Source organism: Rhinatrema bivittatum, chromosome 2, assembly GCF_901001135.1.
Source record: "Rhinatrema bivittatum chromosome 2, aRhiBiv1.1, whole genome shotgun sequence".
Lineage (NCBI taxonomy): Eukaryota > Metazoa > Chordata > Amphibia > Gymnophiona > Rhinatrematidae > Rhinatrema > Rhinatrema bivittatum.
Genome location: NC_042616.1, coordinates 122,938,528 through 123,082,706, shown reverse-complemented (window position 1 = coordinate 123,082,706; position 144,179 = coordinate 122,938,528). Strand labels below are relative to the sequence as shown.

The 144,179-nt window shown below is 44.6% G+C and overlaps 1 long non-coding RNA gene across 2 annotated transcripts; it reads right to left on the bottom strand.

Moving 5' to 3' along the window:
- Positions 1-62,558: 62,558 nt before the first annotated feature.
- LOC115086045 lies at positions 62,559-128,742 on the bottom strand. 2 transcript variants are annotated; one of them, XR_003855032.1, is made up of 5 exons: positions 128,531-128,742; positions 126,116-126,220; positions 64,957-65,083; positions 63,423-64,135; positions 62,559-62,682 (listed from the first exon to the last, which is right to left on the bottom strand). It is a non-coding gene; the product is annotated as an uncharacterized LOC115086045 (long non-coding RNA). The 2 variants fall into 2 exon arrangements; XR_003855031.1 differs by having other exon boundaries at positions 63,423-65,083.
- Positions 128,743-144,179: the final 15,437 nt, after the last annotated feature.

The following is a 144,179-nucleotide window of genomic DNA, read 5'->3' as shown; positions in this document are numbered from 1 at the left end:
CTTGGAAACGGCTGTAACAGTCTGCAAGGGCAGCCTGATACAGTTTTCTGCTGTGCGCAAGTGGGGCAAGAATCCATATAGGCTTTGACATCTTGCTTCATTTGAGGCCACCAGTTGAATTATTGATGCACTGTTAGGAGTCCAGGCCCATCCAGAGTAGGGTTGCCAACTGACTCCAGATTTTCAGGACAGGTTGATTCAGTTCTGGTTTTACCCCATTGCATGCTGGGACTTATTCTGATTTCCCTATTGCATTCCCTAACAAAAGCAAGACTATAAATACTTGCATGCAGTGGAGAAAAACCAGGACTGGATTTACATGTCCTGAAAATCTGGAGCCGTTGACAACCCTAGTCCAGGGTGATCTGCAACACAGGAGTCATGGGACCATTTTAAAACCTTTTCATGGAGTCAGGCAGGGACGACAATCTTCCCTGGAGGGAAAGTCATGGAGGCAGCTAGTAGGATTCTGGCTGGGACAATGATGTGTCTAGGAGGCTCTGGGATGTCCTCTGTCTGGAAGGAGCATGAGAAGGCATTTTCTCAGAGATTTTTGAGAGCTGAACGGTACCTCAGTTCAAAATCAAAATGAGCAAGCTTGTCTTGCTTTTAGTTGTTGGGCATGGTGAGGGTGTTCAAGATTTTTGTGATCTGTATATATAGTATTACAGTGTTGAGCGCCTTCAAGCAAATGGGGCCACTCATCTAGAACTAGTTTGACAGCTAGAAGTTCTTTTTCACCAATGCCATAGTTACTAGGGATGTGAATCGTTTTTTGACGATTTAAAATATCGTCCGATATATTTTAAATCGTCAAAAATCGTTAGGGCCACGATACAATACCAATTCCCCCGATTTATCGTCAAAAAATCGTAAATCGGGGGAAGGGGGAGGGCAGGAAAACCGGCACACTAAAACCCCCTAAAACCCACCCCGACCCTTTAAATTAAATCCCCCACCCTCCCGAACCCCTCCCAAATGCCTTAAATTACCTGGGGGTCCATAGCGGTCGTTCCGTACGGTTGTTCAGCGGGGTTCCGGAACCCCTGCTGAACGACCTCCTGCAGTCGATCTCCTGCCGGCGCCGTTTTCCATACGGAAAACGATTCGCGGCAGGAGATCGCTCCCGGACCCCCGCTGGACCCCCAGGAACTTTTGGCCAGCTTGGGGGGGCCTCCTGACCCCCACAAGACTTGCCAAAAGTCCAGCGGGGGTCCGGAACGACCTCCTGCGTCGAATCGTTTTGGTCTATGGTCGCCGCCATTTTGCGGCGGCCATTTTGCAAAATGGCGCCGGCTGAAGACTACACGATTTAGTGTGCCGGTTTCCTGCTCTCCCCCTTCCCCCGATTTAGCTACGGACCGCCGCTATGGAGGTAATTTAAGGCTACGGTGGTAATTTAAGCTACGGACCGCCGCTACGGACCCCCAGGTAATTTAAGGCATTTGGGGGGGGGGGGTTCGGGAGGGTGGGGGATTTAATTTAATGGGTCGGGGTGGGTTTTAGGGGGTTTTAGTGTGCCGTGTTTTAGTGTGCCGCTGGACCCCCAGGTAATTTAAGGCATTTCGGGGGGGGTTCGGGAGGGTGGGGGATTTAATTTAAAGGGTCGGGGTGGGTTTTAGGGGGTTTTAGTGTGCCGGCTCACGATTTTCACGATTTTCACGATATTTTAACCACCCAAACGATAACAATACGATTCCCTCCCCCTCCCAGCCGAAATCGATCGTTAAGACGATCGAGGACACGATTCACATCTCTAATAGTTACACTACGGCCCATACCCCCAAAGTGGAGGCATCAACCTCCAAGATGAATGGGCATGTAGGATCTGGATAGTGAAGGTAAGGTTTCCTCAAGAAGGCACCTTTTATTTCTTGGAAGGCTGCTGTAGCTTCGGTTTGCCAGTCCTTTGTGTTAGCTTCCTTTTAAGTGAGGGTGGTGAGTGGCACCACAATAACATAGTAATTGTGAATGAATTGGCAACAACAGGTGGCAAACCCCTAAAAACTCTGTAGGGCTCAAAGTCCTACTGGATGAAATCAGTCTTGGATGCTTTTTATTTTCTCGGGGTCCATGTGGAAGCCTTTTATGGATACAATATAGCCTAGAAAGGGCAAACTCTCTCTCTATCTCACAGGCATTTCTCAAGCCCTAGGATCCCCATCATATCTGGGCGGTGGAAGAAAGTGTGGCATGGATTCCAAATGCTGAACAAGAGCGGTTGGAAGGGAAATTGGTGTGGGTGCTGGCAGACGCACCTGTAAGGATTCCAGTGAAACATTCAGGCCTTGAAGAATGCCAGTCATATTGTTGAGCTGGTCTTGCTGCTGCTGGACCTGGAGTGTCAACCCTGAGATAGTCTGAGCCAGGGATCAATCCACCAAGCTCATGATCTCAACAATCTGTCATGGATGTGAGCCCTTGGGCTATGGCATGGTTTATGTAGTCTAGTAGGTGAACCCACTGGGCTCACGCCAATAGCTAGTGGACACACCCTTACTGGGACTGGAACTGGGACTTCACCTTTACCAGCCCTGTTCCCTGCAGGTTGAGCCCTTGGGTTTCAGGGTCCAGCAGGGCTTAAACAAGTGTCCCATAAGGAGCACTCACATGAAGTCAGAATATGGGCAGAGATCAGGGCTGGTAGCAAGTAAGCAGGGTCCAAGTCCAGGCTGAATTTGGGGCAAGTAGCAAGTATCAGTATCCGAGTCCAGACCAAGGCTGAGACAGGCAGAAGTCCAAAGGAGTAGCCGGTGTCTGTAGCAGAGGTTAGTACCAGGCAGCGGGCAAGGGAGTAGTCAGGTCTGAGGCAAGGGCCAGAGCCAGGAGTCAGGAAGAAAACAAACAGACAGGGCACGACAAGGTACTGGGACAAGGCACAAACTGGACAACCAAGGCAGAGCAAAGCACAGCAGGGCAACAATGAGGCAGGCAAAGAAACAGTAAGGCACAGCAAGGAGCCAAGAAGGCAAAGCACAGAATAATGAGAAGCAACATGCACTGCTAGGCAGGAAGATCTGTTGCTGAGGCAATCTGCTGGTAGCACATATGGGTTTAAATACCCAGCAACGTGACATCATCTCTGACCAACAACAGTCTTTTTCCTGCCACAGGGCCCATTAAGTGTCGAAACGCTGCACATACGCACACGTAGGAAGGCCCGGAGCAGAGTGATATGGCAGCATCAGAGGCTTTTGGGGGTAAGTGCAGCCAGTTGTGGGGTCATCACATGGCTGGCCAAATGTTACACCACCTAGAAGTATTGCTCCCCTGTCAAAGATTGCCAAGAAGTGGAAGTTGGAAGAGTTGTGGAGAGACCCTCCAAGTCTCCACTAGATGGCCCTAGTCCAAGCACTGGGGTTAGAGAGTCAGAAGAGGGGTGTACCATTCTGAGCCTCACCTCTTCTATGGTTTGCTGGAGTAGTGAGCTCCTGTGTGCATTATGAGGGGAGTAGGGAGTATGGTGTGGTAATTTTGAGTTGGAGTTTGAGGTGGAAAAAGCTGTGTTTTATTGTATTCTTGTGTTTTGGGCCTCACAGCCTGAGACCTTTGAAGCCAACTGAGGTTCTCCCTTCATTGTGCACTTCCTGTCTAGAGGGTTTACTTCAAGGTTTTGGATTCCGTGAACTGTTTTGAAGTCATTTTTGCAAAGGTTTGGTTTTTTATCTTTTTGTGAATCCCTAATCCTGGCTGGAGGAGGAACAGGCCCTGCCTCAGAAGACCAGGGTAGAAAAGACCTGCTGAGCCCCTCTCACATTTTAAGGAGGGACAGCAGTGATTTGCCACAATACAATGAAAGAGAGTTTTATCTCCTTGGAGTTTTGTGAGGTTTCTATTTTTGGTATTTTTCCTGCACTGGAAGTCACACTTCCTTACATGAAAGTTAGGGAAATAGAAGATCTGTATTTTTCCAGGCAAGGACCCTTCCCCCAAGATTTCCAATTAGCAGCTTAGAGAGGGAAATAGGAGGAAGACATGTTGAGTCATCTGGAGATACTCACTGGAATCTTCACCCTGGGACACTACTCACTGGCTGGTTTGTGGAGATCACAACAATATAAGAACATAAGAACATAAGAAATTGCCATATTTGGTCAGACCAAGGGTCCATCAAGCCTAGCATCCTGTTTCCAACAGTGGCCAATTCAGGCCATAAGAACCTGGCAAGTACCCAAAAACGAAATCTATCCCATGCTGAATTCATCTCTACCAGTGTGTATACACTGTGGTTTCTCGCAGGTCAGCACCATAACTACCTGTGCCCCCTAACAACAGATCAATAGGCACTTCAGTGAGGAGCCATCTCTTTTAGGGAAGGCAGACAACACCAAAAGCAGGTAGGGGAGGAGAGGCAGTGCCATGGTACAAGGCAAGATCTGATCATGCTCTTTATTAATTTATAAAGTCACTGCAGGCACTCATTGTCCCAGCTACTACCCAGGACACAAACACCAAATTCACAAACACACCATGTAAGTAGAAGAAGGCACTGTGTCCACAGCAAAGGCTCCTCTTACTGACCAATAAATTGTCCAGTCTCTCTCAGGCTAAGGTATCTTGTGGCAGTCTTTCATTCTTTCATGCTAGGGGTTCTCTCTCAAGTTGGAAAATCTGGTTGCAGACTCTTTCTCTTAGGCCGGGTACTTGCCAGGTTCTCATGGCCTGGTTTGGCCTCTGTTGGAGACAGGATGCTGGGCTTGATGGACTCTTGGTCTGACCCAGTATGGCATGTTCTTGTGTTCTTCTTATGGGGAGTCCAGTATCATTCTCTCTTTCTCAGGCTAGGGGTTATACTGGTAGTCACTCTCTGTCACTGTTTCTCTCTCTCTCTCAAGTTGAGATGTCTCTTGGCAGTCTAGCTTTCTTAATTAAGGAGTTTGGTGTCAGTCTTCCTCTGTCAGGTTTTACACCTGTCTTTCTATTCTCTGTGAGACTGAAGGCAGTTTTTGAAGAAGACTCCAAGACAGATTGGTATACCAGCTCTGAAAATGTACTTGCTAGCAGAGCTGGCCCTGAAGCACACTTCCATCCTATCACAGAAACCTAGAAACCTAGAACATGGCAGCAGACAAAGACCATACGACCCATCGAGTCTGCCGTTCCACATCTCCTGTTCAGCTTTAAAGTTATTTCCTCTTCCCCAGAAATCCTCTGTGCTTGTCCCACACTTTCTTATTTTATTTAACAAAGTTGTATCCCAATTAATGCACAGTTCTTGATGGGCAGCAGTAATATATACATAATAAGATATTACATTAAATCAAATAAAATAGAAAAAACCCCAGGTACAATAAAAATACAAACAGTGACACATTTAAAAATGAAGAATTCTGTTACTGCTTTTATCTCCATCACCTCCAAAGGGAGGCTATTCCATGCGTCCATCACGTTTTCTGTATTGAAATATTTCCTTAGATACTCCTGAGAAGATTTTTTTTTACACTCAATCCATGACCTATCATTCCAGTGCCCTCTTTTCACTGAAAGATCATTTATTTCTTGGAAATATTTAAATGTCTCTTTCCCCTTTCCCCCCTTTCCCTCCTTTCCTACAGGGTGCACAGGTTTAGATCCTTAAGTCTATCCCCTATATGCTTTATTACAAAGACCATTGACCATTTTAGTAAATGCCTTCTTGAGCAACTTTATTTGTTTTTTATCTTTTTGAAGGTGTGGTCTCAAGAATTGAACACACTACAGTACTCCATATGTGGTCTCAAGAGAAATTTATACAGAAACAATATCACATTTTTCTTGCTGGCTGTTCATCTTCCTCTGCATCCAAGTGTAACTGCCCTTCAAGGGGGAGATCCTCTCGCTATGTTATCTAAATCCAGTGATAAGGGAAAGACATAGGGACTTTCAGTGTTGCTTTCAGAAGATATTCCCAGTAGCTCTCTCTCCTATTGGGTTTAGCAAATTGGGACCCAAGACCCACTCAGTCCAGATTCCCAAAGGTAGGGAAGGAAAGCAGAGATAAAAGGAAAGGAAAGTTAAACAAAAATAAATCATTTAGATTTTCTTTTAAAAATAAGAACATAAGAACATAAGAAAATGCCATACTGGGTCAGACCAAGGGTCCATCAAGCCCAGCATCCTGTTTCCAACAGTGGCCAATCCAGGCCACAAGAACCTGGCAAGTACCCAAAAACTAAGTCTGTTCCATGTTACCATTGCTAATGGCAGTGGCTATTCTCTAAGTGAACTTAATAGCAGGTAATGGACTTCTCCTCCAAGAACTTATCCAATCCTTTTTTAAACACAGCTATACTAACTGCACGAACCACATTCTCTGGCAACAAATTCCAGAGTTTAATTGTGCGTTGAGTAAAAAAGAACTTTCTCCGATTAGTTTTAAATGTGCCCCATGCTAACTTCATGGAGTGCCCCCTAGTCTTTCTACTATCCGAAAGAGTAAATAACCGATTCACATCTACCCGTTCTAGACCTCTCATGATTTTAAACACCTCTATCATATCCCCCCTCAGTCGTCTCTTCTCCAAGCTAAAAAGTCCTAACCTCTTTAGTCTTTCCTCATAGGGGAGTTGTTCCATTCCCCTTATCATTTTGGTAGCCCTTCTCTGTACCTTCTCCATCGCAATTATATATTTTTTGAGATGTGGCGACCAGAATTGTACACAGTATTCAAGGTGCGGTCTCACCATGTATTATATTAAACAAATGTGCTGACAACAGGCCTTTGCAATATAGATTTCTTATTCTAAATGTTATAACAATGTTCTCTTTTCCTTATAGAACTGGTACTGAAATGTTACTAGTGAAACTCTATCAGATAAGTGTAACAGTTTTGTACTTAAAGTTCAACCAAACCTCCACATTACTTTAGCTGAATCTGTTGTGCATTTGTTGGGGTGCACACTTAATCTTGCACAACAAGTCTGCAGCTAGGGTACATCACTAGCAAGCGTGTTTTGGGAGTGATGCCCTTCTTCTTCTCTTGAGTGCGTCATCTGTGTTGTCTCCTTCATGCACCATCCTCTGCCTTCTTCTGTTACTTTAACCTACTACTCAATAAATAACTAAATAAACAGAAATCTTTCTGCTATATTTTCCTTCTAATTTTCCAGCATTCTATTGTGTTCCCTGTAGTGTGTCTTGGAGTTCTATTGAATTTCCTGTCTAATTCAGTTTCCCTAGGCTATTGTGACAAATGACAGCAGAAAAAGACCCAAATGGTCCAGCCAACCTGCCTAGCAAGCTTAATTTATGTATTCTTTTAATTAATTTATGTGCTTCATTTTTTTGAAGGGGTTAATAAACATGTGGATAAAGGTGAACCGGTAGATGTAGTGTATTTGGATTTTCAGAAAGCGTTTGACAAAGTCCCTCATGAGAGGCTTCTATGAAAACTAAAAAGTCATGGGATAGGAGGTGATGTCCTTTTGTGGATTACAAACTGGTTAAAAGACAGGAAACAGAGAGTAGGATTAAATGGTCAATTTTCTCAGTGGAAAAGGGTAAACAGTGGAGTGCCTCAGGGATCTGTACTTGGACCGGTGCTTTTCAATATATATATAAATGATCTGGAAAGGAATACGACGAGTGAGGTTATCAAATTTGCGGATGATACAAAATTATTCAGAGTAGTCAAATCACAAGCAGACTGTGATACATTACAGGAGGACCTTGCAAGACTGGAAGATTGGGCATCCAAATGGCAGATGAAATTTAATGTGGACAAATGCAAGGTGTTACATATAGGGAAAAATAACCCTTGCTGTAGTTACACGATGTTAGGTTCCATATTAGGAGCTACCACCCAGGAAAAAGATCTAGGTATCCTAGTGGAAAATACTTTAAAATTGTCGGCTCAGTGTGCTGCAGCAGTCAAAAAAGCAAATAGAATGTTAAGAATTATTAGGAAGGGAATGGTTAATAGAACGGAAAATGACATAATGCCTCTGTATTGCGCCATGGTGAGACCGCACCTTGAATACTGTGTACAATTCTGGTCGCCGCATCTCAAAAAAGATATAGTTGTGATGGAGAAGGTACAGAGAAGGGCAACCAAAATGATAAAGGGGATGGAACAGCTGCCCTATGAGGAAATGTTGAAGAGGTTAGGGCTGTTCAGCTTGGAAAAGAGATAGCTGAGGGGGGATATGATAGAGGTCTTTAAGATCATGAGAGGTCTTGAACAAGTAGATGTGACTCGGTTATTTACACTTTCAAATAATAGAAGGACTAGGGGGCATTCCATGAAGTTAGCAAGTAGCACAGTTAAGACTAATCGGAGAAAATTATTTTTCACTCAATGCACAATAAAGCTCTGGAATTTGTTGCCAGAGGATGTGGTTAGTGCAGTTAGGGTAGCTGGGTTCAAAAAAGGTTTGGATAAGTTCTTGGAGGAGAAGTCCATTAACGGCTATTAATCAAGTTTACTTAGGGAATAGCCACTGCTATTAATTGCATCAGTTCACCAACTCAAACGTGTAAGGGAAACCTTGTGTGGTGATAATTTTGTCCGGAGGTAATTGATGAGGATAACCGATTTTGCAGTTATCCTGTCTTTTGCCTCCGTCTATTATTCTTTTATTAAAGTCAAAAGATATTTTTTATTTTGTATTATTTTTCTTAAAATCCCTTCTCCCCTGCTGCTTTTCCGACCCACTGTTAGTCTTATGTCATACTTATCAAGGTCGTCGCCTTTATTGATGTCTCATGGGTACGGAGCTGCTTGTCCGACACGGGCCATGTTTCGGCACAAGGTGCCTGCTTCAGGGACTATGGGAGAATGTGCTGTGTCCTAAATGGGTTCACAGCATTCTAAGGTCCTTTAATATAGAAAACAATTTAGTTCAACATCACTTACTCTGTATCACATTCATTCTTAATTCTCTAATTCTCACCCACCTTTTTTGAAAAACTTACTTGTCAAAAGCTTCTGCTATCTTCTCGTGCGACGCCTTCTGTGTCTGCCTGGGCGTCTACTCTATTCTCACTGCTTTTAAAGCCTGACTGGGGAGTCCACCGCCCTCTCTGGCCAGAACGAGGCTATCTCAGGTGAAAACTATAAAACTCGTTAGTTTCGTTCTAACTCATATTTATAATATTATGTCTTCATTTAAATCAAACTTAAGTATATAAACATCTTTGCTACGTAACTTTTGTAGTGTTGACTTGTACTGACGTTGATTTCAGAAGTTTCACATAATTACTTTTGGGCAGCTTTGGGGGACCTGATGGAGAACTTCATCTGATCTGCAACACGTATCGTTCTTGTCTCTGGCGGACCTAGTGGTGAACTTGTGCGTGCCACGTCCGCTCCTACTGTTTCTGACGTAATAGGTATCAAAGACAGTGGGCGTGTCCTGGGCGGGGCGCTTGTGCCGCGCCGCTTGGTAGATTAGCTATCCACAGTCTTCTTTTCTTTAAAATTTAATCGGGTGCTATGTTGAATTGCTCAGATGAGTCTTTGCAGCCTCATTGAAGTATCAATTTACTTATATCATATTCTCTCTAAAATGCTCCGTTTCGAGCCTGATATTCTCTGCTCTTAATACTTTTAGTAGGCATTCTTGAATGTGGCTGACAAACATGTGTGCTTCGCTACTTCATGTCTGTAAGTGATATCTTGATTCCACAATATTACTCTGATGCAGTTCTCCCAGTATCTATATAAATGTGATACTGGCTATCAACTCCTCCTTTTTTATATTTAAGAGTTGTTGCTAACCTAATAGAAAACTAATACCCACTGATCTTATGAACCTAAACTGATATTACGCTATAATCAAATTTTGGTTCTCTATCCTTTTTCACTGTGTGGGGAGTTGCTGATCATGTTCTCGTGAATGATGGTGAACACCTCCTTCTTTACCAGTGAAGATAGTCATCAGAATACTGTCCAATCTATTTCTCGGTTGAGTCCTTTGGGAGTCACTGTGTCCCATGTGTATATGAATTTTTGTTCCATCTGTATGAGTTTTATATTGAGGTCACCACCCCTGGGGTGTTCCTGTAATTGAAATAATACTGCCACTTTGAACTCTTCTGGTGGATGTCCCATTTCTTGCCAGTGGTCAGTTAAGGGTGCACCTTCAATTTTATGTCTCAATCGGCTAACATGTTCTTGAATCCTATTTTTAACTTTCCGCATTGTTTTGCCAATATACACTTTATGGCACGTGCACCACAGTGCATATATGACTTTTGTAGATCCACATGTGTAATGGTCTCTGTAAATGTATTTCCTACGTCCCGGTATATTTAACTCTGTGCCTACATGCATGAACTGGCATGCGCTGCATTTCCCACATGTTTCTTGACCTCTTAGTGTGTCCCGGGTCTGTGTGGCTACTGGGAGTAAGTTCGAATGAACTACTAAATCTTTTAGATTTTGGGCTTTTGTTAGTGCAAACGTGGGTTTCTCTTGGAAAATGGAGTGAACTTGTAGTATAGACCAGTGTTTCAAAATGCTCTTTTTTAACATGTATGTTTGAGGGGTATGTGGCAATACACAAATTAATTTTTCTTTTTCACTGCTTGTTTTTGGCTGAAGAAGCAACTCTCTATTGGCCCATCTGGCTCGTTTATATGCTTTTTTTATTATAGCTGCTGGGTATCCTCTCTGCAGGAATCTTTCGGTCATGTCTTCTGCTTGTATTTTAAATTCTGTAGTGGTGGAGCACAACCTCCTTAATCGGAGGAATTGCCCTACCGGAAGATTGTTCCTGAGGTGAACTGGATGAAAGGATGAATAATGCAAAAGTGTGTTCCTGTCCGTGGGTTTCCGATATATGGTGAACTGGAATCCTTCATCTGTTAACATAACTTGAATATCTAAAAATGAAATCATGTTTTATGGTGTTGGCTCGTGAACTGCAGATGTGGATTGCAGCTATTCAGCCACTGTATAAATTGTTGAAGTTCTTCTTCCTCTCCTTGCCAGATGACAAATATGTCATCTATGAATCTTTTCCATAACTTGATATGATCTTCATAGTTGTTCCGGTGTATCCACTTCTCCTCAAACGCTGACATGTATAAATTGGCGAGGTCGGGGGCCATTGTGGCCCCCATAGCCGTTCCTTTGATCTGCTTGTAATATTTTCCTAAAAACATAAAATAGTTTTCTTGTAATGCAATGCTGGCAAGTTCCTCAATGAAGGCTACTGGAGTTCTCCGTCGTACTGAAGTCGATGTCAATTTAGCAGTAATGACCTCGATGGCCTCATTTTGAGGTATGCTGGTGTATAAAGCCGTGACGTCTATAGTGACCAGAAATGTGGCTTTTGGATCTGGCGCTAGATCTTGTAAAATAGTCATCAAGTGTGCCGAATCTCGTATGTAAGAAGGTATTTGCGGGATAAGCCCACGTAATGACCGATCCACGAATTGTGAAAGTGGTTCAAGGAGAGACCCTTTAGAAGACACTATAGGACGTCCCGGTGGGGACTGAAGTGATTTATGAATTTTTGGGACAGTGTAGAACACTGGACACGTTGGATGTTTGACCGTTAAGAACCGTGCTTCCTTCTCCGTGATCCAATTGGCTTTTAACGCCTGTTCCACTATGTGGTCTATCTTCTTTTTGATGTCTTGGGTTGGGTCTCCTGTCAGTAATTGATAAAACTCCTGATCATTGAGCTGACGTTCCACTTCTGTGACGTATTGTTGTCTATTTTGTATGACAATGGAACCCCCCTTATCTGCTGGTTTTACTACAATTTGTTGATTGTCTCGAAGTTCTCTCAATGCTTTATACTCTGCATGGGTTAAATTGTTAGCCCTACCAGATTGCTGAATTACTTTAGAGAAACTCTCTTTTCGAACCATTTCAGCAAATGTATAGATGACCGGATCTATAAGACCCGGCGGCACCCATGTGGAACGTGGCGTTAATTCATCTTTTTGATACTCTTGAGGCACTGAATTGGCAAAAAATAATTTTAACCGCAATTGTCTAATGAACCTATATAGGTATTTCTCACCTTCGAATGTCGAAAAGGTGTTGACAGGTGCAAAGGACAAGCCTTTGCTTAATAGAATAGATTGGGCCTCAGTTAAAACAGTCGTAGAGATATTGATTACTGCCTCTTGTGATGTTGTAATTATTTGTTCTTTGCTTGCCTCGTGCGTCCGTACGGCCGTCTTGAGTTGTCTTGCTGATCTTTCTCTTTGGCTCGCTTGTCTACCTTGCGCGAGCCAGCCTGTTCTAAAAAATGAGATTCTCTCTCTACTGTGCGTTCATCACCTGTCTTCTCTATTTGTCGTTTACTTGGACGTGTTTCTTCTTCGGAGTAATCATCCGACGAGCCTGCGAAGGTGACTTTCGGTTTCCTATGTTTGAAAGGTTGAGTGGACATCCACTGATATACATTACCTTTTTTATAATCGCCTTCGTCACGAGTGAACTTTGTTAGTTTGAATTGTTTTAACTCTTCCCTAAATGTGTCCATCTGATCCTGTAGCTCTTTAAAGGATTGTTGGTATTTGTCTTCTGATTCCACTTGGCGGATATCTTCTAAAGTTTTCCCAATTTCTTCCTTGACTTGGACTGCTGTTATTTGTGCTTTTTCTGGTCACTATAGACGTCACGGCTTTATACACCAGCATACCTCAAAATGAGGCCATCGAGGTCATTACTGCTAAATTGACATCGACTTCAGTACGACGGAGAACTCCAGTAGCCTTCATTGAGGAACTTGCCAGCATTGCATTACAAGAAAACTATTTTATGTTTTTAGGAAAATATTACAAGCAGATCAAAGGAACGGCTATGGGGGCCACAATGGCCCCCGACCTCGCCAATTTATACATGTCAGCGTTTGAGGAGAAGTGGATACACCGGAACAACTATGAAGATCATATCAAGTTATGGAAAAGATTCATAGATGACATATTTGTCATCTGGCAAGGAGAGGAAGAAGAACTTCAACAATTTATACAGTGGCTGAATAGCTGCAATCCACATCTGCAGTTCACGAGCCAACACCATAAAAACATGATTTCATTTTTAGATATTCAAGTTATGTTAACAGATGAAGGATTCCAGTTCACCATATATCGGAAACCCACGGACAGGAACACACTTTTGCATTATTCATCCTTTCATCCAGTTCACCTCAGGAACAATCTTCCGGTAGGGCAATTCCTCCGATTAAGGAGGTTGTGCTCCACCACTACAGAATTTAAAATACAAGCAGAAGACATGACCGAAAGATTCCTGCAGAGAGGATACCCAGCAGCTATAATAAAAAAAGCATATAAACGAGCCAGATGGGCCAATAGAGAGTTGCTTCTTCAGCCAAAAACAAGCAGTGAAAAAGAAAAATTAATTTGTGTATTGCCACATACCCCTCAAACATACATGTTAAAAAAGAGCATTTTGAAACACTGGTCTATACTACAAGTTCACTCCATTTTCCAAGAGAAACCCACGTTTGCACTAACAAAAGCCCAAAATCTAAAAGATTTAGTAGTTCATTCGAACTTACTCCCAGTAGCCACACAGACCCGGGACACACTAAGAGGTCAAGAAACATGTGGGAAATGCAGCGCATGCCAGTTCATGCATGTAGGCACAGAGTTAAATATACCGGGACGTAGGAAATACATTTACAGAGACCATTACACATGTGGATCTACAAAAGTCATATATGCACTGTGGTGCACGTGCCATAAAGTGTATATTGGCAAAACAATGCGGAAAGTTAAAAATAGGATTCAAGAACATGTTAGCCGATTGAGACATAAAATTGAAGGTGCACCCTTAACTGACCACTGGCAAGAAATGGGACATCCACCAGAAGAGTTCAAAGTGGCAGTATTATTTCAATTACAGGAACACCCCAGGGGTGGTGACCTCAATATAAAACTCATACAGATGGAACAAAAATTCATATACACATGGGACACAGTGACTCCCAAAGGACTCAACCGAGAAATAGATTGGACAGTATTCTGATGACTATCTTCACTGGTAAAGAAGGAGGTGTTCACCATCATTCACGAGAACATGATCAGCAACTCCCCACACAGTGAAAAAGGATAGAGAACCAAAAATTTGATTATAGCGTAATATCAGTTTAGGTTCATAAGATCAGTGGGTATTAGTTTTCTATTAGGTTAGCAACAACTCTTAAATATAAAAAAGGAGGAGTTGATAGCCAGTATCACATTTATATAGATACTGGGAGAACTGCATCAGAGTAATATTGTGGAATCAAGATATCACTTACAGACATGAAGTAGCGAAGCACACATGTTTGTCAGCCACATTCAAGAATGCCTACTAAAAGTATTAAGAGCAGAGAATATCAGGCTCGAAACGGAGCATTTTAGAGAGAATATGATATAAGTAAATTGATACTTCAATGAGGCTGCAAAGACTCATCTGAGCAATTCAACATAGCACCCGATTAAATTTTAAAGAAAAGAAGACTGTGGATAGCTAATCTACCAAGCGGCGCGGCACAAGCGCCCCGCCCAGGACACGCCCACTGTCTTTGATACCTATTACGTCAGAAACAGTAGGAGCGGACGTGGCACGCACAAGTTCACCACTAGGTCCGCCAGAGACAAGAACGATACGTGTTGCAGATCAGATGAAGTTCTCCATCAGGTCCCCCAAAGCTGCCCAAAAGTAATTATGTGAAACTTCTGAAATCAACGTCAGTACAAGTCAACACTACAAAAGTTACGTAGCAAAGATGTTTATATACTTAAGTTTGATTTAAATGAAGACATAATATTATAAATATGAGTTAGAACGAAACTAACGAGTTTTATAGTTTTCACCTGAGATAGCCTCATTCTGGCCAGAGAGGGCGGTGGACTCCCCAGTCAGGCTTTAAAAGCAGTGAGAATAGAGTAGACGCCCAGGCAGACACAGAAGGCGTCGCACGAGAAGATAGCAGAAGCTTTTGACAAGTAAGTTTTTCAAAAAAGGTGGGTGAGAATTAGAGAATTAAGAATGAATGTGATACAGAGTAAGTGATGTTGAACTAAATTGTTTTCTATATTAAAGGACCTTAGAATGCTGTGAACCCATTTAGGACACAGCACATTCTCCCATAGTCCCTGAAGCAGGCACCTTGTGCCGAAACATGGCCCGTGTCGGACAAGCAGCTCCGTACCCATGAGACATCAATAAAGGCGACGACCTTGATAAGTATGACATAAGACTAACAGTGGGTCGGAAAAGCAGCAGGGGAGAAGGGATTTTAAGAAAAATAATACAAAATAAAAAATATCTTTTGACTTTAATAAAAGAATAATAGACGGAGGCAAAAGACAGGATAACTGCAAAATCGGTTATCCTCATCAATTACCTCCGGACAAAATTATCACCACACAAGGTTTCCCTTACACGTTTGAGTTGGTGAATTGTTTAAGAGGGAAAGAGGTTGGTTAGTGATTAATTGCATCAGTAGCATGGGATCTTCTTAGTGTTTGGGTACTTGCCAGGTTCTTGTGGCCTGGATTGGCCACTGTTGGAAACAGGATGCTGGGTTTGATGGACCCTTGGTCTGACCCAGCATGGCAATTTCTTATGTTCTTATGTTCTTATGTTTATTCTGTTATGTGTAGTAACTGCCACTCCGTGCATAGTACTCTTATAGGTTATTCCTTACCTTCATTTCCATCCTTCAGATCCTTTGTGTTTATCCCAAGCTCTTTTGAATTCCATTACAGTTCTTGTTTCAACTACATCCACCAGGAGGGCATTCTATGCATCGAACACCCTCTCCGTGAAGAAATATCTCCTGACATTCTTCCTGAGTTTACCCCCTTGGAGCTTCATATTATGACCCTTAGTTCTATAGCTTTTCTTCCATTGGAAAAGGCTTGATTCTCATGCATCACTTATAATATTCAAGTATTTAAAATGTCTAAATCATATCCCCCCATCCATTCTCTCTTTCAGGGTATACATATTTAGTCTCATCTCAGATGGCTTTTTATGCAGAATCCATACCATTTTGGTTGCCTTTCTTTGGATCACTTTTATCCTGTATCTTTTTTAAGATGACCTGTACAAAGTCAACATCACCTCCTTTTTCCTGCTGGTTATGTCTCTTTCGATGCCATCCAACGTTCTTCTGGCTTTAGCCACTAACTTATCACATTGCTTTGCTGCTTTTAAATCATCTAACACTATCACCTGAGCTATCTTTCCCTGTCTATGTACATCAGTCTCTTGCTCCCCCATCGCTTACAGCTCATTTGGATTTATACACTCCAGATACACTTCTTGGCATTTAATCCCAGCTGCCAAAACTTTGACCACTCCTCAAGCTTTCTTAGATCACTTTTCATTCTCCACTCTTTCAGGCCTGTCCAGTCTTTTGCAGAACTTAGTGTCATCTACAAAAAGACAAACCTTCTCTTCTAATCCTTCTGCTATGTTACTCAAAAAGATATTGAACAAAACCTGTCACAGAACTGATCCTGGAGACACTCCACCTATCACTCTTCTCTCCTCAGAATAGGTTTCGGTTACCATCACTGGCTGTTGTCTGTCAATCAACCAGTTTGTAATCGATTCTACCACCTTGGGACCCACTCCCGAGCTTTTCAGTTTGTTCATGAACTTTCACTGTGGGATGGTTTTGAAAGCTTGCTGAAATCCAGATAAATCACATCAAGTGCTCTTCCTTGACCCAATTCTTCAGTTCACCAATCAAAAAAATAAAAAATAATCATTTGACATGACCTTCCTTTGGTAAAACCATGTTACCTAGGATCCTGCATCCCACTGGACTGTAAATGGTTGACTATCCTTTCCTTCATGAGAGTCTCCATTAATTTTCCCACCACCAAGGTAATGCACAGGCTCAGAGGCCAGAGCCCAGACCTTGTGGCATCTTCCTCTTCTTTTTACTTCCTTAAAATGAAGGCATCCACTAGGGAAGCATCAAAGTTAAATAAACAAAATCGTTACCTCTGCTGAAGAAGGAGGCATCAGAATTAATTAACTCTGGCACATCCGAAGCAGGCATCATCATTTTAAAGAAGAAGAAAGAAGAGGATGATGTTTTGATGCCTTGGGTCTGGCCTCCGGACCTTGGTCTGGGCACTGGCCCTGGCATTAGCTCTGGGCCCTGGGCCTGGGCCATAGCCTAGGCCAAGCCCTAGGCGTCAGCACCCAGACTTTGGATTGGGTCCCAGCATCGGGATTGGGCTCGGGCCTTGGCCTAGGCTGAGGCCCAGGCTTCAAAACCTGGTGTCTGGGCTGGGCCCTGATATTGGACCTGGGTCCGGGCCGAAGCCTAGGCTGAGGCCCAAACTTCAGGACCTCTCCTCTGGGCCGGGACCTGGCATTGGGTCAAGGCTCCAGCATCGGGACTTGGCCTCTAAATCAGCCTCAGAATTGGACCTGGGTCCAGGCTGCGGCTTTGGCATTAGGACCTGGCCTCCAGATCGGCTCTGGTTTTGAGCTGAGGCCCAGGCTTTGGACCCAGCCTACAAACCAGGCCCTGGCGTCAGACCTGGGTCCAGATTGAGGCCCTGTCATCAGGACTTGGCCTCCAGATTAGGCCCCAATGTCGTGCCTGGTCCATGGCCTTGGCCTAGACTAAGTCCAAAGCTCTAGGTCTGGGCTATGCCCTGGCATCAGACCTAGGTTGAGGTGTTGGGACCAGGCCTCGAAGCCTGGGCTTTGTATTGGTACTAGGCCGGTTCCGGTGACCTACCACAGCTTAGGCCTACTTATGGCTGATGCTTTGGCCTGGGCCTAGGCCTTGTTGTCAGATCCCCCCTGGACTGGATATATGGGGGCTGGGGAGAATCCTGGACCTAGCATTTTTTTGGGTGGGAGGGATGGGCAGTGGAGACTGAAGGCCTTGGAAGGGTTTGTGGGCCTACAAATGTTTTGCACTTTTTAGTTACAGGCCTTCAAGTGAATTTTCAAAGGAAAACTCTCCACAGAATTTCCCTTTGAAAATTTGGGACCAGCCAGTGCTGTGGATATTTCAGTACCTGCTGATTTGTACCTGCTTTGCCCCATAAATTACACAAAGGGATTTAAAATAAAATTTGCCGGCTCCGCCTAACCCTTAGTGGTAGGGGAAATTGTACCCATGCTGTTTTGCATTGCAAGTTTTAACCCACAGAGGGGAAGGGCAATGTTCGCCCCTGCTTTTATGCAGATAACTGCTTAAAAAGCCGTATAGGCAAAATCATTTGAAAATTGCACTCTTGGTTATTAGAAGGTTGACAGCCTAACAAAGTGGTTTTCAAACAATTATTAGGTATAAAACCTTGAAGATTTGTTCATTAGTAAAAATGGTACATCTCCCGGTTTAGGTGCAGTCAAAGCTTTTAAAATTGAGCAGTAAATTAGTACAATAAGGGGATATTTGTCAAACAGCCCTCACAAGAAAGTCTGCAAAAACACACGTAAATTGCACCAATTATCAAAGAAGACTTGCATGCATAAGCATGCTTTGAAAATTATCCCACCAAATCTTCTCATGCACACACACATGCCTGCTTCAGTGGGCCCAGAAATTTTTCAGGGAAATTTATAAGCACAGGGGTGTTGCGCCGGAGGTGGACCCTTGGGCCGAGGTGGGGTTGACGCTACCCGTAGGAGGGATCCCCACTGGGTCCCCACCGTCGGCAGGCAGAGAGGGCTGATGGACGGAGGCCGGCTGGCGCTTCACCAATACCAGCCCTCATTCCCCGCGGGTTGAGCCTTTGGATGCCGGGACCGGCTGGACTTAGGTGGCCTCCGTCAGTGGTCGTCGATGGGTAGATCGAGGTCAGCTCAGAGGCAGCAACTAATTTAGGTATCAGTCTGTACTGGACGAGGCGGAGACCCGGGATCCAATAGGAACACAGTCTGACAGAGGGTGCCCGAGCAAGAGCAGGCCGAAGCCTGAATGAACCATGACCAGGACAAAAGCATCTTTAAGCAAGCTGGGATCAGGGCTGGTGGCAATCTGGAAGCAGTGGCAAGCAAGGCTGAGGTCTAGAGAAGGAGAGAGTCAAAAGGATGGTCAGACAAAGCAGATGTCCCAGGCTGGAGAGAAGCAACAACATGGTCAAGTGATGCAGAGGTCCGAGGCTAGAGAGAGTCAACGGAGTAGTCAGGCAATGCAGAGGTCTGGGGCTGGAGAGAGGCAGCAGAGTAGTCAGGCAATGCAGAGGTCAAACCAGGTCAGCAATCCGAAGGAGAGACGAAGGAACAGGAACACAGGAACAAGGAAATAGGAACGAAGGCAATCAGGATCAGGAACCAGGAACTGAAGAGGCAACGAGTACTCGACTAGCGAGGGGACCTGTTGCAAAGGCAATTTGAGAGAGCAGAGCCTGGGCTTATATACTGGAGCTCTGCCGACGTCATCATCCGGGGCTGCGGCCAGGTTCCCGCCGCGGGCCCTATTTAAGACTAGCTGTGCGCATGCGTGCGCCTAGGGAGGGGCGCGGTGCTGGTCAGGATGGCATCTCTCCGTGGAGCATCAGGAGCTGCAGCAGAGCTGGAGGCACCAGGGGCAGCCCAAGGATGGAGCCGGCGGTCCACAGACGCCAGAGTCGAGGGACCAGGATTACTTTGAAAGAAGTGAGGGGGCCGAGCCGCGGGTCTGCCACGGCCGGCACGCATAACGTGCAGTTCCCAACGCGCGCACATGAATGCGCTGATTTTATAAGTTGCGTGCACCAGCACGCAGAAGTTATAAAATCCAATGGCCACGTGCACATGCACGCTGGATTTTAAAATCCATGTGTGCATGTGTGGGCGGCCTGCGACTCGTGCGTGTGGGGGGAATTTCACAAATTGATGTGCGGCGACGCAAGTAGGGCTACCCCAGTTCCCTATACCCCTATGTAACCTTCCTACCTTTCCCCCCCTCCTCCCTGCCCCTACCCCCTAAATATTAGAAATTTTTTATTTTTTATTTTACTGCTCCTTTGGCCTAGCCCACCCCTTTGGAGAGGCCCAGCACTTCAGCATGTAACGGGTTTTACATGTGTGGCCAGGCCCTTCTGAAAATGCGTGTAGCACGCGCAAGACCTGGCCACGCATGTAGCCTCCAGTTTTTATGCGCGTGGCCCTTTTAAAATCGGGCCGATAAGTTTAAAAATTCAGAAGCATGCACATAAGTCCAAACATCTCCTGAGCACTGCCCTGGGATTGCCTCTGCTCAGCCCAGGTAAACTTATGCATGAACATGATACGTATGCATATATTTATGTGGGAATTATGTAAGTGGCTATTTCTGCATGTAAACCTCTGTTTTACTCATCGTGTCCCTTTGAAAAATTATTTTCCCTTATTATTTAAAAAAGTATGCTCATATTGCATTATCATGAGGAGGATCTGTAAGTGTTCTGTTATGTATGTCAAACTTAAAGGCTAAGAAATTTAAGATGATTTCCTTATAGAATAAAAATGCTATTACTTAAAGGTTGTCTAATGTACAATGGCTTAATAGATTAAGGATAATAAATCTAACATGGTCTGTTTTCAAACAAAACAAATAAATAAAGCTCCCTAGTTTATTATAAATTTCAGTGTGGTAACAGGCCAACACTTGGATTTGGTATACCATAATTATTTTCACATATCTTCCAATTGCCAAACAAAACCTTGGAAGTTGAATGTCTTTCCAGATTCATAATTTTAGCCTTTTATTTACCAAACAGTGCAAACTTTACAATGTAAATGTCTTCCTAATAATTTTCGGTGAAGTCAGGCTGGATGCATTCAATGCACTCAAGATTACAGATTTTGATGACCCAAGAGTTCAGAGTTCATGACATAAGATTCATGACATAAGGTTCCGGACCCCGGCTGAACGACCTCCTGCAGTCGATCTCCTGCCGGCACCATTTTCCGTACGGAAAACGATTCGCGGCAGGAGATCGCTCCCGGACCCCTGCTGGACCCCTGCTGGACTTTTGGCCAGCTTGGGGGGGCCTCCTGACCCCCACAAGACTTGCCAAAAGTCCAGCGGGGGTCCGGAACGACCTCCTGCAGTCAAATCGTGTTGGTCTATGGCCGCCGCCATTTTGCGCCGCCATTTTGCAAAATGGCGGCGCAGAATGGCGCAGGCTGAAGACAACACGATTCAATTGCAGGAGGCCGTTCCGGACCGCCGCTGGACCCCCAGGTAATTTAAGGCATTTGGGGGGGGGTTCGGGAGGGTGGGGGATTTAATTTAAAGGGTCGGGGGTGGGTTTTAGGGGGTTTTAGTGTGCCGGTTTTCCTGCCCTCCCCCTTCCCCCGATTTACGATTTTTTGACCATAAATTGGGGGAATTGGTATTGTATCGTGGCCCTAATGATTTTTGACGATTTAAAATATATCGGACGATATTTTAAATCGTCAAAAAACGATTCACATCCCTACTAAACTTTCACTTTGCAGGAATTGCAATTTTTCTCACAATGCTGGTCCATTTACATAATATAGAAATGGATTCTCATCGATTTTTTTTGTGGTAAGTTCTACATGAAATTATCTTCCCAAACTTTAGTTACATTTGGTGGAAAGTCAATACTTTGCATGATTTTCCATTGCGCTTTGGAATCAGCACTATTCTTTGAAAAAGGGTTACACAAGTGGCAGAACTAAGAGATGAGGTGGTGAGACTAAGAAGCATCTAGGAGAATGAGGACTATAATGATAAAATGCTTATTGAGGCATCAATGACAGAGAACTCAAGCAGAATGGAATGTGTAACTGGACCACAAAATGACAGTCTGGAGCAAGATTACTACAGCTACGAGACCCTACACTCTGACTCCAATTTCCTTCGAGCTGACAAACTAGTATGCAGCCCTGAAAATGGAAAAGGAGAAACCATCCCAGGATGAGAAGGAACCAAATCATGCAGACCCAAAGCTGCAGACTCAACAACCACTACTGCACCTAGGAGGCAAGTCACCAAACTTCACCTAGTAGTGAAGTTTGGTGACTTGCTTCTGAGAGGCATGGAGGCATCCATCTGCCAACCAGACATGTTGTCCTTGGAAGATGTGTTGTCTGCCAGACGCCAAAATCCAATACATTATGGAGAGATTGCTGAAAATCCTCAAGCCTACAGGTTACTGTCCACTGCTGTTCATCTATGTTGGCATGAATGATACTGACATGTACTACACAAATTGTATCAAAAATGACTTCATAGCTCTAGGAAGGGGAGGGTAAAGCAGACAGGTGCAAAGGTGGTATTCTCCTCCATCCTCCCAGTCAACGAAGAAGGCCTAGGCAGGGAAGCTCGCATTCTGGAAATAAATGAATGGCTGTGTAGATGGTGTTAACGAGAGCATTTTGGCTTCCTGGACCATGGGATGATGTTTCAAGGACTGCTGAGTACAGATGAGGTCCACCTGTTGAAGAACGGGTACAGCATCTTTCAACACAGACTAGCAAACCTACTGAGGAGGGCTTTAAACTAGAATCATTGAGGATGGGTGAACAAAACCCCAAAGTAAGTAAAACATTAAATACTTGTATATAATGGGAAAAAGCAGCACTATCTGGAAAGCTATGTGCACTAATGCATATAGAATGGAAATAAAGTCCCAGATCTAGAGGCATTCGTTGAAGAGGCATATTTAAATGTACTGGCTGTCATGGAGACTTCATGATTGGTAAAATCACGAGTGGGATTTAGTTATACTGGACTATAATATATTTAGAAAGGATCAGGTAGGAAGGAAGGGAGGAGGCATAGCATTATATACAGTATGAAAAACAATACTAAAGCAACTTTGCTTATGAGGTAAGGATGATGCACTGTTGGTTAATTTGGAAAGAGAGAATGGAACTTCTATTTATATTGGCATAAATAGATAGAGGAGATAGATTAGATTTAATGGAGGATATTTGCAAAATTGCCAGGAAAAGGTAGGTGCTATTGTTTGAGGATTTCAATCTGCAAGATGTTGATTGAGACATCCCATCTGTAGTGTCTTCTAAAAACAAGGAGATCTTGGATTCTCTGCAAGTAAAATTGATCTGTCAAATGGTAACAGAACCCACACAGGGATGAGCAATACTGGACCTGGTGCTTACCAACAGGGACAGTATCTCTGCTACTATAGGGATGGTCATCTGAGATCTGGTGATCACCAGATGGTGTAGGTCACTCTTAGAGCACAAGAGATAAAAGTTCATTCAAGGGCAAGGTTCCTAGAGTTTGTTAAAATGTAGGCAAACCTAAAGGATTTGTCAGCTGATTGGGAAAATCTAGGGGAAGTAGAAGAGCAATTGGTGAAACTAAAAGGAGATGTTATAAGAGCAACTAACCTTTTTGTTAGGGAAGTAAATAAAGGAAAGAGAAAAAGAGGCCTCTATGGCTTTCTAAAGAAGTACAGTAGGTGTAAAGGTAAGGGAGAAAAGGTTAGCATTCATAAACTATAAGAGATTACAGAAAGCAGTGGGCAGGCAACAAAATATGGAAAAGCTTAGAGAAGCTGGGAAAGTAGTCAGGAATGCAAGAATGCAAATGGAAGAAAGATAGCAAATACAGTAAAATGGAGGGACAAGATTTTTTTTAGATATGTTAATGACAGAAAGATGTATAAAGTAGCATTGAGAGATTCATAGGTGAGGGGGAAGAATATGTAGAGGCAGATGAGGAAAAAGCAAAATTGATTAATAAATACTTCTGTTCGGTGTTCACTGTGAAAGCGCCTGGAGCAGGACCACATAAAACAAAACAGTGAGGAACTAACTAAACGTAAAGTAGATAAGGCAATGGGACCAGATGGCATACATCCGAGGGTATTGAGCAGGGGTGGGCAATTCCGGTCCTTGAGGGTCACAAACCAGTCTGGTTTTCAGGATATCCCTAATGAATATGCATGAGAGAGATTTGCATGCACTCTGCCTCAGTTGTATGCAAATCTATGTCATGCATATTCATTAGGATATCCTAAAACCTCGACAGGTTTGTGGCCCTCGAGGACTGGAATTGCCCACCCCTGGTATTGAGGAAACTAAGAAAAATCCTTGCAGCTTCACTGGCTGGCATTTTCAATATTTCTTTAGAGTTGGGAGTAGTTCTAGATGACTGAAGAGTGGTAGATGTGGTTCCTATTCATAAAAGTGGAAGCAGGTAAAAGTATGTGCATAGGGCATCTGTGCGTCTACTTTTAATTCACAATGGGGGGGGGGGGGAGCAGTTTGGGGCAGAGTTTTGAATTTTCAAAAGCATCCACATAGTTTTGTGTGAAAAATACTGACACAAATTAGCAGGCACAAATCTTTGGGGGTATTTTACCTGGGGTAATTCTTAAAATGAAAGTATGCACATACATTCTCTTTGAAAATTAGTGCAAAGTCTATGGGTAAAAGTACTGCAGACTTTGCACTTATTCAGACAGTCTTAAAGTTACCCCCTGCCCCTAATGGATTTAAAAAAAAAAGATTAGTAGTTTTATTTCTCTAGCAGGATGCTCATCAAATTCCCTCCCAATTACAATTTTACATTTGCATTCACGTTGAATGAGGCAGATTCACAAGCTTTTACCATTGTGCAGACAGGGCTGAACCAACTTGCATGACTACAAATGCTTCATAAATCAGATCATCTCTTGAAAGACCCAATGTAATATTTTTCTTTTTTACTTGGAAATAGTCCCTGTTACTGTTAATGCAGGAATAAAGCCAGTTTAAAATGATAATCAAGAAAAAAACAAACTTGTTAAAAGAATGGACTCTAAAATGCACTGCAAAGTAGGATGGAAAAGTAACCTGCTGAAAGAATGACTCTGTTAAATGGATAGCTTCTGTTTGACAGACCAGGTACCCTTACCACCAGTAGAGCTGTGATGCATTTTTGCCACCATTAAAATAGCAAAGTATTACATTTGCTTCCCTTTGCATTACAAAGCAGTCACATAAAACTCAACATGACCTTTATTATCTGTTGGACTTCCCATAATGACTTGCACACAGTGTGCTGCATTTATTTACTGTACCAGCCAGGTCTCTTTTGAGAACAAACCTTCCAGAAGAAATAGAAAATTATTCTTCATGCTGTGAATCTGCAGGTAGAAATTTTAATAGCTCCTAATGCGAATTAATAAGTCTAATAGCATCATTCCTAATGCACTATCAGAATAGTGCAGGATGTTGCCATGACTCCTCCTATAATATATTTTATGGTTTAAAGCTATGCAAACTATTTTCAGACAAGCAACATTGATGGCATGTGATTTCCTTCTGAGTTTGTCCTTACAAGGTTACTGATTCCTGTCTTTTGGAAACTTTTATTTCTATGAAAGCATTGGTCACATAAATAAATATCGGTGTGAAATCTGCATGGGATTCTCATGAGAGTCAGCACAGTGGCAATCCACTTTTGTTAGATTTTTAATGGTAGATGTGGCACATTAGAAGGTGCTATGCCTTTGCATAAAAGCTGATTCTGTTACTTTTTGTCTGTAATTCTCAAAATGATTTATGAATGTTCTGTGTGTAATCCACACTGGCCAAATTTTTCAGAAGTCATGTAATATAAGAAATTGTAAACAAATAAATAAATAAAATAGTCCATTTGCAGAAGTGATGAAAACCTTACTTTTGAAAGGCATCAGACATCCTTTATGCTCTGTTGAAAGACATTTGCCTACCTAAATACATTTTCCTTTTATATGAATCCTATTCTGAGAGAGTGCACTATCTTCTTTATAGCAATACATGAAAAAAAACAAAAAAACTAATCATACTGTATGGTTAGGATCTGACCTGAATTTTTACCTGAGGAATGAATGCAGATATTGGATATGTTATCGTTGACCATGTAGGGTAACATGACAAGGAAGTATTACAGAATCTACAGATGCTGACAGCCATCAAAAATGTTAACAAACATTTTGTTGATACATTGCTGATTAAAATGCTGAGACATTTCCAGTCTTTTTTGCAGTGATTCTTACATACAGAGTACATTCATCTTCCCTGAAGAATAATACATTATCAGCTTTGCAATATAGTAGCTGTTGACAGATAAAGACCATTTGGACCACCCATTCTGCTCAGGGACTTATCTAGATGCGGTTATCATGCTTTCTTACTCTTGCTGTCACCCTTTGCGCTAAAGAGATCTCCCAATTGTCAGTCATACAAACTTGACCACCTGCTGGAAGTTCTACTTTATACTTTTGGTCATTTGTTGAGGACTGTAGCCAACTCATTTTGCCAGCTCCCCCAGTTTTATCTGGGAATGTACCAAAACTCTATCGCCATTCTCTGCAGGTTGACCTTGCCACTTGTTTCTGGGTTTGTGACACAGCCAAATGCTAAAGAAGGAAACCACCACACAAAATAAATGAAAGAGCAAAAGGTGGCAGACAATGAAGGGAAGAGCAGTGCCACTACTGAAGGGCTTGCACCTTCTGGGATTCTCTGGAAAAGGAAATAAAAATGACATTAAAAGTTCTTCTGTAAATTTTGTTGATGAAATATGAAAAATATCAATATACATATGTATAACCCTTTGTTGGGTGTGTTAATCCCAAGGGGACACATACTAATTTATTTCTCTTCAGGGGCTGCTCCGGCATGAAATTTCATCCCATGCTTAATTCTAAATCCCTAGGGAGAATTCTTTGTATGGGGGTGTGGTGCAGACGATGTTTCAAGGTTCCCAGTGTGTGTATACTGTATTAGTGCTTCCCATGAGGTGAGTGGCTGTAATAACACAGAAATGACTAGGTCCTTGTGTTAAATAAAAGTTTATTGATTGATACTCATAAAGACCATCCATCCATAATATTGAAGTTACATATGATTGTTGGTACATGTGTGGTTCTAGGTACGCAGGTGTCCTTTTTCCAGGCATCTGGGTAGCCCCATGGTGATTTTTAATGCGCACAGCATACCCAGAAGCTGTGAGGGAATCCTAGTGGAGATGTCCTCAACTTTACTGCAAAAATCCCACCTTTGGTCTTTTTCTCTTCGGACTCCCAGCCTGTCCTGGTCCCTTGGTGTGAGGAAATCTGATTGAGGTCTCCTGTTCTTGCTCTTCCATTCTTTATTTGTTACTATTTCTGGGGGGCTTTTCTTGGGGAAAAAAATTAAGGGATCAGGCTAGTTCTCAGCACTGCAATTCCAGTGGGGAGGGGGATCAAAAAAACCTGCCCACTCAGCTTAAGTCCAAAAAATATTTTAAAGGTTAAACTGGATACATCTTCTGCCTTCACTGTCTCTCGCAGTAGGAGCCATCACTGGTGTTTGACCACCAAGGGTTTAGAGTAGGATCACAGGTCTTTGGTCTCCTGTAGAGAGCCCTTTTGACCCTAAAGGGTATCAGGCTTAAAAATCTATCTCTCTGCAAATTAATAGGAGAAAGACCCTCTGGCAAGGAGCGCATGACGAGATCTCACTTCTAATAGAAACTCCATTTGGGTGAAACTGGAAGACCTCACCATAGTGTGTAAATTAGACTTCCTTACTCTTCAACTACATCCTCAAAAAGAACCCAAAGTATCTTCAAATGTCTGGGCTAAATAGTGGTCAGGCATCCAATCCAGACCTTCCAGGAGGGAGGGACTGAGGGGTATGGACAGCTTCTTACTAGAGTGTTATAATACAGGGACAGGGACGTCTGGTGGCCAGACTGGGAGGGTCCGCCACCTATGAAAAAATAAAAATGTGGTTATTGGATACCCATGGGCTAATTTTCAAAGAGCGTAGGCTCCTAACTTTTGGAGTTAGGATCCTAAATTGGCCTTTTTTGTAAATTAACTAGAGCTGAGTGCCTAAATTTAGGTCCCTAAAAGTAGGAACCTAAAAAGTGGGTGGCTACGGAGATGGAGTTAGGGCAGAAAAACAAAGTTAGGAACTTAGCACTGATTTTCAGAACTAGCCATCTAACTTAGAAGCCTATATCAAGGCTAATAAATAGCAGGCCTAAATTTAGGGGCTTAACTTTTAGGACCCTACATTTATGTGAATTTTCAGCTGAAAACTTTAAGATAAATTTTAAAAGCCAGGTGCGCACCAAATCTGGGAGATACATGCACAAGTCAGCCGGCGCAGGCGAGTAGATTTCAACAGCTGCCCGATTATGTTCATACTCACCAAAAAAAGGGGTGGGGATTGGGCACGGTCATGATGGGGCATGGGCATTCCTGGATTTCACATTGAAATTTATGCGTAAATACTTAAGTGCACAGGTGCTTGCTTGGGTCCCCTGCTGCGTAACTTTACTTCTGCTATGGATGGCGTGTAAGTAGTAAAACAAAAAGATAAAGGTAGATCAGCGGGGCTTTAATGGTCAGGGCTAACAGGGGTGTGTTATAAAATGGCTGCATCCCTGGGTTCAGGCTGATGAATGCTCACACATGTGTACTGCATGCAGCTGTGAAAGTTACCATCATAGGCATCTAAGTTCAGCTGAAAATAGATCCCTAATAGGGTCATTTATCAAAATGCTATAAGGCATTTTCGCATGTAACATCAAGCTAGGTTGAGAGAACACTGCACAAATATCATCTTTGAGTGAGTTTCCTCACTCCGAGGGTCATCAAATCTTCACAAGAGAGCACTGCTCTGTTTGTACATCTCACTTTGAATGTCAAAGTGGCCCCTAACCCCTACACTAATACCTAAACCTCACCTTGAGTTTCTAAGTGGGCCTCCCATAGAGATATAAATACCTATCTAGTGTTAGGACATTATGGTTTGTCTCTCTCTCTCTTTCTCATGCATTTTGATAAATCCAGGCCTAATTTAGGAGCTTAGCTTTTTTTTTAATATCTGCCCCCATAAAAATACCACTGCCTGTAATATTCTCTCACCCCCCTCCCCCCTTTTCCTGCCTTGGATTTTATAATTTTCTGTATGTGTTTAGCAGCTGATTGGTATCCTTTCTCTTCCTCCTCCTGCTAGCGCTGTTGCATAGATGTTTCCAGGCAAGCAGAGGAGACGGTGGTAAGAGGACAGAATGAGCATGGACAGGGAGTTTGACAGTTGCAGGGACAGGGATGGGAAAAAGTTGAGGACATGCTGGCGGAGAGGGAACGATGAGGCTGGGGTTGTGTGGCAGAAGAGGGCTGGTGCTCTTAGGGGCAGTAGGTGGTGGGTGGCATGTGCTGGTGGCTGGGAGAATGTGAGTGTTGTTTTGTTATGGCAGTGAATGTGTGTTCTGGAAATGTATGCATTTGATAGGGATATGTATTCGTTACATCCATTTCAACGGGTATGCACGAACTTCACCAATACAGGAAAATGGATAATATGCGTGTATTTCATTATTAAAAATATACAGACAATATCCGTTTTTTGCGTGTACTAGAAATTTGTCAAGGTATGTGTGTACCCGCTGAAACAGATGTAACAAATGCACATCTCTAGTTTTTGATTCAACACAAAATATTTCCCAGCAATAATATCTTTGCCATGAAAACACTCATAAACTATGAATTTTATACCTTCAAAGAGCCCCTAAATAGCTGTAAAACAAACACCTACATTTTATAAACAGCAGTAGAAACCCCAGTTAAAAGACAAGAAAACACAGGAAACAGTATGAAAATATAAACCATAAATTAAATGGTTTAAAAAAGAGATGAAAACAGAAGTCTATGCTGTGAAATAGTTGTTATGATTTCGAGGTGTTTGAGTGGATTCTTGGGTACTGTGGGAGATGACCACACCTACAGGGAGGAGCCCTGTGGGGAGCCACAGTACTGGGCTAGACTCAGGATGCACAAACACAGAGTTTTATCTTTTATTGTACAGCTGATGTGTTCCATCTGAGGTGGCAGTAATGAGGTGATCCAGAACTTCGCTGTGAATTGGGCCCCTCTGTCAGAGACGATGTGCTTTGGTGTGCCATGTAGGCAAAAGATGTGAGTGATGAAAAGCTTTGCAAGCTCCATGGCTGTGGGTAAGCCAGGGAGAGCCACAAAATGAGCCATCTTTGATAAACGATCCATTGTTACCCAGATGGTGTTGTTACCTCCCGAGAGTGGTGAGTCTACCACAAAGTCTGTAGCAATGTGAGTCCAGGGCTCATCTGGCACTGGCAAGGGTTGAAGTAGGCCCCAAGGACGTCCGGGCAGCAGTTTCTGTCTGGTGCAGTTGGAAGAAGAAGCAATGTAGGAGAACATGTCTTCCTTCATGGTAGGCCACCAGTAGTACTTCTGAAGTTTAGCCAGAGTTCTGCATTGACAAGGGTGTCCAGCCAGTTTGGAATCATGAGCCCATGCTAACAGTTTTTTCCTGAGGTTCTTGGGTACAATGGTCTTACCCGCAGGTATTGGGTGAGTAGCTGACAAGATAACTCTTTTAGGGTTGATGATATGTTTCGGTTCATCAGATATGTCCTCAGAGAGAAATGAGTGAGATAGGGCATCTGCTCAGACATTCTTATCTCCAGGACGGTATTTCAGCACAAAGTCAAATCTGTTAAAGAACAGGGACCATCTCGCCTGCCTATGGTTTAGGTGCTGAGCGTGACGGAGGTACTCCAGATTTTTGTGATCTGTGAAGACTGTGATCTGATATTGTGCACCTTCAAGCCAGGGGCGCCACTCCTCGAATGCTATCTTTATTGCCAGTAATTCTTTATCCCCTATGCCGTAGTTCTTCTCTGCTGGAGAGAAGCATCGGGAGAAAAAAGAACAGGGGTGTAAGGTCTTAGAGTCACCGGACTGGCTTAGCACGGCCCCTACGTCTGAGACATCAACCTCTATGATGAAAGGCCAGGTCAGATCCAGATGTCGGAGACATGGCTTGCTCGAGAAGGCATTTTTCAGTTTCTGGAATGCTGTTACTGCCTCCGTAGACCAATTGGTGACGTTGGCACTTTTCTTAGACATTGCTGTTAGCGGAACAGTTAGTGAAGAGAGTTCTTGATGAATGTTCTGTAGTAGTTGGTAAATCCCAGAAATCATTGAAGAGCCTTTAGACCTGTGGGTTGTGTCCATTTCTGGATGCTCTCCAGCTTCTGTGAGTCCATTTGGAAACCTTGGTTGGAAACAATGTACCCTAAGAAAGGCACTGATTCCTTGTGGAACTCGCATTTTGACAACTTGGCGTAAAGATAGTTCTCGCTGAGTCTTTGCAGCACCCTTTTGACATCTTCCAGAAGAGTGTTCATGTCCTGGGAAAATATCAAGATGTCATCCAGGTACACAATGACACATTTGTAGAGTAGATCTTGCAGTATGTCATTCATCATGTTTTGGAAGACAGCCGGGGCATTGCACAGGCCGAAGGGCATCATTAGATATTCAAAGTGCCCATCTCGGGTATTGAAGGCTGTCTTCCATTCATCGCCAGAGCGGATGCGAACTAGGTTATAGCCTCCCTTAAGATCAAGCTTGGAGAATATCTTGGCTCCCTGTAGTCTATCAAATAGCTCTGAGATGAGCGGTAAGGGATAGCGGTCTTTCACAATGATCTCATTTAGACATCTGTAATCAATGCATGGACACAATGTTCCATCCTTCTTCCCCACAAAGAAGAAGCCTGCACCCGCAGGAGAATTGGAGGGTCTTATGAAGCCTTTCTGAAGGTTCTTCTGTATGTATTCAGAGATAGCTTTATTTTCTACCACCCTTCCTTTGGGTGGTTCAGTGTTGGGCTTCAAATTGATGGTGCAGTCATAGGATCTGTGTGGAGGTAGTACGTCTGCAGCTTCTTTGGAAAATACATCTTGAAAAGATACATACTTAGGCGGCAACCCAGGCATCAGTGGGGTAGTTGGCATGCAGGGTATAGGAGAGACCTCCATCAGACATTTACCATGATAATCTGGACCCCAATGTGAAAGCTCCAGGTGGCCCAATTGAATTGAGGCATATGCTGCTGCAGCCACGGTAGCCCCAGTATTATTGGGTGCATGGCCTTCTCTAGTACAAAGAAGGAGATAGTCTCTGAGTGGAGAGCACCGGTCCGTAAAGTCACTGGTTCAGTGAGCAGGGTTACTTCACCTGGTAACAGCTCTCTATTAATTGAAGATAGGAGTAGTGGAGTCGTCATGGTGGTGGTGGGAATCCACAAGTGCTCCACGAATCGTTTCAAAATGAAGTTGCCTCCTGCCCCTGAGTCCACCAGGGCAAGAGTCTGGTATTCTAAGGGTCCGCAGATTAAAGATAGAGGAAGAGAGAGTGGAGGAAAGGGTGCAGTTAGACCTAAGAACAGTCCTCCCACAGGACTTAGGTCTGCCAGTTTCCTGGACATATAGAACATGTTTGTACAGTAAGGCCAGCTTGTCCACAATACATGTATAGCCCCAACTTCTTCCGCGTCCTTCTCTCTTTCCAGGTCAGGTGACTGCGGCCTAATTGCATTGGTTCTTCACCAGCAACTGGGCCCGGGGGAACAGGCCTGGGTGTAGACTTAACTCAAGATTCGCTCTGAAGGGGTCTTCTGGGAGTCTTGGTCTCCTGAACCTTGTCACGAAGTCGGCGATCAATCCTTGTTGCCAACTTCACCAGTTCAGCCAAGGTCTCAGGCATCTCATGAGCTGCCAGCTCATCTTTCAAATGAGAGTTTTGTCCTTCAAAGAAGAAGGTCCTCAGGCATTTTGGGTCCCAATGTAATTCAGACACCAGTGTCTTGAATTCTATGGCAAAGTCTAAAAAAGGTTTATTATCTTGCTTCAGGTGAACTAAAGAAGATCCTGCATTTGTGTGCTGGGCAGGGTCATCAAAAACTGATCTGAACAGTTCAAGGAACCTGGCAAGATCATGTAGGATAGGATCATCGTGCTCCCACAGCAAAGAGGCCCAAGCCAACGCTCTTCCATCCAGATAAGACAAGATGTAGGTGGTCTTGGCATAGGCTGTAGGAAAATGGTTAGGTTGCAGGGAAAAGTGCTTGCAACATTGGTTGATAAATCCTCTACATTTCAAAAGTTCCCCTGAGAAGCATGATGGAACAGATAGAGGTACAATGGTCTTGACTGTCACTTCTGGTGGTGTAATTTCTTTACCTGTGGTGGTTGGTGAATTCATCTTTGCGTGCAGCTGATTGAATGCAGCAGTCAAATTCTCCAGCGCATTCTGCTGTTCGGAGATTCGTTGGGCCAGGCTTGGAATGGCCTGCAATGTGGTGAGCTGAGCCCAATCCATGGAATTAGCAATCTGTTATGATTTCGAGGTGTTTGAGTGGATTCTTGGGTACTGTGGGAGATGACCATGCCCACGGGGAGGAGCCCCGTGGGGAGCCACAGTACTGGGCTAGATTCAGGATGCACAAACACAGAGTTTTATCTTTTATTGTTGTTAGTGTTCATGGTAGTTGTGGGTGGATCCTTGGGCCGGTGGCAGGTGACCATGCCCCCGGGGGAAGATCCCAAGAGGGACCACCGGTCAGGCTCAGAGTATGGAGACAGACACACACTAGTTCTTTTATTAAACAGTATAATCAAACCACCAGAGGTGGCAGTAGTGAGCTGGAAGTGCCCAGCTGGGCTGAAGTTCCTCAGATACTGGAACAGCGATCCTGGATAACTGAGCTGTAGAGAAACTGAATATAGTGAGTAGGCAGGGTATGCAGATTTCAGGAACAGAACCTTGATAGTAACACTCACACAATAGTCTCTTAGAAGCAGCCCAGGAGCTAGAATGAAGTAGGCCCTCGAGGAGCAAGTACCTGGTTCCAGGGAACGCTCTGAGACAGAGATGGTAACTCACTGGTGTTGTAGGCAGCGATGACTTCCTGGCAGAAGTGGTATTCAGTAGCAAGTCAGGGAACGTGGGCCCTCGAGGAGTGAGTACCAGTTCCAGTCTGCGATCTGAAAAGCAAAGATAAATCGAGGCCCCCGAGGAGCGGGTACTCCTGGTAAGTCCGAGGAGGCAGAGTAGCAAGGTATGTGGAGAGCGAATCCCATCTTCTGATACCTGGAGGAAAGCCCTTGCTAACTCAATTCGTTACCGATTTCAGAGACCTTAAATATCCGGTGAAGATGATGTCACCTCAGGGGGACGCCCCTGAGGTTCGTGCCACTGCTGGTACTTGAGTCTGGGCCACGCCGCACGCGCGCCCTTAGGCTGCTGGGAAACATGGCGGATTGCAGCATCTAGCCAGTCTGGGAACGCCGGAGGGGAATGGCAAGATGACGCCACGGCAGCCAAACTTCCAACAGGCAAAGAGGGAGTCGCCAAAGAGGTAAGGTGGGCGTAGTGGAGATGTCGGGCAGCAACGGTCACAACAATTGTACAGCTGATGTGTTCCACCAGAGGTGGCAGTAGTGAGGTGATCCAGAGGTAGGACTCTCGGCAGAGGGAACCCGTCTCACCAAGATAGTATAGGGAGTTCCAGGTGTTGGTTTTCCAGCACGGCAGAGCTGTAGATGAGACAGACTGAGAATTAGATTACTCACTAGATGGTAGCTGTAAGGTTGTCGATTCCACCAGGCAGAAGTAGACAGTAAGAGGCACCGATGCAGGGAGAGCAGGCCCTCGAGGAGCGAGTACCTGATCCCAGTAAGGCACCTGAAAGAAAGCAAAGGGCCCCCGAGGAACGGGCACCCAGGTTAGAGAACACCCCGAAGGGCAGAGAGAGGGCTTCCAGTGGCAGCACGGAAGCGGCAGAGTAGCTTAGAGTGGATGAGTCCAATCCTTGCTAACTCAATGAGCTAACAAACAAGTGTAGGCTAAATACCCGGATGGCGTGACGTCACTCGAGGGGGATGCCCCCGAGGTTCCCACCATGACATGGATAAAGACGTGGGTGGCGTGCGCGCACACACCCTAGGAGGCCCTTAAGAAAAACATAGCGTGAGGCTTTGCCATATCCGTTCCGGGGACGCCAGAGAATGCGGCTTGCAGACGCGGCGGTAGCCATCTTCCCAAGGCTACTGAGGAAAGAGGAGAAAAAGGTGAGGCACAAGGGTTGAAGCCGTCTGAGACCGACGGACGCAACAATAGTCATGCTGGCTATTAGCGCATGGAAGCTTTACCGACTCCTCTTGCACAAGTAATGTAGGCAAATACATTTTCATACCTAAACCAAAAACTGGGCTTCTCCCATTTCTTTACCCTAACTCCCCTCCTCCTTCACCTTCCTGTACCTTTGTACTCCGTATTTGTGTCAGATATGATAGAAGTTTGTTGCATTATCGATTACTACATTGTTTCCCAACCCTGCCCTCGAAGCACACTTAACCTATCTCGTTATCATGATAGCCACGGTGAATATGCATGAGGGGATTTGCATACATTGGAGAATTCGTTTAGTAAACCCCTCTCACGAGTGCACATTGTGGAAATTCTAGAAGCCAGACTGGTTAGGTGAGCCTCCAAGACTGGGCTGGGAAAGATTGGATTTCATCCACCTCGGCCGATAGGCTACTCCAGATCCTCATAGTAAAGATGATTGCGCTTATATTTCCATCCAACTGTGTATTAGGACTCCTTGTCCTTCAGATTCTTTTCTTCTCTAATTTATCGACATCTGTAAGATATCTGAATATTTCCATCATATTCCCTTCTTCCCTCCAGTGACTACATTTTGAGTTTCTTAGCCTTTCTGAGTAGGGTTTGTGCTGAAGACCCTGCACTCGCCCTGCTCTGAACTGCCTTCATCTTTTCAGTGTCTTTACAAAGCTTTGGCCTCCAGAACTGAACACAGTACTCAAAATGCAGTCTTCCTGGTAATCTATATTTTTTTCCTGCTGGTGATACCACTCCTTATGCAGCCATGCATTTGCCTTCTTTGCTGCTTTATTATACTGGCTGGAAAATCTCAGGTCAGCTGACATTTTATTTCCTAAATCCCTTTCCTGTGTGTCAACTACTAGGTTTTTTTTCTTCTTAACCGATAAATGGTTAATGGATTTTCTGTACTCCACAGGCACCGAAGCATAACTTTCAGACCTTTGACCATTCTTCTAGTTTCTCTAGGTCATTTTTCCAACCTTCTCTTGGTGTCCTTACCCTGTTACAGTCATATTTTTCTTCAGGATCCTCTTCAATGTCATTAAGAAAAATATTTAATAGTCCTGGTGCTAGCACTGATCCCTGAGGCAGTATCAGAGTCCTCACTGAAGTCCAGATAATCTACATCCACAGTATCTCTTAGATCTATTACTTTAATGACATCATCAAATGTAATTTGCATTTCAATAGCTAGCATTCAAATCATATGTTTAAAAATGTAGTACAGGCTGCAAAATGGGCTGCCAAATTCTTATCTATCTATCTATCTATCTATCTATCTATCTATCTATCTATCTATATATAAAAACACACACACCTCTAGAAATTTCAATTTTATATGGTGTGAAAGGGGCAAAAGGTCCATGCATTGCTCAGAATGATAATCTACACATATTGGTGGAATGGGATATAGATCATTTCTACATTTAAACCTGTGAGCTGAAATGCATTTAGCATTGTAAACCAGTGCATGCCCTATCACAGCTTTTCTATCCTTTATACCTCCTGGGTTTCTTTTTGCCCATATCAAGTCTTCTAAAGTTTGTAGTTTGCAATTACATTTTTTGCATTCTGTAAAGCATCTCTCCATGATGTATACCAAATTAGGTTTGTTAATTACTCTCCTGTGTTCTTTTATTGTCTCATTGAGTTCTTTGTGGTGCAACTCACATATTGCACTCTCCCAAAATCAAATTAATTATAAATTTGGTTTCACAGTTAATAAATTTCTTAATTAAGTTGATCTCTTTACTTCTTAAATGTGCAATTACTTTGATTAGTATGCCAAATTGGCATCCAGAGCTTCTCCTATACCAAGCCTCCACAGTTTTCTTTGGAAGATATGTAATTTTATGTTCAATTGATAGAGTTCAATAACAGCCTTAATATTTTTTTTTTTTTTGGATCTCTAAGAAATATATATTTGGAAGGATTTCACTCAGTTTGGGATGTAAATGATAAAATCCTCCAATGTTCTGTTACAATTCATGCTGCAAGTTTAGATTTTAATCTCAAAGCTATCATTTTTCATTTGCTGCTGCTGCTGCTATTTTCAAAAGACTTATTGCCCCTATCCAGTCTGCAGGATTTATTATCAGATAAATATTCTCTGTTTATGAATGTGAAGTAGCCAGCAACAGTTTGTCTAGAGAAATACTTCAGCAGAGTCTCCTAAATCTCTGCCACCTTTCACCTTTGCTGCTTCTTTCAGCTCAGTTCTTGCTCGTTTGGTCTTGAGTCAAACAGCAGTGAGATACTAATCAGACACTCATTCAATAACAAGAGGCATCCCAATTTTACTCCTCAATGAACACAAAAGCCTGCATAAAAAAGGCAAAGAAACTTTCAGTATATCTTTGGTAACAGATCCTTGTGGCACGGTTTGAAATGGGAGCACCTTGAAGAGTGGAAATGGGAAGCTGGAGCAATAAAGTACAAGGAAATGGTGGGACAAATCGGGTAGAAAAGGTAAAAATCTATCCCCAAGATTTTTGCTCTCATTTTCGAAGCAGTTATGCCATGAAATTATCATATTTGCGAGTAAATATATTGTACTCATGCATCTGCTATTTTAGATACTTAAAAAAATACATGCATACTTTTGGTTTGGCATGCACATGTGGATGTGCAAATTAGAGTTGGTCAGGGGCATTCTGTGGTGGGGGCCATGAGTTGCATGCATAAGTCGCTATTTTATAAGAGACTTATGTGAGTTCTTTTGGCAACTTATTCACACAAGTTTACACCAGCTAATTAAGTAGCACACTTGATACCAGACTCATCTATTGTCTGCTAATTTTGAGTGGGAGGTCTGGATGAACTGGGGGGGGGGGGGGGATTTCAGAATGAAAAACTAGGAGGGTCTCAATGACTTGGAGAAGGACCGGGTGCAGGGCTGGTGCAAGGGGCTTAGGTGCTCTAGGCATCTTCTGCCTTGTGACTGCTCCCCCCCCTCGTCACACTGCCCTCCTCAGTCACGCCATCACCCCATTAGGGGGCACAAGCTATGTGGGGGCCACGAGCGGTGGGCAAAGAGGAGTGGAGATTGCCCAATCTCCACTCCTCTTTGGCACCGCTGCTCGCGGCCCCATATGGCTCACACCCAGGGGCGGCTCAAGGCAATGTGCCATCTGAGGTGGGAGCCATATGTTGCCCTCCCTAATTTAAATAAAATAACCCCACCCTCCCTCCCCATTGCCCCTACCATGTTACAGGGGCTGGCCAATGGCACCAGTAGCCCCTGTCACATGGTAGGGGCTTAAAGGCCACTGGTGCCATTTTGGTTAGTGGCAGCCGATGGTTCAGGAGAGGCAGATCACTCCCTGGCCCCCCCTGCTGGGCCACCAGCGGTTTTCAAGAGTCTTGGGGGTGGGTTGGGAGGGTGGCATGATGGGTGAGGGATGCAGGGTGAGGGATGCAGGGTGAGGCAGGAGCTGGGCAGAATTTTAAAGGGGCCAATTTTTGCTGCTTCAAAATTCTGCTGCCTGAAGCGGTTGCTTCACCTTGCCTCATTATAGAGCTGATCCTGTTCATACCCCCTAATGGTTGGCACCCTAGGCCCAGGCTTACTTCACCTAATGGTTCCACCTGCCCTGACCGGATGAACTGGTGGAAGAACTAGCAAACTGATGATTTTAATTATGTGTGCATGATTTAAAATATACTGATCTCCATGTATAAAGCAAGGTTTTATGCAAGCAAGATATATATTTTTTCACGTATAAAATATACACACATATGTTTATAAAATAAGTAGAAACAGTACGTGCTTTCAATGCATTGCAGATAGTCCTGCGCAACCATACATACAAGCGTACGTTGGGGGTAGTCAAACACATATTTTATAATCTGTGCATACATGATAAAGTCTCGAGGATGTGAATGAAGAGAAGAGGCATGGGGGTGGATTGCAGGAATGACGGCTACTTCCTGGTGATTAATACCCTTATTCAATAAACATACACACGATTAATGCGACTCCAACATTGCTCTATGTTCAACGGCAAGAAGAAATGTGGGACAAAGGATTTGCGTTCACAAATAAGCGTGGGAGTAGCTTGCTTGTTGCAGCAGTTACTACCCCAAACCAATTAAACCTGATACTTCACTTTGAATACATATACAGCGCAGCTCACTGCTTTAACGGCAGGAGGGAATGAAGATAAGAGGATTTACAGTCAGACAACTACCAACTAGGATTGAATTGCATAGTCTGGGTAAACAAATAAGTGTGGGAGTAGCTTGCTTGTTGTGGCGGTTACTACCCCGAACCAATACTTCACTTTGAATACAATTACAGCACAGCTCACTGCTTCAACGACAGGGGGGAATAAAGAAAAGAGGATTTATATTAAGACAACCAACAAGGACTAAATTGCACAGGCTGGGTAAACAAATAAACGTGGGAGTAACTTGCTTATTGCAGCAGTTACTACCCCTAACCAAGTAGGCTTGATACTTCACTTTTAAGCAGCTCCAGCACTGCTCTCTACATCAATGGCAAGGGTGGAAGGAAAATTAGAACCAAAAAGTTACCAATAAGGGCCCTGACCTCGGCGGTCAGAGTAACAGATAAGTATGAAAAAAATAACTGTGAAAGCTTGCTGGGCAGACTGGATGGGCCGTATGGTCGTCTTCTGCCTTCACTTCTATGTATATGATACATGCACTTTGAAAATTACCCTCAGTATGTTCATAATTCTCTTTCAGTAGAGCTATCTGCTGGGCAGACTGGATGGGCCGTATGGTCGTCTTCTGCCGTCACTTCTATGTATATGATAAATGCAGTTTGAAAATTACCCTCAGTATGTTCATAATTCTCTTTCAGTAGGGCTATCAAAGTAGGGCTGCTTTTTTATATGAAATTTTCTAAAACTTTAATTTTATAAAAATGACCTAAGTGATATCCTGTACAATGATGGATCCCATCTTAGGGGTTATTTTCTAAAGGCTTATCGCGTGCGATAGCATGCAAATTGGAGTCGGGGCGGCAAGGGGAGGAGTCGGGGCGGCAAGGGGGGCGGACTCGGCGGTGTTCTCGCTGGCGGCGATAAAGTTAGTATCGTTATCATTGCCAGTAGCGCGCCGAATAGCACCACCTTTCTCGGTGGTGCTATTCGGTGCGAAAGCCGGCAGCGAAGTCACCGCGGTGGTGCGAAGGCCGCCAGCTTTCGCAGGCCCGCCCCCCCTTCATCCCCCCCCCCCCCCCGTTTTTGCTGGATTCATCATTCAGCGATGAATGATGAATCCTAACTTATAAATATATTCTATATACCCTAATATACATAAGTCTTTAAATTCTAAAAGTTTGGAAAAAAATTTATAATAGTGTAAAGGTTCTGATGCTCAACGAATGGATGTGAGATAAAGAATTTAACCATAAGTAATTGCTGGAAAAAAAGAAGACAGAATGGCCAATATTAATGGGCATGGGACATCTACTCACTCATTACCTATGAGTATGAATTAATATTCCATATTTAAACTTACTTTTCAGAATCCAGTATACTGACCTTTATGGCTCTGTTTTACTTTGACCTTCACAGCTCATTAGCATGAGTGAAAGAAAACAAAACTTCAAGCACAAATCAATTTGGTATTTTTTTTAAGAAGTGTGACTATTCACTTTAGTTTACTTATTATATAACTGCAATAAATTAGCATTAGTATAAGGAAAAAAAATCACATTTGTTTGTCATATTCCTCGTCTTCTTCCATCACAAACACTGTAGAAAGAAAATTCTAATGCACTCTGTTTTTATTTTGCATAAATCATTTACCATTTTCATGGTGCATGAATTTAAATGTATGCTGATGCTTCTATCATCTTGACAGTTTGAGGATAAAAATTCTGTCCAATGTGATGAACAAAATCATTTTTATTTAAATGTTTAAGATGTATCTGTTTTCTTTGTTCATCCTGGAGAATTAAATATTGCCTGTTATTTCGTGTACCCTTTGGAAGTACTGACACTTAAAAATCCAGGGAATATGATTACTCAGGAAGGAAGCTCAGTTGGATAGTTGGGATAAAACGTGGTGTGGTCCTCTTTAAAATGGAGCAGAAAGCTGAACGTATTAGCAGCAGGCTGAATGACCACACTTGCAGGCAGTAATGGTCTAGAAGATGTCAATTTCATAAATCTACACTGCATGCTCCAGTGAGCACTCAAATAGTGTTTAAGACACACTCTTATTGATATTTTTAAAGGGACACTAAGGAACCTGGAACAATGAGAATGGTTGACCTTTGTTTACAGCAGTGGTAAAGCAAGAAAGATATGTAAATTAATGGAAAAGAAACTCAGTAATAGCTCACAAAGAGCTGGTTCAGTAGCATGGACTAATTCTATTGCTTCAATTTGCATATTTTATTTACTGCTACACTAGAAAGCAACAAAGGGTCTTCAAAAAAAGAATTATCTATTTATCTATTTAAATATATTAATTAGGAAAATTAGATTCAGATAAATGCTTTGTTCTCAGCTGCCATTCAGGAGGAGGAAAGATACATAGAACAGGCAATACATGGGCCCGTGCCTCATGCACGGAAGCCCGTGACTAACCTGGGGCAGGGCAGGCTTTTGCTGGGTCCCCTTTTTCTCATGGCCACATAAAGACAACTTGAGGGTCTCCCTCACTACCCCTTTGCAGTACTGGATTGACAATGCAATTATGGTGTGCCGGTGACATCATCGGGGATGCCGATGACATCATCGGGGTGGTAGGTGACACCGGGCACAGACTGATGATGGTGCGGACCTTTAAATTGTTACTAAAGCTCTGTTGTTAAAGCTGGAAATTAGCAATCTGTTATTAGAGCTCTATTGTTAAAGCTGAGAGATAGCAATCTGTTATTAACGAAGTTCTGGATATAGCAATCTGTTATTATTTAGAATAGTTGTGGGTGGATCCTTGGACCAGTGGCAGGTGACCACGCCCTCGGGGGAAATCCTGAGAGGGACCACTGGTCAGGCTTAGTGTAGGAGACAGACACACACTAGTTCTTTTATTAGACAATATATTAAACCACCAGATGTGGCAGTAGTGAGCTGGAAGTGCCCGGCTGGGCTGTAGTCCCTTAGGTACTGGAACAGCGATCCCAAGGTAGCTGAGCTGTAGAGAAACTAAGAAAGTGAGTAGGCAAGACATTCAGAGTTCAGGAACAAGTCCTTGATGGTAACACTCACACAATAGTCTCTTGAGGCAGCCCAGGATTTGGTATGCATTAGGCCTTCGAGGAGTGAGTACCTGGTTCCAGGGAAAGCTCTGAGAGATAGATAGAAACTCACTGATGTTATAAGCAACAAAGACTTCTTAGTAAGCAGTATATTAAACCACCAAAGGTGGCGGTAGTGAGCTGGAAGCGCCCGGCTGGGCTGGAGTCCCTCAGGTATTGGAACAGCAATCCCAAGGTGGCTGAGCTGTAGAGAAACTAAGAAAGTGAGTAGATAGGATATGCAAAGTTCTGGAACAAGGCCTTGATGATAACACTCACACCATAGTCTCTTGAGGCAGCCCAGGAGTTGGAATACAGTAGGCCCTCGAGGAGCGAGTACCTGGTCCCAGGGAAAGCTCTGAGAGATAGATGGAAACTCACTAATGTTGTAAGCAGTGATGACTTCTTAGCAGAAGTGGTATTCAGGAGCTGGTCCGGGACGTGGGTCCTCGAGGAGCGAGTACCGGTTCTGGACTGCGACCTGAAATGAAAAAGAGAGAGCGAGGCCCCCGAGGAGCGGGTACCTCTAGTGAAGTCCGAGGAGGCAGAGTAGTTAGGTTTGTGGAGAGCGAGTCCCATCTGCGACGATACCCGGAGGTAGCGAATCCCATACCTTGCTAACTCGTCGTGTTAGTGAAAACTGAGACCTTAAATATCTGGAGCTGATGACGTCATCTCAGAGGGACGCCCCTGAGGTTCACGCCAACGCTGGTATATCAGTTGGACCGCGTGCGCGCCCTTAGGCATCTGCTCAACATGGCGACTTGCAGCGTCGAGCCTGTCCGGGGATGCCGGAAGAGGATGGCCTGGAGACGCCACAGCAGCTAGCCTTCCATCAGCCCCGAAGGGAGTCACCAACGAGGTAAGGTGGGCGGAGCAGAGACGTCGGACAGCGACGGACACTACATAAATTCAGGTCCAATGCACCATGCTTCCTCTTGCCCATGCCTTCTCTTCCCCACCCTCTCACTCTGTTCGAAAAATGTGTTTTTTCTAATATTGTGCTTTACATTTTGTGTAAGGGTTAATGTAGGTATCGGTTTAAGTACTTAATTGTGTTTGTTAGCCAGTAAGCAGATGCTAGAGTCCACATGTTCATGTACACCTCAAACCTTTGCATAAGAACATAAGAAATTGCCATACTGGGTCAGACCAAGGGTCGAACAAGCCCAGCATCCTGTTTCCAACAATGGCCAATCCAGGGTACAAGTAGCTGCAAGTACACAAACACTAAGTAGATCCCATACTAGTGATGCCAGTAATAGCAGTGGATATTCTCTAAGACAACTTAGACCTCTCCTCCATGAAATTATCTAAACCTTTTTTAAACCCAGCTACACTAACTGCACTAACCACATCCTCTGGCAACAAATTCCAAATCTTAATTGTGCATTGAGTGAAAAAGAATTTTCTCCGATTAGTTTTAAATGTGCTACTTGCTAACTTCATGGCCTCTATCATATCCCCCTTAGCCGTCTCTTCTCCAAGCTGAACAGCTCTAACCTCTTTAGCCTTTCCTCATAGGGGAGCTGTTCCATCCCTTTTATTAATTTGGTCACCCTTCTCTGTACCTTCTCCATTGCAACTATATCTATTTTGAGATGCGGCGACCAGAATTGTACACAGTACTCAAGGTGCGGTCTCACCATGGAGCAATATAGAGGCATTATGAATTTTCCATTTTATTCACCATTCCCTTTCTAATAATTCCTAACATTCTGTTTGCTTTTTTGACTGCTGCAGTACACTGAGCTGACGATTTCAGTGCATTATCCACTATGATGCCTAAATCCTTTTCCTGGGTGGTAGCTCCTAATATGGAACCTAACATTGTATAACTATAGCAAGGGTTATTTTTCCCTATATGCATCACTTGCACTTGTCCACATTAAATTTCATCTGCCATTTGGATGCCCAATCTTTCACTCTCGCAAGGTCCCCCTGCAATTTATCACAATCAGCTTGTGATTTAACTACTCTGAATAATTTTGTATCATCTGCAAATTTGATTACCTCACTTGTCATATTCCTTTCCAGATCATTTATAAAATATTGAAAAGCCCTGGTCCAAGTACAGATCCCTGAGGCACTCCACTATTTATTTATTTATTTATTTATATATTTATTTATTTAACATTTTTATATACCGACCTTCATGAAAAGATTCATATCAAATCGGTTTACATGGAACATAGGGACTAACTAAAAATAACCATATAACAAGAAGGCAATAACAAGTTACATATAACAAGGGTATCGAACTTGGGGGGCTAGAGTAGCTGGGAAGTAGAAGTACAGCAAAAAACTAGAGGGTAGATATATATGTATACTGAGAATGGTCTGAGTGACTAGTTAGTGGGGTGGATCCTGGTTGGGAGGTATGTTGGCATTTTAGAGATTAGGGGAAGGCTTGGAGGAAAAGCCAGGTCTTAAGTTTTTTTCGGAAGGTTAGAAGGCAGGGTTCCAGTCTTAGGTCATTCGGTAGCTTATTCCAAATGAGTGGGCCCGCTGTGGAGAATGCATGATCTTTGATGGATGTTAGGCATGTGTATTTAGTTGGAGGGACTTGTTGAGTTCCTTTGTATGCATCTCTGATGGGTCTTGCGGATACGTAGAGTTTGAATGGGATCTGAAGGTCTAATGGTAGTTGATTGTGGATGGTTTTGTGGATTATGGTGAGTGCCTAGTGTAAGATTCTGAATTTTATTGGCAGCCAGTGTAGGATTCGTAGTATGGGAGTGATGTGGGTTCCCCGGTTGATGTTGGTTAAGACTCTAGCTGCTGCGTTCTGGAGCATCTGTAGTGGTTTGGTGGCGGAGATGGGTAGCCCCAGGAGGAGAGCATTGCAATAGTCAGTTTTGGAGAACAGTGTTGACTGTAGGACTGTTCTGAAGTCCTGGAAATGAAGAAGGGGTTTGAGTCTTTTCAGAACTTGAAGCTTATAGAAACAGTCCTTAGTGGTGGTGTTGATGGATTTCTTTAGATACAGATGGTTATCGAGGATTACTCCTAGATCTCTTACTTGTGTGATCCGGGAGTTGGGGAGTGTCTGATCTGTCCGGGCCGAGTGATCGGGGGAGATTAGAAGGATTTCAGTCTTGGCTGCATTGAGAACCAGGTTCAGGCTGGAGAGGAGATGATTAATGGACTTGAGGCAATTTTCCCTGTATGTAAGAGTTTTTGGGATGGATTCTTTTATGGGGATCAGGATCTGAACATCATCTGCATAGAGGTAGTGAATTAAGTTTAGGTTCATGAGCAGCCGACAGAGGGGCAGTAGGTAGATATTGAAGAGTGTAGGTGATAGAGAAGAGCCTTGGGGGACGCTTAGAGTTGATTTGAAGTTTGGGGATTCTTTGTCATTGATTCTGACCTTGAAGCTTCTGTTGTTGAGGAAGGAGTTGAACCATCTGAGGGCGTGTCCTGATAATCCAATGTCTGAGAGGCGATTTAGAAGGATGGCGTGATTAACGGTGTCGAATGCTGCAGAGATGTCTAGGAGGACTAGAAGGAAAGAGAGCCCTTTGTCCAGGCCCAAGAGAATGTGGTCTGATAGGGAGATGAGGAGGGTTTCTGTGCTGGATGATTTGCGGAAGCCGTACTGGGAGGGGTACAGGATTTTGTGTTCCTCCAGGTAGTCTGAGAGTTGTGTGTGGACCACTTTCTCTGTGAGTTTCGCGATAAAAGGGAGGTTGGATATGGGTCAGAAATTGGCGAGTTCTTTTGTGTCCAGGTTGGGTTTCTTCAAAAGGGGTTTGAGGGATGCCATTTTTAGTTCATCTGGATAGATTCCTTGAGCTAGGGAGCAGTTTATGATATTTGCCAGTGATCTGGAGATCGTGCTCGGGATGAGGAGCAGAAGTTTAGTTGTGATGTGGTCCATCGGGTGGCTGGAAGATTTCAACTTCTTGAGAGTGGACTCGATCTCCAGGGGGGTTGGGGGCTCGAAGGAGTCAGGGGTGGCTCCAGGGTAAGATGAAGTGTTGGAGTTTGGGGCGGGGGGAATGGAGTTGGTAGGAAGAAGTGCTAGGGTGTTTGCAATTTTTTCCTGAAAGAATAGTGCAAGCTCATTTGCTTTGGATTGAGCCTGGTCATCTGGGATGGTGGGGGCAGAGGGTTTTGTGAGTTGGGATACATATGAGAATAGAGCCCTGGCATCATATTGGATATCATGAATTCTGCTGGCATAGAAGTCTCTTTTTGTCTGTAAAATGGAGTTCTTGTAGAAATGGAGGATTGTTTATAATCGGATAGTGTTGTGGTGTTGGGGGCCTTACGCCAAATGCCTTCCTTGTGTCTGAGGTCTTGCTTCATTCGTTTGAGTTCTGGTGAGAACCAGGGTTGTTTCTTTTTTTGGGTCAAGTTGATTATTTTCGTCGCTTTGGGGCAGATTTTATTAGCTATTGACTCCGTGATATTACGCCAGGATAGAAGGGCTGAGTTGGGGTTGGTGGTTAGGGAGGTTAGGGAGCTCCTTGGATAAGTATTCAATTAGAGTGTCGGAGGCACATGGTTTCCTGAAGTGTATAGTAGAATGCGGTTGAGGCTGAATAGGATTTCCTTGAGTTGTGAGGGTAGCTGATATCAGGGAATGGTCGGACAAGGGGACAGGGGTGCAGTCTGGAATTTTATTGATTGATAGGCTGGAGTTTATGAAGATGAGGTCGAGCGTGTGTCCTGCTTTATAGGTGGGTCTATTGATAATTTGTTCAAAGCCCATAGCCCCGAGTGTGGTGAGGAAGGTTTCACAATTGGGAGTGGGTGTAGAGGCGTCAACATGTAGATTAAAGACCCCCAGTATCATCTCTGGTGAGTCTGTGTTGATGTGTTTGGCAATGGTTTGTATGAGAGGGGAGGCATCTGTGTCTAGCAATCCTGGCGGTGCATATACTAAAAGAATTTGAATATGTTTTGACTTGAATAGACCTAGTTCCAATTTTTTGGATGAAGTCTTGACTGGATGCTGGCTGAGATTGAGTTCTTTTTTAGTGGCTAGGAGCAGACCGCCTCCTCTTTTTTTGTGTCTTGGGATTGAGAATATGTCATAAAGGTGTATTGGTAATTGGTTTATCAGAGGAATGTCAGAGCTTTTGAACCAGGTTTCTGTAATAGCACAGATGTCTGGTTTGGAGTCCAGCAGATAATCATTAAAGATGTGGGTTTTCTTTGTAATGGGCATTGAAGAGGGTTAGAGAGAATATTGTGAGTCCTAATAGCTGGGTAAGGGGAGAAGTCATGATTGGGATGAGAGATCTCGTAGTATGGCTCGGGGTTCATTGTGAAATCTTCGAGTGGTGGGTGTGATGATGATAAATGATGAGGATGGGGTAGGTTTGCATAGTGCCCTCTCAAATGGAGAAGAAAAGAGGGTTGTTGTGTGTATGAGCTGTTGGAGTGGTCTTTGAGTCTCCTGTCTTTGAGTTGGTCTTAGAGATGACTGCTGGAGAGTTGGATGATAGAGTTGAGAATTGCTTGTGTGGGGGGAGCTGTTTGCGAGAGTTGAAAGAGTTTCTGTCTGTTGAGGTTGGTTGGGGTCTGAGCAGGCTCGGTAAAGTGCTGGTGCTGGAGCACTAGGGGAGGATTGGATGGGAGAGTGTCTTTGTGATGGAGTTTGGGTTGAGCATGTTAGGGGTTGCTTGAGAGTTTTTTTATTTATTTATTTATTTATTTAACACTTTTCTATACCGACCTTCATGGTTAAATGACCATATCAGATCGGTTTACATCGAATTGGGGAACTGTAACAAGAACAATAGTTTGAACAGGAAGAACAAAGTTACATTCAACAAGGAATATGTATCCGTCTGATGAGATGTCTGTCTGATGAACAGTTGAGGTGCTGGTAGAGGCTAGATGAATGCTGGATGAGTGCTGGTAGAGGCTGGACGAATGCTGGATGAGTGCTGGATGAGTGCTGGTGGAGGCTGGTGGAGGCTGGACGAATGCTGGATGAGTGCTGGTGGAGGCTGGACGAATGCTGGATGAGTTTATCCTTTTCTACTGAGAAAATTGACCATTTAATCCTACTCTCTGTTTTCTGTCTTTCAACCAGTTTGTAATCCACGAAAGGATACCAATACCACCTCCTATCCCATGAATTTTCGTTTCCTTAAAACCTTTCATGAGGGACTTTGTCAAATGCCTTCTGAAAATTCAAATTCTCTATATCTACTGCCTCACCTTTATCCACATGTTTATTAACCCCTTCAGAAAAATGAAGCAGATTTTTGAGGCAAGTCTTGCCTTGGGTAAGTCTATGCTGACTGTGTTCCATTAAACCATGTCTTTCTATATGTTCTATGATTTTGTTATTTAGAACACTTTCCACTATTTTTCCTGGCACTGACATCAGGCTAACCGGTCTGTAGTTTCCAGGATTGCCCCTGGAGCCCTTTTTAAATATTGGCGTTACATTAGCCACCCTTCAGTCCTCAGGTACAATGGATGATTTTAATGATAGGTTAAAAATTTTAACTAATAGATCTGAAATTTCATTTTTGAGTTCCTTCAAAACCATGGGGGGCATACCATCCAGTCCAGGTGATTTGCTCTCTTTAGCTTGTCAATCTGGCCTATTACATCTTCCAAGTTCACAGTGATTTGGTTCAGTTCCTCTGACTCATCACCCTTGAAAACCATCTCTGGAACCGGTATCTCCCCAACATCCTCATTAGTAACTACAGAAGCAAAGAATTCATTTAGTCTTTCTGCAATGGCCTTATCTTCCCTAAGAGCCCTTTAAGACCCACAGGTTTCTTGCTTTGGATATATTTTAAAAAGTTTTATTATGAGTTTTTGCCTCTATGGCCAACTTTATTTCAAATTCTCTCTTAGCCTGCCTTATCAATGTTTTACACTTAACTTGACAATGCTTATGCTTTTTCCTATTTTCTTCAGATGGATCCTTTTTCCAGTTTTTGAAGGATGTTTTTTTGGCTAAAATAGCCTCTTTCACCTCACCTTTTAACCATGCTGGTAATTGTTTTGCCTTCCTCTCACCTTTTTAAATGTATGCAATACATCTGTTCTGTGCTTCTAAAATTGTATTTTTAAACAATGTCCACACCTATGGTACACTTTAAACTTTTGCAGCTGCACCTTTCAGTTTTTTCTAACTATTTTCCTCATTTTATCAAAGTTTCCCATTTGAAAATTTAGTTTTAGATCTGCAGATTTACATATTGTCCCCCTTCCAGTCATTAGTTAAAATTTGATCATATTAGGATCACTATTGCCAAGTGGCCCCACCAGTGTTACCTCTCTCACCAAATCCTGCATTCCACTAAGAATTAAATCTAAAATAGCTCCTTCTCTTATTGGATCCTGAACCAATTGCTGCATAAAGCAGTCGTTTATTCCATGCAGGAATTTTATGTCTCTAGCATATCCTGATGTTATATTTACCCAGGCAATATTGGGGTAATTGAAATCTTCCATTATTACTGTACTGCTAAATTGGTTAGCTGCCCTGATTTCTCTTATCATTTCATCATCTGTCTGACCATTTTGTCCAGGTGGACGGTAGTATACTCCTATCACTATACTCTTACCCAGCACACATGGAACTTCTACCCATATAGATTCTACTGAGCATTTACTCTCTTGTATGACTCCTGCTGGACTCTATACCCTCCTGGACATAAAGTGCTATACCTCCACCAAGTTGATCTTCCCTATCATTGTGGTATAGTTTGTACCCTAATATAACACTGTCCCATTGATTATCCTTCTTCCACCAGGTCTCTGAGATGCAAATTATTTCTATCTCATTATTCACTGCTACACATTCTTCACTCCCATTTTACTCCTTAGACATCTAGCATTGGCATACCGACATTTCAAAGTTTGTTTGTTGCTTGTATTAACAACCTTCTTTTCAGTTGATACAGATAATTTGGAATTCTTTAGCTCAGGTGATTCTTTAATTGCAGGCACATGGGCCACTTTTGCTTTTATTGGAACCTCTCTGTTGGAATGCCCTAACTCTCCTGTTTCATTAGTATCCTTCAAAGATACATTCCTCCGAACCATGCCCTGCTGAGCGACTGTCAGCTAGATGCCTAGATCTCTTTCTTGGGTGGTAGCACCTAATATGGAACTTAACATTGTGTAACTATAGCAAGGGTTATTTTTCCCTATATGCATCACCTTGCACTTATCCACATTAAATTTCATCTGCCATTTTGATGCCCAGTTTTCCAGTCTCACAAGGTCTTCCTGCAATTTATGATTGTCTGCTTCCATTGGGGATATCTCTGAATCTCATCACACAGAAAGATAGCAGGTTCTGAAATTCCATCCTACCATCCCGAGCCCTCATTGCATGGAAGTTAATTTTGTAGTATTCTCCATCTTACTCCTTACAAATTAAGTGGAGAATGTGCTGATTTCAGCTAGATACCATTCAGCCAGAAGATGCTACAGTTTTATGTGGAAGAGGTTCTCAACTTGTTGTGGGACCAGCAATCTGGATCTCTTCTCATGAGGGACTTTCTTCAGTATCTGTTCTTTCTCTTACCCTCATGTCTTAGCACTAGGGGTGTGCATACATTTTTTTTTCGTTGGGGTTTCGTTTTTGGGTCCAGGGTGGGCCATTTCGGTCCACTCCCTAAATCAGAAAACTTTTTTTGTCCAATTTCGGGAAAACAAAAAAACCCCCACCCAACCCTTCAAATTTAATTAACTACAACCCCCCAACCCTCCTGACCCTCCGAAGACTTGCCAAAAGACCCTGGTGGTCCAGCGGGGGTCCCGGGAGCATTCTCCTGCTCTCAGGCCGTCGGCTGCCAGTAATCAAAATGGCGCCAGTGGCCCTTTGCCCTTACCATGTGACAGGTGCTACCGGCGCATTGGTCAGCCCCTGTCACATGGTAGGAGCAGTGACGCCCCCAGGGACAAGGGAGAAGAATCTGATAGGAAGAATCTGATAGGAAGAATCTGAAAGGAAGAAAATTGCTGACATAGCAAGACAGCGCTGGTCAAGCATCACAGGACACAGTCCGGAGTCACCATGTAGGAGGAGCAGTGACCGCCCCTTATGGAGACAGGGGAAGGCAGTGACCTGAAATGCAGAGACCCCCATCAACTCACTGCATGACTATGCATGAACTTTATGCATATTCATTAGCTGACTGTAATAACAAAGGGCAAACAAAAAAAAGGAGGAGAACCAGATGATGTAGAAGCATCACCTTGCCCCTCCCTGGTCGAGGAGGTAGAGGACTGGGAGTGTCCAGAGAGAAAAGAGCCCTGCCTAATATCTGGCCACCTGTCATGAAGCCTGGGATGGCCCCAGAGCAGAAGCCGCCTCATCAGCCACCTCATCAGCCTATGGATAAAACACATGGTATTTTCTGAACTATTCAGATTGTGTGGATATAGGAGGTAGTAAAGAGAACTGTCTGCAGCACTGCTGGCCCTGCTGAGGTGCACAGTAGAAGACATGTTCCCAAATTCCTAACATCGCATACAGCTCCCCAAGGCTGGTCTCCCTTCTTCTCCGATGTAAATGCAAAAATGGATGATTCCCTCCTCCTCCCACCCCACCTTTCCTACTCTCTGCAACCTCTAATGCGCTCCCCCCCTTGACCTCCCCCCAAAAACATTAGCCAGTTGTAGAGTAATGTCTTACCTACACCCAGGTGCTTCCAACGTTACTCTGACAGCAATGTTTGAAGCTTATGATTATAACATTGTCTGACAGCATAGAGGAGCCCTAATTTGTGGACATATTTTTTTTTCTCAGGGTTATTTGCACATTTTTGGTGCATAAAACGCCTTACTACATCGGGATTGGATTTACGCGCGTAGGTGGAGTTACGCGAGCCGAGCCTATTTTAGAAAGGCCCGGCGATGCGCGTAAAGCCCTGGGACACATGTATGTCTCAGGGCTTCGAAAAAGGGGCGGGGCAGTCTGGGGGTGGGGTGGGCCGGGGCCAGAGGCCTCCGCCACAGTAGCCATTTGCTGCTGTGTTGGAGGATTGCGTGCCGGCAGGCTGCCAGCGCGCACAACTTGCACCTGCCCAGAGGCAGGCGCAACAGGTACAATAAAGGTCGGAGGGGGGGGGTTAGGATAGGGCTAGGGGACAGGAGGCTTATGGGAAGGGGAAGGGAGGTTAGGTTAAGCTAGGTGGTTGGGAAGTTCCCTCTGAGGCTGCTCCGAAATCGGAGCGGCCTGTGAGGGAACGGGGGAAGGCCGCGGGCATCAGCGCACTTAAGTTGCACAATTGTGCACCCCCTTGCGCCCGCCGAGCCCCTTTTTTTTATAACGCGCGTGCAACGTTTTAAAATCTACCCCAGTATATTTTATTTGCTTACTTTCTTTAAACCTGTTAAGTTAATTAATAGCAGAGCTAAAATTTAAGGATGTCCCTGCTGCGAATGCGGAATTTAACTTTTGTTTCTTAAATGAAAAAAAGGTTAGAATGATAGTTACTATGCTTAAGCTCTGGGCAGTACTGTTAGATACTGCTCACCACTTAAAGCCATTTGAATGGAACATTTCTCTGAGGTATTCCTGTGGTTCACTGAGAAAATGCACCTTAGATACCTCTGCCAGAGTACAGCTCTAAAAATATGCTCCAGCATTTCCTATTTGCTTAATTTGTACCCTTTTTAAATCATTCACCATAAAATCCTAATAAATTGAAGGAAGAAGAGGATAGAAAAACTCTTGACACAAATCCTCCATTAACATGGGTGGTTTCATTCAATTGAAAAGTTCAAGTAGTATTGTTCAGGAAAAAAAGTAATTCCACTGCAGAAAATTTTTTTAATAATCATTTTGCTATATTTCAAGAGAATTTCATACCGCTATAACTTATTGAAATCTCTGTAATAGAGGTGAATAGTGCAGAAAAAGGACTGAAATTGGATGCAGTACTGGCTCTTATCAAATACAGTTCAAGTCAGCTTTATAAGAGTCGCATTTGGTATAGGACAATTAGGGTCTATGTAACTTTCTCTAGATACAAGGGGTATAGCATATCACATTTCTGTCTTGACCTTTTAAAAGGCTCTCTCATGGCCATATAGGAGATCAGTCGTCCAAAATTAGGTTTCCGGAACAGCAAAGTTATTTTGTTTAACACTGTACCATTTTCTCTAAGGGGGTAACTTTCAAACCGGTGCACATTTGCACGCATACATCGGCCCACGCTCAGGTACATGGCCATTTCATAACATATGCACGCATATGCATGCATGTTATAAAATAGCCTGGCTGCGGACACAGGTGTACCAAATTTTAAGTGGGTTGAGCGCATGTGCGTGCAAATCCTGTTTCTGCCGTGTAATTTGGGGGGTTTTAAAAGGGATGCACCACAAAGCCATTCTAAGTTTTATCAGTTCACCCCAGTTTGCCCAGTTAAGAGCTAGGTCCTCCAAACCCCTCTAGTTTAATAGTCTTCACTCCCTTCCCAGGTAGCTTCGACCTTTAGAACCCCCACAGATCTGTCTAGTTTTCTTCCTTTTTGAACTTTCACCTCATCACACCCACAAAACACCCATGCCCCACCCAGCCTATGCAAACGCCTTGCCCCTTTTTGAAGTCTTTGGAGATGTGCTCGCTGCAGGAGATATGCGCGTATCCGAGCAGCTTTTAAAAATCTGCTCAGCGTGCGTGCGTGAGCCTGACTTATTCATGTATCCCCTAATTATTGCACAAATCAGGCTTTTAAAATTCAGCCAAGGGCTAATTAGGAATATTCAGTATCTCTCTCTCTCTCTCTCTCTCCGTTTCTGTTCCTTATCAGATGACAGAAAGGCAGGACCCAAAAAGGGACTTCCTTGTCCCTTTTTGGGTCCTGCCTTTCTTGTTCCTGCCACTAAGTAAAATGCGCGGCTTGGCTGCACATTTTACTTAGTGAATTGCGCGGGAATAACTAATAGCGCCCACAACATGCATTTGCATGTTGTGGGCGCTATTAGTTTCGGGGGGGGGGGGGGGTTGGACGCGCATTTTCAACGCACTCTTACCCCTTACTGAATAAGGGGTAAAGCTAGCGCGTCGAAAACGCGCGTCCAAAGGCGGGTTAACAGTGCGCTCCGCCAGAGCGCACTGTACTGTATCAGCCTGCTTGTCAGTCAGGTACTCCTTTGGATCCTCCTCTGTCAAGATAGGCTTTTTATCTCACTAAGGCCAATTCTTTCACCTCCGCCTTGGACTTGGGCTCCTCGGTTCCAGAACTTCCCCAGGAACACTTCTCTCAGAATTACCTTGGAATCCCAGGTTTGCTCCTCTCCTGGAATCTTTTCACTTTCCTTCCAATAAGGCCTGGCCATCTCTTCCCTAGTTCCCTGTCACCTTCCCTGAGCAGGAGCACTTCTTTTCCTTCTCCTCTGGGTCTTTCCCTGTGGAGAGATAAGGCCCACTGACACCACTCCGTGAGGAGATTTTGGAATTCTCTATCCTTCTTTCTCCCCTGCTTCACATGGGTGCAGAGGTTTCACACGGCTTCGCAACCCATCCCAATGGGGCGTGGTAGTAGACCTCTTTAACGCACTCTCATTACACTGACCTCCCATACTGTCTCATGGACAAATCCAAGGAATACACCATCATGCATATAGTTATCTTTTTTTTATCCTGTTGCTTTTAATGAGATTTTAGTTGTTAATTTTGCGTATTGCAATTAATTTTACCTATGGTTACACTTTATATGTATTATTTGTTTTAACTTTGTTGTACCTTGCCATGGTTTCTACTTAGAAAGGTAAGAAGTAAATTAATAAAATAAAAATAGTAAATGTGTAGCAGCTTCATAGAGTGATTCTCGTGTCAATAATCACCTGAAAATGTACAATATTAGGATAAGTAATAGTATGTGTTTAATGTGTTTTTATGGACTTTTGGTTCTTTGGAAAAAGGCAGGTTTTTATTCATTTTAAAAATTAACTCCAAAATATGGCTGTTGGGTTTCAATGCTGTGAGTGAATGTTAATTTGCTAAGAGAACCTGAATTTATCTAGAAAGGCATTTTTTTTCACATTGTTTTGTGGAGATCTATGCCCTGTTTTTTTGTATTATTTTGTGAAGTTTTATGCTATGTTTACATCTAGTGTATGTTTTAAATCTGTAAACCATTTTGGAATAATGATATATAAATACATTAATTTGTAACTTGTAACTTTCTTTCTTGTAATTAGGAGATAAAACAATGTTTTTGAATAAAATTTAGACTGGGTATTTGATTATAGAATTCACTATGAGGTCAATTTTCAAATTCTCTACTTTCTTGCAAAGTCCGTGAGTACATTTTACCCAAGGACTTTGCATCAAAATTGCTGTGGGTTCAAAGTTCTTGCAGATTTTGTGTGCCCACTTTTTGTGCAGATAGAATTTTAAAAGAAAATAACACACACAGATTTGAAACTGCTCTCAACTTGTATTATTTTCTGGTCCCATCCAAATATACCTCTGGAAATGCTTCCCCCATATGCAAGCCAAAAGTCCGTAAGTTATGGAAACTCCACATGTTTTTTTAGGTGGATTGAGGAAGGGTAACTTTCAGATAGTCGATTAACCTGGGTATATCTCTATTTACACTCATATTTGGCTTTGAAAATTATCCTCTAAGTTCTCGACTTGTTTTAGCATGTTGGCACATTTTGTATATGAACTATTTAAAAGGCTAATGTACTATGGTATGAGTGTAAGTGCCAGCTATTCTCTAACTCCACCCCCTGGAGTGCCTAACAGTATGCATGAAAACAGGTTAAGTGCATACATTAATACTCAATGAGCCCAGCTCAGTTTCAGAACAGCAATTTAGGTGCATAAAACCAAGTTATATGTCCATACATGGCTTTCAAAACGATCTCCTAAAAGTCTTGCTGTTAAAATATAAATATTAGGAAAGGCTGTAAAAAAGATATTTTCTTCCTAAAGAAATCCAGTTGGTGGAAATTGTTCTTTAAAAGTTATCCCTAAAAGAAGTCATTAACTGCAATAACAGGCTCATTGTAAGAGGTTCCTAAATTAACAAAAGGAATCTGGACATAGACTTAGGTAGTGGGATTTTGGGGGGAAAGGGGATGTTTGGAGTTTCTTAATATTGAGCAGATTAGCACATGCATAATAATAAGAATATCCACACACGTATTGATGCAGAAGAACCTTACCAAGAGCAGACTTAGGGACGTTTTTCTGAATTTAAAGTAAGGGAAGTAAACAGCTTCCTTCAAGAGGCAAGAAGCCTGAAGAACAGCTGCACCATGGGACTTTTCATCACTCTGATTTATATTTTATTTATAGACATTTGATATTCCGCCTTTTTCCATGTGTGGCCTCAAGGCGGATTACAGAATAAGCTACAGTACATTGGTCAAAGGTCATTTACAATCACAGCTGAATCAAATTTACAACGGATAGCATTGAGACCCCAGTGTGTATAACTTATATAGTCTGCAGATATTATTGTGATTCCGCCAAATGGAAAGTTGTTTAAATGATTTTGTAAACTGCACTATTTTAATAATAAGTTTTTGGATGCATTCACAAACTACAATGATATATAAAAAACACGTGACTATGAGTGGTTTTCTCTGGAGAAAATAACCAGTTTTTCCACATATGACTGTCCCAACTTTCAGGATTTGAATTATTGTAAGATAAGGGACATAAAAGAATTAGCTGGCAATTCTGTTGCATGTTGTTATTCAGAATGATGCAATAAGGTGCACCCAGCCTAGCGCATGGGTTTACTTGTGGTTGGGTACGCATTTTTGGCACATAATAATAATAGCGTCCAATAGGGATGTGCATTCAGTTAAATTGAAAGTGTAACGTTATCGGGGGACCCAGAATGAAACAAACCTTATTTGTTCATTTTGTTTTAAACTAATGCATCGGGCCTATGTCTAGGCTCGAAGCAGGGGCCTTGCTTAGGGCATAGGCCAGGGCCAAAAGCAGGGGCCACAGCCTAGACCCGAGCACAATGCTGGGATCCCGCAGAGGCTCGGACTGATGCCAGAGTCTTGTCTGATAACCCTGAAAATTAAAATAAAAACAAAACTTACCTGATCCGTCAGGTATCCAACAAAGGCCGGGTCCTGATGCTGGAGCCTCAGCCTAGTCCATGACCTGGACCCAGGCCTGATGCCATGAGCTGACCCAGAAGTCAAGGCCCAATGCTACATCTCGACCCAAAGGTTGGGTCCCAATGCGGGAGCTTCAGCCCATACCCAAAAGGCAGGGTCCCGACATGACCCAAAGGCAGGTTCCCGACATTAGGGCCTTTGGCTAAATAGGGTCCATGAACCAGGCCCAATGCCATGACCCAACCTGGAGGCCAGGTCCCAAAGCCAGGGTCATTGTTAGGAGGCTGGATCCTGATACCTGGGCCTCAGCCCAGGATGAAGTCCAGGATTCAGAGTCCGGCTTAGGGCATCAGCTTCTTTCTTTGGTTCTTAAAAGCCAAATGATGCTGTCTGCTGGCATTGCTGTACATCAAAACTGTGCCATCTGCTGGGGTGAATAAACCAGAGTTAATTAACTCAGGTATAACCCCTTGGATGGCATCATTTGGCTTTCAAGCACTGAAGAAAGAAGAGGACCCAAAAAGAGGACTGGGCTTTGAAGCCCAGGCCTGAGACCTAGGTTTCAGGACCTGGCCTCTTAGCCAAGGCCCTGGTGTCAGGACTGGGTCTGGACCTAGGCCCCTGTGTCAGGTCCCGGCTTCTGGGTCGGGCTGTGGCATTGGGGTCTGGGTTCAGGCTGAGGCCTGGCATTGGGACCTGGCCTCTGGGTCTGGTCATGGCATCAGGCTTGGGTTTGGGTCCCAGCCTAGGCTGAGGCCCTGGTGTCAGGTCCTGGCCATTGGGTTGGATTGTGGTGTTGGGCCAGGGTTCGAGCCCTGGCCTAAGCCAAGGCCCCGGTGTCAGGACCCAGCCTATGGGTTACATCACAGTGTCAAACCTGGTCTGGGACAAGGCTCCAGCTTCGGGACTCAGGCTCCAGGCCTGGTCACAGCGTCAGGCCTGGTCCCAGGCTCTGGCCTAGGCCAAGGAACAGATGTCAGGACCCGGCCTCCAGGTTGGGTTGTGGTGTCAGGCCTGGGTCTGGGTCGAGGTCCTGGCATTGGTCCCCAACCTCTGGGTCAGGTCACGGTATTGGGCCTGGGTCTGGGTGTCGGGTCCCAGCCTTCAGGTCAGGTCGCAGTGTCGGGCCTGGGCCCAGGCTCAAGCCTAGGTTGAGGAGCAGGCATCGAGACTGAGCTTCTGTGTCAGGTCTTGGCATTGGTTCTGGGTTCAGGCTGAGTCCCAGGCATCAGGACCCAGCCTCCAGATTGGGTCACGGCTTTGGGCCTAGGTCCGAGCCAAGGTCCCGGCATCAGTACCCAGTCTCCCAGTCAGGCTGCAGCATTAGGCCTGGCTCCGGGATCCTGCCTAGGCTGAGGTGCAGGCATTGGGTTTGAATCCAGTCATGGCCGAGACGTCAGCTTTGAGTAGGCCGAGGCCATGGTGATCTATGCAAGTCTCAGGCTTTGGCCTAGTTATAATCGGCAGATCCCCACCGGACTGGGTAAGTGGGAGCAGTGAAAGATCTTGACCTCAACATTTTTCCGGGAAGGTGGCATGGAGGCCTCTTTTTAACTGTTTTGTTTTTTTTTTTTTAAATTGTTTGATTTGTTTTTTTCACATGAATGAAATGAATCAAGCAATCCATGAACCAAAATTTGTGGATAAAGAACCTCTCAAAAATGAATTGAAAATAAAACAAATTTTTTTCTCCTGCACATCACTAGCCTCCGATGCAGTAAGGAAATTAACTTGTCCATAACATGCACCCTAACAAATGCATACGCTATAGTGCCCCCAATATATGTAAGTTTTATGGAAATGAAGACATTACTTATTATCGCCTGATGTAGTACAGTGCACCCAAAAGCTGGGTGCCCAGCACACATTTGTTTTACGCTGGAATATTAATTATAGCTCTGGAGATGGAGTAAAGTTTACTCACAGTTAAGGGCTCATGAGAAACATAAAAATTTCTACCCCTGTGTTGTGAATTATGTCCCATTATAGGGTTGTTTAGAGAGATTAATATAAGATTTAGTTATCTGGGATTAGAACAGAATATTAAAAAAACGTATATAGAGAGTAGTGGAGCAGAGCATATTGATTAGCTATAGGTCATCTTAAAAAAAAACATGGGTGATTCCTTTTCTTTTGGTAAACAACACAATTGCAGATTTCTGTAACTTCATGAAAGCAATGCACTTTGTTAGAATACATAATTTAGACATCCATGCATTCGATGCAGTATATTTTTGAGCCCCAGAAATGCACATTTCTCCCTAATGCGTCCTTTTTGTACGCTGCTTTGATTCCTTTCTCATTAGAATATTGCATCGGGTGCACAGGGAATGTGGATGCGCACGCATTAAGAAAACAGCTGCTCAGTATATATGAGCGCCCATTTTTTGCATGCATCTTATTGTATGGCCCTGCTTGTGTGTAAAAAATCTGTCTGTTATGTTCAGTGACAGATACACTATACTTGGTATCATTGAACAAGCGGACAGAAGAGTCAAAGATCTCTGTGTGCTGTGTAGGGTACAGTTTACTTAGTGTGCGGCAGACAAAAATATTTATTTAATCTGCAGTGGTAGTGTCTCTGAACCCTCACCAATGTGCAGTGTAGTTTCTAGATAAAATATCATTCTGAGTCTGGCCAAGTTTTGGTTCTCTGTGAGGTTCGTGGATTGAGAAAACAAGTCTTTGACTGTCACATTGTGAATACAGTGTAAGTACTCTTTTTCCTTATATTGTAAATGGTACCAGGTTTGCAAACAGTGTGGCATACTTTTGAAGAGCATAGTATGTGCCTGTATGCAACTGCAATTCTGCCTCTATGTGACCTTTTTCCACTCTCCAGTCTCCACGCTATTGTTTATGTGCGAGTACTAAGTACAAAGAGTACACTCATACTACATATTGTAAAACGAAAAAAAACTCTTGCCCTAAGCACTCCTAGTGATTGCATCAAATTTCATAATGCCACTGGGAAGAAGAGCAAGAGGAAGATGCTCTAGTACCAATAACAATGATAAAGGGCAAGGCAGAATAAAAGTTTTACCTCCTTCTGGAAAGGGTCCTACTATGGGTAACCCAAAGACTTCTGGTAGCATTAGTAGTAAGAAGAACTCCAGAACCTCCAGGCCTGAGCTAAAGAGAGATTTTTTTTTTTTTAGCTGGGCGGAAACCACAGGCACAAGCAGCATTAGGCAAGAAGAAGTTGAAGCTGGAAGAGCATGTGCTGCTTGCTCCCACTGCAGGAAAAGGCAGAGTCAGTGGAGAGAGGCATTGGCAGTGGGGGGGAGGGGGGCAAAGGTAATAAGACCAGAGAAGCCAAAAGTAGTACAGTGCTCCTCCCTGATTCTTCCTGAGGAATCTTTGCAGCAGATCCTGCAAGAAAGTACTGATTCATATGAATCATAAAAGGGTTTTTCAAGCTCAGAGGATATAGAACTTCTAATAGCTGAGGAGAAATTGGGTAGTCTAATTACTAGCATGCTATCTTATAGTGAGCAGGTACAGGAGTCAAAAAGTGACACTGCTGGAGCAAAGAGTACCACCCAGGAAGAGGAGGTAGTGGAGAACATGAGAAATATCCTTGTCCTTCTGCCTCTCAATCTGCTCTCAACCCCAGCCACAGAAGCAGCACCCTAGCCTGAAGAAAGGGAGAGGAAGTTCTAGAATAAATCTAAATCATGGTAGCACATCAGAGTTAAGGAAGACCCACATCTGCAGAGTGCATTCACTGTTGTAAGGCCATCAGAAGAAGAAAAGTACTGAGGCATCTTAGGATCAGTGGTATATTACATCATGTAAGAAGAAAACACCAGTTAGTATTGGGCTCTTGGGAGGGTGCCAGTACTAGCCTGCCTAGAAGCCAATGCTACTCAAACAGCAGCAGCAGCAGCACACCAGGAAAACTCTAGAAAAGGGGAAATCTGTTTCTCAAGCCAACCCATTTTATAAATGTTTTATTTCTATGAGCCTCCTAGACCGGATTATTAGGCAGCCTATAAATATTTTAAATAAATAAATCCCTGACCTCATCCTCCAGTGAAGTGACAAGCAATCAGCCCCCAACTTATGTCAGCTAAAAGCCAGCATGAAGTTGATATGGTATTTTATCACATCACTGTCTGATAGTAGGAAGCAGACAGCATCAAATGTGGAAGTAACAGGGACTGAACAAAGATTTGTTGGTGTTCATGGACTCCTTGTAAGCAGCAAGTGAAAGATAAGTTGAAAACTTTCATCCAGAAAGATACTTGAATCCATGCTGTATGACCCATGGATATAAAGTATTGTCCTCTGGTCTGATACTCTAATTCAGTGGAAGGAAATGTTGGCCAGTGCAACACCCTGTTAGCTACTACTTTCTCCCCCATCTTTATCTGTCCTGCCTCCTTCACCATTGCCCCACCCTGTGTCCATGATAGAATGTTCTCTCTTGTCATAGACCTTAGATACAGCAGTTGGCATCAGAGAAGATTATCCTCTCCCTCCAAAGGCAATGCTAGCACAAATATTAGTCACTTGCTATCTAGCAGAGCCCATAAAGGACATAGCTGCAGATCCATTGCCATATAATCCACACAAGGCCATGGTCAGGCCTGACCTTGCCAAGGTGATCTAGCATTTCCTGTTCTGCCCACTAACCAGCATGACTACTGAACAGGTATTCTCAGTGGCAGGGGCCATCATGAGTCCACATCATTCACTGCTGTTGCCTAAGTTGATGGAACAGTTGGTCTTTCTTAAAACAAACCTCCCTCTGTAGTGTTCCCAGAATTTCTTTGCAAGTGGCAGGAGGACTGTTTGAACAGTAACAGAGAACTAATGCCCATTGTGCTCAATATTGGCCCTCAGAAGCTTGCTGTGTTATTGCCAGGTGCTTCTCTTCTCACTTGCCTGCCTGTAACTCAAGCTCTGACTCTCTCATGGTTCAGTGCCTTGCTGTTTTCTTGTACCACTCTTGAGTCCTAGTCTTGTTCTACCAGCCTGCTTCTCTCTTGATTATACTGGGTTGTTTTATCCCTAAAACCAAAAAATGTAAAAAAAGGAAAAAAAAGAATTAAAAGTTTCTCCTTCCAACTGCCTCTTTTTGGGTTCCTAGCTTGCTGTGTTAAACACCTGGCATGGCTGGTATAGTTTATCCCTTTTATATTAGCTTGGGGTATTTCTGACACAGTTGGTGCTGCTTTGCTGTGTTTTGGTGTCCCCTGGCTTTCATGTCTCTTTCACAATGTCTTGGGGTTTTGATGCTACTCTACTATTTGCCATACTTCACAATCTAACTTTTGGGGATTTCAATGCCTCTCTGATATTTTCCATACCCTGAACTCTATGCATTGGAGATTTGGATGTCACCCTGCTGTTTGCCATACTCTATGCTCTTTGCCTTGGGGCTTTGATTTATTTTATGTCATTTACAACAGGAAAAATGTGTGGCAAACAATGCACTGGACAATAACTGTTAACGAAATAATTTTATTAATAAGCAAGCACACGTCAATTGTGAATCATTTTATATATACAGTTCAATTGTGGTGTACAAACAAGGACCCCGACATGGCCGTGTTTCGCATCAGGGCTGCGTCAGGGGGACCATACCTTCCAAAAATCTATAAAAACAAAACACATCATTGAGGTATTACACAGGTAAGCGAACACTTAGTAGTTATGTATAAAAGGCTGAAGGGAAGATACCATGACAAAGTACACACAGGAGTAACAATAAAGGATACCAAATAAAATAAAATTAAATTAAATAAATGGAAAATACAATAAAATACGATAAAAAAAGGCAGTAAACTAGGCAGTAAACTAAAGATAAACAACAAAGCACGTACATGCATCTACAGACAAGGATACTAATGAGTGTGTGAAGAAATCTAAAAAAAGAAAAGAAAAATAAATAATAAATGAAATGGAGGACCAATGGGGATACCAAGTAATAAATGATGTAAAAAATGCTTCCAACCAATACTAAAAATTTATGAAGATGAGCAGTACAGCTTGTAAGACTAATTGAAGATCCAAAAAGGGTACCTGAGATGTAACAAACTGAAGGGCAGTGAATTCAAAGTGCCGTGAAACTCAAGTCCAGCACAGGAATAGACCAAAAGAAGAAGTATACGGGGATCAAAATGAGACACAAATAGGACAGTCCCAAAGCCATCAAAATCATGGAGTTTAACCATACCTTCAAATGACCAACGAATGGATTCAAAAGGAAAGGTGTATATTTTACCACTATTGATGTATTTTATCAATTTTAGTGTATTAATATTATGTTGTAAACCAGTATGATGTTCCCACGAATATCGGTATACAAAAAGTATATAAATAAATAAATACATACCTCATCCTCTACTTCTTGGGGATTTTGATTTAATTCTGCTGCTTGCCATATCCAGCATTCTATGCTTTGCGGTGTTCATGCCACTGTTGTTGGTGTCAATTGCTCTTCTTTTGGTGCCTTACAGTGTTCATGACTGTTTGGGCTATGCCATTGGGTGTGGCCGTCACCATTCTTCCTGCAATGCTATGTACCTTCGGCTTGTGGTTTTCAATGCCAGTACTCTTTCTGCTCTCAGCCTCTTTTGGTGTCTTTTTGTCAAGGGTATTCCTACCTCTTCTCCAGCTGTCTTTTTTCAAATTCCCTTATGGTACTTTCTGACTATTAGTGTTGCCATGTTAATTTGATGCTTTACACACTTTCTGCACCTTTCCTTGGGGATGTTTGTACTTTGCTCCTGTATTCAATCACTGGGGGCTCTGTGCCACTTTTGTTGGTGTCCTTTTCCCCTTCTTTTAGAGCCTTGGAATGCTCTTACCACTCTTGGTGCTGCTTTGCTCCTTTCTTGATGCCTTGGGGTGTGGAAGCCTCTGCTTGGACTACTTTGCCCTGTCATGCTGTCTTAGGCTATTGATGCCACTCTTGGTTCCACTTTGCCTCAGTCTTGGTGTTTTGTAGTCTTGGAGTGTTTGTCCTTCTGGTGCTAATGTCTACCTGCAATTTCACTTAGCTTGAATAGAAAACCTCAGTTTTGGAGCCCAAACTATGATGCATCGCTTCTCCCATTGATTTTTAATGAGAAATGAATGAACAAATGACATACATTTTTTTTTTCACTTGAAACTAACAAAATGAATTATGGAAGCAAACAAAATGAATTAACAAACCAAACCGGCATTTATTCTGTGCACAGCCCACCTAGCACCTCAACTCCAATACTCTTTAAGTCTAAAAATGACCAATAAAACATACAAAACCAAATCAATAGATACATTCATGCACTCTGAGCAGACAAAGATAAGCAAAGAGGAAGGGAAACAGTAAAGAATTAGGGAAACAATAGACAAGAAACTCAGAAGCTGATATCACTTCTCCCTTTCTAAACAAAGCTTATCTTCTATGACTGGCCCAGTATCTTTCCTCAGCCTCTTCCAAGCACTAACAGCTAGTGGCTATGAAGGCCTGGCTTTTCTGCTTTCCTTGGGGATTTGTGAATTACTGCAACATTTTGTGATCTTTGCAGGTCAAAATACCAACTGGTATTTTTTTACAGTGTGAGACAAAAGTAGTATATTTTTCGCTGAACAATAATTTTGGTAAATTGCCAATGGTAACCAGTCAAATTTAGCAAACATTAATATGCCTTCCCCAAAAAGTCACAACCAGCTTATTTTAAAGTTGTGAAGCTGAACATTTAATTCTTTGTCCTCAGATATGAATAGAGCATTGCTACTACTTCACTGCCGAAGCGATTGTGCAGTGTCCTTGCAATGGAAAAGATGACATTGGTCATGTCTCAGAGGTAGCTGCATACTGCATTGGGATTATGGCTCAGATAAAAGACTCTAGATGCATTCTAATGAACTTAGATACTTACTATTCATAAGTTTCACACTGCAATTAGTTTGAAAAATCTTTTCTTATGCAGATCAGTCCACCACTGCACAAGGATGCTTCACACCAGAGTTTGAATGCTCAGGAATCGCAATGCGTACTCATTGCTCCTAAAAAAAAAAAAAAAAAAAGCATTTTACTGACTAAGAATGGATTGGATGTATAGGTAGTGGGCCACCCTTCTAACAAATTCCTAAGGGCAGCATTGTTAGTGATCAGGTGAATTTAGTTGCAGATAAAAAAAATATTAAGGTCATCATGTTTGTGTCTTCTTTGTGTATTCTTCTGACCCAGTTTTCTCCTGCTCCTTTGGGCTACCAGCTCTACTAGAGCCAGGGCTGGGATCTGCCACCATGAGCCTTCATTCTCAACTACCTGGTAATTTTTCCCCCCCTATTTCATATCCCCTCCCAGCTTACTTTATTCCACTCATTGCAGCAAAAGTGCTTAGCTGGGAGCCATGCACCAGGGCTCCTTCCAGAGCCTTGCAATCACAGATCCTAAATCCGGTCTCTCGGTGTCAGCACTGTGTGATGACTGAGACAATTCCCCCCCCCCCCGAGCCACAGCTGTCAGCACTGCTTGCTCAGCACCTCAATTCCAATTCACCTAAGAAACAGAAGACCTGAGCTAGAAAGTAAAACTCAGGCACCGTCCTCAGGGTAGTGCATGGCACTGCCACTAAGTCATTGGACTGGTCCCTATTTGTACTTGTTACTGTGCTGGTGGGGAAAGTTTTACCTTTGCCTCCCACTTAACAATTCCAAATATTCTAAACTATAGTGATAAAGGTGCTGCTGTGTTGATTGTCGCAATAAACTTTGCTTTTCTGTCATTGCGATGCACGCAGAGGGTAATTTTCAAGCTGATTTACATGGGTAAAAGTCCACGCATTGTTCCATAACATGCTGTACTGAGAAGAAGCACTCCCGGAAACATATTTAGGTCAGGGGCAGAAGAGTACACTTGAAGACTACAATTTTCAAATCCATGCAAGCATTTTTCAAGCAAAATTCTACCCTCACAAATAGCAGGTACAAATGATCACCATGAAAGCAGGTGCAAGTGACTGGCATGTACTTGTAACCATAGACAATTTTCCTAATAAAAATCCTCAAATGCTTTTCCTTTGAAAACTGATGCAAACACCATGATTTAAAAAGTTCACGTGGCCGTTGCATGAGTGTGGAGAGTTTGAGGCTAATTTTAAAATGCACGTGCATGTGCCCATACGCGCACATGTTGGCGCGTGAGCGGAGATATGCTGGAATTTGAAATCATGCATACACTTGCGCACGTATGATTTTAAATACACCTGCCACACATAAGTATGCCCCTAATTTTAAGAGGTTACTCGAGCAAATCTACTTTGATTATCTTCCATAGGACTTTGCCTGCTCTAACTTGGATTCTAAGTGGATTTTAAAACATACTCGCGCAAGGGACATTCCCAGTTTTTCCAACTAGTCCACGAGTTTGCCCAGTCAGTATCAAGGTGTACCAGACCTTCTGGTTCTTCATGCTGCACGCTGCCCAGTTGATCCAAAATCCTGACCCTGTCCTGTAATTCCTTAAAATGCGAGATCTACAGACTAGGGATGGGCATTTGGGAGAAAGGAAATGGGACGAAATTTCCAATTTCATTTCAGGGTTTTTTTTCAAATTGGAATAATTTAAATTCTGAAAAAATTTTGTTGGAATCTCATTTTGTTTTTAAAATCGATAAAATAAAAAGTAACTAGTTGGGCCTGGGCCCGAAGCCAGTTCTCACCTAGGAAATAGGCTGAGACTCAATATAAGGCCCCAGCTTATGCCCGTATGCGACTTCAACACCTTGGCCTAGGCCAAAACCCGAGGCCTGGGTCTCTCCTAGGCAAAGTCTCTGACCTGACGAAGGGGCTGCAGCCTATGCCTAACCGTGATGCCAAGGTATCGGCCTAGGTTCTGGACAGGTTATCTGGCCACACAAAGCTGGATAACTTTAAAACCTAACTGATTGTATTCAAACATAGCCAGTTAGGTTTTTAAGTTATCTAGCTTCATGAAGCTACATGTAAGCGAGCATATTCAGCAGTACCTTTATCTGAGTGAATATCTGGGATAAGCTATCTGGCTATCTGACAGGTAGCCAGATAGCTTATCCCAGATATTCACTTCTGGGGGCCACAGTGTGTGGTGGGCTGTTAGCCGCACGTTTACCTCTGCTCTTGACGTTTACCTCTGCTCTTGATGTTTAGGTGTAAAATGACTGGATGCTCATATACACGCGCAATTTGCATCTTTTAAAATACGCATTGTTCTGGCTACAGGTAGTACCTGTAGCCAGAAAACTTGTCCACTTACCAGCTTACTGAATTTGGATCTCCGTTTATTTTATGCAGGAGAAACAACCTAGCTGAATTCAATTCCTGAGGCTCATGTATTTCTGGACTGAATAGCTAACACTATTGCATCGTAAGTAGCTCTTAAGACTTTAATTTATCAGAGGACTAAAACATTCTATATTTTATTATAAATATTGAATTGTGGTAACAAGTCAAGCACTTGTTAGGAATTGGGAAGGCCAAAAATTTATAGTGACAATTAGAGATGGAAATGGGTGTTTGGTTAATTTTAATGATTAAGTAACTAAAGTAGTTTATGATTTGTATGGCACATTAAGGGATGCATTTTAAAATCGTTGTCTGTGTTAAAAGGCCCATACGTGAGTATATGGGCTGCATGTGAACAATGCATATTTTAAAAGATGCAAATTGCGCGTGTATATGAGCATGCATGAGAAAAATAAAAGGGCAGAGCTGGGCATGTCAGGGGTGTTCTAGGGCAGGGCCACAATTTACCCACGTAAATCTGTTTTTAAAATATGTGGGCCACAGCGTGTGGTGGGCTGTTAGCCGCACATTTACCTCTGCTCTTGACGTTTACCTCTGCTCTTGATGTTTAGGTGTAAAATGACTGGATGTGGGGTCTGTGTCAACGGTGGGGGGAGAATGCAAACTGAAGAACCAGATGAGTCTATATGACCTCAAGATGGATCTGGGCAAACTAGAGTATTGTGTGGGAGGTGGACCCTTGGGCCGAGGTGGGGTTGGTGCTACCCATAGGAAGGATCCTACAGGTCCCCACCATCGGCAGGTGGAGTGGGCTGACGGACGGCTGGAGCTTCGCCAATACCAGCCCTTGTTCCCTGCGTGTTGAGCCTTTGGGTACCGGGGCCAGCTGGAGTTAGGTGGGCCTTCGTATGCAGCCATCAAGGAGTGGGTGAAGAGGTCAGCCCAGAGACAGCAGCTGTAGAACTGAGGAGTCTGTGCTAGACGAGGTGGAGTCCCAGAGACCTGGGTGCCAAAGGAAACCAAAGTCTGACAGGGGGCACCCGAGCAAGAATAGGCCGAAGGCTGAGAGGCCACGTCCAGGACCAAGACTAGAGGAGCGTCATGGGACACGCTGAAGTCAGGGAAAGAGGCAATCCAGGAGCAGTGGCAAGGCAAGGCAGTGGTCGGGTCCAGGTGAAGATCAATGGCATGGTCAGGCAAAGCAGAGGCTGGGTCCAGGAAAAGATCAACGGTGTAGTAAGGCAAAGCAGAGGTCAGGTCCAGGAGAAGATCAATGGCGTGGTCAGGCAAAGCAGAGGCCGGGTCCAGGAGAAGATCAATGGCACGGTCAGGCAAAGCAGAGGTTGTGTCCAGTAGAAGATCAATAGCATGGTCAGGCAAAGCAGAGGTCGGGTCCAGGAGAAGGTCAGTGGTGTAGTCAGGCAAAGCAGAGGTCGGATCCAGGAAGTCAATCCAAAGAAGAACAGGAAATCAGGAATGCAGGAATGAAGAAGATCAGGAACTGGAACTTGCAGGGATCAGGAACCAGGAACACAGGAGAATCACCAGGAGGCAACGAAGTACACGACCAACATGGAGACCTGTTGCAAAGGCGACTACCTGGACGAGGAACATCAGGACTTGGAGCATACAATGAAGGAGCTCCAACAAGGGACAAGACCAGGAATATCAGACGGAGAAGATCAGGAACAAGAAGAACATGGAACACGAAACCATCTGGACAGGAGTAGACCACAGAAGACCTTGACCGGAGAAGAGGAGACATGGATGACCATGGAATTCAATTCGAAGGCCCCGAGAAAGTGAAGCTGAGCCCTTTTTATAGGGCTGAACTGGGGTGAAGGCTGATGATATCGTTGGGGCCCCTGGCTTTTCCTGCCACTGGCCCTTTATATAAACTGAAGAGGTGTGCGCCCACACCTAGAGGAGGCTGGGGAATGGAGCGGCATCGGCAGCATCCAGCCAAGATGGAAAAAGGCTGGAGGTGGCTTCCACGCCATGTGGGAGGTCCTGGTGGTGGGCCACAGGCCGTGAAGGTGGAGGCAGCACCGGCGGCAGCTTCCGGCCGCTGGAAGGAATCCCGGCGGAAGCTTCTCCGCCACGGAGGAAGAGTCCCGGTGGTGGTGCAAGCCGCAGAAGAGAAGGGACTGCATGGTCAGGAGGCAGTCTAGGCCACGCAGAGCAAGGTCCCAAGGTGGCAGTTTTGGGCAGGCACAGCGGTAGGTGGAGGGCCTACTTGTGGGATGGGGTCCACAAGCAGCATTGTAACATCTGCCAGGACATCTCTAAGTTCCCTCAATACCCTTGGATGTATCCCATCCGGCCCCATCACTTTATCTACTTTAAGTTTAGTTAGCTCTTCAAGAACACTCTGTTCCAAAAATCAGTTGAGGTTTACCTCACTTCCAATCTTATTTGTGTTTGATTTATGTGGTCTTGTGCCAGACCCTTCCACAGTGAACACCAAATAGAAATATTTGCTAAGCAATTTTGCTTTTTCCTCATCAGCCTTTATATATTCCTCTTCATCTCTGAGTCTCAAAATGCCACTTTTGCACTTCTTCTATCACTATTTTCTGCACTATTTTCTGCACTATTTTCTGCACTATTTTCTGCACTATTGTTTAAATGGTTTGTAACTGCTTTTCTGCACTATTGTTTAAATGATAAAGTTTATTATAATTACACCCCTGTTTCTTGTGAACCAGCATGATGGGACCACCGTCTTGAATGTTGGTATATAAAAAAGTTAAATAAATAAATAAATAAATACACTATTCTATTTTAAAAAAGTCTTTTCCTCCCATTTTACTGTAATTGCTATTTTTTCTTCTATTTGAATTATCACATTCCTGACTATTTTCCCAGCTTCTCTTAATTTTTCTAGATATTGTCGCCTGTCTTCCTCTTTCTGCGATCTCTTTTAATTTATGAATGCTAGCCTTTTCTCCCTTACCTTTTCAGCTACTTCTTAAGAAAACCATAGTGGCTTCTTTTTCCTCTTTCCTTTATTTTACTTTCTTAACAAAAGGTTAATTGCCCTTTCCTAATATAAAGGTTTGTTGCCCTTATAATTAATCAATATATTATAATAATTTTAATACAGGATAATCATAAATTGCTTCAATACAATCAAAATACATTGTAACATAGAATAATCCAATAAATTATTATGATAAATAATAACTTATTTAACCTTTCTTCATAAAGTAGCCAGTTCATCCCATTTATCAGTTTGTTGCCTTTCTTTGTACTTTATGTTTTTCCATTTTACCTTGTTTGAGATGGAATAAGCAAAACAGTACTCCAGCTAAGGTCATAACATGGAGTGATACAAAAATAAAGAATATTTATAATGCAATCAACTGAGGCAACAGTATAGTAACAATCTATGTAGTAGTACTATTTTAGAGAGAATCTGATCTCAATGTTACTCAAAAAACTACTGCATCTTGCTATTACCTGCAAGTAAAAATGCAATATTCCTCAGATTGCACTTTTATCACATTTTGTTCTTGAATTTGAAACTTTAAATCAGACTATTACACAAGGAAAACAATTTGATATCTTTATTATCTATGTAATATTTATATGCCTACTGCTGTTTGTCATTGTCTGAGACATGATGCAGGAGTAAATGAGCCTTTGGTCTGACTCAATGTGGTAATTCTTTTTTTATATTCACTGAAAATATATGTAACATAATAGCATAGTCACCAAGGCTAAAAAATATGTGGCAAAAATATTTTCAAAATAAAGTGGTTAATCAACAAAGTAACTGATTATACCTTGTGAATTTCATAAACACAGAGCAATATTTTCATTTTATTTTTACCAATCCCAATCCCAAAATCATATACAAAACTTAGTTCTGGTTGTAAGTGACAACTATGAAAAATCATTTTGGGTCAAAAAACACTTTAAGGATCTCAGATGCCATATATATTCATTGGGACAATAGCTCTTTTTGAATAGTATCTCAAGTCCTGTTCAATCTACAAATGTTATGCAAATTAATGTTTTTTTTAATCATCCTCAACTGAATTTTCAATATAAATTAATAAACATTTTGACTGTAATACTATACAATTTGTTTATGCTATTGTATGTCCATGTCAAAAAAATGTATTTAGGTCATACAAAAATAAGAGATAATTAGGATTGTCGAGGACAAAAGCTGGATTAAAGATAAGAAAAGAGGAAGTACCTTTGGTGACTTATTGCCTTAAGAAAAATCATTTGATAGGCGATTTAAAAGTTTTGTGTTTCAAACTATGCTGTTTGAAAGAGGTGGAAATACCTCCCAATGTTTACGCCAGTGGGAGGAACATTATATATCTCAGTGGCAAAATCTTTATCCACAGGGATTATTGGGGCTTTGAATGGTAGGCTTTTTATGACACATGCATTTTATGTGAAAAGAATCAATTGGCTCATTTGAATGGATGGGAGGAGTAATAGTAATTAGATACAACTATTTAAATTCTAAAGTGAGGCTGGTTGTCAGCATGATCTGCAGTAAGTTTAATTATATATATTTGGAAGCTATGCATTTTTGTAAAAAGTATAGTTTCTGATGTTTTTAACAGAATATTAAAGTATTTCAAAATGGATTCATTGAGCAAAAAGAAATTCATACTATTGCAATCAGAAAAAGACGCCATTGTATCAGATACATTTGAAACCAATGATTCCAATTTTTTCCATGACTGAGAGAATTTGAATTGCATTAGTTAATATTAATTTTCAGCACAAAAGAATTTGTGGGACTATATTGGTTGAATTAACTTTATGCTTTGAAGTTTTCATTATTGAATAAAAGCGCATAACTGTTTGCTTGAAAAAGTCATTGTCTTGGCGAAACAAAGGACCTTTATCAGGACTATCAATTTAAAGAGATACTTAAGCCATTATTTTTAAGTAGTAACATCAAAGAAGAATCCTTTGTTCCAGAAAATATATCTGTCATCTGAGTTTTTGGGATCCTGAATTTATGTTTAAATATCTTTATTAAAGCAACGACATAACACAATGCCTTGTGAATAGACTGCAATGACATCATACAAAAAAACAATAGATTATAACATTAAGAATAGTCTTTGAACAAAGTAAAGTCAACAATAGTCATTAGATATATATTTAACTTGCTTCTCTGCTTTTCTAATTTTTCTTGTCCCCCCTCATATGTCAAAATTCCATAAATCTCAGGTTGCATAAGCACAAATATCCTGGTCTGGATGTCTTTATTCTGGTACCCTCAGCACTGGAGACTGAGGCGACTGTGGAGGCAGATGAAGAGTCGTAACGTCGAGGAGAGGAACTGTGTCTTCGCCACTGGAAGCCCGCAGTCCCCCCAGGAGGAGCCCGTAGGGACCCGGGCCGCTGGGACTTAGGTGGACCTTTGAGAGGTCAAGGAGTCGAGAGTTCAGTGCAAGAGCTAACTGGAGCTTCACCCCTGGAAGCCCGCGGTCCCCCCAGAAGGAGCCCGTAGGGACCCAGGCCGCTGGGACTTAGGTGGGCTCTTGGAGACGGTGGTCAGAAGAAGTCCAAGGTCAAGTGCCAGAGGGTCATTGCTTACCAGTCTGAGGTCACACACCAAGGGATCGCCGCTTGCCAGTCCGAAGTCACACACCAGGAATCACCTCTTGCCAGTCCGAAGTCACACACCAGGAATCACTGCTTGCCAATCCGAAGTCAGGAACCAGGAACACCAAGACGAGACAGGAACAAGGATCAAAGCACTAGAAGACTCACCGAAGCAAGCAGACTCGACTATGTGGAACGTTGCTCATTGGAAGCAGCTGTAGGTAATTAAAGGGCTTAGGTCCCTTTAATTCTAGTGAGGAGGCGCGGCCTCGCTCCTAAGATGGCGGTGGCCATCTTGGATTTCCAGCCCACGGGGGAAGCCGCCCGACACTGTGAGGAGGGAGCAGGGATGGCTCCTAAGCCCGGAGACCCCCGCGGATGCCCACGTCAGCGTGCGTCGGCCCACAGGTCCCAACACTCGCAATCCACCCGATGCTGCCACGGCAGCTCGCCAGTCCAGTCAGGTAGGGGGATGCGGTTGGGGCCATCCGCGACCGCGGAACACAACAACTTCATTGGAAAATTTCCCATCCATTTAATGTTAACATCTTCCGGGTATGCAAGGGCTTCTTATTTATCTCTCTTAAGTTTAAACCCTGAAAATTCCCCCAAAATATCAATCATCATTAGCAAGTTTGTAAAACCTAATAGATCACCTGCATATGCAGCTTATTTAAAAACTGCTGGCCCCAAGAAAAGTCTTCTAATCTCCAGAGCCCTCTGTGTGGATGTTAACAAAGACTCCAATGCCAAAAGAACCAGGAACAGAGAGAGAGGATATCCCTGCCACATCCCCCTAGAAACAGCAAAGATGGAAGAAATTCTCCATCCTCTGTCACAACTGCCTTTGGGTCTGTATAAAACAATCATATTCCCTGCTTTAAAAAAACATTTAACTTCATATAATCCAATAATGCAAACAACTATTGCCATTCCACCCTGTCAAATGCTTTTTTAGTGTCAAAATTAACAATCACAAAGGGGTATTATTATTTGTATATAGCGTGATAGCTGCAAGCAATCTATACACATTCACAGTAGCATATCTGCCCCTTACAAATCCCACCTACCCTAGACTAATAAATTCTGGCAAAACTAACACTAAACGGTCAGCCAGAATTTTGGCAAATAATTGTTGATCAAAATTTAACAGAGAAATAGGATGACCTGAAGACAAAGAGGTGGAATTCTTACCAGGCGTAGGGATAACCATAATCACAGCTTTATTAGCATCATTGGAAAAATGGCCTTTATTAATCAAAGCTGCAAATGTTCTGCAAAGCAGCGAGGTAATTTGTTCCGCCAATATCTTATAAAACTCACCAGAAAACCCATCAGGCCCTGGTGTCTTTAACAGCTTCGCTTTTTGAATACCCAGAGATACTTCTTCAGAGCTAATAGGTCTATTCAATTTTTGTAAATGTCGATCTTCAAAAGAACGTAATCCCAAATTCTGCAAGAACTTCCTGGCACTTAATTTTATTGAAACCTTCTGAAGTATACAATAGTGAGTACAAATCCACAAAATATTTCAATATTTCTTGATTAGAATTCAAGAACCTGCCTTCTTGCATTTTTAAGTAGGATATGAAACATGACCCCGAAGCAGCTCCTATCAGTTGTGCCAAAAGCTTACCAGATTTATTGCTATGCTGATACAATTTAAATTTTTTTGTTCTTTGATGTAAAAGTGTGTTCAAGGTCACCTGCACTGAGAGATATGCCTCTTTGTAAGCTACAGTGTTTGCGGCAGCTAAATTGTTTTTCAGTTTATGCAAGGTAGATTCTAAAGCTATGACTTTTTTATCCGTATCTCGTCATCTCCTTATAAGCAAGGATATTATATCGTCCCTTGGAGCAACTTTTGCTTTATACCATGATAAAACCATATCCCCTTCAAAATGTGCTGCATTATTTGCTGCATAGTCTGTCCATCTCAATTTCAAATATTCTTGAAAAAGTGTATCTGTTTCAAAATAGTAGGGGAATTTCCACTTAAATCTAGAGGCCCCCACTCCCAGGTTACCTAATATACTATATTTGGGAAGGGGGGACAATCTATACTGGGGCATGATCAGACATTTTAATTTTTCCAATTCAAGCCTCCTCTATATTAGAGAAGCCACTTGTCGATTAGGGATGTGAATCGTGTCCTCGATCGTCTTAACGATCGATTTCGGCTGGGAGGGGGAGGGAATCGTATTGTTGCCGTTTGGGGGGGTAAAATATCGTGAAAAATAGTTAAAAATCGTTAAAAATCGAAAAATATCGAAAAATCGAAAAACCGGCACATTAAAACCCCCTAAAACCCACCCCCGACCCTTTAAATTAAATCCCCCACCAAATAACTTAAATAACCTGCGGGTCCAGCGGCGGTCCGGAACGGCAGCGGTCCGGAACGGGCTCCTGCTCTGAATCTTGTCGTCTTCAGCCGGCGCCATTTTCCAAAATGGCGCCGAAAATGGCGGCGGCCATAGACGAAAAAGATTGGACGGCAGGAGGTCCTTCCGGACCCCCGCTGGACTTTTGGCAAGTCTCGTGGGGGTCAGGAGGCCCCCCACAAGCTGGCCAAAAGTTCCTGGAGGTCCAGCGGGGGTCAGGGAGCGATTTCCCGCCGCGAATCGTTTTCGTACGGAAAATGGCGCCGGCAGGAGATCGACTGCAGGAGGTCGTTCAGCGAGGTGCCGGAACCCTCGCTGAACGACCTCCTGCAGTCGATCTCCTGCCGGCGCCATTTTCCGTACGAAAACGATTCGCAGCGGGAAATCGCTCCCTGACCCCCGCTGGACCTCCAGGAACTTTTGGCCAGCTTGTGGGGGGCCTCCTGACCCCCACGAGACTTGCCAAAAGTCCAGCGGGGGTCCGGAAGGACCTCCTGCCGTCCAATCTTTTTCGTCTATGGCCGCCGCCATTTTCGGCGCCATTTTGGAAAATGGCGCCGGCTGAAGACGACAAGATTCAGAGCAGGAGCCCGTTCCGGACCGCTGCCGTTCCGGACCGCCGCTGGACCCGCAGGTTATTTAAGTTATTTGGGGGGGGGGGGTTCGGGAGGGTGGGGGATTTAATTTAAAGGGTCGGGGGTGGGTTTTAGGGGGTTTTAGTGTGCCGGCTCACGATTCTAACGATTTATAACGATAAATCGTTAGAATCTGTATTGTATTGTGTTCCATAACGGTTTAAGACGATATTAAAATTATCGGACGATAATTTTAATCGTCCTAAAACGATTCACATCCCTATTGTCGATATTAAGAAATAATCTATTCTAGAAAGCGTAGAATAAGCACTAGATTGATGAGAGTAATCCTATGTCGCCGACCTAACTAAATCTTCCCCTCCCCCTATTTCTGACAATGACTCTAAAACCAAATGCAATAAACTTGCCCACTTTTTCAATGACAAAATCACTAATCTAATGGTGAATTTTCCCCCTATCAACTCCAACACAACTGTCCTCCCAAAAAAACCCTAATGCTATCCTGGATACTTTTGAAACCCCCCTCCACCACAGAAATCGAATCACTCATAAAGAAAACAAAACCTGCATCCCACCCAGCTGATGCTATCCTCACAAAATCCCTAATAACGATCCCAAACATACTAGCGAAACCCCTATCTGAAATCATCAGTACTTTCCATACACATGGAAAAGTCCCTGCCACACTAAAAGAAGCCATAGTCAAACCTATCTTAAAGAAACCCAGTCTAAACCCTTCCAAACCTGCCAACTTTAGACCAATTTCCATTCTCCCCTTCCTAGCAAAACTCCTTGAGAAAGTAGTAAACCTCCAACTTACCGATCACCTAGAAAAACACAACATTCTATTCCCATCGCAATTTGGCTTCTGCAAATTCTTTAGTACCAAAACCCTACTTATCTCCCTCACTGACACTCTCCTTAAAGGTATGGATAATGGCCATTCTTACATCCTAGCAATGCATGATATCTCGTCAGCTTTTGACACCATCAGTCACAAAATTCTGTTAAACAGTCTCACTGAAATTGGCATAACAGGCATAGCCCTTCGCTGATTTGAACCTTACCTAGATAATAGACATTACAAGGTCAAAATAGGAAATAACGAATCCGATCCTATCAAATTAACCCAAGGCGTACTCCAAGGTTCCTCTTTATCCTCTACGCTCTTCAACATCTACATGCTGCCCCTATGCTTCCTATCCAATCTAGGTCTTACTCACTTCATTTACACTGACGACGTTCAAATACTAATCCCTATCACAGAATCCATTCCTAAATCCCTCCAACTCTGTGAAAACTGTCTCTCATCAATCAACAAACTCCTAACTAATCTAAATCTCTCCCTTAATACCTCCAAAACAGAGCTCCTTCTCATATCCTAATGATAACAACCCCCTTGTCCGCAACCCAATCTTACCATCAACATCTCAAATGAGAGTTCTAGGGGCTATTCTGGACATCAGAATGAACTTCAAAAAATTCATTCACAACACCACAAAGGAATGCTTCTATAAGCTACATGTTCTAAAGCAGCTAAGACCTCTCCTACACTTTCAAGATTACCGTTCAGTCCTCCAAGCCATACTATTTTCAAAGTTCGACTACTGCAAAACGCTACTGCTCGGCCTCCCCGCCTCCACAACTAAACCTCTACAGATGCTGCAAAATGCCACAGCCAGGATCCTCACAAATTCTTGACGTAAAGACCACATCACACAGATACTAAAAAACCTACACTGGCTTCCCATCCACTATAGAATACTGTTCAAGACTCTGACCATCATCCATAAAACCATCAACTCACAATCCCACTTGAACCCCATACTTCCAACAGGCCGATTAGATCCGCACACAAAGGAATTCTCCAGGCGCCCCCTTATAAATCCTTCATTCAGAAGACCATCCAAAAACGAGCACTGTCCACCTCGGGACCGCAGCTATGGAACACACTTCCCGCAGAGCTTCGCCAGGAACAATGTCTGCTCTCCTTTAGAAAGAAGCTGAAAACCTGGCTGTTCTCTCAAGCCTTCTCATGACAAATTCTTCCCCCAACTATTATTGAAAGGAACTGTTATGCTTGAACCACTCAGTTAATTGTCCATGCTAATCAATGGTGTACTATTTCGTTTTACTCTTAGGAGAACTTTGTTAAACTAATTCTTCCTCTTTCAATTGTCCGGTATTGTAATCCCTGTTCATTGTAACTTTCTTTCTTCTGGTTATTAGTTTCCCCTGGTTATACTGTAAACCGGTACGATAAGACTTTGTCTTGAGCATCGGTATATTAAAAGAATTTAAATAAAATAAATAAATATCCCATAACCCCAATATTAAGACCCTTACTGACCCCAACTTCTAGCATCCCACACACCCAATCATGCACCAGGTAAGAGACCTAGGCATCATCCTAGATAGTCACCTGAATGGAGTGGAGGAGTAGCCTAGTAGGGATGTGAATCGTGTCCTCGATCGTCTTAACGATCGATTTCGGCTGGGAGGGGGAGGGAATCGTATTGTTGCCATTTGGGGGGGTAAAATATCGTGAAAAATCGTGAAAAATCTAAAAATCTAAAAATCGCAAAACCGGCACATTAAAACCCCCTAAAACCCACCCCCGACCCTTTAAATTAAATCCCCCACCCTCCCGAACCCCCCCCAAATGAGTTAAATAACCTGCGGGTCCAGCGGCGGTCCGGAACGGCAGCGGTCCGGAACGGGCTCCTGCTCCTGAATCTTGTTGTCTTCAGCCGGCGCCATTTTCCAAAATGGCGCCGAAAAATGGCGGCGGCCATAGACGAACACGATTGGACGGCAGGAGGTCCTTCCAAACCCCCGCTGGACTTTTGGCAAGTCTCGTGGGGGTCAGGAGGCCCCCCACAAGCTGGCCAAAAGTTCCTGGAGGTCCAGCGGGGGTCAGGGAGCGATTTCCCACCGCGAATCATTTTCGTACGGAAAATGGCGCCGGCAGGAGATCGACTGCAGGAGGTCGTTCAGCGAGGGTTCCGGCGCCTCGCTGAACAACCTCCTGCAGTCGATCTCCTGCCGGCGCCATTTTCCGTACGAAAACGATTCGCGGCGGGAAATCGCTCCCTGACCCCCGCTGGACCTCCAGGAACTTTTGGCCAGCTTGTGGGGGGCCTCCTGACCCCCACGAGACTTGCCAAAAGTCCAGCGGGGGTTTGGAAGGACCTCCTGCCGTCCAATCGTGTTCGTCTATGGCCGCCGCCATTTTTCGGCGCCATTTTGGAAAATGGCGCCGGCTGAAGACAACAAGATTCAGGAGCAGGAGCCCGTTCCGGACCGCTGCCGTTCCGGACCGCCGCTGGACCCGCAGGTTATTTAACTCATTTGGGGGGGGTTCGGGAGGGTGGGGGATTTAATTTAAAGGGTCGGGGGTGGGTTTTAGGGGGTTTTAGTGTGCCGGCTCACGATTCTAACGATTTATAACGATAAATCGTTAGAATCTCTATTGTATTGTGTTCCATAACGGTTTAAGACGATATTAAAATTATCGGACGATAATTTTAATCGTCCTAAAACGATTCACATCCCTATAGCCTAGTGGTTGGAGCAGTGGGCTACAAACCAGGAGACCAGGGTTAGAATCCTGTTGTTGCTCCTTGTGCCCTTGGGCAAGTCACTTTACCCTCCATTGTCTCAGGTACACTCGCTGAGGTAGATCTTTAAAAAGTATGCCGGATTTTATAAGATACGCGAGTAGCCGCGTGTATCTTATAAAATCCGGGGTCGGCGCGCAAGGCTGTGCAAAATCGGCAGCCTGCGCGCACCGAGCCGCGCAGCCTGCCTCCGTTCCCTCCGAGGCCACTCCGAAATCAGAGCGGCCTCGGAGGGAACATTCCTTCCGCGTCCCCCCACCTTCCCCTACCTAACCCACCCCCCTGGCCCTACCTAAATCCCCCCCCTACCTTTTTTTGGCAAGTTACGGCTGCTTGAAGCAGGCGTAACTTGCGCGTGCCACCTCGCATCCCCGGCACAGGCCGCAGTGCCGGGGGACTCGGGACCGCCCTCCCGGCCCGCCCCTGAACCGTCACCATGCCCCTGGACCCTCCCCGGACAACCCCTGACCCCAGGCATGCCCCCCGGACACGCCCCCTCCCGCCCCTTTTACAAAGCCCCAGGACTTACGCGCGTCCCGGGGCTTTGCGTGCGCCAGTGGCCTATGCAAAATAGGTGCGCTTTTAAAATCTAGCCCTTAGATTGTAAGCTCTCTGGGGATAGGAAAATACCTACAGTACCTGAATGTAATCCACTCTGAAGTGCTAAAAAAAAGTGTGAAAAGTGGAATATAAATCTAAAAAAAATAAAACAATTCATAAACTCTTCTATGAAAGAATGCTATTACAAATTGCACTTTTTAAAAAATCTAAGACCTCTCCTTCATCTGAATGATTTCTGTACCATATTTCAGGCAATAATCTTCTCAGATTATTGCAACTCCCTTCTTCTAGGCCTCCCTGCAGCAACCCTCAAACCCCTCCAAATGTTACAAAATGCCACTGCCAGAGTCCTTACAAACACACACAGAAATGATCATATCACCCCTATTCTAAAAGACCTACACTGGCTCTCAATCCCTTTCAGAATTCTCTTTAAGAGTCTTACTATAATACACAAGACCCTACACAATCAAAATGTACACTGGCTTAACAGTTCCCTCCACTTCCATACCCCAAATAGACCCACCAAATCTATCTACAATAGAACCTTACACATACCTGCACCTAAACTTACACATCTAATCTCCACCAGAGATCATGCTCTCTCTATTGCTGGCCCCTAAACCTGGAACTCAATGTCCCCTGACCTAAGTCTAGAACCCTGCACATAGAAATTTAAAAAAAAAATTGAAAACCTGGCTCTTCAAACAAGCTTTTGCATAACTTCTTTTCTCCTTGTTCTTTCTCTTCGTTTTGCTATCTGTTGCATGTAAACTGATGTGATGTGCAAACGAATGTTGGTATATAAAAGCTAACAATAAATAAATAAATAAATATTATTCTGCCTTAGATGCTCACAACTATGTACTGAAATAGAAAAACTCCACTGCTGAGTGACAATAGAATGCAATATAAAAAAAATACACCCTACCACTAACCAACATAGAAAAAAAACAAAACAGGCTGTCACAACAAAAAAATAATATATAATGATGGAAGGTGGTAGTTTCATAAAAAGTCCATTAACAGTACCATCCAGGTTACTGTGAACAAATGCAATAATCATAGACATCCGCCCAACCACCTAAAATGGTTTGTTATTGTGATAGACTATTACATTGCTATTTTTTCAAGAAAACTTTTATGCAAAGCAAACAGTTAACAATTAAAAATGTGCACAAAACATAAAAAAATTGTACTTCCATTATTACCCCTCACTGAAAAGTTCCATCCACATGTCCATGAAAAGTTTAGATAGATATTTCTCACCACAATAGCTGAACCCAACATGGCCCCATTTTGGATAACAATCCTTCCTCAAGGAATGGTGATGAATCCACGAAAAGCTTCAAATGTTTTTACTTCATACTGGATTTCTCTGTTTAGCTTGACCTTTTTAAATAAATCCATAAAGAGTTTCACATGATTTTTCATTGCACAAACTCTCGTCAGTTGGTATCACCTTCTTACACCTTATTCAATTGAAAATTATGGCGTCCATTTAAACATTCCCATATGACTGGAACCAACCTATCAGAATCACATAGGCAAACAACATAGCCAATGAAATGTTCACAAATATCAACCAATTTGATGGGACTCACACAAGTGCAGACCAATCTAATTCTTCATTCATCCCCACCTGAAACTACAGACTGGTTAGCCTGACTTCAGTGACAGGAAAAATAGTGGAAAGTGTTCTAAACATCAAAATCACAGAACATATAGAAAGACATGGTTTAATGGAACAAAGTCAGCATGGCTTTACCCAGGGCAAGTCTTGCCTCACAAATCTGCTTCACTTTTTTGAAGGAGTTAATAAACATGTGGATAAAGGTGAACCGGTAGATATAGTATACTTGGATTTTCAGAAGGTGTTTGACAAAGTTCCTCATGAGAGGCTTCTAGGAAAAGTAAAAAGTCATGGGATAGGTGGCGATGTCCTTTCGTGGATTCCAAACTGGCTAAAAGACAGGAAACAGAGAGTAGGATTAAATGGGCAATTTTCTCAGTGGAAGGGAGTGGACAGTGGAGTGCCTCAGGGATCTGTATTGGGACCCTTACTTTTCAATATATTTATAAATGATCTGGAAAGAAATACGACGAGTGAGATAATCAAATTTGCAGATGACACAAAATTGTTCAGAGTAGTTAAATCACAAGCAGATTGTGATAAATTGCAGGAAGACCTTGTGAGACTGGAAAATTGGGCATCCAAATGGCAGATGAAATTTAATGTGGATAAGTGCAAGGTGATGCATATAGGGAAAAATAACCCATGCTATAATTACACAATGTTGGGTTCCATATTAGGTGCTACAACCCAAGAAAGAGATCTAGGTGTCATAGTGGATAACACATTGAAATCGTCGGTACAGTGTGCTGCGGCAGTCAAAAAAGCAAACAGAATGTTGGGAATTATTAGAAAGGGAATGGTGAATAAAACGGAAAATGTCATAATGCCTCTGTATCGCTTCATGGTGAGACCGCACCTTGAATATTGTGTACAATTCTGGTCGCCACATCTCAAAAAAGCTATAATTGCGATGGAGAAGGTACAGAGAAGGGTTACCAAAATGATAAGGGGAATGGAACAACTCCCCTATGAGGAAAGACTAAAGAGGTTAGGACTTTTCAGCTTGGAGAAGAGACGACTGAGGGGGGATATGATAGAGGTGTTTAAAATCATGAGAGGTCTAGAACGGGTAGATGTGAATCGGTTATTTACTCTTTCGGATAGTAGAAAGACTAGGGGGCACTCCATGAAGTTAGCATGGGGCACATTTAAAACTAATCGGAGAAAGTTCTTTTTTACTCAACGCACAATTAAACTCTGGAATTTGTTGCCAGAGGATGTGGTTAGTGCAGTTAGTATAGCTGTGTTTAAAAAAGGATTGGATAAGTTCTTGGAGGAGAAGTCCATTACCTGCTATTAAGTTCACTTAGAGAATTGCCACTGCCATTAGCAATGGTTACATGGAATAGACTTAGTTTTTGGGTACTTGCCAGGTTCTTATGGCCTGGATTGGCCACTGTTGGAAACAGGATGCTGGGCTTGATGGACCCTTGGTCTGACCCAGGATGGCATTTTCTTATGTTCTTATGTTCTTATCCCCTTGTACAGGTCCTTGGTGAGGCCTCACCTGGAGTACTGTGTTCAGTTCTGGAGACCGTATCTCCAAAGAGACAGAGACAAGATGGAGGCGGTCCAGAGAAGGGTGACCAAAAAGGTGGAAGGTCTTCATCGAATGACTTATAAGGAGAGATTGAAGAATCTAAATATTGTGAAGGCTCACCGCCCGTGCTGCCCTGGGTGCCGCTCCGCTGCCTCCGGTTCAGGCCCTCGCGAGTCCTGGATATCCCTGGAGTCCATCAGTCGCACAGGACTCCCTGGGTTCAGGTCTCCGCAGGCCCTGGTTTTGCTGGGCTTCTGGGTTCTCCTTGTAGGGAGTGGGGTTGAAGCAGTCCCCCAACCTCCAAAGATAACATGGAGAGAGACAGATTCCTCAAAGCATTTTTATAACGCAAAGTAGCTGAATCTATTACATTTGCTCCGTCACCTCAGGAGCTGCACAAAATGACCCTGCCCCCGCTTTCCAGCATTCTAATCCCTTAACATAGGTGCTGGAGCAAAGTTACTGTTTGAGCACCCCCCCGGCTCTCCAGTTCACCAGCAAACACCCCTGCCCTAACTTCCCTTAGGGTACAGGTTATCCGTTTCCCTTTTCTGGCTAGGCTGTATCCATGAAACAGCTGGAGGATTCCTCTCCCCTGGAACTTACCTCCAATTCCTTCCCCCGCTTGCCTCCTGGCACTGGCTTTTTCTGGCCATTGCCACCACCTAGGCACACCCTCTTCCTCTAGCTCCCTAGCTTCACCTGTGTCTGCCTCATTAGTCTAAGTCTGCCACCTGCTCGCCTCCAGGCTCTCTCCACAGGTCAGGTGGTGGTTCTAGGAACCTGGGATTTGTAGTTTCTCGCCTTCACCTGCTCCCCCTGCTGGCTGGCTCTAGCATTACCAGCCGCCTTATGGTATCTTATCCATTCCTGGCCCCAGCAGCGCTGCACTACATCACAATATGTACACCCTGGAGGAAAGGAGGAGCAGAGGTGATATGATACAGACTTTCAGATACTTGAAAGGTTTTAATGATCCAAAGACAACGACAATCCTTTTCCGTCGGAAAAAAATCAGCAGAACCAGGGGTCACAATTTGAAGCTCCAGGGAGGAAGACTCAGAACCAATGTCAGGAAGTATTTCTTCATGGAGAGGGTGGTGGATGCTTGGAATAGAGATGTGAATCGTGTCCTCGATCGTCTTAACGATCGATTTCGGCTGGGAGGGGGAGGGAATCGTATCGTCGCCGTTTGGGTGTTTAGAGTATCGTGAAAATCGTTAAAATCATGAACCGGCACACTAAAACCCCCTAAAACCCACCCCAACCCTTTAAATTAAATCCCCCACCCTCCCGAACCCCCCCCCAAATGCCTTAAATTACCTGGGGGTCCAGCGGCGGTCCGGAATGGCCTCCTGCAATTGAATCGTGTTGTCTTCAGCCGGCGCCATTCTGTGCCGCCATTTTGCAAAATGGCGGCGGCCATAGACCAACACGATTCGACTGCAGGAGGTCGTTCCGGACCCCCGCTGGACTTTTGGCAAGTCTTGTAGGGGTCAGGAGGCCCCCCCAAGCTGGCCAAAAGTCCCTGGGTGTCCAGCGGGGGTCCGGGAGCGATCTCCTGCCACGAATCGTTTTCCGTACGGAAAATGGCGCCGGCAGGAGATCGACTGCAGGAGGTCATTCAGCCGGGGTCCGGAACCATTTTGCGCCATTTTGCGCCGCCATTTTGCAAAATGGCGGCGCAGAATGGCGACGGCTGAAGACAACACGATTCAATTGCAGGAGGCCGTTCCGGACCGCCGCTGGACCCCCAGGTAATTTAAGGCATTGGGTGGGGGATTTAATTTAAAGGGTCGGGGGTGGGTTTTAGGGGGTTTTAGTGTGCCGGTTTTCCTGCCCTCCCCCTTCTCCCGATTTACGATTTTTTGACGATAAATTGGGGGAATTGGTATTGTATCGTGGCCCTAACGATTTTTGACGATTTAAAATATATCGGACAATATTTTAAATCGTCAAAAAACGATTCACATCCCTAGCTTGGAATGCCCTTCTGGAGGAAGTGGTGAAGACCAGAACTGTGAAGGACTTCAAAGGGGCGTGGGATAAACACTGTGGATCCATAAAGTCTAGAGGACATGAATGAATGTGGAAAAAAGGATTTCCATTCACAAAGTGGGGAGTAGCTTGCTTGTTACGGCGGTTACTACCCCAAACCAAATAAGCCTGATACTTCACTTTCAATGCATATCCAGCATAGTTCTCTGCTTCAACGGCAGGGGAGAAAGACTGATACTTCACACATATCCAGCATAGCTCTCTGCTTCAATGGCAGGGGAGAAAGTCTGATACTAGGGGTGTGCATTCGTTTTGAACGCATATGTAAAACGCAACTTATATTTTTAAAAGAGAAAAAAAAGGTTTGATGCGCAACGCATCGCGACTTCCAACTTATTCAACATAGCTATGTTGAATACGTTGAACCTAAATAAACACTTAAACCCCCCACCCTCCTGACCCCCCCCCCCCAAGACTTACCAAAACTCCCTGGTGGTCCAGCGGGCGGTCAGGAAGCCATCCCTGCACTCCTTTGCGATTTCCTCACGGCGCCGATAGCCTGTGTCACAGGGGCTGCCGATGTCATTGGTCAGCCCCGGTCACATGGTCACCGGCGCCATCTTGTGCTCCTACCACGTGACAGGTAGGTCATGTGGCAGGAGGTCGCTCCGGGACCCCCGTTGGACCCAACCGGAACTTTTGGCCAGCTTGGGGGGGCCTCCTGACCCCCCCAAGCTGGCCAAAAGTTCCTCCTGACCCCCCCAAGCTGGCCAAAAGTTCCGGTTTGGTCCAACGGGGGTCCGGGAGCGGAGGAGCATGTGACGCCGGAGCAGAGTAGCACGTGACGCCAGAGCGGAGTGACGCCAGCATCATGTGCTCCTCCGCGCCTCCGCTCCGGGACCCCCGTTGGACCCAACCGGAACTTTTGGCCAGCTTGGGGGGGTTAGGAGGCCCCCCCAAGCCCCCCCAAGCCCAGCAAAACCAGGGCCTGCGGAGACCTGAACCCAGGGAGTCCTGTGCGACTGATGGACTCCAGGGATATCCAGGACTCGCGAGGGGGTTCCATATTAGGTGCTACAACCCAAGAAAGTTCCGTTGGACCCAACCGGAACTTTTGGCCAGCTTGGGGGGGTCAGGAGGCCCCCCCAAGCTGGCCAAAAGTTCCGGTTGGGTCCAACGGGGATCCCGGAGCGATCTCCTGCCACGTGACCTACCGGTCACGTGGTAGGAGCACAAGATGGTGCCGGTGACCATGTGACCGGGGCTGACCAATGACACCGGCAGCCCCTATGACACAGGCTATCGGCGCCGTGAGGAAATCGCAAAGGAGTGCAGGGATGGCTTCCTGACCGCCCGCTGGACCACCAGGGAGTTTTGGTAAGTCTTCGGGGGGGGGGGGGGATTAAGGAGGGTGGGAGGTTTAAATTTTTATTTAGGGAACCGGGAAAAGTATGGATAGATCCTCAACTTATGGAATTCTCCATAAGTCCATATTGAACGAAATCGACACCCCACAAAAACTTATCAACGATTCAATGAAAACTTTTTGTCTGCACATCCCTATCTGATACTTCACATTCAATGCATATCCAGCATAACTCTCTGCTTCAACGGCAGGGGGAATGAAGAAAAGTGGATCTATATACAGACAACAACCAACAAGGACTGAATTACATAGTCTGGGTAAACAAATAGGCATGGGTGTAGCTTGCTTATTGTGGCAGTTACTACCCCTAACTAATTAAGCTAGATATTTCACTTAGATGCAGCTCCAACACTGCTCTCTACATTAATAGTGGGGGTGGAAGGGAAATAGAACCAAAAGGTTACTAAGAGCCAAGAGTAACAGATGAGTATGAGGAAAAAAAAAGTGCTAAACTTGCTGGGCAAACTAGATGGGCCGTTTGGTCTTCTTCTGCCATCATTTCTATGTTTCTATGTTTCTATATTGGAGCCCCAGGATTCTTTGTGCATAATCTAGATTTGTGTTTGATCAATCTGATCTTCACTGCACAAGTTAGTACATCTGATATACAACTTTGGACAAAGACACATGCAAACATATTCTGTATTAGTTGAGGTACAATCAGTCTGACTTCAACTCTTAATAAGGTATCCTCTCACTGGATCTTGCCTTTTAGAACCCTCTATAGTACTCTGACATAAACTGCTTAACTATTGTTACGATGATGATAGCCTGTTTCATGCTGTACAGTAGAATCTATACGATGAGAATGTACAACTCAATCTCAGATGTTAACATCCCTAGTCATTGCAAAAAGTGGAGGCTCTTTAAAAATGTCATGTAAAGTTAATATGTGCCAATGTTTATGGATTGAAGAAGCTATAAAAGGAGCCATTGTAGTCTGCTTTAATACACATATCAATCTAGTGTTGTCCTTATGAGTTCTATACTGTAAGAAAGATTGCCAGTCAGTAAATTTAGCATGATTATAATCATGTCTGATTGCTTTGTAAGGATATAATCTTGCTCTAAACCGGGTCATAGTTGAATCCTCTGTTGATCATATTCCTTTGTACGAGAACAAATTCGCCTGACCAGAAAAAATTGGCTCACTGGAAGCCCCAATTTGAAAGATATTGTGTGGTGACTATGAAATAGTTTTTTTTTTTTCATTTGGTTTTCTGTATACCATAGTAGAGAATTGACCCTCTTGAAAAGACACCAAAACATCCAAAATCGATATCGAATGTCTATGCCACTGAGTTTTAAATTTTAAATTTAGATCAAATGTATTAAACCACGGAAGGAATTCAATCTGATCTTTTTCTGGGATCCATCACATAAAAAAATATCATTAATATATCGATGTCACTTTACTATATGTTGCCACTATCGAGAACAGTATATATAATTCATCTAAAAATCAGCCACATATAGATTGGCAACAGAATGGGTCATAGAATCCTATGGATCTGACTGATGGTAACATTTCATATCAAACAAAAAATAATTGTTGAATAATACTATTCTAGGCATCTCTATCAGAAAGTGAAAAGGAATTCGCTGGGGCGAAGTCAGATGAGGTGAAATATCTACTTCAGCCAGAACAACCTGCCCCTCACTATCCCTCATTTCTCCTTGCTCCTTCCTGATTCTCTCTCTCCTGCCATGACCTCTGTCATCTGCCAAAACTTCTGTTGCTGTAATCCTTTGGAGAACCTGCAGGATATACCATAGCATCAGGAACAACTGATCACAATCCGAGATCTCCATAATCACACCAGAGCTGCACAGATACACAACCACACCATCCTGATGCAAGCAATGGAATAAAATGGCCCCCGAGTTGGCACTGTCACTTAACTCATGCCCTGACCTTGGCACTAAAAAATTTGATTTAAAAACCCGCACTAGCATTTTTTTCCTGCTAGCACAGCTCCCTGCATTGCCAGTGAATAGATAATTGCCTCCTTTGCATGCCATTAGCATGCACTCATACAGAAAGACTCAGGTCTGTAAGTGGATTTGTACAAGTGAATTTTCCGTGCACAAAACCCTTATTCCATACCTGTATAGGGCTTTGCATGGAAAAGCACACATATAAACACTTGTACACGTGTGCAAACTTGTGGCAACTTCAGCGTGGCTTATTACATCGACCCCTTGGCGGTTTTTTTTTTTTTTTTAAGATGCTTTTTAGTCTGCAGAATTGTAGTTTGGCATTATTGGGTTGGGTATATTTTTCTCTTCAAATTGTAATACTGTTCATGTTTAAGGCTACCTTGAACTTTATAGTTTATCTCGCTTTGGTTTGTCTCCTTTATATAAGGGTACAGTATGTATATTTGCAATTGGTCAAGTTTCCTGTTACAAGAGTTTCCTTTTTCATATTTTTCTTTCTTACATCTTGATATATGAGAACGGATTTGACATTTCTGTCCCTAAATGTTGAAGGCTTCATTAATCCAATTAAGTATAAAAAGGTGCTACTTTACTGTAAAAAGGGTCAATGCAGACATTATTTTCTTTCATGAGACTCATTTGTCATTTAAAGAATCCTAAAAATTATTCTCCATGGGCTAGGAAGTCAAAGCTTTTTTCTCCTGTGCTGCAAAAAAAAAAAAAAATGGGGTGACAATTCATCGTCGGAAGTCGCATGCTATTCAAGTGCTCTCACAGGAGAAGGCAAATTGGTAAAATCTCTAATGACTTTTGATAATGTTAAAATGGTTTTAATTAATTTCAATGCCCGTAAGTTAGAATCTCTTAATTCTTTTTAAGATACTAGCTGTATATATTTCTGAAGCAGATACTTTTCTAGTTGTCATTGGGGGTGACTTTTATTTACCACTAGATGTAACATTGGATCAGAAATCTCTTTGCATAATCAGACAAAATCCAGGTCTGTTTTAAAGCATATGATTAAGGATTTGGGCTTGTCTGATCCATGTTGTTTGTAAGTGTAATTCTACTGATTATGATTATACTTTTTATTCTTCTCACTAGTTATACTCAAGGATAGAGTCTGACTTTCTATTCCTTCCCAGATCTCTTACCCCTGGCATGGTGGGTTCATTCGGAGGAGGTGGGGGGCAGGGGAGTTTACACCTCCAGGACCCCTAGTGCAATGGCGGGCAACACATCTCAGTCCAAACCACACATACTTGGGGTCAGTGTGTACTCCCAGTAGTAGCAGAGGTGAAAGGCATCGTTAAATGAAGCACAGAGTCCAATGGTTGTGTTCAACTGAAAAAAAACAAAACACAACTTTGCTCCAGTTTAAAAAGTATGATCCAAGAATGTATGGCAAAAATCATAAAGAACAAGACAAAAATCATAACCAGGAAAGCAATGGTTTCTTTGTTTATGGTGCATTTAATAGTCACTCCCCTTCCTCTAACTCACCCAGTCTCCACGGACTCCACTATCCCTTCCCATAGAGGGTCGGATGATTGTCCTCATTAACAATCATAAACAAGGGAAAAAAGCACAATCCCAGTTCTTCCAAAAATAGCTGTCTCAGAAATATTTCCCCAACAGTCCTTTCCAAAAAACAACAGCAGCCTAAGCCACTGTTCACAAGCAGTGGGTAGAACACCTAACCTACAATATCCACAGCAAGGACAGACCAACCTTACTGCAATAACGGGTCCCAAAATTCCTTCACAATTTCTCAGAAAAAATACCAGCAGCCTTGGCCCACTATTTCTGGTCATAGGATAAAGAAAGCAGCCTCCAAAGTCTCTGCCTTGCTGTATTCTGGTCATAAGTAAAAAAAAAAAAAACGAAGAGCAAAATCCAGAACTGCTAGAGAGTTGGTAACTAGCCCTCCTAACAGAACACCGGTTAAAATTATCTCCACACTTCCCTTCTTCTCAAAAGCACTCTCCAACACCTTGGTAAATCCACTGTAGAGCAGAAAGACCTTACTTGATCAATCCCTGGGAAGGAAAAGACCCTTTGCACCTACTCAGAGAGAAATTGATATCCCTGAGCTACATATCAAAAAAGCGAGGTTAAAAGTAAGGAGAGGATTAAAAAAAATGCTGAATAGCAGTGTTTATGCAGGTAAGTTAGCCAGATAAGTATTCCTACCATGGAAAGTTCCTACCCCACTCATCACTTACAGAATCATTTTTCAAAACACAATGGGTTATTATCTCATGCGTTAGGACCTCATTGCGGGTGATAATGCCCTAACACACATGATAGAGACCACATTACAATGTTAAAATTTAAATGAGGGAAAGGGGACAGGTTTGGGTGCAGTTAATCTAATTTTGGGCCCAGTAGCACTGCGGGCAATAATGTATTACACATTATTTCTAGCAGTAGTGCCGGAAATAACACCACCTTTTGCAGTGGCACTATGGGGGTGATAGTGTGCAGCACCACTGCAACCACAACAGGCAAAATTTCACTGCCACAATACAGCCAGCTGTACACTATCGCCCTCCTCCCCTTTTGTGGTCATGGCTCTTCATTTTGCTATTTTTAAAGCTGAATGAAAAATCTAGGCCTTAGATGGATATTGTGGCAACCGCTGACCATGCCTGAATATTAAAATGGCAACAGTTAGCTGACTATGACTGAACTAAAATGATTAAGTGATGCTGAATTTCGGGCCCTCTGTATCTATTCTGTTGTCATTTGCATACATTTGCATATATTCTGCATAATTTAATTTGTACCAGAAAGACATTTTTTTCTTGAAAATCTTCAAAGCTTTTATATTTTCTAATTTTCAACATTTTTATGTGCAAATGGATAATTTCTTTTGTTTGATTTTCATTGAATTTTTTCTTTCTCTGAGTTCTTTTGATCTCTTTTTTTTATTTTTTACTTTTCTGCTCTTTTTCTTTCTCCCATTCCCATGCTTGCTTTACTCTTCCTTACTACAGAATCTGTCCCTCTTCTAGAGGTGTCTCTTCTCTCACTTGCCTTTTTAAAAATCTCCAAGTCTAGTCTTACCCCATTCCCTTCCTCAGTTTATTCTGTATGCTTCCTCCCTCAGTTTCTAATCCATTATCTCTAGTTTCTCATCCCTCCTTCTCTCTTTCCAGTTTCTTAAATCCGCTCTTTCCTCTAATATCTTCTCCTTCTCCCCACTCTCCATCATGGAGTTTCTTGATGAGACCCTCCTGCTTTTGATTATATTGGTACTACAGAGTAGTTTGTTGTGTATCATGAGATTCTTGGGGTTTACTAAGCTATGTTTGTGTACGAAGTACCACTGTCCTACATTAGTTTACAGGGCTTTCTCTCCCTTGAATTACTTTATATTGCTCTTTTATTTCACCATCTCTTTTGGCTTATTTAAAATCACTGCTGCTAAGTGTAATGCTATCTACATTAAATCTGTGGTGTTCCATGCTTACTCCCACTGTTATTCCATATTAATTGAGCTATGCATAATAAAACTCATTTTTGCTTTGGCCTTTGATTCATTTTATGAATCTGAATTATTATCCAGCTTCTGGTCAAGGTTGCAGCACTCCCATTTTCTATTCATATAAACTATTGCTTATGAGCTGCATAAGCGATGGCTAATTATGAATGATTAAAAATCCCTAAATTTTCACTGTGCTGTTAAGCTGCAATGGAAATAAAGAGTCCCAGGCAACATAACGTTACTAACCATAATATTTGTTCATTTTATCAGCACTGTTACACGTACATCTTGTCATCGCCAAAATAGTTACTGCATGGACAGCAGGGAATTTAAAGCCTGAAAAAAGTCGTCAGCACATTGCATGAAAGATATTCCCTTTGGAATCAATTAAAAAACCCCTCAGGTTCCATGAGTCTGTCCCTTCGTTTCATCATGTAAACGAACACGTCAGCATAGAATGTTTTGGCAAGTGGGAAAATGATTTTGTTCAAATTAATTCAAATTAATAAAGGATTCTGAGATATGCAAAATATGTGGGTTAAAAGCTTTCTATGAACAGATCTGAGCGCTACCTTTGCTTGATCATAAAATCCTGGAACCATAAGCAAAGGAAGAATCACTTGGCTTTTTTCTCTTTCACTATTGTTTAGTTTCCTTCTTGGCCTTCTGCTTATCCTCATTTTCTTTCATTCCCACTATACTATTTTTCATGCTGTTTTTTCTTTAAGTAATTAAAGTACTGCCATCTCACACTGGACTTAAAAAATATCCATTGTAATAGAGATCTAGTTAATCAGAAACTGACATTAGCTAGTGGAGTTTTTCAGTTAACATACTATCTAGACATTAATTGGCTACTTAGTATTTAGTTTTAGAAAATACAAGTTTTCCAACCTTTGTTAATTCTGACCATAATTTTGACTCTGCTGCTTTCTTTTTTTCATTGTCTTTTCTGTTTCTGTCACTTTCCTATCTATTTTCTTTCATTGCTGTGAAGAGAAGTGAATCTTTTGAAACATTCAGGGAGTTGGAGTGGGGCTCTATGTATGAAGCAGTGCAATCCTATAACAGCTGACCAGACTCAGAGATCAATATTCAAAGGCTTTGTACAGGTAACTTTTTGAGTTACTCAGACAAAACCTGAAATAAGAACATAAGAACATGCCATACTGGGTCAGACCAAGGGTCCATCAAACCCAGCATCCTGTTTCCAACAGTAGCAATCCAGGCCATAAGAACCTGGCAAGTACCCAAAAACTAAGTCTATTCCATGTTACCGTTGCTAGTAATAGCAGTGGCTATTTTCTAAGTCAACTTAATTAATAGCAGGTAATGGACTTCTCCTCCAAGAACTGATCCAATCCTTTTTTAAACACAGCTACACGTGTTTAAACCACATCCTCTGGCAGCACCTCTGGCAACAAATTCCAGAGTTTAATTGTGCATTGTAAAAACAAACTTTCTCTGATTAGTTTTAAATGTGCCACATGCTAACTTCATGGAGTGCCCCCTAGTCTATTATCTGAAAGAGTAAATAACCGATTCACATCTACCCATTCTATACCTCTCATGATTTTAAACACCTCTATCATATCCCCCCTCAGCAGTCTCTTCTCCAAGCTGAAGAGTCCTAACTTCTTTAGTCTTTCCTCATAGGAGAGTTGTTCCATTCCCCTTATCATTTTGGTCGCCCTATCTCTGTCCCTTCAAAGATACGGTCTCCAGAACTGAGAACAGTACTCTAAGAGAGGCCTCACCAAGCTCCTGGAAAGCACTTAATGCCACCAGGGACCAGTTCTTGGCATCGGCACCCTTCCTGGTAAGGGCAGTGAGCGAAGCCACCACTCGGGAGTAAAGGGGTATGAACTTGCGGTAAAAATTGGCGAAGCCAAGGAAGCGTTGTAGTACCTTGACACCTACTGGTCAAGGCACTACAACGACCCGCCCCTTAGGAGGCATAGTGCCAGGGACCAGGTTTATGGAACAATCAAAGGGCTGATGTTCAGGGAGCAGTTCGGCCTTCTTCTTCGAAAAGACATCCGAGTAATCCTGATACTGTGGCGGAAGCGCCATGGGAGTGGTCAGAAGTGGCACACTGGGTTGGGGAATGGTCGCCAGACAGGAGGTAAAGCAAGATGGACCCCAAGATGTGATCTGGAGAGTGTCCCAGTGGATAACAGGGGAGTGCTTCTGAAGCCAGGGTAAGCCCAAGATGATGGGGTGAATGGATCTCTCCAGTATGAGAAATGAGATCTCATCAGAATGTAGGAGACCGGTATGTAGAATCAAGGGTTTGGTGCGGGTGGAGATACTGCCTGGGAGAGGAGTGCCATGGATCGAAGAAACTCTGAGTGGAGGAAGTCGGGGTTGGACCGTAAGCTGTAACTGCCGAACAAGGTCAGAGAGAATGAAATTCCCTCCTGCTCCGGAGCCTACCAAGGCCAGCGTATCAAAGGTACCTCCAGGGTAACTGAGGGTGACCGGTAAGTTACAGGGGGAGGCGGAAGTGGTATTACCTAGGGTCATCTCCCTGATGAGACCTAGGTTCTGGCATTTCCCGGGCACTCCTGACACTGGGCTAGGAAGTGCCCCTTGTTGCCTCAGTATAGGCACAGGGCCTGAGTGAGGCAGCGTCTTCTCTCCTTTTGTGAGATCGGGCCTCGACCCAATTGCATGGGTTCTGCCTCCTGGGCGCTGGTAGAAGCAGAGGAGGAGGGCACAGGTCGGGGAAATGTAGAGCCCGAGTTACTGGGTCTGCGGCCGGACTTCCCCTCACGGAACCGATGTTGAATTCGGTTGTCGACCCTTCCTGCCAGGTCGATCAAGCTATCCAGGTCATCCGGAAGGTCCCATGCCGCTAATTCGTCCTTGAGACATGAGGACATTCCTTCCAGGAATATACCATGGAGACTGTCGGTCCTCCAGTCTAGTTCAGCGGCCAGCGTGCAGAATTCTATCGCGTACTTGGCAAGGGAACTGGTGCCTTGGTGTAACTGGAGCAACTTGGCAACTGCTGTGGGTCTGCAGGCCGGCTCGTCAAAAATATGTTGAAAGGCAGAGACAAACTGTTCCGGGTTTCCAAGAATGGGATCTTTACGTTCCCATAATGGGGAGGCCCAGGCCAGGGGCTTCCCGTCAAGCAAGGACATGATATAACTGGTCTTTACTAGGTCAGTCAGAAACTGAGAAGGAAGCAGGGTGAAGTGTATGTAGCACTGGTTGAGGAATCCGTGACACTGCTTCGCTTCCCCTGAGTATCTGGGTGGCACCGGCAGTTGTGTGGGTGTCTCCGGTCCGGAATCGGGCAAGGAAACCAATGCAGGGGGGGCTGCCGCAGGTGTGGCGTCCAGTCACTCTCTACTGTCATCGTCAGGACATCTAGGCAGAGCTGCTGCTGCTGTAGACTCTGGGAAATTCTGGGGATGGCCTTTAGGCCAGCCACATCCGCCGGGTCCATGGCCTTGCAAATTGTTGAGTTTCGTGGAACCTTGAGCTGGCTAGAACAGGTGATGGCACACTGTGTGAGGACCCACATTGGAGGTTGAAGCCGGGAGGTGGCACAGGGCAGGAGACCGGTTGAATCTTCACCACTGGAAGCCCGAGATCCCCCCGGGAGGAGCCCGTGAGGACCCAGGCCGCTTGGACTTACGTGCGGTCTCCTGTGGGTGAGTCTTGAAGAGGAATCCCGGAATGCTGAGGAGTACCGAAGCTGAAGCCAGGAGGCCAACTGGAACTTCACCACTGGAAGCCCGGGGACCTCCTGGACATAGCGGAACAGGACACCGAGAGCAAGATGAAGTCACGGACCAGGAACAAAAGCTGACTTCAGAAGCCAGGGACAAAGCTGAAGACAGAAGCCAGGGATACGAAGAACAGCAACTAGCAACCTCTGGGAAGCAGAGAGAACCTCGTTGCAAGGCAAAGAATCAGGCAGGCCGCAGGGCTTAAATCCCTCTGCGAGGGAGACGCCGTGCGAAGAAGCCAGCCAGGCCTGAACAGGCCTCACGGATGCTGCTGCCGCTGTGAGGCATCCCGGGGTAGGTGTGGGACCGGCCCGCGGACCTCCGTGGGTCGGGCACACAACAAGCAGCATATCAAGTCTCTCTCCTTCAATTGAAAACTAAAGAATGATTATCTTGTGTGATTTTTAATGCCAATCATAAGCAGTCTTGCAGCAGTCTACAAGCAACAACAAAGGAAAAAAGTTACACTAGAAAATGACAGGGAGCCCATCATGTGATATATACTAAAATGCTTAAAAAATGAATAACTAGGAATTCTCCAAACTGTAGTAAAAGTATCTAAAAAATGTATTACCTTCTATGAAAACAAATACTTTCTATGAATTACTTATTTTCAGAAGTGCCTATTTAGGAACATTTTGTAAGTGTGCTTTGTGATCCTTTCTTACTGCGAGCATACTGGCACATCCTGCCCCATTGGTGTATCTACGTATGTACTGTATGTATACTACTGGATGATGGTATACTGAGTCACTGTCTACTACTCTATTAAGAACAGAGTAGTATGATTATTGTGTTAATCTTTTTTAATTAGGAGTATGCAAGCAGAACATTTTTTTAGAGTTTGTTTTGTTTCTTATTTTGTTTTTATTTTGATTTAATTTTTGCTGCCTTGAAGTGTACATTATTTCTGTGTAGTAAATATTATCTTAGAATTATTGCATGCTAAATTTTTGCACTAAAACATGAAAACAAACAAAATGAATGCACATCCCTAGCTTGGATACATAGAAATAACAAGTTCCATGCAGAACTAATGGAACTTATTTTTCAGGATGCACATGTGCATCTGCACATATTCATAGATCTGAAAAACATGCCCTGATTAGGATCCTCTTGGACCCCCTGAAAATTTGATGTGGCTAATTCTTCAAACACAAAATTTATTAGAGAGGGGCATACAGACACAAACACATACACACAGTCATAGTGATTTCATACGCCCACTATTTTTCTTCAGAAAATAAGCTTAAAATTAACCAGAGTGGCTAACTTTCAAAAGCTATATTCCCATCATCAGGTAAGTGCAACATTTACTTCTGACTAGTGTGATTGCAGAGTTTTCTGCAAACACATTAGTTAGAAACAGACAAAAGAATGGATATAGCAATTATACAGAGTTATTCTGAAAATACCTGATGAAGGGAACACAGCTCGGGGTAGCTAGTCACAAATGTATCAATGAAAAGGAATCACTGACAGCTTATTTGTTGATCTTTATTTCTACTGGAAATTACTGGTACTTGGGGCACTTACATGGCTGGACTAAGGGGATCATGAGTCTTTTAGCATGCATGTAATGCATGCCAAAATCCTACACAATAACCAGACTAAACTGCAAGTGCTGGTGACCATGAAGAATCCCTCTCACAACCTCCAAATACAAAAGAAAGGCCCTCTGAAAGTCAGCCAACTCCTACCCTCCCAACAGAGGCAAAAAAATCTGAGGCCACCAAAACTCTCCACCTTGATGTAATGAAATGCCATTTCAGGGGCCACAAATAACTCCCATCCTCCTTGTCATGTAACATTTTTGTACTTCCCCTGATACCCACCGGGGATTGAACCCATGGCCATGGCACTATGTAGGTCTTGCCCTAACCTGTGTGCATGCCCACTCTCTGATAACCAGTCACTCACCAACTGGGGTTCAACTTGCTGTTGGACAATTGCCTGCCTGCAAAGCTATTCCTTGAAGGTTTTTCTGGGGACACTGTAACTGTACAAACTTGGAGTCCCACAGTTCCCAGAGAAGTGCTCAGAGACCACACATTCAAAACACTGGGATCACGCAGTTTTTCACTTATCTGTGATTTCAAATCAGTCTTAGGCACAACAGTAATAAACTAGTGAGTTGATTATTAACAAGGAGGAAAAGTGAACAAAAATGCTAACATAAACATCTGTGTTGCAGCAAGCAGGGAAAAGGGATTACATAACATTGTTTACTTCTGATTGAATGTAACTGTCAACCAAGCACTGCTCTAAGTTAAACTTTTGATTAACCAGGCACTGGAACATACCAGGAGTATATTTCATGCCAAAAGGCATGACTGTAAATTCATAGAGACCAAATGGATTAGTGAAGGCAGATTGCTCCTGAGCAGCATTTGATAGGGGAATCTGCCAATACCCACAACTAAGATCCATAGTGGTTAAGTACAGGTCCCCTGCTAAGTGGTCTAACAATTATCCATCTGAAGTAATGCATTCATTAAGTTTTATATAGTTCGCACAAAAAACAGATAGTGCCATCTTGCTTGGGAGCAAGCAGTATGGGAGATGGCCAGGGGCTTTGCGAGGTCATTATAACACCTAATGCTAACATCTCATGTATTTTCCTTTTTATTTGCTTCTCAACCTCAACTGACACTCAGTAAACAGTCTGCTTCAACAGTTTGGGGTAGATTTTAAAAAATTGCGCGATTGCGTACTTTTGTTCGCACACCAGGCGCGAACAAAAGTACGCTGGATTTTATAAGATACGCGCGTAGCCGCGCGTATCTTATAAAATCCAGGGTCGGCGCGCGCAAGGGGGTGCACATTTGTGCAACCTGCGCGCGCCGAGCCCAGTGCGCGCTGCCTGTTCCCTCCGAGGCCGCTCCGATTTCCTTCGCCCTCCCCCCACCTTCCCCTCCCTTCCCCTACCTAACCCACCGCCCCCCCCCGGCCCTATCTAAACCCCCCCTTACCTTTGTTGGCAGATTTACGCCTGCTAAAAGCAGACGTAAATCTGCGCGCGCCAGCGGGCTGCTGGCGCGCCATCCCCCGACCCAGAGGCTGGTCCGGAGGCCTCGACCATGCCCCCGGGCAGTCTGATACTACAGGCGAAGTAGTGGACCCTTGGGCCGACCTACCTCGAGTGATAGGGTAGGCCGGGAGGCGGAGCCAGAGGCTCGAGGTGTTCACCCGGGAACCAGGAACCCCCCAGGAGGAGCCCGTAGGGTTCTGGCTCCTTGGGACTTGGGCAATAGAGAGAGTCCAGTGACAGGGATGAGAGCAAGGAAGTCCATAGGTACTTGGGAGGCAGGAGACCAGATACTGAGGCAGGCAGAGGATAGTAACAGAGTCTCTGTGGCCAGCGGGAACAGGAGCAGGCGAAGCCTGAAACAAAGTCTGTGATGAGCCGGAGCTGGCGCAAGCTGTAACCTGGAACGGGTTCCGTAGCAAGCAGGAACTGGAGCAAGCTGAAGACTGAAGCAGGACCAGAGACGAGCCGAGATCAGTGGCAGGCAGCAGGCTGAGCAAACAGGAACAGGCCAAGATCAGGGCAGGCGGCAGGCAAAGCGTAGTCAGGAACAAACCAGGGTCAGAGGCAGGCAGCAGGCAAAGCGTAGTCAGGAACAAACCAGGGTCAGAGGCAGGCAGCAGGCAATAGCGTAGTCAAGGCAATCCAAGGTTAGCGACAGGAACACAGTGAAGATGATGCGCAACTCAGAACTACAAGGCAGTAGTGAACCTCGTTGCAAGGCGATGAGACGGCGTCCAGGTGCCGGTTATATCGCCCTGGGTGCGTGACGTCATGATTGCAGGTGGGGCTCGACTTCCGGGTGCTAGACGCGAGGCCACAGTGAACCAGGCAGGAAATGGCGGACGCCACGTGGAGCCATTGGCGTCTTGGGATCCTGGGGTCGCGGAACGCGGCGTCTCCAACCGCGAAGGTAGGCACTGGTCAGGCACAAGGGAGAGGAAGCGGTGCAGACCACAACACCGGAAGAATAGCATCTTCTGGAACCAGCTCTGGTTGTAGTAAGGTTATGCTAGAGCCAGTGTCCGCAAGCCCAGTCACATGGTTCTGATTTACAGTTAATGGTATGCTGTATTGTTGTGGAAGCTTGACTGCTCCCTTGATTTATGAGATATCAATAACCCATGAATTTCTATATTTCATGGGCCCCTCTTACAGACCAAGCTAATAGTTTTGGTCTAAAGACTGGAGTACTTTTTCAGTGCAGGCTTTGGTTTGTCAGGGCAAGATGCCCTGTGTGTCTGCATTGGTAACAGAGGCACTCATACCTAAAGTCCTTAGATTTCTATGGAAGACTGATTGTAGATTTTTCTGATTTATCTCAAGGTGACAGGAATATTAGATTTGGGACATTGGTTGGTTTTAAATCTTTGCTCCTGTGGATACTGTTGAAATTATTTTAGCTAACCAAGACCTAGTTGATCAGATTGCTGTAAATATAGAGAAAATAGCACCCGTGATAAAAAAAAAAGAGCTCGGTTAAGCTAATTTGCAGCCTGCCACATCACACAGGTACATACCGCATGTGGTGCTGTGTCAGCATCATGGCATTGTGTCAGCGCGTCACACGTTGTGTCACCACATGGTATGTTGTGTCAGCGTGTGGCATGTCTTTTTATGCAGCTAGCGTAAATCGGTGTGTGGTGTGTTATTTTTTCAGTTTATATATCCCAGCTTCCTCCAGCTACCTCTTTGATGATGTGTCAGGAGTTTGGAGAGAGGAGGTAGGCAGGTGTTGTTGATGGCTAGTTAGAGGTTCTTTATAGTGATTACTGAGTGAGTTGTCATGTTTTCTGTTGCCATCTATTTCGCTTTGCCTTAGACATTTGTCTTCTTTGTGGGAGAGAAAGTTTTTGTTTGTTAGTCCAGTTTGTCTCTGTCTTTTGGTGTGGAGGAGTGGAGGAGGAGTGGTGGTGAAGGATTAAGGAAGAGAGGATGAGTGGTGGTGGAAGAGTGGAGGTGTGGTGGTGGAGGAGGATTGACGGAGTGGTGGTGAAGGAGTGTGGAGGAGTGAGGAGGAGGAGGGAAGTTATGGTGGTAGAGGAGTGAGGAGGAATGGAGGAGTGTATGTGGAGGAGTGTTGGTGGATGAGTTGTGTTTGTGGTGAGGAGAAGCAAGGAGGATGGAACATGAGAGGCGTGGGAAGGGAGGAGAGGCGAGAGGAGAAGAGGAGGAGGAGAAGGAAGGAGATGATGCATGAGGACGAGGGCAGGAGTGCTAGGGGAAGGAGGAGTAGGAGTAGGGACAGGGACAGCAATACAGATAGCCAGAAGGGAAGGAATAGGAGGAAGTGGGAGGGAGAAGGGGATAGGCAGGCAAGGATGAAGGGCAGAGGATGTCAGGCTAGGGATAGACAGAGAGGGCAGAGGGGAAGGGAGTTTGCAGGGCAGGGGCAATAGAGGGAAGGAAAGGAGGGGAGAGGGGAGTGGGAGGGAGAGTGAGAAAAGGGAGGATACTTCTCTGGAAGCAAAAATGGCACCCCCTTCTGGCAGCCAGGCAGCAGGACACCCTTGTCTCAGGGCTATCAAGTTCAACGTCCAGGATAATGAAATGGTCATTGGAAGGGTCCTGAAGAATTATGCCATTCTGTTTGGCAACCAGCTGGCCAAGACCTCAAAGACATTCAAGAGCCAGTTCTGGCGCAACATAGCCCAGGGCATCTCCAGGAGCAGCGGAGTCCAACGCAGCAGGGAGCAGGTGAGCCACAGGTATGGGACATCAAGGCGAAACTGAAAGCCAAGGTGGCGGCCAGAAATAATTATATATGGAGAAGCGGAGGAGGAGCCCCTTGTCCCATCGTCCTCACCCCCATGGAGGAGCGCCTCGTGCAAAGGCTGGGACTGGATGTCTTCGAGGGCATGGCTGAGCGGCTGGACACCATGCGAGGCGCAGCCAGTAAGCTCACCTCATCAATAAATGGGCAGGCAGCAACAGGTGTACACATCATTTGGCATAAGATGCTCACAAATCTAAGAAGCAAAGTGCACCTCTGATGCCAAATGAAAAAAAGGATACTTGCTGCCCTTGGTTCTTATGTCTTATGCTTATGCTGTTTATTTTGGTGATCTCTGACTGAGAAGAGAAGCTGTGCTAGGTCAGCTAGCACTGACCACCATTTAGGGTGTTGGGCTGGCTTGGAGAGATATATTATTTTCAATTTCATCCATATTTCTGGAGTGACAAAAATTCCAGCTTTTTTAAACTGATTTTTTAAAATTCCAATTACATAGTCTCTCAGTGCACTGGGCTTCACTGGGCAGTTTAACAGGCTGGGTCTGTGCAGTCAAGTGCCCAGGGAGTCTGCCTCTTTTGTGCTTACAAGCAAGCAGCTTCTGTGTGCACGCCACACACATTAGTGCACAGCCAGGCACCATGACAGTGGGCAGTGGGTAGATTTAACAGACTGAACCTAACTATTGGGTGGGTCTGTGCAGACAAGTGCCCAGGGAGTCTGCCTCTTTTGTGCTTACAAGCAAGCAGAGTCTCTGTGTACACGCCACTCACATTAGTGCACAGCCAGGTACCGTGACAGTGGGCAGTGTTACTACTCAGTGACATTAAATCCATAATGTCAGGGAAAGAGAGATGTAGTCGAGTGATTGGGACTGGCAGAGGAGGCACCTCAAAAGACACTAGTGCAACACCACCAGTACAGCTAAAAAGGCAACTGTCACAATCTAAACTCTTTGTAGGGGATAGCAGTTCCATTCCAAAAAAAATGAAATCTGACCATGATGCATCATCATCGCCACCACTTGTTTCTGGCCCTGTAGTTTTGGAGGTGAGGGAAGGGGAGGCAGAGTCATGCCAGACAAAATGTAGACACCCAAAAGCAGCAGGGGGACAAAAGTCTCGACTAACACTTAGCGTTAACAAGGTAGCGCAGTCACTGTTTGCTTCTGATTCAGATGAAGAATCTTCTTGTGTGGGATTCTCATCAGAAACGGAAGAGGTAATAGCTGATGAATCTTTGGTAGAATCAGTTAGTCCTCTCTTAGCCTCCACAAATGTGCAGCAGGGGAGAGATGAAAGTGATAATGAGGAGGAGGAAGAGCAGTCAGCACAGGCACAGAGGGTGACTGAGGCCCCCTCTGGCATTGCTTCTCAGGGTGCACCCACTACCTCAGCTCCAGTGCCAGCATCCACCCCCAAGCTTTTAGAGAGGGGAGGATCACGAAAGACATCTGCGATCTGGAGACACTTTAAAGTGACCGAAGACCCGCGTTATGCTCGGTGTAATAAATGATAGCTTTATGGAGCAATTGGTTCAGGAACCGACGAGAGGGAGCTATTTTAGATCTAATTCTCAGTGGAGCACAGGACTTGGTGAGAGAGGTAACGGTGGTGGGGCTGCTTGGCAATAGTGATCATAATATGATCAAATTTGATTTAATGACTGGAAAAGGAACAGTGTGCAAATCCAAGGCTCTCGTGCTAAACTTTCAAAAGGGAAACTTTGATAAAATGAGAAAAATTGTTAGAAAAAAACTGAAAGGAGCAGCTACAAAAGTAAAAAATGTCCAAGAGGCGTGGTCATTGTTAAAAAATACCATTCTAGAAGCACAGTCCAGATGTATTCCACACATTAAGAAAGGTGGAAAGAAGGCAAAACGATTACCGGCATGGTTAAAAGGGGAGGTGAAAGAAGCCATTTTAGCCAAAAGATCTTCATTCAAAAATTGGAAGAAGGATCCAACAGAAGAAAATAGGATAAAGCATAAACATTGGCAAGTTAAATGTAAGACATTGATAAGACAGGCTAAGAGAGAATTTGAAAAGAAGTTGGCTGTAGAGGCAAAAACTCACAGTAAAAACGTTTTTAAATATATCCGAAGCAGAAAGCCTGTGAGGGAGTCAGTTGGACCTTTAGATGATTGAGGGGTTAAAGGGGCACTTAGAGAAGATAAGGCCATCGCGGAAAGATTAAATGATTTCTTTGCTTCGGTGTTTACTGAAGAGGATGTTGGGGAGGTACCCGTAATGGAGAAGGTTTTCATGGGTAATGATTCAGATGGACTGAATCAAATCACGGTGAACCTAGAAGATGTGGTAGGCCTGATTGACAAACTGAAGAGTAGTAAATCACCTGGACCGGATGGTATATGCCCCAGAGATCTGAAGGAACTAAAAAATGAAATTTCAGACCTATTAGTAAAAATTTGTAACTTATCATTAAAATCATCCATTGTACCTGAAGACTGGAGGATAGCAAATGTAACTCCAATATTTAAAAAGGGCTCCAGGGGCGATCCGGGAAACTATAGACCAGTTAGCCTGACTTCAGTGCCAGGAAAAATAGTGGAAAGTGTTCTAAATATCAAAATCACAGAACATAAAGAAAGACATGGTTTAATGGAACAAAGTCAGCATGGCTTTACCCAGGGCAAGTCTTGCCTCACAAATCTGCTTCACGTTTTTGAAGGAGTTAATAAACATGTGGATAAAGGTGAACCGGTAGATATAGTATACTTGGATTTTCAAAAGGCGTTTGACAAAGTTCCTCATGAGAGGCTTCTAGGAAAAGTAAAAAGTCATGGAATAGGTGGCGATGTCCTTTCGTGGATTGCAAACTGGCTAAAAGACAGGAAACAGAGAGTAGGATTAAATGGGCAATTTTCTCAGTGGAAGGGAGTGGACAGTGGAGTGCCTCAGGGATCTGTATTGCGACCCTTACTGTTCAATATATTTATAAATGATCTGGAAAGAAATACGACGAGTGAGATAATCAAATTTGCAGATGACACAAAATTGTTCAGAGTAGTTAAATCACAAGCAGATTGTGATAAATTGCAGGAAGATCTTGTGAGACTGGAAAATTGGGCATCCAAATGGCAGATGAAATTTAATGTGGATAAGTGCAAGGTGATGCATATAGGGAAAAATAACCCATGCTATAATTACACAATGTTGGGTTCCATATTAGGTGCTACAACCCAAGAAAGAGATCTAGGTGTCATAGTAGATAACACATTGAAATCGTCGGTGCAGTGTGCTGCGGCAGTCAAAAAATCAAACAGAATATTGGGAATTATTAGAAAAGGAATGGTGAATAAAACGGAAAATGTCATAATGCCTCTGTATCGCTTCATGGTGAGACTGCACCTTGAATACTGTGTACAATTCTGGTCGCCGCATCTCAAAAAAGATATAATTGCAATGGAGAAGGTACAGAGAAGGGCTACCAAAATGATAAGGGGAATGGAACAACTCCCCTATGAGGAAAGACTAAAGAGGTTAGGACTTTTCAGCTTGGAGAAGAGACGACTGAGGGGGGGATATGATAGAGGTGTTTAAAATCATGAGAGGTCTGGAATGGTAGATGTGAATCGGTTATTTACTTTTTCGGATAGTAGAAAGACTAGGGGGCACTCCATGAAGTTAGCATGGGGCACATTTAAAACTAATCGGAGAAAGTTCTTTTTTACTCAACGCACAATTAAACTCTGGAATTTGTTGCCAGAGAATGTGGTTAGTGCAGTTAGTATAGCTGTGTTTAAAAAAGGATTGGACAAGTTCTTGGAGGAGAAGTCCATTACCTGCTATTAAGTTCACTTAGAGAATAGCCACTGCCATTAGCAATGGTTACATGGAATAGACTTAGTTTTTGGGTACTTGCCAGGTTCTTATGGCCTGGATTGGCCACTGTTGGAAACAGGATGCTGGGCTTGATGGACCCTTGGTCTGACCCAGTATGGCATTTTCTTATGTTCTTATGTTCTTATGTAATTACTGTGCCAGGGATATTAGCAGAGGCAAGCAAATGGGACATCTATCTAATTTTGGCATGAACCATCATATGAAGAGGCAACACCCAACAAGAATACTGCCATCTGGGGATGGTGGCAGTACCAGTAGGGGGACCCCTTCCATCCACTGTGCAGTGGTAGGAAAGCAGCAGAGTCAGCCCACGCCCTCATCCCCTTCTAGCAGTCAGGTGACAGGCCAGCAACCCCCTGACATGTGGCAGAAGCGACAATCCACCATGGAGGAAATGGGGTGGGGTGCGGTAACGCTATCCCGGGGTAGGAGGCAGGCAGCCTCGAAAGTTGTAACCAGGACCATTGGGGAAATGATTGCCCTTGATGACCATCCCTTGCAATTAGTGGAGAATGTGGGCTTCAAGCGTTTTTTGAAGGTCGTACTTCCAAATTACAAAATCCCCTTCTGAACCACATTTAGTAGAAAGGTCATCCCCAGCCTGTACAAGCAGTGTCGCAGTCGCATCCAAGCACTGCTAGCTAAGGCAGAGGGAAGAGTGCATTTCACCTGTGATATCTGGACCACCATGAATGCTGCACACTCTTACCTCTCTCTGACAGCACACTGGTGGGACATGGCTGAGGCAGGGACAGCCAGCAGCTCTATTACTGAAGAAGTATCAGGGTGGAGGTGGGCTTTACTGCACACCCACCTGACGGACCAGGCCCATACCACAGCCAATATTCTAGTATGCATCAGACAGATGCTGGAGGGCTGGCAACTACACCAGTGAGACAGGAAAACGCAGGCAGGGTTCTTTGTCACAGACAATGGTGCAAACATGGTTAAGGCAATAACCGATGGGTACTTTAAGAACATCCGATGTTTTGCACACACTCTGCACCTGGTAGTGAAGTCAGCTCTGGGCTTGGAGTCCAATGACAAAGAGAATGAATTCTTGCATAGGTTAATACAGAAGTGCTGGAACATAGCAGCACACTTCCACAGAAGTGTCAAGGCGGGGCAGGTTCTCCGACAAAAGCAGACTGATTTGGATATGCCTCACAAGCGTCTCATTCAAGACATTGCCACCCGGTGGAATTCCACCTTTATGATGCTGGAGAGGTTACTGGAGCTGCAGACACCCCTTCATGAACTTTCTGGTACAATGGACATAGGTGTGCAGAATCCCCTAAGGCATCATGATTGGTTAGTCATGAGTCAGCTGGTAAAAATCTTGCAGCCCTTCAAGAATGTCACGGAGGAGCTGAGTTCCAGAAGTGCCACCTTGGCTGACATCATCCCTATAGTTAATTTCCTGGATGAACATTTGGAGGCCTTTAAACGGGAAGAGGGAATGACAGTTGAGGTGCTGCAGTGTCTGGACATTTTGCAGCAGCAGGTGAAAGTCAGATTAAGGCCTTTACCAGACGACCGCACATACATGCTCGCCTCAATCTGTGATCCCCGTATGAAAGGGAAACTCACCCTACAGTCCAATTGTCTGTAATTTGTGAAGGAGCTGCTGTTATCAAAAGTCCGTGAACAGGAGCACCATAGGTGGAGACAGATTAGGCTTGAAGCAGAGGTGGAAACAGCAGGCACGTCAGAGAGTTGTGCTGCTAGCCCAAGCAGGAGCAGCACTGTGTCAGCGACAGATAGTACCTCCTCCTCCACGTCAGAACGCCCAAGGCATGTTTCCCATAAAGATTCATCAATTCTGCAACGGGCGAGAGAGAAAGCAGCTGGCATGAGTGACTCTGAGCCCGCCCAAGCAAAGGAGACACTAGCACAGCTGTCAGTGACACGGTATCTCTCAGAGTCGATAGAGAACATGCAGACAGATCTGCTGGCATATTGGGCACACAAGTCCACTATCTGGCCACACCTAGCCAAAGTGGCTCAGCGATATCTGTCATGTCCACCAACCAGTGTGCCCAGTGAACGTGTCTTTTCAATGACAGGGGATATCATGAGCCCTCACCACTCAAGGCTGGCACCAGAGTTGATGGAAATGCTAGTGTTTTTTAAAGTAAACCTGCCTTTGCTTGGGTTTCCAAATTTTCCCTGTGAATGGCAAGATGAATAAAAGCAATTCAAAGCCTTGCAGCAGCTCCAACTGCCTCCTATGCTCCAGATAATATAAGCACTGCAGCACATGTTCCTGACCTCAGACGCTGTGCCTGACCATCCACTGCCCAGTCCGTACGTCCCTAGAAGGGCCTGACCTCAAACGCTGTGCCTGACCGTCAACTGTCCAGGCCTTATGTCCCTAGGTGGGATTGACTTCTGTCCTCGACTGCTTTGCCTGTCAGTCCAGGCCTTATGTTCCTACAAGTGTTTGACCTCGATTGCTCTGCCTGTCCGTCCAGGCCTTATGTTCCTAAAAGTGTTTGACCTCGATTGTTCTGCCTGTCCGTCCAGGCCTTATGTTCCTACAAGTGTTTGACCTCGATTGCTGTGCCTGTCAGTCCAGGCCTTATGTCCCTAGGTGGGATTGACTTCTGTCCTCGACTGCTTTGCCTGTCAGTCCAGGCCTTATGTTCCTACAAGTGTTTGACCTCAATTGCTCTGCCTGTCCATCCTGGCCTTATGTTCCTAAAAGTGTTTGAACTCGATTGCTTTGCCTGTCAGTCCAGGCCTTATGTTCCTACAAGTGTTTGACCTCGATTGCTCTGCCTGTCCGTCCAGGCCTTATGTTCCTAAAAGTGTTTGACCTCGATTGCTCTGCCTGTCCGTCCAGGCCTTATGTTCCTAAAAGTGTTTGACCTCAATTGTTCTGCCTGTCCGTCCAGGCCTTATGTTCCTACAAGTGTTTGACCTCGATTGCTGTGCCTGTCAGTCCAGGCCTTATGTCCCTAGGTGGGATTGACTTCTGTCCTCGACTGCTTTGCCTGTCAGTCCAGGCCTTATGTTCCTACAAGTGTTTGACCTCAATTGCTCTGCCTGTCCATCCTGGCCTTATGTTCCTAAAAGTGTTTGAACTCGATTGCTTTGCCTGTCAGTCCAGGCCTTATGTTCCTACAAGTGTTTGACCTCGATTGCTCTGCCTGTCCGTCCAGGCCTTATGTCCAGTCCTAATGGCTGAACCCTTGTTGCAAAGGGAAACCTCAGTCTCTGGCAATTAAAACTAGTACTCCTTCACAGCATTGATCCTTAAATAAAACAAAGAGTTTTCTTTAGTTTCAGGGCAGAGAAGAGAACTTCCTTCGTCTTGCTTATGAACAATTTGTACCATTATACACTCTAGTGGCCAATCCGTTCCAAGCTAGCCCTTTCCTGCTCTTAGGAAAGGGAACTCTCCCCGGTGTTGCAGCCTATCTCTTAGGACCTGTTGACCCATGTTTAACCGCTGTTCACATGGCACCCTGCTCCCTGTCGCCACGCTTTGAAGGCTCGTGCTGCACTCTAGGGGCCAACCCATTCCAAGAAAGTCCTTTCCCGCTCTTGGGAAAGGGAACTCTCCACGGTGTTGCAGCCTATCTCTTAGGACCTGTTGACCCATGTTGAACTGCTGTTTAGGGGCGAACCCATTCTAGGGAGACCTTTCCTGCTCATAGGAAAGGGAACTCTCCCCGGGTGTAGCCTGCCTGTATCTATCTACCCTCTGACCCATGTTGAACCGCTGTTTGTTTACATGGTAACCTCCTCCGCCTCGGCATTGACAATTGTCGTATGTATATTCAAGTTTCATATCACCAAAATGCCAGGAAGAGTGCAGATGATAGCACATATCAAATCTTGATTCTTCTAAAGTATACTTCATCTGTATGTACTCTCTTCTATCTGTGTTGCTAGGTGCCAAGCACACTTTATTAGTACTTCTTCTAAGCTTCGGAATAGTAAAGTTCTTCAAAGCCTCTGTTTCTACTAAAACAACAGCTGGCATTTGGGATTTTACTTCACGTGATGAAGTCCTTTTTAATAGTGTTTTACCTCTAGTCGTTTCTTCCATTTTGAAATCAACCTCTTTCTATGCCAAGCTGTACTCTGACTGCTTTCCAGCCTACCTGTCTTTTGTCAAGGATATTCTCACACTACAGTCCCTCGGGGTCCCGTGTGTAGTCTTCCTGTATCTGCCCTCTGTCCCATGTTGGACCGCTGTTTAGGGGTGAACCCATTCTAGGGAGGCCTTTCCTGCTCGTAGGAAAGGGAACTCTCCACGGGTGTAGCCTGCCTGGTTCTACCCTCTGACCCATGTTGAACCGCAGTTCCATTTTGAAATCAGACTCTTTCTATGCCAAGCTGTACTCTGACTGCTTTCCGCCTACCTGTCTTTTGTCAAGGATATTCTCACACTACAGTCCCTGGGAATCCCGGGTGCAGCCAACCTGATTTTAAAAGACCAGCGAGAGCCCACTGGACCCCAATGGAAACCCCCCACTTTAGGGGCGAACCCATTCTAGGGAGCCCTTTCCTGCTCATAGGAAAGGGAACTCTCCCCGGGTATAGCCTGCCTGTTTCTACCCTCTGACCCATGTTGCACCGCTGTTCACATTCACCCTCCTCTGTCTCGGCCTTGAAAACTCTCGTTTGTATATCAGCTACATCCACCGGATTTTAAAAGACTAGCGAGAGCTCACTGGACGCCAATGGAAACACCCCACTCTAGGGGTGAACCCATTCTAGGGATCCCTTTCCTGCTCATAGCAAAGGGAACTCTCCCCAGGGCTCTTGTTTGAATATTTACTGCTACCACCAAAATCAGCACCCGCAGATGCTCCACTCCTCCAAGCTGACAAGTTTCTCTAGCCTTAATGCTTTACACAGAGCAGATCATTCACAATGTAGAAGCACACCTGCCCTGCTCACCGCTAACTGTAAAAGTGACTTATACCACATGAGGCACAGAGTAGAGGACAGCACCTCTTCCTGATTCCCTACAAGTTGTGACAGGCATATGGATGAACAAGGACTTGCAACCATTAAACCATGGAAACGTGTGGAGTGACGTTGCAAACGGAACTATTTGCAAGCTGTTTGGCGCAGGAGTGCTCAGCCTATGTGCTTTAAGGATGGTAACAGATTGCAATAGGACTGTAAAAGATACTAGCTATTGCTGCATATTTGCTGGGTACATACATATGAACATACAGCTGCCCCACATGACTATCAGTGAGCCATAATGGTCAAGGGCCTTACAGCACCCAGACATCTCAATATCTCTGTAAGGCTAGCTGTGATTGTTATTTGAAGGCAGGAGCTTAACCAGTGGCTTCTATGATGTCAGCCTTTGCTCAGGAGATATGGGTTTGCTCTTAGAGTCATTAGAAACTATACAGTGATGATGACATCTCCGAGCTCATAGGAAAATACAAGTGAACGTAGGATACCATCTGATTCCCAATCCTGCCTTCACAGAGCTGGACGTGCATCCTGGTGTAGGCTCACCAAGAAGCTAACTGAACCTACATGACATCTCAGTGGCCAAGGCCCTCACCTTCTGCACATTATCATTTACAAATTGCATAGTTAAGTGTAGTACGGTGCTTGTGTGTCGGGGTGCAGCAACCACCAAGAGGATTGCTACCTTGGAAGGACCTGTGTGAATTGTGGGAATGGCACCATGTAGCACAGGTCCTTTACCCAAGGCTGTAAGGGAAGGCCTGCTACTAGAGCACTCTGATGTCAACAAAAGGGTTGCCAACTGGCCCCAATTTTTAGGACAGGTAAATCCTGCCTTGCTTTGGAACACATTACATGCAGAGATTTAATACGATTTCCCTATAGCTTTTTCAAGCAAAACCAATACTATCAATACCTGCATGCATGGGAGTAAGACCAGGACTGGATCAATATATCCAGGAAATCTGAATCCAGTTGGAAAACTGAGTCAGCAGTGCCTCTAAAACTGGTGATGCAGTGGTGTCAGCTGTGTCTTGGCACACCCATATGACAGTAAGCCAAACTAGTACAGGTGTATAAGTTCATATGCACACGCTTGCCAGCTATGGAATGAGGCAGTAAAATGGGAACTCTGCCATTGAAACTTTAACTGTCTACCTGTACCTTTAGGCTGTGCCTTTAAGCTTCAGAGCTGTTAGATATTTACAGCATTTCTAGAGCTGTAGCTCTCCATGCTCGAGGACCAGCTGGTGTGGCAACACACTTGTGACACTATCTCATTGTGACGGGGTCACTATGCTAGAGCGGGTAGGTAGGATAAAGCCAGGAACAAAAACTCCCTGGAACCAAAGTCCTAGAAGGATGGGGAAGAAAACCCAGGCGACACAGAGTCAAGGATATACACTGGTGGCTTCCCCTGTAAACATAGAGACAAACTCACAGGTGTGGGAGGTTAAGGGTAGGACTTCCCAGGAGCCAATCAGCTGGCAGAGGAGGAGGAGTTACAGAGTATAAAAGAGACTCCCTAACCCAGCAGTGTTAGTCTCCTGCCGGGGACTGAAGGAGAAGCTCCCTGCTCCCTGCTCCCTGCTCCCTGCTCCCTGCTCCCTGCTCCCTGCTCCCTGCTCCCTGCTCCCTGCTCCCTGGTCCCTGCTCCCTGCTCCCCTGCAAGATTGGATCTTTGGTGCTCCTGCGAAGATGGACGGCTGGCGAGACTTCCAGGAAGGGACCAGGAAAGCTCTCTCAGGAGCTGGACCTTAGAAACGGCGCAGTTGGGAGTGCACGGACTGGAGGAACCGTGACACTCATCTACATGTGAGCACTAGGATGCAGTCTGCAGGGGATGGCCAGCAAGTCAGATGGTGCTAGCTAGGCCAAACTATGAACTCTGTGTTGGCAATCGTTCATCAATTCACATGCCACACATGCCTCTTTTAGTGTCTATTTAAGGCAAAACACATTGGGACAAATCTTTAAACTTACGCGAGGGCGCAGATTTGTTCGCGCAACCTGGTGCGAACAAATCTATGCCCGATTTTATAACATGCGCGCGCTGCTGTGCACATGTTATAAAATCCAGGGTCGGCGTGCGCAGGGGGGTGCACAATTGTGCAACCTGAGCGCGCCGAGCCGAGCAGCCTGCCTCCGTTCCCTCTGAGGCCGCTCCGAAATCGGAGCGGCCTTGGAGTGAACTTTTGTTTTGGTCCCCCCCACCTTTCTCTCCCTTCCCCCCCCCTACTTTATTTCGTGGAGTTACACCTGCCTCTGGCGTAATTTGCGCGCGCCGCCGGCTCCCTGCCCTGGCACAGGCCGCTGTGCTGGAGAACTCGGACCCGCTCCGGCCCGCTGCCGCCCCCCCCACGTGATCATGCAGTACCAGCAGTGCGGACACTTCAAGCTTGTCATTAACCAGTGAGATTTAAATATCTCCCAATGGGAGGATAGGAACAGGGCCATTTTGAAATTTAACACATGGAAAGTGTATAGTGCCTGCTCACACATCAAGCTTTAGGGCTGGTGCATTGTTTGCCATCACAAGATCAGCAGGCCTCTGCAGCATGGGCAGGAAAAGGCAGGCCCTGGGACGATGCTCTGCAGACATAACTGTACAAGCCACTTGTCATGACAGCAATGCTTTTCCTCCCCACCCAGCCACCCCCCCATGTCCATGCCATTTGCCACAAACACATAGCCAGAAATGGAATACAGAAAGAAGCGTCTCTCTTACCTATGAGCCAACCGTCACTGTACAGGCCGTTCTCAAAATTTTCACATAGGCCTGATTGCCTAAGTATAAACAAATCATGGGTACAGGAGTAAGGATGCGAATTCGAGTGTCACAGACCACTTGAATGTTGATGGAGTGGAGGAGCTTTCTGTTGCGGTATATCTCGTCCCTTTCATGGGGTGGAACAATGGCCACGTGAGTGCAGTCGATAGTTCCCAGAACATTGGTAAAGTTTGCTAAGGCATAAAAGCCTCTCTTCAAGTCCATCTAGTCCTGCCTGTCCTGAGGAAATGCTATGAGGCGATTAATGCGGTCAGAAACAGCTGTGATGACCTGGTCTAGACAGTGGGAAAAAGTGGTTTGGGACATTCCCCCATGACCCCTACTGTCATTAGGAAGGAGCTGGTTGCCATGAAATGCAGGGTGGTTAGCAGTTTGATGAGGCCAGGCTCAGTGTGGGGCCTTTCCGTGACCGGATCCAGATCCTCTCGGATTTCTTCATATAATCCCAGGATACCTCGAGAGCTGAAGTGATACCTTCAAACCACATATTCCTCTGGCATGCCCAGCAAGGATGTTCGTGGAGGAAAGATGCGTTCCCGCTGTTGCTGCCTGCGTGCCAGACACTGCCCTGGGCTCCAACCTTGTAGGTCCCTTGCCTCTGCCTCCAGTGCAGGGACTTCTCTAGGAGGGCTTGGAACAGGTCTTGCCTGTTCTTGAGGTTGTTGTTCTCTGCAGCGAGCATCCCCCTACAATTAAACTTGCCACAAACAGTATGGCTTTAGGAAGCAACCACAGGTATTTTTATTGGGCCAGGAAGGCCTGGTAGGTGTGTCCCTTATAATTTCTCTTTTTTATCACGTGTGATAATCGCTGCGATAATACCCGTTATCCGGTATATCAGCCACGGGAGTGTAAGTTTTTTTATCATACCGCAAAAAAAGTGTAGTTATTTTTGGCGTTAAATCCCGTGATACTGTGTGCTACTCTATCGCACGCTGAGTTAGCAGACCCTCATTTCCATTTACACTGCCCAAACTCCTCCCACTTGAATACTCATTTTTTAATTTGCATACGCATGATGAGTTGTGTTATTTATCTCATACGTTACAGCGTTATCGCGCGAGATAAGGCCCATTCGCAAAATGATAAATTATCCTGCAAGAGTGGTGAGTCACAGAAAGGTCAGATAGCTCAACTGCTCTTTTGGGAGTTGGGAGCTGGTGGTCTTGGACAAATTCTTGTACCTCCATCGGGTCATGACAGTCCATTAGGCTGCTATCTTCAACCCCATTCATCCTCCAGATGTCAAATATCATAACTGGATTACGAACTCACTGTGGGAGTGTCATCTGCTTATTTCTGCAGGTTTCAGAACTTGGTTCTATATGTCTCAGGAGCTATAGCATACCAGTTTAACAATGTTTTGTGAACCTGCTCATACTAGGAATACATCTCCAGGGACATTCCTTGAAATGTCTTATGTGCTCTCCTGGTGAGCTTTCCTCCCATATACCTCACGCAGTCACTCTGTGGTATCTAATTTAAGTGACAGATTTTTTCAAGAACATTTAAATATCCATCAATTTCACTTTCTGAATTATTAACCTGGGCAAATAAGTTGGGCCCTATTCAGGCAATGAAGGCACTCTCTATCTTTTGCACAGAGAATGGGCTGGAGCCTTGAATGTGAACCATTTCCATCTTCATCTTCATTTTCTGCAGCTAGAATTCCCTCTCTTCTTGCCACTCTTAGTCCTTCTGTTCTCATCACTCCTCCCACTATTGAAGTTGCATGTAGATCTGCTGGATTTCCACTGATTTGGCATCGGCACTGCCAGATCCTGAGCTTATACTAGTTGAAAACTTGGTCTCCTGCCAGGAGTGGATACACCCTCACTGAAACAGGTGAGTAGCTGTGGACTTCTGGATACTCTCGTATTAGGACAAGCCTGTTAAGACTCTGGTCACTGTTATCAGCTATCAGCATGCTGTCAACCTCCACCAACATGTCACTAATCTAACACTACCATACAAAAACTGAATAGGGGATGGGAACCATACGCACTGTGTTTGGAGGTTACAGAGTAAAAACTACTCTGAATCACTCAGTGGGTGGTGACCCTCAGTCCTTACACTGAACCTGTTACGGCGGTGGCTGCTGTGCTACCGCCTCACCACCAGGGGTCCCTCTAGGGCTGGCTTTCCTGACAGGCCCAGTCCATCTCCTATGTCCACTCTATGCTCTGGGTGTGCCCTCTTAACCCTGCCTGACAGTTGCCTCGGTGCTTCGGCATCGAGCTCACCTGGGCTCCCTGCTCTAGCCTGCCTTGCGCGGCCTTCGGGCCTATCCTTGCCTTGCCTTGCCTTGCGTGGCCTTCGGGCCTATCCTTGCCTTGCCTTGCCTTGCGTGGCCTTCAGGCCTATCCTTGCCTTGCCTTGCCTTGCGCGGCCTTCGGGCCTATCCTTGCCTTGCCTTGTGCGGCCTTTTGGCCTTCTTCCGTGTGTGTGTGTGTGGCCTACGGGCCTTCTGACCTGCCTTGCCCCGTCTATGGTGTGTGGCCTACGGGCCTTCCGTGTGTGTGTGTGTGGCCTACGGGCCTTCTGACCTGCCTTGCCCCGTCTATGGTGTGTGGCCTACGGGCCTTCCGTGTGTGTGTGTGTGGCCTACGGGCCTTCTGACCTGCCTTGCCCCGTCTATGGTGTGTGGCCTACGGGCCTTCCGTGTGTGTGTGTGTGGCCTACGGGCCTTCTGACCTGCCTTGCCCCGTCTATGGTGTGTGGCCTACGGGCCTTCCGTGTGTGTGTGTGTGGCCTACGGGCCTTCTGACCTGCCTTGCCCCGCTATTGGTGTGTAGCCTACGGGCCTTCCGTGTGTGTGTGTGTGTGGCCTACGGGCCTTCTGACCTGCCTTGTCCTGCTTACTGTGCCCTGACCCAGCCTGGACCCAGACACTGCTGACTGCCGCCTGCCCTGACCCAGCCTGTACTAGACACTGCCACTTGCCGCCTGCCCTGACCCAGCCTGAACCCAGACTCTGATTATTGCTGCCTGCCCTGACCCAGCCTGGTACCTGACTCTGTTTCGAGCCTCCTGTCTCTCTCCACCTGGAGCCACCCTGCTGGGTGGTGTGCACGACTCCTGTCCGGAGCCCAAGCGTAACAGTATGCCGAAGCCATCACATTTTCCAGGGGAAGAGATAAGTCTGTGTCCTGCCGGTGAGTCAACTTTTCACTAATTCAAGATGCCTCCTTCTTTAAAGTTTTATACCTGCAGTTCCTGTCAAACTTTGAATTATCCTAGCTATCAGAACTGTCTAGCCTGTGAACTTGTTGGTCAGGAACACTGGTCATGCAATAACTGCAACAAGAAAAATGTCTCTGTCTATCAGGAGTGTTTGAACTGTCTGGCTCCTAAACCAGGGTGGTGGAAATGCTCCTGTCTCCCGTGTTTGTTACCTCCAGGCAAACCCTGCCCCTGTTGTTCTGCTCTAGGACCAGCTGTGCAATTAGAAAAGGCATTCAACTCTCCTAACCAGTATTCTGTTTCTGGCTCAACTAAAACAAACATTTTTGCTGGCAGTTTGAGGGTAGAAAAACCCAGGACTTACCTGGCCAAGAAGGCTTCTGTGAGACCAGTGCTAGAGCCTCGGGAACAGGTTTCTCTACAACGGAGAGAGCTGATTAGCTCTAGCAGGGCTCAGCTTCCCACAGCTGCCAAGTGGACACTAACAAGCACCTTCCCTAGACGTCCTAGAACTGCCTGTGCCTTCTCTAAACTGCTCCTCCAGAAACAAAATCAGGAGCATCAGACTTTGGCTCGAGGTATCAAGCCCACGGCAGTACAATCTGTGTCTTCCATGCACCCTACCTTTAACCATGCTACTCTGCCATCTGAACCTGCTGCACTACCCCGAGAAGAGCCTGAGTCTGCTGAACCGGCCCTGCTGCCGTCCTCGGAGGGGTCCGCACCAGCCCTGCTGACAGACTTTCTAACTCTGCCATCTGAGCCTGCCGAACCGGCCCTGCTGCCGTCTTCAGAGGGGTCCGAACCTGCTACAACGCCCTTGGAGGGGTCTGAACCGGCCCTGCTGCCGTCCCTGGAGGGGTCCATACCGGTCCTGCTGACGCCCCCGGAGGGGTCCGAACCAATCCTACTGACAGACTTCCTGAGTCAGCCATCGGAGTCTGCTGAACTGGTCCTGCTGCCACCCCGGGAGGGGTCCATACCGGTCCTGCTGCCACCCCTGGAGGGGTCCATACCGGTCCTGCTGACGCCCCGAGAGGGGTCCGAGCCTGCTACAATGCCCCGAGAGGGGTCCGAGCCTGCTTCATCGCCCCGAGAGGGGTCCGAGCCTGCTTCATCGCCCCGAGAGGGGTCCGAGCCTGCTACAACGCCCCGAGAGGGGTTCGAGCCTGCTTCATCGCCCCGAGAGGGGTCCGAGCCTGCTACAATGCCCCGAGAGGGGTCCGAGCCTGCTTCATCGCCCCGAGAGGGGTCCGAGCCTGCTACAATGCCCCGAGAGGGGTCCGAGCCTGCTTCATCGCCCCGAGAGGGGTCCGAGCCTGCTACAATGCCCCGAGAGGGGTCCGAGCCTGCTTCATCGCCCCGAGAGGGGTCCGAGCCTGCTTCATCGCCCCGAGAGGGGTCCGAGCCTGCTACAACGCCCCGAGAGGGGTCCGAGCCTGCTACAATGCCCCGAGAGGGGTCCGAGCCTGCTTCATCGCCCCGAGAGGGGTCCGAGCCTGCTTCATCGCCCCGAGAGGGTCCGAGCCTGCTACACCGCCCCGAGAGGGGTCCGAGCCTGCTACAATTGCCCGAGTAGGATCCGAGCCTGCTGTACTGGCCCAGCTGCCGCCCCTGGAGGGGCCTGTACCGGTCTTAATGCCGACCTTGGAAGGGTCCGGACCGGTCCTACTATCGCCTCAAGAAGGGTTACGGACTATTTCTCTGCCCCAGGTGGGGTTTGTGTTCCCCTTGTCACCCCAGGAGGGGTTATGGAAATCTGCACCGCCTCTGCTACCCCAGGAGGGGTCTAACCCTGCCGCCTTGTCCCAGGAGGGGTTATGGACTGCCTTATTGCCTCGGAAAGGAGTTGAACCTGCCGCATCACCCCCGGAGTGGTCTCCCGTTATTCTTGATTACCTCCTGCACAGATGGGATCCAGGAGGAGGGGGAGGCCTTGAGGGGGGGGTACTGTTACGGCGGTGGCTGCTGTGCTACCGCCTCACCACCAGGGGTCCCTCTAGGGCTGGCTTTCCTGACAGGCCCAGTCCATCTCCTATGTCCACTCTATGCTCTGGGTGTGCCCTCTTAACCCTGCCTGACAGTTGCCTCGGTGCTTCGGCATCGAGCTCACCTGGGCTCCCTGCTCTAGCCTGCCTTGCGCGGCCTTCGGGCCTATCCTTGCCTTGCCTTGCGTGGCCTTCGGGCCTATCCTTGCCTTGCCTTGCCTTGCGTGGCCTTCGGGCCTATCCTTGCCTTGCCTTGCCTTGCGTGGCCTTCAGGCCTATCCTTGCCTTGCCTTGCCTTGCGCGGCCTTCGGGCCTATCCTTGCCTTGCCTTGTGCGGCCTTTTGGCCTTCTTCCGTGTGTGTGTGTGTGGCCTACGGGCCTTCTGACCTGCCTTGCCCCGTCTATGGTGTGTGGCCTACGGGCCTTCCGTGTGTGTGTGTGTGGCCTACGGGCCTTCTGACCTGCCTTGCCCCGTCTATGGTGTGTGGCCTACGGGCCTTCCGTGTGTGTGTGTGTGGCCTACGGGCCTTCTGACCTGCCTTGCCCCGTCTATGGTGTGTGGCCTACGGGCCTTCCGTGTGTGTGTGTGTGGCCTACGGGCCTTCTGACCTGCCTTGCCCCGTCTATGGTGTGTGGCCTACGGGCCTTCCGTGTGTGTGTGTGTGGCCTACGGGCCTTCTGACCTGCCTTGCCCCGCTATTGGTGTGTAGCCTACGGGCCTTCCGTGTGTGTGTGTGTGTGGCCTACGGGCCTTCTGACCTGCCTTGTCCTGCTTACTGTGCCCTGACCCAGCCTGGACCCAGACACTGCTGACTGCCGCCTGCCCTGACCCAGCCTGTACTAGACACTGCCACTTGCCGCCTGCCCTGACCCAGCCTGAACCCAGACTCTGATTATTGCTGCCTGCCCTGACCCAGCCTGGTACCTGACTCTGTTTCGAGCCTCCTGTCTCTCTCCACCTGGAGCCACCCTGCTGGGTGGTGTGCACGACTCCTGTCCGGAGCCCAAGCGTAACAGAACCTGATTATTCCACCTCTGCCACCAAAAAAGAAGGGAGGTTAGTCACATATAGTCTTTGCACTTTCCCAACACCCACCATTTCTTGAACCCATGGCCATCTGGAGGTCCCAGTAGGCACTGCATAAGACTCACCTGTTCAATTGCCCACTACTTGCAACCACCCACCCACCTACCAAAAGGGGTTCAGCTTGCTTTTGAACAATTACTCTGCCCGCAAAGCTATCCTTGAGGTTTTTTTCTGGGGGCACTGTGATGCCACAAACTAGGGGTCCCACAGTTCCAAGAGAAGTGCACATAGATCACACATTCAAAACACTGGAATCACCCAGCTCTTCAACTGGGATTTCAAATAAGACTCATGGACAGCAGTAATAAACTAATGAGTTTATTATTAACAAGGAGGAACAGTGAACGAAAATGATAACACAAAAACTGCATTGCAGCAAGCAGGGAAAAGAAAAAGAGTGCATAACATTATTTACTTCTGATTGAACTTAACTACAGACTAAGCACTGCTCTAACTTAAACCGTGGTGGTTATAGTAATTCTGGCAATTTGACTTAAATTGTATGCCTCTCTCTCTTTTGCTTCTAGCTGCTGTCAAACAACTGTCACTTTCCACAGACTCTTTTTCCAGACTCCACGGCAGTAGCAGTGATGTCATAAGGTGGCTTGATTTTTTTCCTTTTTTTTTTAGGCGTCTGGAACTTAAGTGGCATGCAATATTTGTAAATAGTGCACACTGTCTTTTGGGAGGCGCACACTGTTTTCTGAGGTGGGAAACAGGACCAAAAAAGGAAAACTAAAAATGTTTCAAATGAAACAAAAACCAAACGACCTGGATTGGCGTATGCAAATTAAAAAGTGAGCCACTGAATATATTTGGATATCTTAAAGTTAGCCAGATATGTATAACCAGCCAACTTTAGGATAGCCCTTTTGCCCAACCAGAGGTGTCTGGGTAAATCAGACGGCTAACTCTGAATACTGATTTAGCCAGTTAATTTATCCAGCCAACTTGACTCTTACCCGATCCACCCATTCCCTGTCCCTGACTTGTCTGGCTGAAAACTTAGGTGGCTAAGCCACATAGATGGCTAGGTGGTGCCTGCTGACCATAGCCGGATATTCAGTGGCACACTTAGCTAACTAAGGGCCTCATTTTCTAAAGTATCGCAGGCCTGCGATACTTTAGGAAATGAGGGGCGGGGGGCCGAAACGGGGGGGCGGGCCTGCACTAGCCGGCAGCGATCGCACCGTTGCGGTGCGATTGCTGCCGGTTTTGCACCCAATAGCGCCACCATAGAAGGTGTAGCTATTGGGCGCGAACTCGGACGCGAAAAGGGCCTTACCTTTTTGTCGTCCGTGGCGTCTTCGTGGAGTTGGCCCCGGTGACGCCCCGACTCTTCCAGGGCTGACTCCGCCCCCATTTTGGTATCGCACGCAATAAGGGACTTTTCGCGTGCGATCCGGATGGAAAATGAGGCCCTAAGTGGCACTTAGCTGGCTAAGTGCTGTTTTGAATATTCGGCTCCTGTTGTCCAATAGAAGGAGTTTTAAATTGCAAACAATAATGTCTACGGGGAAACTACTATTCTTCCACATTCCTCCTACTAAAATCTCAACACTTATCCCTAAAATGGTGCTAACTTTACCAGGGTCCATGAATAAGATTATAAGAGCTTCCTAGCTCATTATCATCCTATTTCCATCATTAGCATGAAGTTCACACTAAGTTTTAGCATGCAAGCCCATGCCTCATTTAGCCTGGGCTTTACACAGTAAAACAATAGGGGTCAATTATCAAAAAAGTTCACTACTTCACATAGGTGCTGTTCTTCTACCTATCTGTGTGCAAGTGAAATGGCAATGCCATCCTAGCCACTTAGAACTCCCACCAAGGGAACCTTTCATGCTGCATGTTAACAGGCTTTATCTCCTTCCCAAAGCTGCTTTACTAAACCTTTGTCTCTGTAGAGAACTGTATAAACCATGTCCTTGCCTTTTCCCAAGACAGATGGGAATAAACAACCCCTCACATACCTATGCAATTATTTCTTGCAAAACATATACAGGCCAATTTTAAAAGGCCCGCGCGCATCAAAATTGGGGGTTCCATGTGTGGCTGGGCCCCTGTGCGCGCCACGCACATTTTACATAACTCTCGTTATGCGCAGAAGTGCCGGGCCAAGTAAAAGAGGAGGTCTGGGGCGTGGTCTGTGCGGAGAGGGTGGGACGGGAGGCGGGATGGGACAGCGTCTCTAGATGATGTCTGGGGAAGCGCGCACTGGCAGCTGGCCGGTACGCAGAAGATTCTTCTGCTTCAGAGGAGCAGTTAAGTATTAAAATTAAAAATGAGGAGCTAGGTAGGGTTTGGTTAGAGGTCAGGGTGGAAAGGGGAAGCGGGAGAAAGGATAGGGTTAGGGTTATGGAAGTTCCCTCCCAATCCGCGCCTTAATTGGAGCGGACTGGGAGGGAACTAGGAAAGGCCTACCTGCGTCGTCATAGCATATTTTTAAAAAATCCCCCCGATGCGTGCATGACAGACACCCACCCGCACGTGCGCACACCGATTATAAAATTGAGCATGCATGTGTGCGCGGATATCGTATTTTATAACATGCGCATGACGACGCATGCATGTTATAAAATCGGCACGTCCATGTGCGCATGCTGGGAGCTGCGTGCACATGGACGCATGCGCGCAGCTTTTAAAATCCACCCCACAGCTTTTAGGTTCTTTGCAGCTTTTGTTACAAAAAATTAGAAAATTTTACAGGCGCTTTGTGCCCTACTGCTATGACAGGCATTTTTTTTCTAAATAGCTGCTGTTGGTCAAAGTTATGCAGATTGATGCAAAAGAGGCTCAACAGCAGTAAAACAGAAACTGGATCAGTAGAACGAGACAATTCAATTGCTCCCAATTGCATTTAACTTAGCTTTTTTACCACAGTTATCAGTTATTTTGAAATGTCTATTTTACTAGTTCTAACCATATTCTTTACAGTTCTAAAATAAAACAAAGATGTGTATGCTGTGGAATGGTTACTAACATGCATGCAAATCTCCATCCTTCTATTTGCCTGTCTGTATATTCATACAAAGTAGGAATCACCACTAAATTAGAGAATGATAAATGTTTCTGACATCACAATCACTTTCAAGTGTCATGTCATGAACAGAGGCTTCTGATATCATAAAGGAATCATGAATGGAAATTAGGTTAATTAAAAACTGCTTGCTGCACATAGGAAAATGAGATATGCACAGTACAGTATACTGATCCTTTAGTATTCATGAACTCAACTGAAAGGAGATTATGTGTTTCTCTCATACTGTATTTTAGCAGTAAGATCATGCATAATCAAGTCTGCTTGCTACTGCAGTCCTTTTATGTAGTAAATTTGTGAATTGCGTTATCAGATGTAGAACTGTGACATAAAAGAAGGCTTCTGGAAGGTAATTAGACTACTTGCAAATAAATACAAGTTGCAGAGAAGTAGAAATGTCTATAAGTCAGGTCATTTGCCTAATAGACGTTATCGTGCATGAAACCAGTTCAAATGAATATATGCTAATGGTGTTTTAAAATTAGATTTTACATTTCATAGCTATTTGAAATATGAATATACACACGATACAATACATTGCTCAGGGCAACAACTATCAGTCATTTTACCAATTATCAGCTCTAATTTCTCTTTCAAACTATGGCCCAGAGTCTTCTCTCTCTGTGATTTGCTCCCTTGATCTCTCTTCTTCCTCCTTTCTTTCTGAGCTTGCTGAAACTGTTTTCACTGTCTGCACTGAAGATGAAGAAAATGACCCATAAAGCGCTTCTATAGAAGAATCCCTCATGAGGGAAAGCAGAGGAAAATTCCCAGAGACTGTCTGTTTGAGGCTTAAAGTTGCCGATATACTGCTGTACCACATTATCTGATAGCCTCAGCGCGCGCCTGAATCAGTCATTCCAAACAGGAACCCATGTGAGAGAGTACATTTTCAGTATTACTTGTCTCCTGACCTGCTTAAAGACACATCATTGACGTTCCTGCATCCTAGCTTCCAGGCACTCCACACTCGAGCACACTTGGGTTTCAATTTCATTTTGTTAGTGTGACTTAACATGTCTTGCATGAGAATATACAGTATTTATAGAGTTCCATGAGACTCACTCACTGTTCCATATGAATGATATTTTGATTTTCTAACACTGCAAAATAATTTCTTCACCTAAAAAAGTTTAGATGGTTATCTAAGTATCAGCAGCACATAAATACAGTGCAAAAGGCAGAGTAAAAGAAAAAGAATCATCACTCATGCCTGTGCTTAAAATTGTATACAATTGTTCCCTGAGAGATTACTTTCAATAATTACAATAGCTAATCACTTACTTATATATATATATATAAAATTTCATCTAGCACTTGATTCTTCGCAGCAAGACCTTCATGCAGTATTTTCTAGGGGTGTGCATTCGGATTGACCGCATTAGTAAAACGCAACTCATATTTTTTTTTTACTTAAAAAATTGATTCGACATAAACGATCGGATTTCCCACATATCGAACATAGATATGTTCGATATGTGGGAAATCGCGATTGTTGAGCCAAAATAAAAATATAAACCCCCTCACCCTCCTTAATCCCCCCCCGACTTACCACAACTCCCTGGTGATGGAGCGAGGAGTGAGGACGCCATTTCTGCAATCCTTGGCGAGAAGCATGTGACGTCGGCGGCACGTCGAGTGACGCCGGCGTCACGTGATTCCCGGCTCGTTCGCGCCGGACGGCTCGTTCGGCCCAAAAAGAACTTTTGGCCAGCTTGAGGGGGTCAGGAGGCCCCCCCAAGCTGGCCAAAAGTTCTTTTTGGGCCGAATGAGCCGTCCGGCGCGAACTTGCCGGGAATCACGTGACGTCGCGTCTGAGTGACGCGGCGCCACGTGATTCCCGGCGAGTTCGCGCCGGACGGCTCGTTCGGCCCAAAAAGAACTTTTGGCCAGCTTGGGGGGGTCAGGAGGCCCCCCCAAGCTGGCCAAAAGTTCTTTTTGGGCCGAACGAGCCGTCCGGCGCGAACGAGCTGGGAATCACGTGACGCCGCGTCACTCGACGTGCCACCGACGTCACATGCTTCTCGCCAAGGATTGCAGAAATGACATCCTCACTCCTCGCTCGATCACCAGGGAGTTGTGGTAAGTCTGGGGGGGGGGATTAAGGAGGGTGAGGGGGTTTAAATTTTTTTTTTGCACATATGTACATATACCCAACTCATTGGATTTTTTTTATGTCCATATTGGCCGCAAGTGGGACCCCCTTTCGGACATAAAAAATATGAACATAAAATTTTGCTCTGCACATCCCTAGTATTTTCTCACACCAACATCAGACTGGAATATACTCGTCAAACAGCTTTTACTGTTTCCATTCTTTGTGAAATTGTATTATGAAACAAATTATTTCAGGTTTCAGAATAAATCTCAGAATAAATCTCAGTTTTTAATATTTATTATTATTTATTTATATTTTTGTATGATTATTGAACATAGTTATTGTCTGGTTTAGTTAACTGATTACATATGATTAATTGTATTATTGATTTTAAATTATGTATGGAAATGTATTACAATTTTTGATAATATAGAATTGTTTTTAAATTTGTTTTATTTTAGCTTGTAAATTTGTTATGATTTGTGAACTGCTTTGATTATATAAGTTGAATTGCAGTCATCAAATAAATTATAACAATACTTATACTAGTATTACCAATAATATCCATCATATTACAAATAATGAGGTGAATTTTGAAAGGCTTACATGTGGAAAAAAGGCCATTTACATGTGTATATATGTGTGTTTGTGAGTAAACGTACACGTGTAAAAAAGGGGCTTGTTAGGGGCATGTTAGGTAGGATTTACATGTACATGTATAGTGAGATATTTTAAAAGCTGTATTTAAAAAAGGATTGGATATGTTCTTGGAGGATTGGATAAGTTCTTGGAGGAGAAGTCCATTACCTGCTATTAATTAAGTTGACTTTGATAATAACCACCGCTATTACTAGCAATGGTAACATGGAATAGACTTAGTTTTTGGGTACTTGCCAGGTTCTTATGGCCTGGATTGGCCACTGTTGGAAACAGGATGCTGGGCTTGATGGATCCTTGGTCTGACCCAGTATGGCATGTTCTTATGTTCTTATATGAGTGAACATCATCAAAATTACATGAGTATATTGACTACTGCTCATTTATGCATATAACATCAAACTTTCATTTTGAATTTCGACTTGGCCTTTGGCTGGCTGGCTTTTCCAGATGAGTAGACACAGGAGCAGGCTACAGGGTGGGAGGGAGTGTACCAGGGACAGACTAGGACCTATTGGTAGCTAATCCCTACAGAATTGGGTCATACAGGACGGTCACTGGGAAAAACTAAGTCAAACAAGGGTGGGGGTGGACGTGAGTGTACCTGGGATAGACTGGGCCATACTGGTAACTTGAACATACTGGTCTATACTGGGGCTAACTGTGACAGATTTGGAGGGAACTGGGTCATACAGGGCTGTACTGGAAGGGGTAGGAGTGCAAATTAGTGGGGCATACTGGGACTTACAGGGGTTGGGAGACAGTAATGGAGATAATCTTTTCAAAATGACTCACAATGAACAGTCTGCAGCACTGCACCATATAATAAGTTGGGATTTCTGTTTGCAAACTAGGAAGAATATTAATTTTACCATTTCTGGTGCCTCTTAAGGTGCCTTGGAATTTTTACAGCTGTTTTTAGGTTTGTGATTTTTAAACTTGGTTATGGTCCAGAGGTCAGTCTCTTCTTCTTTTAGCTAGGAGGGAATAAGGACAATCAATAATATAATCACCCCTGAAGCAGACATCTTGTTGAAACATGGTCATGTTGTGTATATTGGCTCCATCACTGTGCTACTTTATGTTTGATTTTATTGTAAATATTATTTTATTGATATTAATTTTGTAATATTTTATCACACATTTTAAAATACATATTTATTCATGTATTTTATTATCTATTTATCTTTTTGTTTACCAATCTTGTTGTTTCTTTTACCCAGCCAACTCTTTGACTTGTTGACTGAATATGGGAACAGCTGATGGCAATTATATCTCAGACCCAGCTCCAAGTGATAGACTGGCTCTGATAATTTCCTAAATTCAGTTTAGCTTTATAGTCCATACCATTTACCAGTGGTGGAAATGAGTGAGGGGTCCAGTTCATTTAAACAGCAAAGAGTGACTGATTGCTCTCAGCTGGGATCTTTGGTCTAAGTGTCCTCAAAAAGCACATGATCCTGTATGTTTTGTAGAACACAAGGCTAGGCGGTCTTCTAGCAGGCAGATGTTCTTTGTAAGTCTTTGAGAGACCTAAGTGTGGTTAAGCATTCGAAGGGATTGTAAGATGGGAACTGGGAGCTTTCAGAAAAGAAGCACAGTTCTACCTGAAAGGCTAGTCAGTGTGAATATGGAGAGGGGTAGGTTTGGTACTAAACATTTACTGATCTCTTTCTGCTGAGCTCCTACAAGCATCTGCTTTCCTGAGCTGATTGTTTATTGTCTCCTCAAATCTGGGGAGGTTCATTCAGAGCTATCTCTACTCACTCTTCTATCTCCTCCCAGATGGAACACATATGAACTGAGCTAACTGTTCAGACTCCTTCAGCCTGGACTTCACCTGACTTACTCTCGTCAAGTTCCCTTGACAGTAGGAGGCAGTCGTTTTCCAGCTGAACTTTGGAAGCTTGATCATCATATGGCCAAATGAACTGTAAGTTGATAAGGCCTTTAGGTCGCATTTTGCACCACTCAGGTGAATCTTCTCCAGGGCCTACCTTGGGATACCTAGGTAATTTACCTATGACTGGCAGGTTTAGCTCTAAAACAGGGAAAGATTCACCAATTAAGGAACCTAGCGGTTCTTCGACTTGCAGTGCAATTCAGCTCAGGCTGGTATTTGTCATTAATAGGTACAGTACTGTGTCTGACACCTCCATACAAGGTGTGGCTCCCATGGACAATCCAGATTCTAAAAATCTGGTATTTGGTGAGAAGAAAACCAATTTATTTAACATTTGTTGACCTTTGGCTATTCTGATTGTTGCGTCTTTCGGTCACAGACGGCTGCAACCGCTCTGCCTCACCTCTTTACCTTTCTCCTCCTCCATGTTTCTGGTGCCGAGTGCCAAAACCCTCAGCGTCTCGAACTCAGCATGGGCGTCCCCATCTGCCATGCTCCTTTCTGTGGCCTCCTAGGGCACGCGCGCCTGCTGCCTACACTTATCTACACGTCATGACGGGAACCTCGGGGGCATCCCCACCACATGACATAAATAGGGATGTGCAGAGGGATGCCATACGTTGCATTTGTGATTCGGATTCGTCGTGGAGCAGATACGTTGCATTCGGCCGTATGGCGCCCCGATGCGTTAATATGGCGATTTCTATTCATGTCCCAGCTAAAATTAAAATTAACTACAACCCCCCACCCTCCTGACCCCCCCCCAAGACTTACCAAAACTCCCTGGTGGTCCAGTGGGGAGTCCGGGAGCCATCCCCTGCACTCTCACACCCTCGGTGCTGGTTTCATCATGGCGCCGATAGCCTTTGTCACAGGGGCTACCGGTGCCATTGGTCAGCCCCTTCTAGTCTGCTACAGACAACATCATTCACTAGGTCTACATAGGCTCTCAGTCTGATAAGACAGTCTAAGTCCAGCCTTAGCTTGCAGGTCCAGCGGGCTGCTGGTGCGCCATCACCCGACCCGGGGGCTGGTCTGGTGGCCCCTAGGGACTTATGCGCATCCCAGGGCTCTGCGCGCGCCGGCGGCCTAATCAAAATAGGCGCGCCAGCACGCGAGGGCCCTGCGCACGTAAATACGGCCGGATTTACGTGCGCAGGGCATTTAAAATCCGGCCCAATGTGTATGCTCCTCTGAAATAGATTTTTATTTATCAGATTTGGCAGGACATAGCATTTAGAAAATAACAACAATTCCTATCTTTAACATCCTGGCTACTATACACCAGTTTTCCTTAAAGAAAATTATATATCATGGGTGGTAATAAAACATGCCATACACCTTAGCCTGCTTTGATATAAATAATTGTGGCTAGTTTACTTACCCCTGATTCCAATGTTCAGGCAATTCTGTTCACCTCTGACAAAGGTTCCAGCTGGAGTGCTAGAGAGCATGGGCAGGCAGAGACTTGCTTCCTGGCTTGGCTGGCAGAGCTGACAGGGCTGTTTCTCACACTTCGGGACAGCAGGGAGATCTGGCCGGCTTCATACCCTCCTTTCGCTTTCAGTGTAGAGTCCATCAAGCTAGGATGAGAGAACATTGTACAAATCTCATCTTTGTGTGACTTTCCTCACTCTGAAGGACATCAAATCTTCACAAGACTGTACTGTTCTGTTCATACGTCTCACTTTGAATGTCAAAGTGGCCCCTAGCCCCTACACTACTACCTAAACCTCACCTCGAATAACTAGGTGGGCCTCATACCTAACTACTATAAGGGCATCTTTCTCTCCCTGTCTCCCCCTCCCCCTCCCCAGTGGTTGTAGGTAGGAATTGCAACAATTGTGGCACTTACCGCAAAGTGCAAAAAAGTTATTGAACTCTGCGGTAATACCTATGCGAAGCGCTAAGATAGCACACTTTGCAATAAATGTTATAGAAGGGAGGCCTTGAGAGGCCTTGCATTCTGTTATAGAGCAATCCCAACATGAGGGGATTGTGTGCCCTTGGCCCTCGGCACGATCCCAGTCGAATCCAAGACAGCACCGAGGGTTGGAGAGGTGTGTCCCAGCATGGGGGAAGACTAAGTCTGACCCTCTGCCAGACCTGCATGCTTCTGGAAGCCAACAACACTATGTTAGTATTTGAACAGTCCTCCAACCGTTCCCAGCCCTTTCGGACCTGCTGCTAGGTATCGGCAAGAAGTAGCAGGCTGGACTAAGGATGAGGGCAGAAGGAGGCCTTGTGACACAGAAGACTCAAGACATGGATGAGAAGACTCTGGAAGTGGATGAGGATCTTGGAAGACTCTTGGACGAGACGAGAAGCTGGGAAGGTTCGGACATTGGCACTGTCTCTCAGGGCTCCCTACACAGCCCACCAACACGGGAGGACCCAATGGGCTGGTCACAGACCACCCTGTCCCACTGCATGCCCTATACAACCTGAAGAGGCTGGTCACGGACCACACGGAGAGCGGGACAAGCGCAGGAAGGGAATCCAGCAGAGACAAAACTCCAATGATGAGGCCAGGTGTCATCTGGAGAACCACAGGAGCTGGAGGGTCAAGAGGACTCGGAAACACAGGAAGAGAATCCAGCTGAGATGAGACTCCAATGATGAAGCAAGGTGTCATCTGGAGAACCAGAGAAGCTGGAGGGTCAGGAGGACTCAAAATGAGCGAAAGATTAGCGAAACCTCGGAACATCAGGAAGTGAAACATCAGGAAGCCTGGAACATCAGGAAGTGGAACATCAGGAATCCTGGACTGGGAACCTTGAAACATGAAGACATGGAACATCAGGAAACCACAAGAAGCAACGAAGACTCAGGAAGCAAGACGAGACATGGAGCTCCTACGAAGAACGAAGACCTGATGGAGCGCTGGAAGACAGGAACTTCCAGGGATAAATAACTCCAATGCAAGGCAAGGCAGAAGTGTTGGAGAAGCCCTTTTATAGGGCTGAGACAGGAAACAGTCATCAGGATGCCCGGTGCATATCCAGCCATGGGCCCTTTAAATCTTGTGAAGAGGCGCGGCCCGCGCCTTAGGAACAGGAAGCAGGAAGTTGTGCAGGACCATGGCCAGCGGCCATGCTGCTGCTAACGCCAAAGAGCAAGGTGGGGCCGAGGAACAGGCCCAACGTTGTCGGCAGCTCTCAAGTCACAGAGGGCAGACTGAGGAGCGGCTCCAGCCACAAGGAAGACCTGGGACTGTGGCTTCCAGACAGAGAGAAGGTAAGAGGCTGCCCATGAGGGCAGAATCTCAACAATAAATAGGTTATTACCATAAAACACGTCCCTCTTCCTATCACATGCAATAGTTTGATGAATTCTGGCCTTAGCTTGCAGGTCCAAGGGGTAAAAATGTTAATGATGATCATTTTCAAACACTTCAGGCAGGGACTTGCAAACTCCTTGAGAGATTTGAAAACGAACTCCTTCATAATTTGTACCTATCGGCTAGCAAGCAGATTTTCAAATGGAAACTCCCAGTGGATTTTCCCTTTGAAAATTTAGACCTGGCGGGGATCACATGTAAGAAATAAAATAAACCACCTCTGAATTTTCTGCTTGCTTTATACTAGTTGCATAGCATGCACAGTAAAGTATGAGTGAAAATTTCAAAATGAAATTCCTGTGTAATCTTTGCTTTCCTAGTCTCCCCTGGCCCTGCCACTTTTTAAAACTCTTAGGGAACTTGCAGGTCCTCAGGTAGTTTCCCACAAGCTCCTTGAGGGGTTTGAATATTACCTCCATTATAGCTGAATCATAAGTAACATTATAGTTACTGAATGCAACCATGCTAGAAACAGATGTTTGGAAATGCAGACTCCAGAGGTATCTCAAATGCTACACCTCCAAAAACAGATCCTGACACAACAGCATAAAGTCTGAGAAATCCAAAGATAAGTGTAATGATCCAGAAGATTCTTCTCATTGACTTTTCTTCCATGCATCTTAGACATCATCCACTGAACTGCTAGAATCAACTACCTACATAGCCACTAAACTGACTGATACTACCAATCTTGTTACGATTTATTTTATAGATAAAGATCATGAAAATGAAAATGATTGTGTTCATTTTAAACTCTAGAGATATACACAATTTACATATCTAATTTAAACAATATTATCATCTCTTTTTAATGATCTATTTTTAATGAATATTGTATGCCACTTGAAGAAGAGCATAAATAATCAAAAACTTAATATTGGATACATACCTCCTGGTGTTCTTATTAGTTTCTAAATAATAAATTTCATGGTGAACATGTAATTAGCGCCTCTTATACATAGCCAATAGGCTACAAAATAATCCTTTGTTCTAAGAAAATGATACATCATTGATTCAAGGATCATGTATGCAATCCTATGTTCTTCAAACGTTTTCTAAAAATGTATTAAAAAGGATGTAGCAGTAAGAGAAGAAGCTGCAATAAGAGAGTAAGTTAACATGCAGAAGGTACCAAAATATGTACAGACAAAGTGTCTTAGTTCCAGCTGAACTAAAAACAGAAAGACAATAAAATTGTTAGAGCTTAGTTTAACATTAGTTAAATATACAGGTACATTTTGACAAAATGAATTGCAACATCAGCTGCAGCATCATTTCCTTCTTGTGAAAACAATGTCATGAATATAATAAACACTTATATATTATAACTGTCACCAATATATGAATATAAACACGAATAGCCGCCTAATCAGGGTCATCCTTCTTTTCTAGCTAATTCTAATCATCATCATCACAGGGCTGGGTTCTTCTGTCCTCATTTTTATTGGCAATTAGAAATTAATCACCACTTGAATCTGGTTAATGGATTGATGAATAAAACTCAAGCTAAACAAAAAGTTTATCATGTTTATGCTAAAAAAAAATTGAACATGCATGGTAAAACTCTGCTTACTGAGTGTTGCAATAAGATTTAGCTTAGACACATTATAAAATATCTCCAATAGTGTGCACATACTATTATCATGCACCAAAACCTAAAAATGTATTGATTAAATAGTATGACCAAGTTACATACCAATGGGGAATTAAATAGCATGAGCATGCTAAACCAAGCATGCTCGATCAGTTCTTTTCCCCTTCTCGTTCCTCCTGCTTGTTTCCAAAGGATATGCAAGTAATCCTTGCAGATGGGAATTGTTTGTAAGGCTTAGGGAAGAAATGGAAAAGCTACTAAACTCCAGGAGAGGTGGTGAAGGGAGAAAAAAAGAGTTCCAGGAAAGCAAAAAACTGACATGAGTATGTGTTTATAACCAGTTGTCATCTATGTCAGTACAGGTCTTCAAAGAACGGACTGAGAAAATATGGTTGAGGATGGAAGGGGCAATCTTGGGAACACTCTGGCTTGACTCATAAATGCACAGGCAACTGATCTTTCCCAACTCTATAACCATCTTGTGCAAGCTGTTAGAAAAGAGCTCTGTAATCAAAACAAAGTAATTGGTGAACTCACAGAAGCTTTTGAGACTCAGGCTGATGTTCAGCTTCAAACCTTTGAATGCCTACAGTGGTGTTTGCTCACATTAACAATGACAATGACAGTAAAGTTCTTTGCCCTTTGGTCACCTATTGACTGGAAATACATTTGTTTTATGTAAATAAAGGCAGATTTATTTTTAAGTGCTAAATGAAATGTTGGAATGGCTCCTCTATCACTTCATTCTCTCTGTGGTTTGGTCCCTCTCCTCCATGTCTCCCCTCTCCTAGTGATGCTCTGTGAAAGCTTTCTTTTTATATTGGGAAAGAGAGAGGGCTAGGATGGCCACTGGCTAGACACTTGCCCCTTGCCAAGGGGACGATGCAATTATGTGCGCTGAAAGCGGGCGCTGACTTTTCAGCCCCTGCTTTTTTAATGCACACATGGCACCCGCAAGGGGGGGTGCCAGGAAATTAGGGGGTCGCACTGTCTGCCAGTAATAAAAATGGCCGCCAAGTTTATCGGCGGCCATTTTCATTACTGGCAGATGGCCGGTTATGAAAACTGATGCCGAGTTTACCAGTGTTGGTCTTCATAACTCGGTGGTCTGTCGAGTTATTTCATTTTATTTTTTTTACTTTAATAAAGAAGTACAGAAAAGAAGTTTTTTCTGCTTTTTTGTACTTCTTTTCAATGCGCTCAGCTATTAACGCCTGCTCCAGGCAGGTGTTAATATCTGAGCGATAAATGTGCGTCTGAGAAGCACATTTATCTTTTTGCATTGGGAGTGAATGAGTAATAGGTTCATTCATATGCATTTGCATGTGATGAGCGCTATCTCATTCACTCCGCGTTGGACGTGCGTTAAATAGGCGCTAATCCCCCTATTGCATTAGGGGGTGGATTAGCACCTATTTATCCCGTGTCCGACTACGGGTTATACAGTGCGCTCGGCTGAGCACACAGTATTGCATTGGCCCCCTTGATTGGCTGTAAAGAAAGGTGATTCATCAAATCAAATAAACTATAATAAAGTAAACTAAACTATGTAATAAACATTAAAGTGCACTTTAAAACCCTCTTGTGCATGACAAACAAAACATGTTATGCAATAAGGTCTGAATGTGAATGTTAAAGCAATCCGGAAAGATGTTAGCATAAGCACATTAAAATGTATCTGTGCATGTAAATGAAGGAACATTATATGCAAATGAGGCTTTAGCATGTTCAAGATAGAGTGATATGCTCTTCCCATATGTGAGCTAGCAAGTGCTTGCTAACCACATCTGACTGCCTTACATTTACTTAAGTTGTCTACTCATCAACATCTATTCTGAGTAAATCTAGAGCAATTCTGGCAGTATGTCTCCTGATGTCTTCTACCCAAAAATATAAAAAGAGCTTGTACTCATCAAAATCATGTTATTTGTATACTCTGGTGCAGATTAGAACAATTAGGCACCATTGCTCTGCAAACAAAAGGTTTTTAAAAAAATGAATGAGTCTCTATGAAAATCTATTCTGTGGTTTTGCGAGTACCAAAGAAATAATTAATTTTACTTGTTTGTAAACATTTATTCATAAAACAATACCATAGTGGACTAGGTCATATGAATTATACAGGTTCAGTCTGACTCTGTCAGTTCCTAACAATTCACCCATCTATATAAGCATTGCCTGTGTATATAGACATTTGTTAGGTTAGATTCTTTAAGCACTGAAAAAAGGCACCTAAAAGGAAGAGATTAGCATTGTTATCTCAAAAGTAGAGGAAGACGTATCAGTTACTACTAAAACGTAAGGCTACAAATTTTGGGGGGGATTATAATTTTGTAAGTAACGGCGTCTGATGGGGTCTCCAGGCTGCTAGTAGCACTGATATCCTTTTACTGTCTGTAGCTGCAGTAGCACAGCAGTTTCCTTAGCTGCAAAAACAGTAAAAAGAAGTCAGTGCTATTCGCAGTCAAAACCCTTGTTGGAATCCGATATCCACATAATATTTTCTGAAAATTGGCAGCTTTAATAAGAAATAGTAAACTTAAAGCAACAAATCTAGTAAAAATGTTTAACGCTAAATCAATTTGCTGTTACAACAAACAAAATCAGTAAGAGTTTCCTCCCCCAATTTATTTAATATATAAAGACTAATTGAATCATGAGAAGATGATCGTGGACAATTCCCATCGGTGCTGATTCTTGAAGAGTGGTACCATTTTAACTTGAAACTCATTCGTTATTTATCACAGGTCCTATTCACTATTAACATGTTTATTTTGCATTAAAATGATTCCACCATTTCATGAATCAGCCCTATTTTTTGTCTATTTTTAAATGTTTGGGAAGTTTCTTAGCAGAAACGCAATCAAAGAAAACTGCAAAGATGATAAATAAGTTCCTGATTTTCTTTTTCTTTTGATTTTGTCACGTTGATGTTGTGGAATCCAAGATTGTTGCAATCAAGAAAATACCATCTCTCTGATAATACCCTGACACTGAAAGGAGTTTTCTTTTCCAACCCAGAACTGTGATTGACATTTAGGTTTATATTTCAATCCCAAGGAGAAATTAGTGTTCATAGTTTTTGAAAGCTACTTAACCTCTTCTGCCGTTATGTCTGTAAACAAATTGGGGTCCTGCTGTGCTGATCATTATCAGAACTCTGTAAAGTGTGAATGCACCATGAACTGCTGAAGTGTGCACTCAGATAAAATGATTTAAAAACATGTTTAGAATTGCATCGCAACTTCAAAGAGCCCTGGGGGTGTGTGTGTGTGTTACAGTAGCACCAAGTGTTTCGGTATCTTGCAGTTGCTCTATTGGGGTGGCAGAATTAGAATAGTGGTGTGTGTGTGTATGTATGACATTTTAATGGGGAGGAGAGTAGTGGGTTATGGCTTAGTAGTGTGGCAGAGGTATATGGGGGGTAGTGGGGTATGTGATATGTGTGGGAGGGGTGGTGTATCTGTATGTTGTATGTAGTGTTATGTGTGTGAGTGTGTGTGTGTGTGTGTGTGTGTGTGTGGGGGGGGGGGGTGATGTACATGGGAGGAATGGAGTCATACTATTAATCCCTGGCATGCACTCTCCTCTCTTTTCTATCACTTCCTGCTCTCCTCCTTACTTCTCTTATCCCTCCCCTTCCTTCAGCTACCCCGACACTTCCTTCTTTCCCTCTCTCTCACTCCAACCTTCTTCCTTGTCTTTGTCCTCCCCCCACTGTTACCCGTCCCTTCTGAGCCCCTTTTTTCCAGGCCACCATCACCCGCTCCTCATTTTCGCCAGCAAGGCCTGAGGTCCCCACTGCTCATCTCCTCTGCTGCTGAGTTTTCTTGAGCTGATGAGGCTGGAGCTTCCTTTTGACTCCACTCCCCACTTCCTCCTGTTCTTGGTCCCCTTGGGCAGTGCAGCTCCGTGCTTCCTGCTGACCCGTTTTCAATCCACTGGCGGCGGCCTCAGTGCTTCTGTTTCCATTTCTGTCTGCCCGCTGACTAGTCCCATCTGTGATGTGATCGCCGATGTCAGAGAAAGGTAAAGAAAAAACCTTAGAGTCAGAAATGATGCCACTGCCTTCCCCTAAGCCGCTACAACTCCTTTCTCCCCTAGCCCTTCCCCTGCCGGGGTATATACTTAACTTCTTCCACGGGGGGGGGGGGGGGGGGTCTCCAATGAGGAAAAGGGCCAGAGTGATCCTGCTCTGCTGGCTCTCATTCAAAAATGGCATATGGCCAGAAGATCTAATAGTGCTGGCCTCAGGCCCTAAGCCTGATGCGATTTTGTTCTGCGGCTGTAAAATAAAAAGGCACTGGTGCCATTTTCAAACAGAAGCTGGCACGGCAGGAGCAGTTGGGAATCTTTTCTGCCCCCTTCTTCATCAGAGACCCCCATAGAAGGGGGTAAGTTGGCACCGGGGTGTGTTTTAAAATGTTTTTTTTTTTTCAATTTTTATTTCAGTTCAGCAAGTGAATCAAACTAAAATAAAAATGAAATGAAATGAAATCCAAATGAAAAAAAAACAAACAAACCTGAAATGAAAATAAAACAAAACAAAACAAATGTTTTTCTTGCTCATCCCCAGTAAACAGTGAAACTATTACTGTCTGGCAATAATTCAAAACATAATAAAGAAGAAACTGAGTAATACTAATACTATTGTTTATAATAATTACCATTAATAGGGATTGCTAGGTACTTAAAAGCCACTGGTATGAGTTCATGAGTCGAACCCTGAGATTTTTATAATTACATTTACAAACATGATCACCCTCTCTCTCTCTCTCTCGTTCTACCCCCAACATCCCGAGAAAGAACTTGTAAAAACACAAGATAATACTTACATAGATCCAATAAAAGCCATCACAGTCTGCAAAGAATCCAGTTTGTTGTAGAAACCATACAGCTACTAGAATACTCTGTTACATATTCCAGTTACTAGACTGAAAATGAAATGCTTTTTACCTATATTATCTGGGCGAGGACTCTTTTGCATTAATTTCTGTGGGGCGGATTTTAAAAGGGTTACGCGCTTAATATATACGCGTAACCCTTTAAAACCCCTCCTGCACGCACTGAGCCTATTTTGCATAGGCCCGGTGACGCGCGCAAACCCCAGGATGCGCGTATGTCCCAGGGCTTGAAAACGGGGGTATGGGTGTGGGCGGGGTGGGGGCGGGCCGGAGCCTCCAGGCACAGCGGCCATTTGCAGCTGTGCCCAGGATCGCGGGCTGACTGTCAGCCGGCGTGCGCAACCTATGCCTGCCCGGAGGCAGGCGCAACTTCTAAGTTAAAGGTAAAGGGGGGGGGGGGTGGGGTTCGGTAGAGCTGGGGGGCGGGTTAGGTAGGGGAAGGTGGGGGGGGGGGCGGAAGGAAAGTTCCCTCCAAGGCCGCTCCAATTTTGCACCTAAATCTTAAAATCTGGCCCTGTCTCTTTATCCTGATGTCCTCATCTATGTTTCCTAACTCCTTTTCCATGCTCTCCATTCCATTTTATTTTTTTCTCTCTCCTGTCTTCATCACTTCCTCCCCTCCCCAACGTCTTTCTTTCCCTTTCATCTAATTTTCCTTCATTTCTCTCTTCTCTGCCTCTAAATCTCTTCTTTATATCAGTATTGCTTCACTCTGTCTATCCTCTAACATCTGGATCTTCTCCCTACTCCTCCCTCACTCTTATCCTTCAACTCTCACTGTCCACTTCTCCCTGTCCCAATACTTTACTTCTCTAACTTTTTCCTCCTCCTTTTACCAACAGTCTCCCACTCTCTGGGTTGATCTCCCCCTGCCCCATCAATTTCTTACTATTTGGCTCCCTTCTCATCCAACACCAGTCCCCATCTTCTCTATTTTTTATTTCTCATCTTCTCTCAACCATTTCATTTTTCTCACTTCCTCTCACATTCTCCCATTTCTTCCAGGTTGTCGCCCTCACTCTGGCTCCGTTATCCCAAATTATCCACTTTCATACTTTTCCCCATCATCCTCTCTCTGATTCACTCTCACCCTGTCTCCCTGTCTTCTCTTTACATATTCTCCACCCCCCTCCCCCCCAATATCCTCTCGTGCACTCTATCATACATACTCCCCCATCAATCTTTATGGGTCTCACACACTAAATCCTCATCACCCCTCTATTAAACCCCTCTGGGATGGATGATTCTGTGTGAATGGGAGCCTGCCTAGGATGGGTGTGTGTGTTGCCTTGCTCTGTACCAAACCCCATCCCACCTTTTGAAACCCACCCGATTCAAAGTGCCCCTCTGCAGTACAGTGCAGGTATCAGTGCCAACAGGGCCCTGTCCTCCAGCCCTATATCCCTCCCTCCCTGCTAAGTGGAGCAAAATAACTGGCTTCTTGCCTTCTTCATGCTACCACCCTCTCCCTTAAGCCTTCCCACCCACCCGTACCTGAATTGTGGCCTCCATTTTCTATCCTAGGTTCACAGTAAAATGCAATCCCGGGCACTTGTAGCTTTAATTTTAGTTAGATAACTTGCCCAGTGAATGGCTTACTGAATAAGATGTGTATCGTTTTTATATATCATATCGGTTCGTACTTCATTTTTCCCATGGTTTACTTCGTTTTTTCAATGTTTTGGGGTTGTTTTTTTTTTCGTATTTCACTAATTTTGTGTTAGTGCGCACTAACATTTTCAGTTAGAATGCACATCCTAGTGAATATTGGGCTTCACATATTACTCTTACATGCGTAAACTGTGTACCTCAGACAGCTTTGAAAGTTGTGCTCCCAGCAACAGTAACATTTTCCAGCTCAATCTCAGGGATGCGGCTGTTTTATAACATGAGTGCATATATGCGTCATGTTATAAAATAGGTTGAGCGTGCATGTAATTTTAAGTGGGCTCAGGCCTATGCATGCAAATCCCCCCTCCGCCGTGGGGGGATTTTAAAAGGAGCACACATCCACGCCATTGTCAGTTTCACCAGTTCCCAGTTCACCCAGGCAAGAGATAGGACTTCCAAAGCCCCCTAGTTTAACAGCCTCCTTTTCCCCTTTTCAGAGAATAAAACTGAATATATCATAATGCCTTTATATGGATTCATGTTCTGACTGCACCTTGAGTACTATGGGGCGGATTTTAAAAGGCTCGCGCACGCTGGCGCACCTATTTTGCATAGGCCGCCGGCGCGCGTAAAGCCCCGGGATGCGCGTAAGTCCAGGGGCTTTCGAAAAGGGGAGGGAGGGGGCGTGTCCAGGGGCGTTCCCGAAACGATGCGGCGTTTCGGGGGCATGCCCCGGCATTTCAGGGGCGTGCCCAGGGACGTGGCGCCGGCCCAGGGGTGTGGTCGAGGCCTCCGGACCAGCCCCCGGGACTGGAGGATGGAGCGGGGCTGCCGGCGACGCGTGCAAAGTTACGCCTGCTTTCAGCAGGCGTAACTTTGCCGACAAAGGTAAGGGGGGGGGTCTAGATAGGGCCGGGGGGGTGGGTTAGGTAGGGGAAGGGAGGGGAAGGTGGGGGGAGGGTGGAAAAAAGTTCCCTCCGAGGCCGCTCCGAAATCGGAGCAGCCTCGGAGGGAACATGCAGCTCACGCTGGGCTCGGCGCGCGCAGGTTGCACAAATGTGCACCCCCTTGTGCGCGCCGACCCCGGATTTTATAAGATACGCGCGGCTACGTGCGTATCTTATAGAATCCAGCGTACTTTTGTTCGCGCCTGGTGCGCGAACAAAAGTACGCGCTCGCGTACTTTTTAAAAATCTGCCCCTATGTTCACGTCCAATCAATCAATCTAAAAAAATTATATAACTGAACTAGAAATGGTACAGAGCAAGGCAACAAAAATGATAAAGAGGATAGAAAGGCTATCTTTTTGAGAAAAGCTTTACAAGTTAGAGCTCTTCAGCTTGTAGAATAGAAAACTGAGAAGAGAATAGATATACAGGTATGATGAAATCGTGAGTGACTTTTAAAAATAAACTATAACTAGGGGACATGCCATGAAGCTAACTGGTAGTGGTTTTATAACAACTTTAAGAAAGTATTTTTTCAGTCAATATACTATTAAGTTGTGGAAATTGTTGCTGAAGTATGTGTGAAGACCAACGGTATAGTTGGGTTTAATGAAGATTTGGACACATTTTGAAGTACAGGTTCATAATCAGTTATTAGCAAAGATGTGCATTCGTCTAAAATGAATGCACAAAATGTGATGAATAAGGCCAATTCATTTCATTCAGGGCCCTGAAACAAATCAAGAGCTCCAGGAATGAAAAAAAACCTTATTTGTTTCATTTGTTTTAAATGAATGCATTGGGCCTAGGCATAAGCCAGAGACCGGGGCCTCACTTAGGGCGGAGACTGAGGCCCAAATCAGGGGTTATGGCCTAGGCCCAAGTGAAACATGGGGTCTCAGCCTAGGTCCAGACTGATACCAGGGCCTCGGCTGAGACTCCAGAAAAATAAAAACAAACTTATCTGATCCATCAGGTATCTGATGAAGACCATGTCCCAATGCCTGGGCCTCAGCCTAGACCAGGACCTGGGCTAAGGCCTGATTCTGTGGCCTGGCCCAGAGGCTGGGTTCCAAAGCTGGGTCCTCGACCCAGACCCAGATCAGATACTGTAGTCTGAAGCAGAGGCCAGGTCTCAATGTCTGGGCCTCAACCCAGGATCAAGCCCTGGTCTGGAGCCCAGGCCTCAGACCTCCCCTTCTGCTTCTTCTTTCTTTGGCTCTTCTATCACCAACTGATGACCTTCCGCTGGGGTAGCATCCCTGTGTCAGGCCTGAGTCCAGGTTTGAGGCCCCAGCGTCGGGTCCTGGCCTCCAAGCTGGGCTGCAGCATCAGGCCTAGACCTGAGCCATGGCTCCGTGGTCAGGACTCACTCTCTGGGCCACGCCCCAGCTTCAGGCAGTGGCATCGGGCCTGTGCCTAGGCCCTGGCCAAGGCTCAGTTGTTGGGACCTGACCTCTAGGCAGGCCTTGGCTCTGGTGTCGGTACCCTGTTCCCAGTCTAGGCTGTGGCATTAGGAGTAGGCCCGGTCTTCAGCCTATGCTGAACCCTCAGCCTTGTGTAGGCGATGGCCAAGGGCGACCTACCGCAGCCTCAGCATATGCAAGGCTGAGGCTTTGGCCAAAGCCTAGACCTCGGCTGTGGCACTGGATCTGGAACAGGGTTCCAGCCTAGGCTGAAACCTTGGCCTTGCATAAGCCATGGCAAAAGTCACGGTGACCTACTGTGGCCTTGGCCTACACAAGGCTTCGGCTTCGGTCTGGGCCTAGGCCTTGCCAGTGGATGCCCATCAGACATGTAGGGGAGGGCCAGGGGGAATCCTGGTCCAGCATTTTTCTTGGTGGGTGGTGAGACTGAGAGACCCCTTTTATGTTTTTTTTCTAATTTGTTTTTTCTATATTTGATTTTTTTTTCATACGAATGAAGCAAATCAAACATTCAATGAATCAAATTCATGTGAAAGAAGCTTCCTGAAAATGAAACAAAAAACACAAATTATTTTTTTTTATCCCTGCATACCCCTAGTGATTAGTCAGGTAGGCATGGAGAACATAAACTGTACTTTGTGAAATTGGAATTGACCAACAGGTATTTGAGATGGATCTCCCTATTATGATCTGTTGTGTACTTTTTTCAATTGATCTGGATTAGCTGCTGTCAAAGACAGCATGCTGGGCTCAATGGACTATTAGTCTGACCTGGCATGGCATTTCTTATTTTCTTATGTTCTTACGAATTATGTCCGTTGTTTCTACTTTGTCTCTGTAGCCATTATTGATTGTTTACTTTTCAACCATATATTTATTAACTTTTCACAATTTAAAAAACAAACATTTGAAAGAAAAAAGGAAATGTGGCCTGGCTATTTACACAAAGGACAAAACGTACATCAGTAAAAAGGACGAAACCTCTCGTAGTTCCCAAAATAGGAGGATCTATAAAAAAAGAAGCTGATCTAATCATGTCATAACATACAAAGAACAAAAAGAAAATCATGTCCAAGGATAAATCAATCTAAACAAAAGGGCTCTTTAGATTACAATTCCTTATTGACACCAACCACATTCCCATCCACCATCTGAACTGTTTAGGGTCACAAAAGATATAAGTTACATGATCATATTTCAATATTTACAAGGAAAAAGTTAGCACAAATTGCAGAAACATGTGTTAACAAAAATTGCTTCTATCTAGTTGGTGTTTCTAGATATAAATCAGGAAAAAACCTTATTTTTTGATCCCAAAACAAGCTCACATGATATTTGAAGAAAAACTTCATAATCCTATTTTTATAGGCTTCAAAAATGGAGATTCTTAAGGTTGCCCTACTAATCTCCTCTTCTTGAGATGTTTCAAGAAAAACTGACAACTCCAGAGGGTCATAGCTACTTCATTCCCTGAATTATTTTGCATCCCTATAGTCTATGAAAAAGTCTTAGATGGCACATAGTAAGCTCTGTTCAAAGGGGCAAAGAATCTGCAGGAATCTTAATAATTTCCTTCAAATATCTCTTCAACAGTTCTATCAGTGTAGTCTTAGGGAAAATCAAAACTCTCAAATTCAGTAATCACATCTTATTTTCAATAAATTCAACTAGATGCTGCATTCTAAGTACATATTCTCCTAAGACAGTAACCCAAATTCTGTATAGTCTTCACCTTTCCTTCCATAGACTCCAGTCTGTTCATGAGATGTACCATGATTTTGCTCAACCCTGGAAATCTGACCTTGCTTCCTGCTCAACAAATTCTCCATAATGCTTAGCCAAACTGTATCTCGAGTCACTACTTCAATTCCCCCTGGGTTGCCCAGTCCAAACCCAGAGGAAGATTGAGGAGACCAAGGCACCTAAGATCCAGCATTGGTCAACTCACCTTCTCCTGTGACCACCAATGGCAATGATGAAAAAGTCGGCGTCACCCTGCAGCTAATCTGTATTCCTTTGGGTAGTAAGACAGCCACGACATCTGGTTACCCAATTGTACTGCCACGAGAGCTCCTCCCTGCTCCAATGAATATCCCACAAGGGAACTCTCCTCTCACATACCACAGTAGTAGGAAAGTGTGGTGGGGTGGGAGAGGAGAGTCAGCTGTGTGTCCTTAGGCTGCGGAGAGGCTTCACTACCTTCACCAGCATCAAGAGGCACTGACCCGGACAAAGAAACCGGCACACTAGCAGAAAGAAGATTGTTTAGCTGAGCTCGTAGAAGGTAGAGAAGCCCGGGCTCCTCCCTTTCTCTTCCTCCCCATGGCCAGACTGAAACAAGCTGTAAAGAAGAAAATCTTGCAGCGACAGAGCTTATATGACAGCATCCTATCCCGGAGATGCCATCTTAGATTGCCAACTTTTCTTAATAAGAAACTAAAGGAGAAGAAGAAAGTAATCAAGAAAGCAAAAAGCCAGGTGGAAGAAAGGATTGCCAAAGAGGTAAAGCGAGGTGACAAAACATTTTTCAGATACATCAGAGAAAGGAGAAAGGTCCAAAGAAAAATAGTGAATGAAAAGGATCAATATGTGGAGAGAGATGAAGAAATAGCAGAAATATTAAATAAATGCTTCAGTTCAGTGTTCACTAAAGAAGACCCTGGAGAAGGACCATTGCTAGTTAAGAAGGCTATGGATGGGGGCGGAGACAGGACCGGTGGAAGCACTAGGCGAACTAGGCCTGGGCCTAGGGCGCTGAGCATTAGGGGGCGCCGAGCCACTGATGGCCGACATGAAGGCTCATGCAGCCCCCTGGTGGACCTCATCCCACTGGCGGCTGAGCAGTGACTTACTGCTGTGCTGTGTGCCGGATACACACAGCAAGAAGATTGGCAGGGCCGTGGTGGAGCTCATGTCACCACGGCCCAAAGAAAAAGGTCGCATCCAAACCTGCAGGTGCTCCTCCTCCTTCCTGCCTGGAAGAAAAACGTTGCCGGAGCCGCATGGGCAGGAAGGAGGAGGAGCATCAGCCGCGTGCAGAAGAGGAGCAGTGCTTACGGGCAGCTGCGTCGCAGTGGGCTGAGAAGAGGAGGAGGCCCAATATCAGGGCCACCACTATGGATCCCACATTGCGGGTGGCCCGAGAAGATCAAGGCCGCTGCAGAGCCCATCCTGCGGCGACCCGTGAAGAGGAAGCCCAGAGGTGAGAGA